This window comes from Hemicordylus capensis, chromosome 6, assembly GCF_027244095.1.
Source record: "Hemicordylus capensis ecotype Gifberg chromosome 6, rHemCap1.1.pri, whole genome shotgun sequence".
Taxonomy (NCBI): Eukaryota; Metazoa; Chordata; class Lepidosauria; order Squamata; family Cordylidae; genus Hemicordylus; species Hemicordylus capensis.
Window position 1 is genome coordinate 3705208 of NC_069662.1, and position 129325 is coordinate 3834532.

At 48.1% G+C, this 129325-nt stretch overlaps 3 protein-coding genes across 4 annotated transcripts; 1 reads left to right on the forward strand and 2 right to left on the reverse strand.

Annotated features, from left to right (window-relative positions):
- The first annotated feature begins 6057 nt into the window (after positions 1-6057).
- LOC128331593 (polyunsaturated fatty acid lipoxygenase ALOX15B-like) lies at positions 6058-31870 on the forward strand. Of its 2 annotated transcripts, none has more exons than XM_053265177.1 (14): positions 6058-6307; positions 17113-17317; positions 19738-19819; positions 20006-20128; positions 22228-22331; positions 22770-22942; positions 23057-23197; positions 23930-24133; positions 24935-25021; positions 25116-25285; positions 25557-25678; positions 27257-27357; positions 29471-29683; positions 31083-31870. In XM_053265177.1, exons 1-14 carry the CDS (start codon positions 6161-6163, stop codon positions 31266-31268), a joined length of 2058 nt encoding a protein of 685 aa, XP_053121152.1. In that variant the 5' UTR covers positions 6058-6160; the 3' UTR covers positions 31269-31870. The 2 variants fall into 2 exon arrangements, with proteins under 2 accessions (XP_053121152.1, XP_053121153.1); XM_053265178.1 differs by having other exon boundaries at positions 29513-29683.
- Positions 31871-34211: 2341 nt separating this feature from the next.
- LOC128331594 (hydroperoxide isomerase ALOXE3-like) lies at positions 34212-81863 on the reverse strand. The gene is made up of 14 exons (XM_053265179.1): positions 81717-81863; positions 76813-77017; positions 75618-75702; positions 67030-67152; positions 61567-61670; positions 53631-53803; positions 51539-51682; positions 45983-46186; positions 44894-44980; positions 43495-43664; positions 38918-39039; positions 38098-38198; positions 37093-37263; positions 34212-35137 (listed from the first exon to the last, which is right to left on the reverse strand). The coding sequence occupies exons 1-14, from the start codon at positions 81861-81863 to the stop codon at positions 34958-34960; spliced, it is 2016 nt and encodes a 671-aa protein (XP_053121154.1). The 3' UTR covers positions 34212-34957.
- A 9066-nt stretch (positions 81864-90929) lies between these two features.
- LOC128331538 (hydroperoxide isomerase ALOXE3-like) lies at positions 90930-119793 on the reverse strand. The gene is made up of 14 exons (XM_053265084.1): positions 119677-119793; positions 119088-119267; positions 117555-117759; positions 116198-116282; positions 113900-114022; positions 108523-108626; positions 106163-106335; positions 103561-103704; positions 100852-101055; positions 99443-99529; positions 97595-97764; positions 96351-96573; positions 93993-94163; positions 90930-91419 (listed from the first exon to the last, which is right to left on the reverse strand). Exons 1-14 carry the CDS (start codon positions 119779-119781, stop codon positions 91240-91242), a joined length of 2154 nt encoding a protein of 717 aa, XP_053121059.1. The 5' UTR covers positions 119782-119793; the 3' UTR covers positions 90930-91239.
- Positions 119794-129325: the final 9532 nt, after the last annotated feature.

The following is a 129325-nucleotide window of genomic DNA, read 5'->3' on the forward strand; positions in this document are numbered from 1 at the left end:
CTTGTGTTGGAGCGACCTCACTACTCCAGCTCAGGGGCAGCCCAGGACACCTTTGCACCTGAGGCAGAGGGCCAGATGCTGTCCCCTTCCCTTTCCCCAAGTGGCAGGAGAGAGGTGAGATGCTGGAGGGTGCTGGTGATGTCCCAGTGACCTGTTGCGGCCCCTCGCCTTGCCTCGTGGAAGGGCCACACCTGCCCTTGCTAATCCCATCTTCTGCAATATGCTTGCTGGCTTCTCCTTCTTTTTAACAGACACCCCTGGGGATTTACCCTGAGAAGCATTTCGCAGAGCCAGAGCCAAAAAAGCTCCTTACGGCTTTCCAGGACCAGTTGAGCAAGATCTCCCAGAAGATTGAGGAGAGGAACAAGCCGCTCTCCGGCATCTACCGCTACACTCACCTGGACCCCCCTGTGATAGAGAACAGTATCTCCATCTAAGCAGGGGGAGGGGGAACCAGATCAGCATCGAGAGTTGCGCTATTCTCTGACCTCTTGTTAGCATATCTTGCCACAATCACATAGAATGTTACAGTAGGAAGGTACCTTGGAGGCCATCTATGGGCTATCCAGACCCATTTCAAGCTGGCTTTCGAGCTGGCTATGGAGTTGAGATGGCCTTGGTTGGCCTGATAGTAGATGATCACTACCAGGGAATTGACTAAGGGAGTGTGACTCTGTTGGTTCCTTTAGATCTCTCAGCAGCTTTCAATACCATCAACCAGGACATCCTTCAGGATTGCCTGGGAGATTTGCGGATAGGAGGCACTGTTTTGCTGTAGTTCCACTCCTATTTCTTGGGTAGATTCCAGATGGTGGTGTTTGATGACAGCTGCTCTTTAAAACACAAGCTATGACATGGAATCCTTCAGGGTTCCATTCTGTCACCAATGCTTTTAAAATATTTACATGAACCACTAGTTGAGGTCACCAGGATTTTGTGGGGAGGGTGTTACCAGTATGCTGGTGACATCTACATCTATTTATCTTTTGCATCATTATCAGGAAATGGCATTCACTCCCTAAATGCCTGCCTACAGGCAGTAATGAGCTGGATGAGGGATAATCAATTGAAGCTGAATCCAAACAAGATGGAGGTGCTCATTGTGGGGACCGGGACTTGAGGGGTGGGATAGATCTTCCTGCCCTGGATGAGGTTACACTTCCTCCAGGGCAAAAAACAAAACAAAACTACAACAAAAACCAGGTACACAGTTTGGGAGTGCTTTTGGATCGTGGCCTCACTCTAGTCTATCAGGTGGAGGCTATGGCTAAGAGCGCTTTTCATCAGCTTTGGCTAATTCAACAGATTCATCCATTCCTTGAAGAGAATGACCTCAAAGCAGTGGTACACCAGCTGGTGACCTCCAGGTTCAGCTACTATACTGCAATGTGTTTTGTGTAGGGCTCATAGTCCAGAAACTTAAATTAGTTCAAAATGTGGCAGACAGATTGCTCTCTGAGTTAACCTGGAGAGACTATATTATGCCTGTACTTTTAAAAATTGCACTGGCTGCTGATACATTTCTGGGCAAAATACCAAGTGATGGTTATGACCTTTAAGGCCCCGAATGGCTTAGGGCCAGGTTACTTTAGAGTAGGGGTGTGCCCAAATCAATTTTTCCATTTTGATTTGAACCTAAATCACAACACCCCCCAATTATTTTTGGGTCCAAATCTGACCCATCTGAATTACCTCTGATTCGATTTGGACCCAAATTTTTCCGAATCTGAATCCAAATTGATTCGGATTTTAAAAAAAAGTTCTTGGGGTAAAAAGAGTGGGTGGTGGTGGTAGTGCCCAATGGGTGGAAGCTACCACCCAAATTTCAAAGAGATTGGGCAAAGGGCTGATTGTGAATTGTTGAAGTTTACAAGTCTTTAAGGCTTTACCCATAGGAAATAATGGGGATTCCAGCAAAGGTATAGCTTCACGTCTGGGGGAAAGGGGTGGCCCAGAGTGGTGTGTGGTGGGTGGTAGTGCCCAGTGGGGACAAGGAATCTACCACTCATTTTTCAAAGGAATTTGGCAAAGGGCTGATTTTTTTAATGAATTGTTCAAGTTCCGCGTCTTTAAGATTTTCCCCCATAGGGAATAATTGAGGTTTCAGCAGCCCCATAACTCCACTTGGGGGCAATGGGGTGACCTAGAGTGAGTGGTGGCATAGTGCACATAGGGTGCCAGCCACCCTCATGGTTGCCAACCCATGGGGTACAGGGTTCTGTTGTTTCTGAGGTGTTCTGAGTGTAGATTCTCTGGTAGCAGATGAGAATGGATTCATGATTGAAAATCTCATATGCTACCAGAGAATCTGCACACAGAACACCTCAGAAACAACAGAACCCTGTACCCCATGGGTTGGCAACCATGTGGGTGGCTGGCACCCTATATGCACTATGCCACCACTCGCTCTGGGCCACCCCATTGCCCCCAAGTGGAGTTATGGAGCTGCTGAAACCTCAATTATTCCCTATGGGGGGAAATCTTAAAGATGCATAAACAATTCCTAAAAAATCAGCCCTTTGCCCAATTCCTTTCCAATTTGGGTGGTGGCAGGCACCCATTGGGGCACTACCACCCAACCCACTCTTCTGCCCCTGAAGCCCCCTTTCTGCTCCAAATCTGCCCCAAAGAACATTAATAGCACACATCAACAACAACAGCAGAGCTTTACAAAGAACCAGGTTTCCAAAGCAAGCATGATATCACAGATGCAGCAGACTAGGGCCAACAACAACATCAAATGTGCCCTGCCCTCCCTCCCCCAAGCATTTTTCATCCACAAGCAACAGAGACACAGCAACATCTGTGGCATCTGGCCATAAAAGCGGGTTAAGTAAGGATGCAAAACAACATTTTGCCAGTGGAACAGTGAGGCTTGGCCCCTCCCTCCTGCTTACACAAGTAGAAGAGTGATGACGACAACAACGGCACACATTTTTTTTGCGCATTCTTTGACATTTCTGCAACAGATCGGAGCCTGTGGCATGAGCACAACGTATTGTAGATGCAAATAATATTTGAATAAAAACTCTGATGATGCTACAACCCACAATATGACCCAATCTTCATTGCAAACAAGTCCACAGAGAGAGAGAGAGAGAACCTGCCCTTTGACCACCATGAGGGCCCTCAAAACATAGGCACAACAAAAAAACCAAGGCATTTGAATTGCAATATGCTAGACTTGAGTGTGTGTGTGTGTGGGGGGGGAGAAAAACAATAGTATATCTGTGCGTGTGTGCTCTGCGAAAGGGTTAGTGGTTTTAGGGGTAAATATTTGGCCATGGACTCAGAATGCTATGTGCTCTCTAAGTCTGTGTGAGGCAGACATTTGTAAGGGCACCAGCAGCAAGCTCATCCTTGGCTATGTCTGGTTGGGGGTTGGGGGTAGGTGAGTGTATGTGTGTATGTGCTGCTGCTTCAGTCACAATCCTTCCATGGGTGGAAAAAAGATAAGCAAAGTCTCAGACAACAAACATTAAAGAGGCAAGTGGAAGCAAGCCACATCACAAAACAGAAACCATGAACAACAAACAACTCATCATCATCATAGCATCAGGATCACCATCACATATCTATCTATTTATCTAGCTAGCTAGCTAGCTAGCTAGCTCACATTGACATTCATCATTTTCATTTTGGCATCAATTCAAAGCAGTCAATGAAAGCAATTCTTTCATATCAGCATGCATCTTCCAGAACCCTCCCTCCTACCTCCCCACCACCAACCACAGCCTCTGTGAATGGGAGGTGGTGGTGCTGGGCCATAGTGGCGCCAGGCCAGGACGTGTCCCACCCCCCCCCAGTCATGGGCCTCATGGTGGCGTCATGCGTGGCTGAAACAAATCAAACAAGCACTGTTCAACATTGAAGGGAAACAAAGCAAGCAAACCCTCTGTGATAGTGTGCTCCGTGTGTGTGTGTGTGTGTGAGAGAGAGAGAGAGATTCAACGCAAGGCACGTGTGAGACATAGCATCCTGTGCCTCCACACACAGCAGCCTGCCTCTGTGATGGATGGTGTGCCACTTCTGCCTTCCAGCCGTCACGACTGGACAAGTGGGTGCTCCTGCAAAAGGGAGGGATCCACCACAGATGTATGCTGCTGAGACAGGGAGTAGAACTCCCATTGTCCCTAGTCTCGATGGTGGCCAGCCATTCCAACAGTGGGAAATGGGAGTAGTAGTCTCTCTCAGCAACACCTTGGAGAACCCCAAGGTGTTTTGTTTTGTATACAAATCACCCGAAACGGCCAGTTTCGGGTACAAATCATTTGTACCCGAAACATTTTGCATATCCCTACTTTAAAGTGCACTTTCTTCTGCATGATCCCCACCGCACATTCAGGTCATCTGGAGAGGTCATCTAGAGAGGTCTGAACCAGAAGATTCGTCTGGTGGTGTCTTGGGGTTGAGCCTTCTCTGCAGATACTCCCAGGCTGTGGAATGCAGAAATCCAACATTACTGGAACTAAAACACAAAAGCGCTTAATCTCAAACCACTTTGGTTGACCGGAAGAGGGTGTTGTTTTTCTTTTGTCACCTAACCATGGTCCTTGCCTTTCTGTCTGCCTCACCCTTGGCCTCTTCTCTTCATCCTGATGCCTTGCTGGTGTGCTGCTTCCTCCTTTCTCTCTTTCCCCATCACCCGTCCACATCTTCTCTGCTTCCAGGCAGCTGTCCTGAACTGACTCTTCCGTCCCACACTCTTTCCCAATCTTCTGCATCGTGCTATCTTGCCCTGTTGTGATAAGGTCATCATAATGTGAAGTAGGCGTTGCAAAGACATTTCCAGTCACAGAGTTGCAGCAATGCCACAAGCTTCACTGGTTGAATTTCCTCCTCTCACTCTTCCTGGCAGTAACTCTCCAGGGCTTTGGGCAAAGAGGATGGCCTCTAGGAAGCTGAAGTAAGACCCTTGGTTCATCAAGCTCAGTATTGTCTACCCAGACTGGCAGCGGCTTCTCCCAGGTTGCAGACAGGAGTCTCTCTCTGTCCCATCTTAGAGATGCTGCCAGGGAGGGAACTTGGGACCTTTTGCATGCAAGCAGGCAGGTGCTCTTCCCAAAGTGGCCCCATCCCCTCTGTGGAATATCTTCCAGGGCTCAAACATGCAGTCTCTCATTCCAATGCAAACCAGGGGAGACCCTGCTTAGCAAAGGGGACCATTCATGCGTGCTGGCACAAGACCAGCTCTCCTCAGTCACCTGGGGAACAGCTGGGCAGCGAGATGCTGCCCTCACCCGGGTTGCTGCCATTGGAGTGGCTCTTGGGGACCGACCTGACCCCTGCCAGCTTTCCCAGGAGCTCCTCTCCTCACCCTCCTGGCAAAGCATGTAAGAAGCACCAGGACGGCAGAGGAGGCTGCTGGCCACCTGGGCGCTTTCCAGATTAGACCCTACAAAGGGGTCAGGACGTATCAGGGAAGGGGGCTTCCACACTTCCTGTGTTGTGACACCGCAGTCCCTATGCGGACAGCAGGGTGCCATTCACACTGCCAATGCCTTGTTCCAAATTTAATCGCTGTGATATAGAGCAAGGACGTCGCATATCCGGCGTGGAAACGTTGCTGTTGTTTCGAGTTGTTAGTTGCTGTGAGAATGCTCCCCCTGCTGTTTACGGCCCAAATGGGATTTGCCCGAATGGAGGCATTTTGCTGCTGGTGAGCAGCTAGTCTGGAAAGCACCCTGCCCTCCTTTCCAGCCTCTGTGCCTCTATCCAAGCTTGCAAGGGTCGGTTTTGAAAGGGAGCTGGCATGATGAGGCAAGACAGCACTTGGCACCCCACCTCAGGGGGCACCATTACTGGGGCCGCCCCTCTTTGGATGCCCCCAGGCCATCAGTGCCTGGCAGCATCTCCAGCTAGGGCTGGGAGAGACCTCTGCTTGAAACTCTGGAGAGCCGCTGCCAGTCAGTGCAGACAACACTGAGCTAGATGGGCCAAGGGTCTGACTGGTGTAAGGCTGGCAGCATCTCCTTCTCGCATTCAGTACTCTTGGGGTGGAGCTGCACCAGGGAAGAGGCGGGGCTGGTGGAGATTAGGACTCTTCCCAAGGGCCATCCTCGAGAGGCATGCCGCTGGGGCAGACTCCCTCTCTCACTTCTCCCTTGAAGGCCAGAAGCACTGCACCTCCTCGCCCACTCCACAGCCCGTGGACTCCAACATGGCCACATATGTTGTCCACGTGGTCACTGGCAACTTTCTCTTCTCTGGGACCATCGACTCCATTTACCTCACCTTAGTGGGCACAGATGGAGAAAGCCCCCAAACCGTACTGGACAACTGGGGTCCTGACTTCTACCCAGGAGCGGTGAGTTGTGAGGGGTGGGATGTGGGCAAGACCGCTCTTTTTATCCACTGAGTGTGGCTGTGATTTTCCAGTGTGGTGTTGCATGGCTGTCAAAGCAATTCGCGCCTTCTCAAAGGGGCATTACACTACAGAGTGTTAAAAACAAAGCATAGTTTCCTACTGTTGGGGGAAATAATTTGTGTTTACTACAGCTAAGCATTTCTCCCCTGAAAGAAAGTAAAACAATTGCTTTATAGTTCTTTAACGTGTTGTTATATATGCCTGAAATTGATGTGCTTATAGATCTGCCTGCTTGTTAAAACATGACTTAATGAACTGGAATATGTTGGCACACCCAGTTCTACCCTCTGAGCTGTCAGGGACTCGTGATTGGGACTGGGAGCAGGGGCGTACCAAGGTTGGAGTGTACCCAGAGATGAGATTTTAAAATGGGCCCCTCGCTGCCTTCCTCTCCTTCTCCTGGCCCCATGTCTCTGCTCCAGAAGAAAATTAAGGACACATATAATATAGTGCGGCATATTAACACAAACTGTCATCTGAATCTACTCCAAGATATGTGGACCAAATGATGGGGGGTTGTTCTCAAACCCAACAAAGCAATTTGCAAAATATGGGAAAGGCAACTGGTAGAAATTACATGCTGCGTTTCAAGTATATTGAAGTATATTTAATTACATGCTGCATTTTAAGTATATTAAGTATATTTAAGTAGAGGTTTTCCATGGTAAAATAACATGTCTTAAAGAGCAATGCAGATTAATTTAACATTTTTATTTATTATTTATTTATTCAATTTTTATACCGCCATTCCAAAATGGCTCAGGGCAGTTTACAATTAAAACATCCAAACAATCCTGCAAACCAGTGCTTGGATGTGGTTCTTTCAGGGTTTTTCCAATCTAGGGTTGTCGTCAAGTGACTCAGTTTGAATGCCTTGACTGTTATTTCAAAACACAACCACACCACCTGAAACTTTGTGCTGATATACTTTTATAATAAAACTGAAATCCTGTGTACACTGACTGGGAAGTAAAGCATCTCCCCCCCCCACCCCCATGGCACACGTGAGTTCTTGAGGGCACAAACAGCAACTGAACTCACAAGAATGTAATAATATAAAACAAGTATATTCATGCAAATATGCATTTGCAGAAACATTTCAACACACAACTTCCCACATCCTGCACAATTCTTTATCCACTCCCCTCTCTGTCTCTAAAGGATCCAATATTTAACAACTGAATTTCCAAGAATATAAAGATTAAAAAAAAAAGATAATGGGGATTTTTGAGGGAGGATGGGGGAGACCTTGGAATTTTTGTTGTTTTTTAATGCTACTTGGGGGCTGTGTGGGAAAGAGACCCACCATTCAGAAAAGCAGGAGCTGCTTAGCTACTCCCTCATGCCTCCCTCTCCTGGCTTGCACTCTTTCCCTCCTCATTGCTGAATGGAGTGTTTGGAAGTAAGGCATTTTTCGCCTCTCCCAGCTTCCCTCCTGCTCCTGCTGCTCTTGCTTTTTTCAGGACATTTGCAGAGTTCAGGAGTTTTGCAAGCACAGACAGCAGACACCCTGGTACAAAAAACGAAACAGACAGACCCAATCTCCACGAGGGTCTCCATTCTCCATGCCCCGCCCCACGAAACTCTTCCCCTTTGAAGAGAGACAGTTTGCAAACTGAAGCCCAAGCTCCACAATTGGCGAAAAAAAAGCAAAAATGGGGGTGAGGTGGGGGCTTCCTTTTTCTTGTCATCTTTGTAGTGTGTCCACCTCCAGGTCCAGCCTTGGCAACAGAAGGCAGATAGAACCGCTCCCGCCCCCCCAACTGCAGGACAGAGCTCAGCAGCGATCCAAACCATTATTCTCAGCTACCTCAGCCAGCCGGGGAGGAGGAAACTTCGCTGAGGGGAAGTTTGCTTCTCTCCCTCCTTCTATCGCCTTGGGCTCCCAGCAGATCTCTGTTGCAAGCACGCTGCATGGGCGGGGAAGCAGGGAGAGATTCTGCAGGCAGGCAGCTGCCTTTGCTCCCCCTTGCAAGCATGCTGCATGGCAGAATTGAGAGGGCAAGGACTGGCCGGAGCGGGGAAGCCCTCAGAGGCTCTGGGCCAGGAGACATTCGTCTCCCTTTGCCTCATTAGCGGTATGCCTCTGACTGGGAGATTAGTGTTTCAAATATATAGATCTTACAATGAACAGTAAATATGTTTGTAACCCTTTTACTTCCTTTGATGCCCTTTTAATATTTTCGCTGCCACCAGCAAATGAAATCCTAATTTGGGGTTCCAACTCTAACTTTGGTCTTGTGCCCGAGTGGTAACGGGAGGAGTACTGAGTGAGACACACTAGAGAAAGTTTTAAAATTCTAAACCCCAAAAAAGGACTTGATGGTGGTACAAGAGCTTCAGTGGTTTCTATTCTCTACAATGTAGGGCCACACGTGCCAAGGAACAAAGTCACAGCCTGAGTATTTACTTGCTTGTTGATACATCGCTTCTCATATTTCAATCTGGTATTCAAAACTCTGCTTCTTCTTCTATAAGATCACGTCGGTGTGCCAACAAAGGCGTTACAGTAAAAATACTGAGGGGTCTATTAAAGTAAACAAACTTGAGTCCTTTAGACTTACAACCCCTTGCCTGGGACACAACCTCCCTGGCTGTATAACCTGTGTATTAAACCATACAATCCCAGAATTCACAAAGTGTTGTGTAGTGGTTAGAGTGTTGGACTAGGACCGGGGAGACCCGAGTTCAAATCCCCATTCAGCCATGATACTAGCTGGGTGTCTCTGGGCCAGTCGCTTCTCTTTCTGCCTAACCTACTTCACAGGGTTGTTGTGAAAGAGAAACTCAAGTACGTAGTACACCGCTCTGGGCTCCTTGGAGGAAGAGCGGGATATAAATGTAATAATAATAATAATAATAATAATAAAGTGACAGTCAAGCTTGATTTGCAGATCAAGGTGTGTACAGCCTAGCCACGACCTCCCAATTCCACGCCCTCAGGGGCCCACCGAGGTGATTTTGGCACCTGGACCGGCCCTTCTGTGAGGTCCCCCCGCAAGCCCCACCACAAGGCTCCCCCCCATTGCGAGGCCCCCCAAATCTACTTTTGAGGGCCTCCTGTGGTCAACCTATGTGGGTTTTTATTTTAAAAAACTCAAAGGCGCCGCACGGCCGAGGGGTGGCTGGTGGGGTGGGGTTAGCCGAGCAGTTGACCTCCCTCCCCCGCAATGGTGGCGGCAGCGGCGGCGGCAGGGGGAGCAACCTCCGGGCATGTCCTCTCGGCCCAGCGGCTGTAGCGAACCGCGAGGCACGCCTGCGCAGTTCGGAGGAAGATTGTCGCAAGCCTGTGACATAAGGGACACAAGGGTGGATGTCTCCACACTAGGCAGCCTCTAAAGCAAATGAGTCTCCCAACAAACCCCTGGATTTGGCTTAGAGTAGCTGCCAGGGGCTTAGCAAGGTTCCCGGCAGCCAGGGGACAAATCCGAGCTCGGGGGCCTCCATCGCACATGCCTAGCGTGCCCACGCCCCAGTGCCCAAGCCACACTCCCCCGAGTCTGACATGAAACACATGGGGCAGGGCAACCCTAACCCTGCCCCCACAAGCCTCCCCTTCTGCTGGCTCACCTCCTGTGCACCGGGGGGGGGGGGCTGCTGTCACGGGGGGAGGGAGGAGAAAGGAAGCCCAGCCCAGCGCTCTCCTTCTCTTCCCATCACGCCTGGAAAGAGCGCCCGTGCCCCAGCTGCAGGGCACCCTTGTCCACTGGACCCAACTCCCATGCTTGGGGGCCTCTCAAACCCTGTGGGTCCAGGTGCAATCGCCCCCACCCTTGTTCAATGGAAGTTCTCTATGCCCCTGGTAGCGGCACCCCAATTCTGAACCCGCCCTGACCGTAACAACCTCAGTAACTCGGAAGGAAAGCCTTTGTTGGTGTGCTGACACAATCTTGTAGAAGTACCTGAGTCTGAATACCAGTTCGAAGCATCAGAGGTGGTGTGCAGCCTTGCCGGGTCGAATGGTCTCAGTTTGACTCTACAGTGTAGTGAATCAGCAACCACTGAAGCTATTGCACAAGAATACAGTCGTTTTCTTTGGTTTGGGACTTTAAAGACTGTTTCAACTATGTCTATTTACTTCTCCGCATGTTACCACTCGGGTGCAATACCCAAGTTAGTGTTAGAAACCCAAACTAGGATTTAATTTGGTGGGGCAGCTTAAAGCAAATCAAAAGGGTCACAAACATATTGTTTATTTTAACATCTATATATTCAAACACTAATCTCTCAGTCCCAACTTCGGATCCTGCCAAAAGTGCTTTGTCGACAGTGAATTTCAAACCAACCCTTCTGTATAAAGATAAACAGCATTTTCTGGAATAGTGTATCAAAATTAACTGGAGACTTGTCATCATGGCTAAGGTGGGATTTTTCTCGACAGATCCCTCTTGTATCCCTTCCTGATTGACACCTGATAGCATCATCGGCGTAACTATCATTAGACAAGGGGAGACAGTCATCTGGGGGTCCACTGCCTCGAAGGGCCCCCCCACCGAGACATGTCACATGACTCCCCATCTAAGCAGCCAGCCTGCAAGCTTCTAAAGAGCTCCTTCTCTCCCTGCCTCTCAGCTGATCGGTAGATGGGCAGGGCTTCCAGAGAGGCCTCCATGCGGGGGGGTGTGTGGGGACACACGTGTGTTTCATGTTGTATATGTGTGTGTAGGGAGATGATGTGGGGGAGAGGGGGCCTCCATCAGGCAGGAGCGGGGGGCAGGGGCGGATTTAGGTCCAGGCTCCAAAATTACCTAGGTGCACCTTCATGGGCGTAGCGTTCATTGGACAAGCAGGGACAAATGCAGGGGGTGTGTCTTAGGGTGCTGGGGTGTGCACGTGCATTTTGCGTGTAATTGGGGGGCCTGCCCAAATTTGGCCGCCTGGCCCTCGAGGGTCTCACTATGCCCCTGTGCCCCTCTAGCTGTCCTATGTTACAGGAATTTGCTGAACTTGTGCACAAGTTCCCTGGTAAACGTATGGCATGTGCCACGGGGTGTGCACCTTGTTACACACCTGTAAACATGCGTATGCCAGCACACCAGTAGTCTGGAATGCAGACACTCCAGGCTTTGCATTAGTACTGCGGGGGGGGGGCAACAAAGTGGCAAATGTGGTTCAATGTTGGCAAGTGTAAAGTGATGAACAATGGGACGAAAAAACCCCAACTTCAAGTATACGTTGATGGGCTGTCAGTGACTGACCAGGAGAGGGATCTTGGGGTCGTGGTGGACAGCTTGTTGAAAGTGTCGACTCAATGTGCGGCAGCTGTAAAAAAAGGCCAATTCCATGCTAGGGATCATTAGGAAGGGGATTGAAAATAAAATGACTAATATTATAATGCCCTTATACAAAACTATAGTGTGGACACACCTGGAGTACGGCGTACAATTCTGGTCAGCATATCTCAAAAAGGACATTGTAGAACTGGAAAAGTTCTACAGTTCTCTCTGTAAGCCACCCTGAGCCATTTTTGGAAGGGTGGTATAGAAATATAAACAAAACAAAACAAAACAAAAGGTGCAGAAGAGGGCAACCAAGATGATCAGGGGCCTAGAGCACCTTTCTTATGAGACAAGACTACAACACCTGGGGCTTTTTAGTTTAGAAAAAAGACGACTACGAGGAGACATGATAGAGGTCTATAAAATCATGCATGGTGTGGAGAAAGTGGATAGAAAGAAATTCTTCTCCCGTTCCCGTAATACTAGAATCAGGGGTCATCCCATGAAATTGATTGCTGGGAAATCTAAGACCAACAAACGGAAGTACTTTTTCACACAATGCAAAATCCGCTTGTGGAATTCTCTGCCACAAGATGTGGTGACAGCCAACAACCTGGATGGCTTTAAGAGGTGCTTGGAGAACTTCATGGAGGAGAGGTCTATCAACGGCTACTAATTGGAGGGCTGTGGGTCACCTCCAGCATCAAAGGCAAGATGCCTCTGAGTACCAGTTGCAGGGGAGTAAGTGCAGGAGAGAGGGCATGCCCTCAACTCCTGCTTGTGGCTTCCGGTGGCAACTGGTGGGCCACTGTGTAAAACAGGATGCTGGACTAGATGGGCCTTGGGCCTGATCCAGCAGGGCTGTTCTTATGTTCTTATGTACTCAGTGGAGCAGCAGCCTTGTCCTTGTCCGACACCTTTTTCAGGCTGCCAGCCCTTAAAAAATCAACACAAGCCGTGATGATTAACAAAAGAAAAGAAAAAACCACAGTAATATATGCAGTCGTGGTCATACACACATTATTCAGAGGGGCAGCTCTTAGAACAGGAAGTAAGCTAGTAAAGTGGAGGGTCCTAGGAAAGAATCCGCCAACTTTATTTTGGCTTTTGGGGGATGAGTTTCAACATTTTGGATAGTGGGGCATCCCATGTGCAGCAGGGCTTTTCTGGGCTTCTGTCTCTTCCCTGGGCTGAAATCAAGACTCTCGGTATTGGGGTGGTGGCAAATAGGAACATAGGAATCTGCCGTATATAGAGTCCGAACCTTGGTCTGTCTAGCTCAGTATTGTCTGCACAGACTGGCAGCGGCTTCTCCAAGGTTGCAGGCAGGAGTCTCTCTCAGCCCTATCTTGGAGATGCTGCCAGGGAGGGAACTTGGAACCTTCTGCTCTTCCCAGAGCGGCTCCATCCCCTGAGGGGAATATCCTACAATGCTGCTCACTTCTAGTCTCCCTTTTCATATGCAACCTGGGTGGAGTTAGCTAAGGGGACAAGTCATGCTTGCTACCAAATGACCCACTCTCCTCCCCTTGACTCGGGTACATGGAGGCAAATGTTTGTGCCTGGGCACAGGATGCCAGTCTGCATTGCCTTCTGCCCGCTACCAGCTCAGAACGGCATACATTTAAAGGGCAGTTTACTTAAGGGGGAAACATGGTGTTGCACCCCAATGCACGCAACAGAGCCCAGACGTCTTTTAAAAAAGGGGTGGTGGTGGTGGGGAACTGCCTCTGCAGTTTGAGTGGAGGAGCAGTAGCAGAGAGCAGGACCAGCTCTTTCCCCACTGCCTGCGTGGGAAAACAGTGATCCCCTCAAATTTCATTCCCTGTCCCGAAGGATTCCCTGATGCCTGTGGACTCTCTCTGGGACCTTTTGTTGGAAGTTAAAGGACTTTGCGCTGTCTCTTTGTCTCAGACAGTGGATGACAGACTAGTGAGTCAGAGGGCTAGGGGGTCAAGACATTGGTCATCCCTTCTCCACTGCTCTGACACTATCCCTTTGGATATGTAGATTGCTAATCTCAGGGATTAACTTCCTTCCTCTCCTCTCTTCCCTACCTGGCCTCCTACCTTGCAACATGGCAAGCCTCTCTCCCTGCACCATATGTGCAGAGAGGATGCAGAATCCATCTGCATCCAGCTAGATAGATAGATTAGAGATCCTAACTCCTCACTTTCCTATCTAGAATGGAGATCCTTAATAAATGCCTTTTATATTGATTTGAAACTATGAATTGGCTCCAAGTTACTTTACTCTCAGCATACACGCATGCCTAACTAAACTACCGCTGTGTTGTGCCTTTGTGCACTCTGCTGTAATGAGAAAGGGATTCTCTCACCACAGATAATTTCCAACAGTGTGAAGGCTACAAATAGAAACCACTCAGTAAATGGGCCACTTATCAGAGAGCAAGCTCAGAATTATTCTCTTTCACTCCTGAGAGTGAATGAGAAAGGGATTCTCTCACCACAGAGAATTTCCAACACCTTTTCCCTCAAGAGATTCTCTTTGCAACTTCCTCTGCTAATGTTGCCATCACTATTGGGCAATAATGTTGTGATCCTGGCAACACGGTCAACAGAGCTGCCCTCAGATTGTGACACTTTCTTCTCTCAACTGCCCTGCCTTTGAGGTTTCTGTGGCAAGGGACACTTGCGAAAACATTACATTTTGCTCTCAAGAAAGTCTAGTTCACAGAAGCTTTTTGCACAGAATATCCCCCCTCTCCTTCCTACTGATGAAACACCATCAACATTTCTGGGAGGCAGGGGAAGGGAGTGGCTAGGCTAGACAGTGTGGATTCTTCAAGAAATATTTGAGTTGTGGTAGCAAGCAATTGCAGGGGGTGGGGAGGGTGAGTCTGAAAACTGAGCAGGAAGCAGCTCGCACACCCCCACATTTCACAGACCAGACATTCAGAGAAGCCCTATTCAGATATGATGTTCTTGAGAGCACATACAGATCTGTACACATTACGCTGAAGGCAGATACAGCAGCGCATGTCCTAACTACACCCTGAATTCTGAGAGGGTCTGTACCCAGCTCGCTTTTTAAGCGAATGTATTTTTATTTCTGTGAAATGAGAAAATGCAGTCATTTCACACGCAAAAATTGCTCAGTCAGGCACAAAATGTACAGTTCCAAAAGAACACTTTTGGAATGTTGTTTTGCTAGGAGAGGTCATCCGGGGACTTGGGCTGAGCAGATTCTACCGGTTCTGGATGGGGTTGCACTCCCCTTGACAGAGCAAGGACGCAGCTTTGGGGTATTGCTGGACCTGGCTCTGCTTTTGGAAGCTCAGGTGGAGGCGGTGGCCAGGGGTGCCTTTGCATGGCTTCGGCTAGTGCGCCATCTGTGTCCCTTTCTTGAGAAGGCAGATCTGGCCAGTTACCCATGCCTTAGCCATGTCATGGCTGGATTACTGTAACACGCTCTACATGGGCCTGCCCTTGAAGAATATTCTGAAACTGCAGCTAGTGCAAAATGGGGCAGCTAGGATTTCATCTGGAGCTGCCCGCTGGGATCACATCACACCCATTTTGAAAGAGGTACATCGGCTACCCGTTTGTTTCCAGCTCCAATTCAAGGTGATGGTTTTGACCTTTAAAGTCCTTAATGGTTTGGGCCCTGGATAACTGAGGGACTGCCTGCTCCCAAGGGTTGCTGCCCACTTCACAAAGTCATCTGAGGGGACTCTGCTCCAGGTGCCGACAATGAGGGAGGCTCTGCTGTTGTGCATGCGGGACAGGGCCTTCTCTGTGGCTGCCCCCAGACTCTGGAATGCTTTCCCGCTGGCTATTCGCTCCTCAGTCATAGGAACATAGGAAGCTGCCATATACTGAATCAGACCATTGGTCTATCTAGCTCAGTATTGTCTTCACAGACTGGCAGCGGCTTCTCCAAGGTTGCAGGTAGGAGTCTCTCTCGGCCCTATCATGGAGATGCTGCCAGGGAGGGCACTTGGAGCCTAGATGCTCTTCCCAGAACGGCTTCACCACCTGAGGGGAATATCTTACAGTGCTGCTCACACTTCTAGCCTCGCATTCAGATGCAACCAGGGCAGACCCTGCTTAGCTAAGGGGACAAGTCATGCTTGCTACCACAAGACCAGCTCTCCTCTCCGCGTTTGGAGTGCTCTCTGATATATTGCACTGATTTCGGGGTAAATCTGGCTGATATGTGAACTCACACCCACCCTCCCAAAGTAAAGTTGCCATCTGGGAAAGTTCCTGGGTGCTGGTCTTGTGAAGTGTGTGCGCTGTCAAGTCAATTTCAACTCCTGGCACAGGAATACAGGAGGGGTTTACCATTGCCTCCTCCAATGCAGTCTGATATGATGCCTTTCAGCATCTTCCTAGACTGCTGCTGCCCAATATAGTACCAGCGGGGATTCAAACCGGCAACCTTCTGCTTGTTAGTCAAGCATTTCCCCGCTGCTCCATTAGGTGACATGAATTGTGCCCTTTTCTAATCAGGGTCTGCCCTGGTTTGTATTTGCATTGTAGACTCCATGTGTGAGCCCTGTAAGATATTCCCCTTAGGGGGTCATGGGGCCGCTCTGGGAAGAGCATCTGCATGCTTGCATGCAAAACACTCCACGTTCCCTCCCTGGCAGGATCTCCAGAGAGGGGAGAGACTCCTGACTGCAGCCTTGGAGAAGTTGCTGCCAGTCAGAGTAGACCATGTCAAGCTAGATCATGGACCAATGGTCTGACTTGGCAGAAAGCAGATTCCTATGTTCCTACGTTCTTTACCCCTGCTGACTGGACAAAGAGGCACCAATTCAAGGGGGTGATTCTCTTTAGTTAGCAGGAGGAGAGTAACTGGCCATATCCGACCCCAGCACAGTACCCCTCCCATGACTGTTGCTGGTGTCCATCTTGTGTTTCTTTTTAGATTGTGGATCTATCTATCTATCTATCTATCTATCTATCTATCTATCTATCCATCCATCCTTCTTTGAAGACTTTTGTTGAAATGTGGTATATAAACATTTGTTGTTGTTGTTTTGTTATAAAGTTCTGAATTTTCCTTTTTAAAAGCCCCGAAGCCACCAGTACTCCTGTACAGCATAATGCCTGAACTGGGCTATAGAATTTTAGAATTCTCAGTGATTTAATGTCTGGAGACCCAGGGAGGGACCTGAATACTCAAGAAGGACAGCCTAGTATCTTAGGCTGACAAAATTCTAAGAAGGCAGTCACAGAGGGGGGAAACAGGGGCAGGGATTGACTGGGGCAGAGACCAGAAAATTGGGGCTGGCCATGGCAAATAGGGACAGTTGGACTGCATCAAGAGTGTTTGGCCAAAGGCGGGGCATGGAGGTTCCCCAAGGCCCAGCTAGCCACAGGGCTGAGTGGGATGGCTGAGGACTCTGCTAGTCCCCAGAGAATCTTCACGGGCTGGGGGTCTCTTCAACCAGAGAGCCCAAAGCAGAACCCGTGGCTTCTGGTTCTCCACCAGCCCCTCCTCTTTCAACCCCTCTTCGCTGATGCCTCTCTGAACCCTCCAACGTTTCCATTCCAGAAGCGTGACTACGAAATCACCTGCAAGAATGACCTGGGAGAGATCTTGCTCGTCCGTTTAAAAAAAGAACCTGTATTCAGCGTCCTCTCAACTAGCTGGTACTGCAATTTTGTCAAGGTGACGTCCCCACAAGGGAAGGGGTACGTTTTCCCATGCTACCAATGGATCGAGGGCCATGAGCATGTGGAGCTCCGAGAGGGAACAGGTAAGTCGCCCGGCTTGCCCTTCTCTGCTGCCTCCTGGAAGAGGAAAGAGGCAGAAACCCTACTCCCCCAGGTTCACAACCACAGCTGACATGGCGAAGCTGCCAAGAGATCATGGGTGACACTCCCCAGAAACAAATCTCGTGCTTCAGTGCTCTGCCACATAATAGACATGTGGTATTGATGGTTCCACGGAAAGTGCTTGAAAGCTGCTAAGCTCCTTGATGTGGCGAAGACCTGAAATTGCCCCTGGAGTGGTGGGGGGGGCACCCTCAGAAAATAAATGATCAAATGAAGCTCCTTTGGATGGGAACGGGAAACAGTGCTTGAATGATGGAGGAAGAGAGTCCTTAAGGGAATCCTTCCCTTGGTTCCACTTTTGGGGACCAGTGAGTCATACCCCACATAGCCTCCCACATTATTTAGATCCTTTCCAGACTGGCTTTTGGGTGGGCTATGGGCAGGGGCGGCCTGTGAACACACTTACAGGGGGTGGGGGGAGGCATCTTTAAGTGTAACTGGAGCTGGGGAATCTCCTCCAACACTCACCTGGCCACTGGCAGGGGCTCACCTCCGTGGGCGCCAGGTGAGTGGTGGAGACAATTCCCCGCCGTGAGGGTTTCTGGGCGGAACGGAGCACCAGTTTTGTTTACCCTTAAAGAAACCGGCCGCTCCTCCCCCCCCCAGAGGCGTGTTCACGGGCCACTGCTGGCTATGGGGGTTGAGATTTCCTGGGTTGGCTTGATGGAGGAGTGTGACTCTGCTGATTCTTTTGGATCTCTTGGCCGTTTTCAACATCATTGACCATGGAATCCTGCTGGGTCGCTTGAAGGAGGTGGGATTGGGTGGATAACTTCATGGAGAAGAGGTCTATCATCAACTACTAGTTGGAGGGCTAAAGGCCACCTCCAGCCTTAAAGGCAGGATTTATTTATTTATTTATTTAACGTATTTCTATACTGCCCAAACTTATGCCTCTGAGGCCCAGTTGCAGGGGAGTCACAGCAGGAGAGAGGGCATGCCCTCAACTCCTGCCTGTGGCTTCCAGCAGCATCTGGTGGGGGCCACCGTGTAAAACAGGATGCTGGACTAGATGGTCTGTTCCAGCAGGGCTGTTCTTATGTTCTTATGGCTGCTTTCATGAAAAATGCTTGAATTCAGGGGATTCTCAGACTTGGCTCCCCAGATGGTGTTGGACTACAACTCCCTTCATCCTCAGCCTCTGTGGTTATGGATGACGGGAACTGTTGTCCAACCCCATCTTGGGACCCAAGGTAGAGAACCCTTGCTTTCACGCTGTGTGGTATTTCCCAGGTCCCTTGGAGTCAAGCCTTGCTTTGTAGCTAATGGACCGCATGATCACTGGGCTGGACTCACCTGTCGAGATCAAGCAGTGAACCTGGCTTTTGATTGCCCTGCGGGGATGGCCTGGTGGTTCTCCTCAGCGATGATGATGGTGATGATTGATGGTGTTGTCATTGTCCCTCAGCCTGCGCTGCTGTGCATGTGACAGCCCCGGTAGGCTTGCTCAAGCAGGTAGTGGCACCACAACTTAAAACTGTGCACCTGTAATGGTGCATCAGCTACTCCCAACGGAAGCAGTGCTGCACAATTGCAGGCACACAGTTCCGAGTCATTGTGCAACTGCTCTCTTGCACAACATTGCCAGGGTCATCTGTGATCATCTGTCATCTGTGCCGCAGTGCCAGCTGATGGGCAACACCACCTTTGCTTTCTACTTTATGTCAGCTGCCATAATTAATATGAATATTAATAATAATTACTACTACTACTACTACTAAAATACTACAAAGTTCTACAAATTGAAATTGAAAGGCTGTGGCAGAGGAAGACCTAGATAATCCCAGTAGTAATTCTCACCCTAGGTGCAATTCCAAAACACCTTGAATTGCACCTCAGCACCATAGGGGCCACAGAAATCATCACCAGCCAATTACAAAAAGCATCTTTACTAGGAACAGCCTATATTTTGCGATGATATCTATAACAACAACAACAATATTGATAATAAAATTCAGCCATCCCAGGTCCTTAGGAAGGATTTAATGTCTGGATAAAACAAACCAGTCAATGACACCTGTCTGACTGTGTAAACAATAAATAATAATAATAATAATAATAATAATAATAATAATAATAATACATAATACATAATACATAATACATAATACATAATTAATAAATGCCTCTTTAAGTAATACAAATAAGAACGCCAAGTCTTCTGTGTGCTTTAAATACTGAGAATCTAACAACAGCTCTTTTATGCTTAAGATCGCCTAGAAAGGAGGTAGTTGAGGTGAAATTGGAACCCAGGACTTCTTGGCTCCTAGATCACCTTCTTAGCCACCATGATAGACAGACTTAGGCTGCATGTGCACCATCTCTGTGTCTGTCCCTCCAGCGACAACGCCAGCCATGGATATACTCCCGTTGCTTCAAGATTGGCGGCGGAAGCAGCTGGCACAGAGACAGGCTTGCTACGGGTGAGTACAGCTCAAGATATTCCTAGCCATTCAACCTTCTCACTGTTCTTGTGGTGGCGGGGGGTAGGGGGCAGCGATGGTGTGTGGGATGCGTGCCAGGATTTCTGGGTTCCAGTCTTCAGCTCTCTGCGGAGCACACAGAACATGCATATTTGTCTAATGATGTGTGGATTTTCTTCTGCACAGATGGAAAGTCTTTGCTAAGGGCGTCCCATACTGCTTGGATGTGGACTCCATTAAGGAGCTGGACACAAACATCAAGTTTTCTTTTATCAAACTGGCCGGCTTCTCCAAAATCTCCAGAGAATCGTAAGTCACATGAAGGATTCACACAAGGGAGCAGAGGATTGTTGGGGTGAGGTGGGAAGTTGAGCCAGGAGGACGTGGGTGCGGTTGTCTCTGAGTCTGGGAAAGTTGATGGCAAAAAGACACAGATCTAGCAGGATTCTGGAAGAGTTAGGATAGGGCAAGCGGACAAACCAGAAAGTGGCTTCCAGGTACATCTGCAAAGCTGGAAGCAGGAGCTGTTGATCAGCCTCTCCCTGTATACACACAGCTGAGAGGCAGGAGCTAAAGGCCAAAGGAAAGCTTATGATCTCAGGTAGCTGACATTGCCAAGGTAGAGCAGGGCTGTGGAGCTCTTCCTGACCAGCATGTTATCAAGGTGCCTATGGCAGTGCTCACCTACAGGTGGGTGCAGAAGGGCATCCCTCAGATTGAGTGCTCTTCCAAACAGTGATTTGTTCCAACTTGAGCACAAATTCCGACAGGAGATTTAGTGAGCACTCCACACGATGTTCCGTACGTGGTGTAAGTGCCATCTGACTGAGAATCTGTGAAAAAAACATGTCATTTTCGAGGGTCTTTCCAGATGGCAATAAACTGCAGAGTGTGCAAAGCTTTTGCTGGTGCGAGCTTACCTTCTGTACGCACATCCAGCAGGGACCTCATGAGCTTTTCACAGTTCCACCTGCTGGCTAGTTTTTGCATTCCAAAACAAACTCACCCTTTTCTCACTGCTGTCACAAAAGTTGTAATGAAAAAGGTGGGTTCTGTTTTGAATGCAAGAGCTGGTCAGCAGCTGCACTGCCGAGAGCCATTTGGATGGGGGCGGGATATGAATGAATGAATGAATGATACAATCAGGCTCTGTACCAGAGGACTGGAAAGTAGCTAATGCAATGATTCAAGAAACTACAGGCCAGTTAGCTTCTGTGCTGGATAAATTGATGGGAAGCCTACTTAAGGACAAAATTGTTAAGCATATAGAAGAAAAGGCCTTGCTGAAGGAGAACCAGCATGGCTTCTGCAAGGGCAAGTCTTGCTTCACTCACCTTCTGGAGTTACTTGAGAGTGACAACAGGCATGTGGATAACTGTTATACAGCTGACATAGTATGCTTGGATTTCCAAAAAGCTTTTGACAAAGTTCTCCACCAAAGGCTCTTGAGTAAACTTAGCAGTCATGGGATAAGGGGACAGGTTCATGTATGGATTGGTAACTGGTTGGAGGACAGAGGGTAGGAATAGATGGATAGTTTTCACAATCGAGGGAAATAAGAAGTGGGGTCCCCCTGGGATCATCTGTACTGGGGATCAGTGCTTTTTAACTTGTTCATAAATGATCTAGAAGTTGGGGTAAGCAGTGACTTGGCCAAATCTCCAGATAACACTAAACTATTTAGGGTACTGATATCCACAACAGATTGTGAGGAGCTCCAAAAGGATCTCTCCAAAATGGGTGAGACACCCCCTTGACCCTGTCAAGGGCCAGGGTCATGGGTCATCCCATGAAACTGAAGGCTGGGAAATTTAGAACTGACAAAAGGGAGTACCTTTTCACACAACACATAATTAATCTATGGAATTTGTTGCCACGAGTTATAGTGAAGGTCACTAGCCTGGATGGCTTTAAAAAGGGCTTAGACAAATTCATGGAGGACAAGTCTTCCAGGGGCTCCTAATCTGGTGGTTATAGGCCACCTCCAGCCTCAGAAGCAAGATGCCTCTCAATATCAGTTGCAGGGGAGTAGCAGCAGGAGAGAGGACATGCCGTCACCTCTTGCCTGTGGGCTTCTTAGAGGTAGCTGGTGGTCCACTGTGGGAAACAGGAGGCTGGACTGGATGGGCTGCCTTGGGCCTGATCCAGCAGGGCTGTTCTTCTGTTTTTATTTCCTACATCTGCGTGGAAATAGCATGTGTTTCATCAGTAGTCTGACCATGAAGGCGTGCACGTCCCGCCCCATGCAGTTGGGGTGGGGGTGCACATGGCACAAGTGTCCTCTGCCGTGCTTCCCCTCCATGAGCATTGACTGGGAAAGGGGTTCTTGCCACCTATTCATGCGTAACCCTTCAAAGTGCAGGAAACATGTGGCACTCTCCCCCCATCCCACTTTCTGCCATTCTTAGGAAGATAGAACTGAAGCTGAAGGGCTTTTCGGACAGCCAAGAATCCTGGGAAGAACTGGAGAACATCAAGGACATCTTCTGGTTCAACAAAACGGATGTGTCGGGTAAGGCCGTGGCCCTGTCAGAACCCCACTAGATGGGAAAGTTATTCATTCATATTTCACTTTTCCACAAAAGCAGTTCTCAGAGTGGTTTAAATAGAAAAGGAGTAACAGGGACAGGGAACAAGATACTTCCCTATTCCCAATGGGCTCATGATATTTTAAAATTACAGTTCCCATTCTGCTAAGGTCAGAATCCTAGAGATGGGAGGATAATCTACAGAAATGCCAGTCCCCATATCCCTCTTGGTTTGACAGCATGGAACCCATAGGAAACATCCCAGGGGGGTCCTGGTTATTCCTGCCCCAGACATAATCTACCCGATCCCACTTCAGTCCCAGAGACAGAGAAGCATCTCCCAAGGCATTGGGATGCCCCACGTCACCCCCGTACGTTGCTTTTCCCTGGTCAAATCCTTGCACCGGTGTTCTGTGTTCCAGTCGCTGTCATGGATGATTGGAAGAAAGACGAATTCTTTGCCTACCAGTTCCTGAACGGAGTGAACCCAACGATGATCCAGAGATGCACAAAGATCCCACCTAATTTCCCTGTGACTCAGGAGATGGTGGCCAAGTCTCTTGGGGACTCCACCACCCTACAGAAGGAGCTGGAGGTACAGATTTTAGAGCGCCGTTAGAGGGAAATCTCTGTGCTGCAGGAGGAAGGAGGTGCCCCCTGTCTTTGGCTTTCTCCTGTGTTTGAAGCTTGTGCTCTCCTCCCTGCACAGAAGGGGACCATTTTCCTCGTTGACTATCGCATCCTGGAAGGGGTCTCGGCAGGGCTGAATAATGGACACCAGCAGTACATCGCTGCCCCACTGTGCCTGCTGCACCTCTCGGGCGACAAGCTCATGCCCATCGCCATCCAGGTAACGGAAGCGGCTCGTTGGGTGCTGCTGGGTGGGAAGATATCACAGACCTGCTGAATGACCTCTCATAGGAACAGAGGAAGCTCTCAGACCATTGGTCTATCTTGCTCAGTAATGTCTTCACAGACTGGCAGCGGCTTCTCCAAGGTTGCCGGCAGGAGTCTCTCTCAGCCCTGTCATGGAGATGCTGCCAGGGAGGGAACTTGGAGCCTAGATGCTCTTCCCAGAGTGGCTCCACCTCTTAAGGGGAATATCTTACGGTGCTCACACTTCTAGTCTCCCATTCATATGCAGCCAGGGTGGACCCTGCTTAGCTAAGGGGACAAGTCATGCTGGCTACCACCAGACCAGCTCTTCTCTCCAAGACCAGCTCTCCTTTCGTCCTGTGGTGGTGGAGACTGGTGAGGAGGAAGGCGGTGAAGCCAGGGTGCAGTGGAGGAGACGCCTAGTGGCAATGAGCAGTACTGTAATGTTTCCAGTGCACAATCCTATGTAAAATGATGGTGGCAATTTATCAGATGTGGTTAAACATGAAAGATCTGTCCCCAAATGCCTCCGGGTTCCTGAGTGTCATCTGTAGCATTTCTGCCTGTCATGCATCTGTTAAAAGATTGCAAACCCCCTGCCACTCAAGAAGTCACAACCTTGGTTTATACCAGATGCGGCTTGTACGCAGGTTTTTGCATCCCAGCTTGACCAGATTTGCCCACCTCTTCTCCTTCTCTCCCATAGCTCAGCCAGACTCCGGGCCCTGAAGCACCCATCTTCCTGCCCAGTGACCCTGAATGGGACTGGATCCTAGCCAAGACCTGGGTGCGCAACGCGGACTTCCACATCCACCAGGCGCTCAGCCACTTGCTGCGGACACATCTGTTGGCGGAAGTGTTCGCCATTGCCACCCTCCGCCAGCTGCCCATGTGCCATCCCCTCTACAAGGTGAAACTGGGGCTGGGTAAACATGCTGATGTGTTCAAGCAGGAACATGTATCTCAAGGAGGGTGGGTGCATCATCCAACATCCTGATAATTCCAAATTCGTTGTAGTTTTTAATTGCCTTTTGTTTTTGTTGTAAAAATCAGGTTTCTAGCCCCTAAGGCTGTCGTGTGTGGAAGCAATACTTGGTGAATGGTCACAAGAAGGGGAGGGGTTGTGCCAAATTGCTGGTTGTCAGCAAGTGCATTCATTATTCAAAATAAGCATGCCAGTGTAAATGAATTTAATTTGCATGCAGTTGGCTGCTTGCAGAATTCAGGTGGCAACATTGCTGTGGAACTTGGATTAAGTGCAGAGCATTCATTCACAGCCCTGAGTATGGCAAATTCCATGCTAGGGATCATTAGAAAGGGGATTGAAAAGAAAACTGCTAATATTATAATGCCATTAGACAAACCTATGGTGTGGCCACATTTGGAGTACTAGTACAGTTCTGGTCACCTGATCTGAAAAAGGATATTGTAGAACTGGGAAAGGTGCAGAAGAGGGCAACCAAGATGATCGGGGGCCTGAAGCACCTTCCTTACAAGGCAAGGCCACAACATCTGGGACACTTTAGAAAAGAAATGACTAAGGGGAGACAACACACAGGTCTTAAAAATAATGCATGGTGTGGAGAGAGTGGATAAAGACATCTTTCTCCCTCTCTCACAACACTAGAACCTGGGATCATCCTATATAAGGGACTGCCAGGAAATTGAGGGCTGACAAAAATGCTTCATCTGTCACCTTTCACACCTGCAGCTGCTGATCCCTCACATGCGCTACACCCTTCACATTAACACCCTGGCTCGGGAGCGGCTCGCTTCAAGGGGGGGCGTTTTTGACCGGGTAAGCAGACTTGTGTTGCACTGCCCCATCAGGCACAGCCTGATAGCCAAGCTAAAGTTCTCCCTTTGACCCTCGTTTTGCACCCCACTTCCAGGCAACTGGCACTGGTTTTGATGGCTTGGCTGAGCTGTTGCAGAAGGGTACGGCAGCCCTGACGTTTTCCTCCCTCTGCCTCCCGGAAGAGCTTGAGGCTCGTGGTGTGTCCTCGCTGCCCAAGTACTACTACCGGGACGATGGTCTGAAGATCTGGGAGGCTGTGGAGAGGTCAGTCAAGGGGGCAGGTCGGTGGGGCTGATTTCTCAACATAAGTGTCTCTTTCTGGCTTCTAATAGGCTTAATCAAGTAATCCAGTTCTCCTCCCTGTTTCTAACTTACCCAACAAGGGTTTTATTTATTTTTTATTTGTGAGACACGAGGAGACTCTCAATGCCTTTGCTCGCTTTTGCTGTGGGGGTGGGAGACTGGGAGATCAGGTTTTTTCAGTGAGTGCCGCAGGCTGACCATATCTGTTTTGTCTTCTGACTTTTCTCTTTAGCTTTGTCTCCGGCATTGTTGACTTGTATTATGAAAACGATAACTCTGTACGTGGAGATTTTGAGCTGCAAGCTTGGATCGATGAGATCTTCACTAAAGGCTTTCTGAAACAAGAGTCTTCTGGTATGGTCCGGTTGCCTATGGGGACATGGACAGGGAGGGCTAAGAATCCATCTTGGAAGGCTGATGGGGTTCAGAACCATTCCTCAATACTTCCTTCACTGTTTAAATCTGAGGAAGCTGCCGGATACCGAGTCAGAATATTGGTCCATCTAGCTCAGTATTGTCTACAGTCCGGCAGCGGCTTCTTCAAGGCTGCAGGCAGGAGTCTCTCTCCGTCCTATCTTGGAGATGCTTCCAGGGTGGGAACTTGGAACCTTCTGCTTGCAAGCAGGCAGGTGCTCTTCCCAGAGCGGCCCCATCCCCTATGGGGAAAATCTTACAGTGCTCACACATGTAGTCTCCTATTCAAATGCAAAGCATGGAGGACCCTGCTTAGCAAATGGGACATTTCTTTTCTGACCATGTGGGCCTATTCCTTAAAACACACATGGTCTAAATCGGATCATTAGAAATCTGATAGGGGGCATGGGCGTTGAGTGCTTGCAACATATGGTAAAGGAATGGATGTGTATAGTGATCAGCCTCCCCTCCCTCTAAAGAGTTAACCAGAAGTCAATCCTTGTCTTGACTGACAGGCTGGTGAACTCCAGGGCTCAGCCAATCATCACACCAGGTGGGTGGGACCTAGAGAGCTGTTGAAAGGAAGAAGGGAGTTCTTTGTTGAGAGAAGCTAGGCTGGAGGTGCACAGGATGACATATGGCCATGGAGGTTGGTTGCTGGAGAATAACTCTGCAGATCCTTGAAAGACAGGAGGGTAGGAAGCTTGAATTCTCATCAAAAGTTTGATGAGTTCAAGGAAAAGGGAAGTTTAGTTTAGGGAAAGTTTTTTAAAGTCAGACTTTGCATTAAGTATGTTATATTTCTTAGGTGTGTGTGCTCTGCATATTTTGGATACTGTTCTATTATAGTTTACCTGCAACCTAATCGAAATAAAAAACATTAGCCTACTCTCAATACACCTAGGGCATTGCAAAAGCCTCTGTAAACATTTAAGCATGCATTAAGGCAACCTATTTTTGTAATCCTACTAAGTATTCTCAACTGTATTGAAAGCTGAGAAAGACTCAGAGGGAAGCAGTCTGTAGTAATTGAATAAAACTTTTTTAAAGTTCTTTCCTTTTTACAAGCCTTCCAAGTTGGTTTTTAACTTTGGAGAATGTGTGGGGGCAAAGGGGGACTTCTCTGGTGCAAATGTGCTCAAACGTTCAGCAGCTATCAGTTTTCTCACCATGTGTATGCTTGCACGTGGAAGATTTTGTACTTGTTCAAGAGCAAAATTAAGAATTTTTTCTCTGGGATTACCGTACCCCAAGCCCAGAGAGCTTCTGTAGACATTAGGGGTGGTGGCAGCAGCATTTTAAACCTACTAGAAATATAGAATAGTTTTAGGAGAAGCCTAACCAGGCAGCTCAGTAGGGATAATTCAGCATTTGTTTCCCTCACGTGAGCTTGCTCTGAGACAAAGGCTTTAATCAGGAACAATTTGTCCATGTATTTTATCCCTCCTTTTATCCTAAAGATGATTAACTCCTGATTAATATCCCTTGAGAATGCAGCTTGTCTCTTTCTCCACACAGGCATCCCCTCCTCATTCAATACAGTGAAAGAGCTCAAGAAATTCCTGACTATGGTGATCTACACCAGCTCAGCTCAGCATGCTGCTGTCAACAGTGGGCAGGTAGGGGCATCATTTACACCTGACTGTCTTTATATGGACTACTACAGGTGCATGACAGATCCATTTTATACCGGTTTAACTGTCATGCTTTCCTCACTGAAATAATGAGGATTTGTCATTTGATGAGGGCGCTGAGAATTCACCCATGGTGATCTCTCACCCCACTCTCTGACTACATTTCCCAGGGTTCTTTAGGGGTGAGGGGGTAACTATTAAACCTGTTTACATCTGTAGTGTAGGCAGGCCCTAACAGCATTGCTGACTCTTCATATATAGCATTCTTCCCCACCACTTGAAGGGTCAGAAAGGCTTGGTTTGAGTGAAGCCAAAAAGTCAAAATATTTGGTAACCCAGAGGGGAAGTGCTTGACTGACAAGCAGAATATTGCCGATTTGAATCCCTGCTGGTACTATATGGGGGAGCAGAGATTTAGGAAGATGCCGAAAGGCATCATGTCATACTGCGTGGGAGATGGCAATGGTAAACACCTCCTGTATTCCTCAGGGAAAGAAAACCACAGGGCTCTGTGGGGGCCAGGAGCTGAAATCGACTTGACGGCACACTTTACCTTCAAGCCTGTTGTAAACCGAGAATTATGTACTTTCACTCTAGATTTCTAAGTGGCTGTTGGAGCAGAGAGGTGCTGGCAAGGTTATTTCCTTCCCGAGTTCTTGGCAAACCTCTCTTCTCTGCTTAACGTGGCAAGGGCATAGACCAGTGTTTCTCAACCGCCGGTCCGCGGACAGGTGCTGGTCCGTGAGTTGTTGGGTACCGGTCCGTCATGCGTAGAGGGGCAGGGCCTGGGATCCACGGAGCCTGGGCGAGCTCTCTGGAGCTCATTTCTAGGCAGGCAGATCTCACTGCTGGAAAATGTTCATTTAGCTTCCTCGAATGAACATTATCCAGCAATGAGGGCTGCCTGGCCATGAGCTCCGGAGAGCTCCTGGTGGTGGCCCCTACCAGCCCAAAATTATTTTGGGGGGCCTGGGGTTGGGGGTTGGGGTTGCGGGCGACCCCTTTACAAACTGCTGATCCAGGAAACTGCACATGAAGAATGTACTGGCCCATGACTCCAAAAACGTTGAGAAACACTGGTATAGAGGACCCACATCTCTAGGCCAAGGGTGCCCAATCTTATGGTCCTCTGTTAAGACTACAACTCCTATCAACCCCAGCCACAATAGCCTCTGGCCATTGTGGCTCAAGATAATAAGAGTTGTAGTCCAATAGCATCTGGGGACCCAAGTTTGAGAATCCCTGCTCTAGGTGGTTAAAGAAGACACATAGCAATTATTTCAAGTGACACCTGGAGGCAATTTCAAAATGGTGCCCACCAGGTTCGTCTTCATGGCTTGTGCCTGCCTCTGTGGTGGAAGGCGGGACTACCAGTAGAAATTGCAACTGAGACTGGGGGTGATGGGCATTGTAGTCCAACAGTCCTTGGAGAGCTTCAGGTTGGCCATTCCTGATTAGGGTTGCAGACCAGATCCCTGCTGCTAGACGGAGGCAGCTTCTGGGTCCCCCCACTGATCAGCTCATCCACTTTCTCCCACCCTCCCTCTCGTAGCAAGTCTTTTTGGGTGCAGGACAGAGTGAGCTGACGGGCACAGACAGCACCTCTCTACTCTCTTCTTGCCTCAAACCTTTTCGCAGCAAAAGTAGCATTATCATAGAGGCCAGAGGCTTAATATAATTCAGAGATCTGTAACATTATGTGGAGAACGCAGACACAGAGAGATTCCCCCCACTTTCTCTCATAATATGGGAACGCAGTGAAATTGATGGGTAGTAGATTTGGAGCAGACAAAAGGAAGGAGTTCTTCACATGACACACTGCTGACTTGAGGAACTCACTGCCCCATGATGTGGTGAGGGCCAGTAGCTTACTCAGCTTTAAAAGTGGATTAGACAAATTCACAGAGGAGACAAGGTCTATATCAGCAGTCACAACTATACAGAACCTCCTCTGCGTTCAGAAACAGAATATACATACTACTAAGTATGGTGGGAGGCCTCTTGCCTTCCTGCTCTGCTGGTGGGCTCACCAGAGGCATTTGTCTGTGTGTGTGAAACAGGATGCTGGACAGAACGGACCTTTGGTCTGATCCAGCAGGGCTCTTCTGGTGGTCTTCATATTTGGAATTTTTGGTCACAGTACGATTTGGGTGCCTGGATGCCCAACTTCCCTCCTTCCATGAGGAAGCCCCCTCCTAAGACCAAGGGTACAGCCAACCTGGAGGACTACAAAGACACCATCCCAGCCATCAATACCACCTGCATCATCCTGAGCACCCTGTGGGTGCTTAGCGCGCCTTCAGCAGACATGGTGAGTGCTTTCACGGTACACAAGGCTTCTTGGCAAGATCCCAAGCTGATGCTGGTTGGCAACACTGTACTCTGAAAATCCGTAAAGCTTATCTACAGAATGCTTCAACATCACCCAGTCAAGGGCCCTGGGCAGGAGGCTTTTCAGAGGATGGTGGGAGACACCCTTTGAGAAGACAGAGGCACGATTCACACATCCTGTCTAACGCACTTACAGATCCACTGCTACTACTACTGCACACATGCTGTGTGTCGATCTGTGTCCTGTGTACACATGTAGAGATCTATCCACAATTGTGTCCTTCCTGTCTGTGCCGGTCGGACTTTTTGAGGGGGCTGGTCGGACTTTTAAAATGAAGACAGGTACCGCCATTCACAGAACAACATGAAAATGTGTAGAGAAATTTGCATGCACATGCAGTGGAATGTCTGGATAGGGCTATAGCCCACTCTGCCCTCCAGGGCAACACGCCCCCATGCTCTGCAGCAGTTTCCTTCATAGCCATATTCTCTTTTTCTTGTGAGACAGGGCTAGGCAAGCATGCGTCAAGGACACTATTGATACACGATAGATAACATCCCTCCAGCTTGAAAGGGTGCCTAGATCTTTCACCTCTCCCCTGGCCATTCTGTTTGCAATGGCGTCTAGCTTCCCATTGGGACTGCATTCCTTTAAGACACAGCTGTGCATGTGGCCTTGTAAATAAGCCTGGGAGGAGGTGATGGCACAGCAGCCTCCGTAAGCAGTGGGGGGAGGTGGGTGTGGGGGGAGAGAGACGGAGCGGAAGCATGTGAGGCCGATGGTGACCCAGCCCAGCTGTTGGGGAGTTGGACATCTTTGGCACGCTTGGGTTCTTCCATATGTCCGGGGTTGATCAGTGGCGGCTGGTCCAGGCAGGGCTGGAGTGGGGTGGGGGAGGGAAAGACCCACAGGCAGAGCTGGTTCACCCTCACCTCACCCTGCCTCAGCTGCTTCTCTGTTTCTCGCCTTGCCCTGCTGCAGCATGACCCCAGGCACTCAGGCTGGTATTCTCCAGGTGTAAAAGCCCAGATCCCATTCATGGAAGTTGTTCACATCTGGAGTGAAGGGGAAAGGGGCTGCATTAGCCTTCAGCCGCCCTCAGTAGCCCCCTGCTCTGCCTGTTGTGCTGGAAGGATCACACTGCTCTAGCACCAAATGTTGTTGCCCTCCCTTTTCAAATGAAAGCAGCAGGAGACAGGTGAGATGGGGGGCAGCAGCGGGTAGCTTGCCCCCTGGCTCTCTGATTCATTGCATCTTGCCAGTGGTCTGCTGCTTGAGGCATTCCCCCTCACTGTGCCTTGTGGACAGGAGGACGCCCCTGCCCTGGCTTAGCCCATCTTCAGCAACATGCTTGTTTTCTTCTCCTTCTTTTGAACAGATACCCCTGGGGGAGTACCCCGATGAGCATTTCACAGAGACTGGGCCAAAAAGTCTCATTGAGAACTTCCAAGGTTGCCTGAGCAAGATCTCCAAGAGAATTGAGGAGCGGAACAAGCCGTTCCCCACCATCTACCGCTACACATATCTGGACCCCCCTTTGATAGAGAATAGTATCTCCATATAAGCAGATGTTGTGTTCTCTCTAGTAGTCTTTTATGTCTTGATAAATTGGCAATGATATGTGCATATTAACTTTCAAACAGTTCTTTCCACCAAGGCTTCTTTATTTGCGCAAAGATAAAATATCATTCACCAGAAGTTAAAAGCAAAACCAGTTTCAGTGTAAATACACCATCTTCAGATGATAATACATAAGGACATAAGAACAGCCCTGCTGGATTAGGCCCAAGAATGCCCATCTAGCCTAGCATTCTGTTTCACACAGTGGCCCACCAGATGTCGCTTGAAGCCTACAGGCAGGAGTTGAGGGCATGCCCTCCCTCCTGCGAGAGAAGCAGTAGGTGGTGGAGAAAAGAAGGAGAGAAACATCACAGCTGCAGAGGAAAGACTGTTTCCCACAGCTTCCATTATTGAAAACCTAATGAATTTCATAGCCAGAACCAGAAATGGTGGTGGAAAGAATTCAGGTGGATGTATACAGATTGTAATTGCATTGTTTGATCACTTTTTTGTTTGTGTTTTTTAAATCATCTTTTCTATTTTTAAAAAAATGTTTCTCTGTTTATACTATTGATAAAATAATAAACAAATTATGGGGAAAAAATATTTTACGCTTCTGCAAATTTCTTTGCCACTTGCAAGCTGGCCTCCAGGGGGCGACTGTGACTGTAGTCTTCCTGTGGCTTGATGTGGTCTCCCTTCTCCATTGTTTTCAGTGGTAGAGCTTGTCTGGGTTTTTCCAGGAAAGTAATGGATTTTTCTGTGACTGGTTTTTTTGTTTTTTGTTTTGGTGGTCTGTGTGTTTGTGATGGTCTGGAACCTACCTGTGAAATCAGCGTGTTTCTATCTTTTGTGGTTTGTCCTGGGAGTTCCATATCAGTCAGTCGGTGGGTCAGTGAGGCCAAAGCAGCTTTATATTATGGATGATTATGACGATGACATAAAATAGCCTCCGGCCACAAATTCCTGGTTTATTACAGCACGCTAGTTAAGTTTGACAACTAGCAAACCAAGATGGCGTTAGTTTGGTTCACTCACAGGTAACAGACACACACACCCCTTCAAGGCAAAGGAATGATAGGAACCTATCTTACTTCCTTTAAGCCTTACGCATGTTTCCTCTTTTCAATATGCTGCAGCACAATGAACTGGGCAAGTTCCTTTCTAGGCTGAACCTTAGTTGAAGCAGGAAGCATAGATTTACACATAGCAATTAGGCCAGGCACACATTGTGTACAGCAGCATAAAGAGACAAATATCACAAGAATGGCAAAACAAATCAATAGGCACTTTCGTAGCCACCCCCCAAGGTCTGGAACCCAAGACCACAGCCAACTAAATGCAGTGTCTGTGGCTGGATACCTTGCCCGAGTGTGATGAATCCAGGGCTTTTGACCCTCTACCTTTACACATGTGTGAGTACTCAAAAGGACTTGATAGGGACCAACCCACGTAGGAGTAAGGCTCTTGTCTTTCCACGATTGTATCAGGACCTCATCTTCCAGCTCAAAGGGGTGCACTGGCCCATCCAAGGATTTTGGCAGATGCTGCTGGATGTACCTATGAAAAGAGGAGGAAGAGGCCCAGAGGCCAGACACAAATTGTTTGGTTCCTTAAAAGCAGTCTCACATTCCGGGCCCCACCTGAACGGGTCCGTTTATTTACCTTTCACCACCTCATAAAGAGGTTTGGCCAGGAGCCCGGAGCTAGGAATCCATATCTGGCAGAAAGAAGCCATTCCCAGGAAACTGTGCTGTTGTTTTCTCGTAGTGGGGGCAGATAGACGACAAATAGCCTCCTTTCATTCTGGGAGCAGAGCGTGTTTCCCTTGAGAAATCTCAAAACTCAAGTAGGTTACTTTCTCCATAGCAATTTGTGCCTTTGTTCGTGAAACTCAATATCACGCCTGACCAAGGAAATGCAGACGCACCGTCAGGACTAAGCAAGAGAAAAGCCGATTCTCAGTAGTCCGTGAGCTCAGTAAGGAATTCCGTCGGGCAGCCGGGCGATAGGTACACCAACAGAAGTCTCAATCTATCCCTGGTCCCCAAACTTAGGTACACACATTCAATATGGTCAGCTACCTCAACAGGGACCCTGGCAAGGGAGATGTTATCCTTCAAGACCACAACCACTCCACCTCCCCACCCACCTCCCCTCCCCTGCTCCTCTACAGAATACCCTGCAAGAAGAAGCTGGGGCCAGACTGGGCCACTAGCCTCCCCCAACCATGTCTCAGTGATACACACCAGGTCAGCCCCTTCATCCATAATCAAGTCATGGATGAGTTCGGGTTATTTGGACCTACCTGGCATTGCAGAAGAGCAAGGTAAGGCTACGTGGGTCGTTGGCGGTGCTTCCCGAGGTCACAGAGCTGGGGGGACAGCCGGAAGGGGAGACAGCTATTAAATTTCGGACTACCCTTCCCCTGGAACAGCCAGCTGACCTGCCAACGTTACTTCTTCTATTCCCCACCACCACTGGAATAGCTGCCCCACATTCAGCGAAGGCGTCCCCTGTCTCTCCATCTTGTGCCCCCGGGGTATTTGCAATTTTACTGAGCAAGCAGTTCAGCACCTACCTCTGCTCTAATATCCTTCTAGCATTGTCCTTTAGGAGCTGAGTTCCCAGGTAAAAAATAAAAGGACGAATGAAACAAACCCGTTTACAGGATGCAGATTAAGTAGCCTGTTTGTACAATCTGTTGAAAGAGAGAATGGTAGCATTCCTGAATTGAGCCTACTTGACTCAGAAGCCCAGACCCACAATCATGAGACTTTGGTTTGGGGTGGTATAAAAATCCAGTCAATCAATCAATCAATCAATAAGCCAAAGACTTTCTCATGCAGGGTCTGTGTAAGGAGAGAGATGTGTATTGGCACCAGTGGCCAGCTGGTCTTTAATAGGTTTTTTGGGGGGATTCGGAGGCAAGAAGCTCAAACCAGTGTAAATGTCAAAGAGGTTTTATTACACAAAGCTGAATAATGGTTTAAAGAGGGTTACAGAACAAAAGATAAAGCACACGTCCCTGATCTGACGCGATCTCTTTCATCGGGGAGCCCCCTTGATGAAGAAAAGGACGTGGCCCCTGTAATGCCAGCTAGTGAGTAGCACCTTCCTGGATCTCGGTCTACGCTGAGGCTCCAGATTACTAGGGTGTCTGTGTGTCTTTCTTATACCGTCACATCTCTCATAAGCAGCGCCAAGCAAGGGCTGCTGCCGGCCCCCCTTATCAGTAGCCTGTGTGAGACCCATGCCCCTCGGCCAGCAGCCTGGTACATCTCAATCCCACCCTCCCTGCCCCAGGGGGGTGATTAATGCATATGTTTGAAGTCAACCTGATCCGTGCCTAGCTGTACTAATTGGCCGAGTAACATAAATTCAAAAGATGGATACAGGAATGCAGGTGGATGTACAGTTTTCAATAAGAAACAGGGGTGCAGGGTTATTAAGGTTTAAGGCGAGAGAGGCTTAGAATGAATCCTTTAAATGCAAGGATATAAGCAGTGTATAGAAGCTGACATGTGCAGAGGGTAAAAGTGGATCACACCACTAGGCCTCCTCGCCATATCTTCTGCAGTCAGTGCCACTACAGAATCCCAGACCCATAATATAAGCCAAAGACTTTCTCATGCAGGGTCTGTGTAAGGCATCCTGTAGTAGAGAAATGTGGGGAGGAGCCCCTCTTTGGGGTTATATGGAAACGCTGTTCTGGACCTCTGCAGGGTTCAGATAGTTGTAGACAAGTGACAGTTTCTGGTTCCTCTCCTCAATTTCCTTGGAGATCTCAGCCAGGCGCCCCTGGAAGGCTGCAATCAGGCTTTTTGGTGCCTCTTCTGTGAAGTGGTCTTCAGGATAGTAGCCCAGAGGTCTCTGGAAGAGAGTGGAGGGGAGGATATGTAAAGAAAGGGAACAACTCTGCTATCCCTGATTATTTTACTGTGGCTCTGGGGCTGGGCATTTCCACACGGAAATAAAACTGGTAGAGTCAAAACTTTTGTGCAGGTTCCAAGTGTGATTTTACTCCCCATATACACAGCTGCAGGCTTCTGTGCTAATCCCAGAGTGATCCTATGCTCTGTACACAGGTTGAGCAGAGATCTTGTGTGATTTCCACAGCTCCCTCTGCTGGCCAGCTCTTACATTCCGAGAAGAACCCACCTTTATTCATTACTATGTTTGCAGTGACTGGTTCTTCTTTGAATGAAAGAGCTGGCCAGCAGGGGGAGCTGTGGAAATCACACAAGGTCCCTGCTCAGTGTGTGTACAGAGGGCAAGGTTGCCCTAGGAGGAGGCAATGCAGAAACTTCCTGCAGCATGTACACTGCAGATTATGCTTAGAACCTGTGCAAAAGCTTTGAACATCCCACAGTCCATTGGCATCTGGAAATGCATGTTGTCTTTCTGTGTCTCAGCTTTATTTTTATTTTGTTTCAGCTTGATTGTTTTAATTGATTGAGAGTTTTTTCTTAATGGCGGAAAGGCAGGATACAGATGAGGAAATAAAATAAATGAGGACCAGTGAAGTATAGTGGCTAAGAAACTGAGATGTGAATCAGGGTATCCCTGATTCAAATCTTCCCTCTGCCATGAACTCACTCAGTAGCCTTCGGTAAGACTCAGCCCTTCTGTTTGCAAAATGACCATAATAATCATGTTTCCATTACAGCAGGGGCGCTCAAAGGTGCGTCCCCAGATATTGCTGGACTACAATTCCCATAATCCCCAGCTGCAATGACTGGCTGAGAAGGAGGAGGAGGAGGAGGAGGAGGAAGATAGGTATTATAGACCAACCAGCTCTGGGGACCAAAGGCTTGGAGAAATTCCTGCTTTATAGAGTCCCTGTAAGGACTGCATCAAGATAATACATGTGAAGCACTTTTAACATTTGGAAGTGCTATAATACTGTGTCATTGTACTGTAAATAAATTGGCCATGTCTGCAATGGAGCTGAAAGACAGAGCAATTTCAAAAGTTAGTTTTGCAACTGTTCCTCTCTAGACCTTCTTTACTGAGTAAACTAAGATTAAAACATAAGAAAAACTTAAATGTTTTCATTATTATTATTATTATTATATTTATATTTATATCCTGCTCTTCCTCCAAGGAGCCCAGAGTGGTGTACTACATACTTAAGTTTCTCTTTCACAACAACCCTGTGAAGTAGGCTAGGCTGAGAGAGAAGTGACTGGCCCAGAGTCACCCAGCTAGTATCATGGCTGAATGGGGATATGAACTCGGGTCTCCACGGTCCTAGTCCCCAGAGGCAAGTCACATGACTGACTCCCCCAGCCGCTCACCCACTCTGGCTTCCTTCAGTTGTATTCATCCTTCGAAATTGATGTGAGTGTTAAGACCTGGAGCTACCAGAACAGCAGGTCTTTCTCTAGTGCCAGTAAATGACTTGCATCGTCCACAATTTACAAAACTAAAAAAATAATAATTTAGGACGATGTTCTATTGTGGCACATAGGAGAGATAGATAGATAGATAGATAGATAGATAGATAGATAATATAGGTTTTATATATAAAATTTATATATATAAATTTTGCTATGCTTTTTGTTACCACTATTCAGCCTCATTTAAGATTTCTTTACTTCATGAGCTGAGCTTCAGTGAGAGGGGGCCCATTTTAAAATCTTGTCTCTGGGCCCACTCCAACCTTGCTACACCTCTGCAAACCAGGGTGGGCCCTGCTTAGCAAAGGGGACTAGCCATGCTTGCTACCACAAGACCAGCTCTCCTCCCTATCATGTCTGCATAGGGGCTACGGAACCCAGTTTTAAAGGTGCAAGCCCAAGAAAGCCACACCACTTCCCACTCACCAGGTCGCCGGGTTCATAGCTCACAATGGAGAGCAGCTTGAGGAGTGAGCAGGTGGAGTTGACTTCAGGGAGGGTGTCCAAGATGCTCCTCAAGGAGGCTTTGCCCTTGACTTTTGGTGGAGGCTGCGTCATGGTGGCTGGCGTGTTGGGCATCCAAGCGGCAAAGTCAAACTGTCACACACAAAAAGGTATAAGGACAGGGAAGGGAGGGCTGCAATACCTGCGGAGGTGAGGAGCCCAAGATCAAAGGCATGTTGTATGGCAGGGCTTCTCAATTGGGGGGGCCCAGATGTTGTTGGCCCACACCTCCCACCATCACTATGGCCATTGTGGCTGGGGATGATGGGAGCTGTAGTCCAACAGCTGGGGACCCAAGATTGGGAACTCCTGAGTCTGATGCTTCCCAGAAGCCCTCAGGCACGGCTATTTATTTATTTGTTTGGTTGTTTATTTAAAATATTTCTATACTGCCCAAAACTTGCTTCTCTGGGCGGTTTACAATTAAAATCATTTAAAACATTAAATCAATTAACAATTACAATCATTTAAAAGATTAAAAACATGTAAAACCCATTATTAAAATGATTTAAAACTATAAATCTAATTAAAAGCCTGGGTGAATAAATGGTTAGAAGGCAATGCCCCCCTCCTCACTCTTGCACAGTGGCCGGGTTCATTCACACAATGGTTTGAATCCCAGTTTAATGTGGGTTACCTGAATTTTAGCATGATTGTGTGAACCCATCCCAAGGTGGATGGATCTGAGATTCCCACCTTGGTGTGGGTTCACACAATCACGCAAAAGTTGGTAACCCACGCTAAACCTAGTTTTAAACGATTGTGTGAACCAGGCCAATGTATTCTGGTATCCAGTTGAGTGGATGCTCTCACTTGCCCCTACAGTGGAGGCACTCCCAGAACTGGGAGTGGAGATGGAACAGGGCCGAAGAGCTGTCATGGGGCTAGGGGAGGAGGTGGGGAAAGCTTTCACATGGGGCTCTGTACCTGCCCACTGTTGACGGCTGCGTGCCTTGCAGAACTGCAAAAGATGACCATAGTGAGGAACTTGATCAGCTCAGCCTTGGTTTCCAGGGTGGAGGGGACACCTGTTGGGATTGGACAGGAAGTTGAGCTTCCCTCCCACAAGTAAAAGCCTAGTTGGCAAGACTGCATTCAGTTCTGCTTATGACTATATTCTCCTTCCTGCTCTTGATAGGAGTTGTGAGGAAAGGAAAGGAAAATAAGGAAAGTGTATTGATGGAGAGGGCTGTGACATGGCTGAAAAGCAAGGCCCCCTGATTGCTAGGCAACCACAAGGTTCCTTCTCTCCTACCATCCCCAGGAAGGGCTGCTGGCCCCACTGGCGATGCCACTTCCTGTTAATATGCCCAGCATCAAGGGTGTAACTATAATAGGGCAAGGGGAGACAGTTGTCTGGGGGCCCACTGCCTTGGGGCCCCCCTCAGAGACAAATCACATGAATGACTCCCCCAGCCACGCACCCGCCCGGGCTTCCTTCAGTTGTATTCATCCTCTGAAATTGATGTGGGTGTTAAGACCTGGAGCTACTACAACAGCATGTCTTTCTCTAGTACCATTAAATGACTTGCATCGTCCACAATTTACAAAACCCCTCATTTACGATTTCTTTACTTCATGAGCTGAGCTTCAGTTGGGGGGGGGGCATTTTAAAATCTTGTCTCTGGGCCCACAGGCGCACTCCAACCTTGCTACGCCCCTGCCCAGCACCCTGGGAAGATGTACAGAACCCAACAAAGGAACCGCACCAATTAAAGAGGTCGATTAGAGATGGCAAGAGCATTACCTGATGACTTCTTGCCCAGAAAAGCTTCCGTGAAGATTTCATGAATCCATGCCTGCAGCTCGGGGTCGTTCTTCACGGCTTCCTCAGATTTGTAGTACAGCCCGACGATGCCGGAGACCAGGCTGAAAGAAGAGGAAATGGAGGGATGGGTCACATCTGGCGACAGAGGATGGTTTGTGCTCACCGTAGTTCACATGCGAAGCTGTGTGTGAGCTATCCCACACTTCCAAGAGGGCAGCAAGACTCCGAGTCGAAGCTATGGGCTGTCAGTTTGGATGCAGCAACACCCCAAGCCCTATTCAGAGTGTACAGAAGTCTGTACACTCGTACAAAGTTAAGGTCATAAGAACATAAGAACAGCCCCACTGGATCTGCCAAGGAGGCCCATCTAGTCCAGCATCCTGTTTCGCACAGTGGCTCACCAGATGCCCCTGGAAGCCTACAGGCAGGAGTTGAGGGCATGCCCTCTCTCCTGCTGTTGCTCCCCTGCAACTGGTACTCAGAGGCATCCTGCCTTTGAGGCTGGAGGTGGCCTGTAGCCCTCCGACTGGTAGCCATTGATAGACCTCTCCTCCATGAAGTCATCCAAACCCCACTTAAAGCCATCCAGGTTGTTGGCTGTCACCACGTCTCATGGCAGAGAATTCCACAAGCTGATTATGCGTTGTATGAAAAAGTACTTCCTTTTGTTGGTCTTAAATTTCTTGGCAGTCAATTTCACGGGATGACCCCTGGTTCTAGTGTGATGTGAAAGGGAGAAGAATTTCTCTCTATCCACTTTCTCCACACCATGCATGATTGTATAGGCCTCTATCATGTCTCCTCACAGTCATCTTTTTTCTAAACTAAAAAGCCCCAGATGCTGTAGCCTTGCCTCATAGGGAAGGTGCTCTAGGCCCCTGATCATCTTGGTTACCCTCTTCTGCACCTTTTCCAGTTCTACAATGTCCTTTTTTAGTTGTGGTGACCAGAATTGTACGCAGTACTCCAGATGTGGCCACACCATAGTTTTGTATAAGGGCATTAGAATATTAGCCATTTTATTTTCAATACCCTTCCTAATGATCCCTAGCATGAAATTGGCCTCCTCACAATCTGTTTTGGACTTCACTACACTAAAGAGTTTGGTATCATCTGCAAATTTGTCCACCTCGCTGCTTACCCCAACTTCTAGATCATTTATGAATAAATTAAAAAGCACCGGTCCCAGTACAGATCCCTGGGGGACCCAACTTCTTACTTCCCTCCATTGCAAAAACTCTCCATTTATACCTACCCTCTGTTTCAACGTGAACCTGGGTACAGGCCCCCTAAAATGCAGGATACAGAGAGGAGGTGGACTGTTGTACCTGTGTAATGTGTGAATAACTGTACCTGTGTACTGATCTGCACCTGTGTGTAGACTGTACATTGTATGAGTGATGTGTGAATAGGGTTCCAGAGTTTGCACAAATACTGGTCTGCAAAGGTTTGATGGCCACTTGCAAACCATAGTTTATGAGACAGTGAGGCAATTCTCATGAGCGCCAGAAAGCGGGCCAAGGGAGCCTAGCCCGCTTTCTGGCGAGCCTGAGGACCATCAGGCTTGCAAGCGAGCCCGGTGTCCTCAAAGCGGGTAACCCGCTTACGGAGCCCTCCCCTTAGACGAGCTTAGCAGAGTGAGTGCTCCGCTAACCCCGTCTATGTGATCGTGTATCGCCGTGGCGTGGCTCCACACAAGGAGACCCCCCACCGGGAGGCTGAAACAAGCCTCCTGCCCCTGGGGGGGTCTCTCCAGGATGCCCCGCGAACTTGTGCGGGGCATCCTGGAACTTCCGGGGGCTGTGCGGCACCCAATCCCCGCATCCCCCTGGCTCCATGACAGAGCCAGCAGTCATGTGGGCAGCCAATCCGACTGCCCAGGGCTTCCTGCCTGATCGCCTGTGGGCAGAGCGGGCTAAGCCCACTCTCGAAGAGTCTCACTGATCGTGAGACTCGCCTCCATGTTGGATTTCACCACAAACCATGGGTTGTCAGCCATGGTTCGGCATGACGTCTGAGCCATCTTGATGTTACTTATGGATCTAGTGATGAAATCAGTGGTGCCTCTGTACTTCAACAGCTGCACGACATGCAGAAATTCAAATGTATCTCTGGGCTAGGAAGAGCTTCACCAGTTGACCTTCTGTCTTTCATATCATATACCTTTTAAGGACACAGGAGGCCTTCTGGGGGAAAGCAGATCATCCTAGGTCTAGTGATCTTTACAAGATTATTCAAAGTACATCTCACTCAAATACCACTTCTAGGGTTTCTCAGGAGAGCACCCGTGTCTCAGGCCGTCCTTCAAAACTGGTTTGAGGATTTGCAGTGCTGCTCATAGTTTTTTCTTAGATCAAGAGTTCTTGTTCTCTTCGGAATTACAACTGGATCTAGCTTCTCTCTTTGTCTCAAGGGATCATTCAAGTTGAGGCTAGTAAAAACATATCTGGAAATTGGGGTGGGTGGGTAAGAAGGGGTTTTAAAATAGAATTCACCTTCTGCAGTTAACTCCTGCCCTTCCAGATGCTCAGAGAATTGTGTGAGCCATGTCTTTTCTCTGTCTGAATGTTTTTCAGGGAGCAAAGCTAGAGACTGCACTGCTTAGGAATTTCAGTCACATTTAAAGATCGGAGCTAGTCTCAGGTTTCCTCCTTGCTTCTAATATGAACCCGCCCTTAGAACTTCCTAGCTTCTCCTTAACCAGGATTCCTCAGACTTAGGCCTCGAGATGTCATTGGACTACAACTCCCATCATCCTCAGCCACAACGATCAAAGGCCATTGTATCTGGGGGTGATGGGAGTTATATTCATTCTTTCTTTCTTTCATTCGATTTCTATACCGCCCTTCCAAAAATGGCTCAGGGCAGTTTACACAGAGAAATAATATATAAATAAGATGGCTCCCTGTCCCCAAAGGGCTCACAGTCTAAAAAGAAACATAAGATAGACACCAGCAGCAGTCACTGGAGGTCCTGTGCTGGGGGTGGAGAGGGCCAGTTACTCTCCCCCTGCTAAATAAAGAGAACCACCACTTTAAAAGGTGCCACTTTGCCAAGTTAGCAGAGGTTCAGGGTGGATTACACGCAGAAATAACAAACAAATAAGATGGAACCCAACAATCAGGGTGTAGCAAGGTTGGAGCGGGCCCAGAGACAAGATTTTAAAATGCCACTCCCCTCACTGAAGCTCAGCTCATGAAGTAAAGAAATCTTAAATGAGGCTGAATAGTGGTAACAAAAAGCATTGTGTTATATCTATCTATCTTAGATAGATAGATAGATAGATATCTCTCTATCTCTGTCTCTGTCTCTCTATCTATATAACCCATGTGCCACAATAGAACATCATCCTAAATTATTTTTAAAAGGTTTTGTAAATTGTGGACGATGCAAGTCATTAATGGTACTAGAGAAAGACATGCTGTGCTGGTAGCTCCAGGTCTTCACACTCACATCAATTTTGGAGGATGGATACAACTGAAGGAAGCCCCGGTGAGTGCGTGGCTGGGGGAGTCAATCATGTGACTTGCCTCGGCCTCCCCCAAGGCAGTGGGCCCCCAGAAAACTGTCTCCCCTTGCCCTATTATAGTTACGCCCCTGCCAACAATGTCTGCAGCACCAAGGTCAAAAACCTCTGCCTGGCCCACACTCTTCTACCACACATAGTAAAGTTGTGCCCTTGAGTTGGTGTCAACTCCTGACGACCAGAGAGCCCTGTGGTTGTCTTTGGGCCTACTAAGTACAGAAAGCCAAATCTAGAGAGTGAAGCCACAGAAATGCTCACCCATTCTGAAAAGGAGCCGCTTCTGAATTTGTTCTGGATTTGTTTCTGCACTCAGAGGCAAGTACAGAAATGTAAATAATAAATAAACAAACATCTATCTATCTTTCTGTCTGTCTGTCTGTCATTTACGTTCTATACTTTCCTAAGATATCAGGGTGGTAAACAACAGGTTTACAGCTAACAATTATGACATTTCAATCAAAATTCAACACAGCCTCAAAACAAAGCAAAACACAGCTGCTTTTTTCTGGTGGGGGGGGTGTTCCCCATTTTAGTAGATGAAAAGGGCAGCCTGCAATCTTCTCCAAAAGCTGCAGACCCAACTGAGAGCAGGTTCCATGGCCTGGGGCCAATCACTGAGAAGGGCCTGTCCTGCCTGCTCAATGAACAAGCTTCATTAGGAATCAGCTCACAGATCAGAGCTCGCCTAGCTGAACTAGAGAGGTGGGTAGATTCAGCTGGGGCCAGGCGGTCCCTAAGGCACCTGGGACCCGAGCCATTTAGAGTTTTAATTAAAGGTAACAACCAGCACCTTCAATTGTACCTGGAGGAAACAGACTGACAGTCAATGCAGTGTGCCTTCAAGACTGCTGCAATATCTGTGGAGTCAGTCTGGCCCATGCTGCGCCATTGGAAGCTTCCAAATAGTCTGCAAGGGCAGCCCCACACAGAGCACACTGCAATGATGCAAGCATGGCTTGACAGAGGCCAAGCCAGCCTCCCAACGTGGCCCTTCCAAACAAAGATCCCACACCCACTGCCACAGCCTCACGTCTCTATGGCGTTCCAGATCTTCATCCCATCATCCCTGTAGTAATAATTGGGTAACGAGTTGACTCCTCTGGCTTTGAGATCATCGGGGAGGCAAAGGGAGGTGTAGCTGGAGGCCTGGACACCTTTGGCGACTAGCTTCAACATCCCATCGCGGCCTGTTGCAGTCGCCTGTGGAGCAGGAAGGAAGAACTCAAGGACTATGAAGACCAAATTCTACTCAAAGGTCTTGAACCCTGAGAGCCAATGGAGATAGATCACTTTGCTGTAACCTACTGGAACCCGCTCCCCTTCCACAACTGGGGAATTATTAGATGCTCATATGGCAAGAACCAGAAACTGCTTCCTTTGGGTCCAGTGACAAAAAACCTCAGGTGCCCAACGAATAGTGGCAGATCTGGGCAGCAGTATATGCTCCTCACCCTTCATTGCTCATTCCTTCATTTTGGAAACTGTGATTGGCTCCCTACCAGGCTTCCTGGTTGGCTGAGAGCCTTACATGAGGTTCCTGTCTCTGAACCGCCTGAACATTCCACTGGCGGAAGTGACTTCCTGGCAATATGGTGGCACTTCCTGTCTACCACAATGCACTTGTTAGGAACACAGGAACATAGAAAGCTGCCTTCTACCAAGTCAGACCCTTGGTCCAGCTAGCGGAGTATTGTCTACCCAGACTGGCAGCGGCTTCTCCAAGGTTGCAGGCTGGAGTCTCTTTCAGCCCTGCCTGCAGATGTCAGGGAGGGAATCTGGGACCTTCTGCATGCAAGCAGGCAGATGCTCTTCCCAGGGCAGCCCCATCCCCTAAGGGGAATGTCTTGCAGTGCTCACACATGTAGAAGGTGTGCAAAAGACCTCCGGCGGCTGCTGTTAAGGGCTGTGAGGAAGACAGGGGCTGGGAGTGGGAGGACTCCCCGCTGTGGTACCCCAGAGTGCCACATAGCATGAGCACGACTGCTCCTTCCCCCACTCCTGGCTCACTGCTAGAAATGGTGAACCCTTTTGACCCGGCAGCGATCGTCCACACAATTGTCTGCTGAAGTTAAATAAACCTCAGTTTCGTTTAACCTTGGCTAAAGAGCGGGTCAAAAAGCCAGGCTAGTGAAGGCGGAAATGCCGGGATCGGGATCATGTGAATAGCCTCATACTCTCCCATTCAAATGCAAGCCAGGGTTAGCAAAGGGGATAATTCATGCTTGCTACCACCACACCAGCTCTCCTCCCACTTGTTCTTGAATGCTCCTTGTCCAACTGTGAAGGCTTCTTTGAGATACATGACTGTTACTCCATTTCCATAACCCATTCCCCTCTGAAAACTATGTAGGGTTTTGCTTGCTGGCTTATCAACCGACGTGGAGTTAGGAATACTTAGTCCCACGCCATCCCCTTCCGCTTACTCTTACCGTATCAAATACTCCTCCCGGTTGGAGAAGATCAGTGCGGGCAAGAGTGTTGATGTGGAATGTGTAACGGGTGTGGGGGATCAGGAGCTGTGAGAAAGCGAGGGGGAGAAGGGGGACAAAATCACGGGGCTGAGACTGGGCACCACACCAGAAATGTTTTTTATCCTTTGACCTTCCTCCCCACACCCCAAAAATACAAAATGCAAAGATCCAAATATTTACGAATTTGTGCAATATTTTGCTTGAACTCATACTCAAATATTCAGAATCAGAAGGCAGACTTGGGAAATTATGGGATTTCCAAACACAGTACAAGTAGGGTGCAGCTTTTGCACCTCTCTAGGACACTGTCATCATCATAATGTTTTCAGACTTATTTTAAGAACCATGAGGACCAGTGTCCATCTTTTAAAGATGAAAAGAATGCTGGCATTTCACAGGAACCAAGAAAGAGTTAGTGGCTCACACAAAAGCATCACAATGAGCCAATGGTTTGTTCATCCTCATGTTAACACTCCCTGTTCCTCAGCATACCTATAAGGTTGAGCCGTCCTTGGGAGTCCATTCCTCAAAAGCAGAGGTTCTCAACCAGGCCACGCCCCCCAGATGTTGTTGGACTACAATTCCCATTATCTGAGAGACAGTTTCTCAAGACCAGGGATCCTCAGCCTGGAGTCCCCAGATGTTGGACTACAACTCCTCGCCATTGGCCACTGTGGTCGGGGATCATGGGAGTTGTAATCCAACCACATCATAGGAACATAGGAAGATGCCATATACTGAGTCAGACCATTGGTCCATCAAACTCAGTATTGTCTACACAGAATGGCAGTGGCTTCTTCAAGGTTGCAGGCAGGAGTCTCTCTCAGCCCTATCTTGGAGATGCTGCCAGGGAGGGAACTGGGAACCTTCTGCTCTTCCCAGAGTGGCTCCATCCCCTAAGAGGAATCTCTTACAGTGCTCACACATCAAGTCTCCCATTCATATGCAACCAGGGCAGACCCTGCTTAGCTAACACAAGACCAGCTCTCATCTCTGGAGACCCCATCTGGGGACCCCAGGCAGGGAATGCCTTCTCAGGACTATTACCTTGTAGACAGGGTGGCACATGGGTAGCTGGCGGACGGTGGCCATGGAGTAGACCTCACAGTGGAAGTGCGCTTCTAGCAGGTGGGTGACAACCTCATGCACGTGAAAGTTGGAGGACCTCACCCAGATCTTAGCAAGAATCCAGTCCCACTTGCGGTCAGTGGGCAGGAAAATGGGGTTCTCGGGGCCTGGGGTCTGGCTGATCTGCAGGGAAAGAAGAGAGGGTCAGATTTCAGCAGGTTTATCCTGCAGGACTGGAGAGGGAAGCCAGGGGCTGGAGGAAGAGATGAACAATTCCATGTAAGAGGGAGACAGTTATTTATTTATTTACATGATCAGACAGGTGTTATTGACTGGTTTGTTTTATCCAGACATCGAGTCCTTCCCAAGGACCTGGGATGCCAGAATTTTATTGTCAATGGTTATAGATATCGTCGCAGAATATAGGCTGTTCCCAGTAAAGTTGCTTTTTGTAATTGGCTGATGGTGATTTCTGTGGCCCCTATGGTGTTGAGGTGCTCTTCAAGGTCTTTTGGAACTGCACCCAGGGCGTCAATTACCACTGGGATTATTTTGGTCTTTTTCTGCCACAGCCTTTCAATTTCAATTTGTAGATCTTTGTATTTGGTGATTTTTTCTATTTCTTTTTCTTCTATTCTGCTATCCCTTGGTATTGCTATGTCGATTATTTTCACTTGTTTTTCTTTCTTCTCGACTACAGTGATATCTGGTGTATTGTGTGGCAGATGTTTGTCTGTTTGTAGTCGGAAGTCCCATAATATTTTTACATCTTCATTCTCTACAACTTTTTCTATTTTATGGTCCCACCAGTTTTTGGCTACAGGTAGCTTGTATTTTTTGCAGATGTTCCAGTTTATCATCCCTGCTACCTTGTCATGCCTTTGTTTGTAGTCAGTCTGTGCGATCTTTTTACAACAGCTGATTAGGTGGTCCACTGTTTCATCTGCTTCTTTACAAAGGCGGCACTTGCTGTTTGTTGTTGATTTTTCTACTTTTGCTCTTATTGCATTTGTTCTTAGTGCCTGTTCTTGTGCAGCCAGTATTAAACCCTCTGTTTCTTTCTTCAAGTTGCCATTCTTAAGCCATTGCCAGGTCTTGTGATGTCTGATTTTCCACTTATATTGTGCAAATATTGACCATGCAGTGGCTTATTTTTCCATTTTTCTGCTTGGTTCTTGACTTGTTCTTTCTTGTAGGCCTGCTTTGTTTCATTAGTGTTTAATAGTTTCTCGTTCTTGACCATTTGAAGTGCATCTTCTTCACTGTCCTTGATATATTCTTCAAGGCCTCTTTTCTCCTCCTCTACTGTTTGATGGACTTGCAGCATTCCTCTTCCACCTGAGCTGCGAGGGAGGTATAGCCTATCTACATCACTGCAAGGGTGCAGAGCATGATTGATGGTCATTATTTTCCTGGTCTTACGATCTAGCGTCTCTAGCTCTGCCTGGGTCCAGTCTATTATTCCTGCAGTGTATCTGATAACAGGTATAGCCCAGGTGTTTATGGCATGTATGGTGTTCCCGCCATTGAGTTTGGAGTTTAGGATTTTTCTAACTCTCCTGATATATTCACTTCCCATTTTTCTTTTAACTTCAGTGTGTGCGATGTTATCAGCCTGGAGAATGCCCAAGTATTTGTAATGTTCTTTCTCTTCCAAGTTCTTGATGTTGCTTCCATTGGGCAGTTCTATTCCTTCTGTTTTTGTTATTTTCCCTCTGTTCATTATTAATGCAGCACACTTGTCTAGTCCAAACTCCATTGCTATATCGCTACTGAATATACATACAGTGTTTAGCAGTGATTCAATTTCTGACTGGGACTTTCCATACAACTTCAGACCATCCATGTACAGCAGATGGTTTATTTTACTTGATGTTATAGATGTTTGGTATCCGAGGCCTGTTTTGTTTAGTATTTGTTGAAGTGGGGTCATGGCGATTACAAACAACAGAGGGGATAGTGAGTCCCCTTGGAAAATACCTCTTCTAATGCTAACCTGTCCAAGTGTCTCACCATTGATTGTTAACTCTCTACTCCACATGCTCATTGCTTTTTAAATAAATATCTGAATGTTTTTGCTGACACCAGTTGTTTTCAAACATTTTAGTATCCATGTGTGAGGCAATGAGTCGAAGGCTTTCTTGTAGTCAATCCATGCAACACTTAGATTTGTTTTCCTTCTCTTGCAATTTTCTAAAATCATTTTGTCAATCAGCAGCTGGTCTTTTGTGCCTCTGGTGTTCGGACAATTTCCTTTCTGTTCAACTGGAAGCTGTTTGTTAGTTAATAAGTGTCGCATTACTTCATCTGCTATTATTCCAGTTAATAATTTGAACATGGTTGGCAGGCAGATTATTAATCTATAATTACTTGGAACTGTACCTTTTGCTGGGTCTTTCATTATGAGATGAGTTTTCCCAGTTGTTAGCCATTGTTCAATATCACCTATCCATCCTACCATTGTTCAATATCACCAATAATAAAAATTATTATTATTATTTTACATTTATATCCCGCTCTTCCTCCAAGAAGCCCAGAGCGGTGTACTACATACTCGAGTTTCTCTTTCACAACAACCCTGTGAAGTAGGCTAGGCGGAGAGAGAAGTGACTGGCCCAGAGTCACCCAGCTAGTATCATGGCTGAATGGGGATTTGAGCTTGGGTCTCCCTGGTTCTAGTCCAGCACTCTAACCATTACACCACGGTGGCTCAATGAGTTATGCCCTCATGCTCACGATTGACCTGCTTGGTCTTCAGTCTTCTACTTCAGTAGGCAACCTTGACTCTTGACTGTGACTCATGAACCTTGACAGCCTTGACTGTGGCTTCCAGCGGCATCTGGTGGGCCACTGTGCGAAACAGGATGCTGGACTAGATGGGCATTCTTGGGCCTGATCCAGCAGGGCAGTTCTGATGTTCTTACGACTCTCTCCAGCTGTTGTTGAACTACAACTCCCATCACCCCCAAACACAATTTATTGTGGCTGGGGATGATAAGAGTTGTAGTTCAACAACAGCTGGAGAAAGCCAAGGTTGCCTACTCCTGTCCTAGTTCTCATTTTCTTTTAACAGAGGTTTTCAGGTCTTATGATAGCCCAGCTGAAGCCAAGCCTCAAAGTTGGATCCTCTGAAGCCCCAGGTGTGAATGTGACCCTGGATCAAACCCGCTCTTCCCTGCAGATTCCTATCTAGGGGTGTTTTCAAAAGAGCTGAATTTGCTAGATTAAAGCTAGACAGCTCAACTTTGCAAGACATCATCTTCTTTTACAAGTCCATTCAGGTAACTTCGGTGAGTCTGAGGTGCTGAGAAAGCCCTGTTCCACAGTCTTGCAAAAGATTTGACCATCCAGCAATTTATTTATTTATGTTACGTTTCATAGAATAGTTACCAGTCATACCGTGCCAGGTTGGTTTTTTTAAAGCGAACTTTTGGCTTACGGCCCATTTGACCCACGAGTATACCCCTCAGGTTCTGGCAACCATGCAAGGCCACCTAATGGTGCAGCAGGGAAGTAACCTGCCCAACAGGAGGCTGTTGGTCCAAATTCCCACTGGTATGTTTCCCAGACCGTTTCCCAGACTATGGGAAACACCTCTATCGGGCAGCAGCAATACAGGAAGATGCTGAAAGGCATCCTCTCACACTGCATGGGAAATGGCAATGGTAAATCCCTTCTGTATTCTATCAAAGACAACCATAGGGCTCTGTGGGCACCAGGAGTCGATGCTGACTCAACGGCACAACCTTTCCTTTCCATACATCATCTGGCTGCACTCCTTACAACAATCCTGTAAGGACTGACCTCAGTATTATAATCTCCACCTTGCTGTATTTGTAAAATGGTTATATTGTCTTTCTTCCCCCCCAGGAATAATCAGGCATGCTCTAATTTAAGAATATAAGAACATAAGAACAGCCCTGCTGGATCAGGCCCAAGGAAGCGCATCTAGTCCAGCATCCTGTTTCACACAGTGGCCCACCAGATGCCTCTGAAAAGCCCACAGGCAAGAGGTGAGGGCATGCCCTCTCTCCTGCTGTTGCTCCCCTGCAACTGGTATAGAGAGGCATCGTGCCTCTGAGGCTGGAGATGGCCCACAGCCACCAGACTAGTAGCCATTGATTAGTAGCTGTCAGACTAGTAGCTGTCTAAGCCACTTTTAAAACCATCCAAGCCAGAACCACATCCCATGGCAAAGAATTCCACAGATTAATTATTCGCTGTGTGAAAAAGTACTTCCACTTGTCGGTCCTAAATTTCCCAACCTTCAATTTCATGGAGTGACCCCTGGTTCTAGTCTTGTGAGAGAAGGAGAAAAAATTCTCTCTGTCCACTCTCTCCACAACATGCATAATTTTATACCCTTCAATCATGGCTCCCCTTAGTCGCCTCTTTTCCAAGGTAAAGAGCCCCAGATGCTGCAACCTAGCCTCATAAGGAAGGTGCTCCAGGCCCCTGATCATTTTGGCTGTCCTCTTCTGCACCTTTTCCAGTTCTACAATATCCTTCTTAAGATACGGTGACCAAGTACTCCAGATGTGGCCGCAGTACTCCAGATGTGGCCACACCATAGATTTGTATAATATAATAGTATCTTGTGGGTTCAGACCATGTTCTAGGTCCATGATGGGTTATACTCGAATGGACGCATCAGGGCAATTACCAGGGAGTTATCCGCACATGGCTTCATGCTGAGGGGTAAATGTTGACCGAAGCTACTTCAAAGTACACTCACGGCATTGAGGGAAGCAGCCCCTCCCCTCTGCTCTCAGGGTTTTTTGATGCAAGTTCATGTTTTCTTTCTAGCCAATGGTTGGCGGGTGGGAGGGGGGGAGAGTACTGAAGAGCTACATCTGCATTTGTAAGGAGAGTATCCTTATCATTCTAATGATTCTATGTCAGCATCTCTCCCCGTTTGCTCCAGAATTTTCAGAAAAAGTAGCTTAAAACCAGCATTTTAAAAACCCAGAAATACCTCGAGATAAGCTAGAATTCACAAGACAAAGCCCAACTTGTGTGTGGAGTGGGTCCAAGGATCTCGAAAGGACCTCAGGGTAAGTTTGGCTGGTGTGTGAATGCACACACTCTCTCCCGAAGGAGACTGGGGTAGAAGCCCTGTGTGCAAAACCTCCAGGAAGTTTTTCACACGGGGCTTTTAAAGCCCTTTAACTCGCATCGCCTCTGGAATGGGGGTGGGGGGACGAGTCCACATATCGGCCAGATTTACCCTGAAGTCCCCGCAAGTTATCGGAGAGCAATTCACACACAATTCGTGTTTTTCACAGTGCGTTAGAGTATAGCCCAATTTATATCTGGGGTAAAAAAATCCACTATTTGTGTCGGTTTTCGGGGACAGTTTCGAGTTCGCAGTAAAGCCTCCAAGTAAATTCGCGGTAAAGCCTGCTGTGTGTAAGTCCCAGGTTACCTCAGGAAAATGTCTTACGCTTTCTGCTGCACACTACTAGTTGAGAATGTGGCCGCTGCCGGAGCTGAGTCTTAAGGTATCTTATGCGGAGAAACCACACACTCCATTACCTGAATGGCCAGTGGTATCATCTGTCCTTTTGGGTTCAGGTGTAGCAAGCAGAGGGGAGCTGCCAAGTACTGGGGTTTATCGTTCAGTTTGTGGGTGGGGATGTCCTCAAGGATCTTGTAGTCTGCGAGGAAGATGTTCCCTTTCTGGGAAGAAGAGAGAACGCTTAGGCCAAGTGATCCACAATTAAATGGGTACGAAAAGTTAGCGTCAAATAACAGTTCACACAGCGCTCTTAATTTCAAAAGGGCTTCACAGTTTGTCTTAAAATGACGGTGGTTCCTGTCCTATAGACAACGACTGCTCCTGAGAATATTTGTATCCTGTTCTTCAACAAAATTCTCAAAGCAGTTTACATAGAAAAACAAATGAGACATAAATAAGATGGTCTCCTGTCCCCAAAGTGCTCATATTCTAAAAAGAAACATAAGGAAGACACCAGCAACAGCCACTGGAGGGATGCTGTGTTGGGGGGTTGGGTTTGGCCAGTTGCTCTCCCCCTGCTAAATATAAGAGAATCGCCACTTTAAAATGGTGCTTCTTTGCTCAGTTAGCTCAGTTTTGCTCAGACAGGAAAATCGAGGCTGAAGGCCTTTCCCCAAGGGCACACAATGAATTCGTGGCCAAGGTAGGACTTGAACCCAGGTCTCTTGGGGCAGACCAAGCCTTTGCAGTGCCTGAGGGAAGGAGCAAAAGGCTGCCTTGCTCCATGCCCCTGGTGGGGGCCAGAGCAAGCTTTGGAAGTGAATGCTGGCAGAGAGGAGGGCAGGGGACCAGCAGACTCCACTTCTCTCCTCCTCCCTGCAGGCTTTGCAAGGCGTGCCGGGGACAGGCTCTCCTTGCAAGGCTTGTGAGGTTCGGGTCGGTCCCAAAGAGCCACTTCAATGGTCACAGCAGGGGGGGCATCTTGCTCCCAATACCGGAGACAACCGCCCCCACCTTACCACACCTGCTTCCTGCTCCCAGCTGGGTTTAGCATCCATTAGGGTTGCCATATTCAAGCTTCCCAAATCCGGGCGGCCCAATTTGCATATTATGCAAATTATGCAGCAACTGATTTGCAATTTATTTATTTATTTATTTCTTGATCTGACAGATCTGTATACTTTCCCCTCCTTCGCTGCCCTCCCATGTGACCGGATCCAGAGTAAAATCCGGGCAGTCCGGGCAGCGCATTTGAAATCCATGTAAATCTTGGTGGAATTTAGCAGCTGGGTGGAGCAGCCAAAATCCAGGGGCTACCCTAACTTCCAGGGGACATGGCAACCCTAGCATCCATGTCTGGCTTGAGGAACACACATGCTTGTGAGGAAATCTACTTGCCAGGAAGCGTTGGAGATGGCATTCCAGTGCATTGACCTTTTGCACCAACTCTCCTAATGACCACTCGGGGCACTGAGAGCAGAGGCAGCTAGTGAGGGTCCCCTCACCTGTCCCTGCTTTGCCTCTATTCTATGACCCCTTCCACGACAACTCGGGTACTTCCTGTAGCGAGTCGGTTCTACTTCCTTTCTCCTTGGAGAGCAGATGGGAGCATATCTCTCTCTCTCTCTCTCTCCACTATGTAGGAGGATCAGTAGTAGTTAGTAGTTAGGATCAGTCTTTCCTATCTCAAATGTGCTTATTAACCTAATAAATCTTATTTACTTAATACTGCACTACAGTCTCCATGTTTGTTCTGGACTAGGGATTCTCAAGGTTGGGTCCCCAGATGTTATAGGACTTCAACTCCCATAATCCCTAGCCTCAGTGGCCTTTGGTTGGGGATTATGGGAGTTGAAGTCCAATCACATCTGGGGACCCAACCTTGAGAATCCCTGTTCTAGACTAACTGTAACCATAAGGCTCTGCACTACTTCTGGAGCAACTGGCACTTCCTCTTGGTGCTTTGCTAAACAGTCACAAATTGCAAAAGGATCCCTGTCCAAAACTCTGGAAAAGCTGCTGCCAGCCAGAGCAGGCAAGCGCTAGAAGGACCAAGGGTCTCGTTCCAGCTAAGGCCGCTGCTCCCTCGATACATCTTGTGAACAACTAGCTCCACGTTTCTGGGTAGCAGCCGGTTTCTTGTGGCCATCAAACAGGAATGTAGGTTACCTCCAGCTCCTCCTGAAGTGTGACACCTTTCCCCAGGCAACCAGCCACCATCTCCTGGGTCACCGGGAAGTTGGCTGGGATCTCAGGACATTTCTGGAGGATCACGGGGTTGACGCCATTCAGGTATTGGTACCCAAAGAAGTCATCATCCATCCAGTGCTCCGAGACATACTCTGATAGGGGGGGAGAGCAATAAATGAAAATTATGTTCACTTTCAGATTAGTGAATTGGAAACTGGGAGGCCAACATCACTGCTTTCTAAAGCTGAGTTTATACATCTTTTAAAAACAGGAGATCTCAGTCCTCGGTACAAAATGCTTGCAATTCCCCTCTGTTTAATTACTCTTATCTAAGGACCGCAATCTGGAGAGAAACAGATACACAAGCATATAATTTCTTGCCTTTTTTGTGACTGTATCTTAGCGTGCATTTTAACAGGGTGGGAAAATAAGTTATTCATCACTTTGTGGTAAGATTTCCCTGTTGTTGTTACCTAAGAGCAGCCCTGCAAGCAGAGGCGTATCTAGAGAAAATAGTGCCGAGGGTAAACACTGAAATTGCGCCCCCTGTTCAAACATTTGACACCCATCTTTCAGATAACGTTACCATAATATCAGCTGAAAAATACAAGTCAAGCTCGTTAATCTTTTAATATTTCAAAAACTATTTAGCAGTGGATGTAGCCAGACCAAAAATGCTGGAAAACTAAACATTTCAGTATGCTGGGGCTCATGAAATACCTAAATACTTTGTGGAGGTGTATTTGGAAAACTAAACAGAAGTGCCTGCCTAATTCTCTACTGTGCATTGTAGCATCACTATTACATACATTTTAAAAATAAATGAGAATTTGACTTTTCCCAGATACTCTGAAAATAATTAAAGGACATGCAGAGTAAACTGTGTCATTGCTTGGAATGTATTCTAGTCTTTCAGAAAGACAGTTAAAATGAGAGAAAGAGAGCAAGAAACTCCCAGTGGGCCTTAATACTAAGGATTTCACACTGATTCAAAGACAAACTCACCATTAACCTTTTATATTTGTTTTAATTGTTTTAATGTCATTGTTAACTGCCCAGAGATGAAAGTTTGGGTGGTATATAAGTTAAATAAATAAATAAACAAACAAATAAATAAATAGCCATATTATTAAGACCTCACATTTCACTCACTTATCACAAGAAGCAAAGTACGAGCAAATGAATACAATCCTAGCTCATAAGCTTCAGCTCAGTATTCACAAGCCCTGATTCTCTGTACATAGTGCTAAACTAAACATGTGTATAATGACTTATATTATATTAATTTAAAAAAAAAATTTTTACCTGTAGCCCCTTCAGGGGGCTTCCTAAAGGCTGTGGTGGGGGGGTCTACAAAGGTTCCCCCTCCCCCCACTGACCTCTAGGGCCTCGCAGGGACCACTGGAGCATGTGCAGTGGCCATTTTTAAAAAATAAATTTTGTTTAAAAAAAAAATGGCAGCTGAAAACAAAATGGCTGTTGTGCATGCTCAAATGGCCTCTGCGAGGCCTGGCATGGCCTAGGGCTTCACAGAGGCCATCTGAGCATGCGCGGTGGCCATTTTGTTTTCGGTGGCCATTTAAATTTTATTTTAAATTTAAAGAAATGGCGCCCTCCTTCAAGTGGCGCCTGGGGCACGTGCCCTGCCTACCTAACTCTAGGTACGCCCCTGCCTGCCAGTTCAGACCCAAGGGCCATCTAGTCCAGCATCCTGTTTCACACAGTGGCCCACCAGATGCCGCTAGGAAGCCCACAGGCAGGAGCTGAGGAAATGCCTCCTCTCCTGCTGCTACACTCCTGCAACTGTTTTCCAGAGGCATCTTGCTGCTGAGGCTGGAGGTGGCCTGTAGCCCTCCAATAAAGTGGCCATTGATAGACCTCTCCTCCATGAAGTTATCCAAACCCCTCTTAAAGCCATCCAGGTTGTTGGCTGTCACCACATCTCGTGGCAGAGAATTCCACAAGTGGATGATGCGTAGTGTGAAAAAGTACTTCCCTTTGTTGATCTTAAATTTCTTGGCAATCAATTTAATGGGATGGCCCCTGGTTCTAGAGTGATGTGAGAGGGAGAAGAATTTCTCTCTATCCACTTTCTCCACACCATGCATGATTGTATAGACCTCTATCATGTCTCCCCGAAGTCATCTTTTTTCTAAACGAAAAAGCCCCAGATGCTGTAGCCTAGCCTCATAAGGAAGGTGCTCTAGGCCCCTGATCATCTTGGTTGCCCTCTTCTGCACCTTCTCCAGTTCTACAATGTCCTTCTTTATGTATGGTGACCAGAACTGCATGCAGTACTCCAAGTGTGGCCGCACCATATTTTTGTATAAGGCCGTTATAATATTAGCAGTTTTATTTTCAATCCTAATCCTAATGATCTCTAGCATGGAATTGGCCTTTTTTCACAGCTGCTGCACATTGAGTCAACACTTTCAACGAGCTGTCCACCACGACCCCAAGATCCCTCTCCTGGTCAGTCACTGACAGCTCAGTTCCTATCAGTGTATATGTATAGTTGGGGTTTTTCACCCCAATATGCATCACTTCATACTTGCCAACATTGAAGTGCATTTGCCATTTTATTGTCCACTCACCCAATCTGGAGAGATCTTTTTGGAGCTCCTCACAATCTGTTTTGGATTTCACTACCCTAAATACAGAGGCGTAACTAGGGAAAACGGCGCCCGGGGCAAGCACTGAAATTGCGCCCCCCCCACTCTCCTTCCCCCTGGAAATATGGAAATGTGTCACAGTCATAGTCAAATGTGGGTTGTGGGCTGCATCCGTGCAAGTATACTGGGACAGGAAAAAGGAAACATGAGGCTACAAGGCTCTTTAGAAATATATATTTTAAAGAAATGTCTTGCATACTAACAGCCTAAGTTTGCAGTCCTCATGGCCAGAAAATAAATGCTTTTAAACATAGTAATAGGTTTGTGTCCCAAAATGGAAAAGACAAGACAGGTATTCTAGTCTTTTCCATCATAGATATTCTAGTCTATTCAAGATTTATGCTTATATTATAATAGAGACTTAAATTATAATAGACATATATTCTAGTCTGTCATAGATATTCTATGTTTATTAATTCTATAATAATGTCTATTTGTAGCACACTTTACGTTGGTTGTATTCCTGGGAAACTCAATGGCCACATTCAGCCACCATTATTTGAGCCATGATCTCCTCCTCTTTCTGCTTCCCTCTCATACACAGTCTTAATAAATAACCTCCTGGTTTAATTAAATCACCGTTTGCCTATGCACCTGAACAGCAAAACTGAGGTTTGGGCCCTTCATATACCAGAATTGCAAACCACACTGTGTGATCCTAGTTTGGAGGGCTTACTCAGCAGTTTATTGGATGTAAGCTGTGAATGTGAATGCATCCAATTGGACTGAACGTAAGGGCAAGTTATGGTTTGACTAGCTGACCCGTGCGGCCGCCGCCGCCTCGCCTCCGCGGCCGGGCCCGGCCAGTCCCGCCGCCTCGCCTCCGCGGCCCGGCCAGTCCCGCCGCCTCGCTTCCGCAGCCGGGCCCGGCCAGGCCAGGCTACCTCTCTCTCTCCTCCTGCCCCCCGTCTCCGGCGGGGCAGAGTGCGGCTGCCGCCGCCAGCGGGCCTGGCTGGCCCCAGAGTGCTGCCGCCGATGCCGCGGCCGGCCCCAGAGTGCCGCTATCAGGCCCGCCCCCTCGCCTCCGCGGCCGGGCCCGGCCCCGCCGCCTCGCTGGGCCCCGCCACCTTGCCCCGCCTCGCTGGGCCCGCCGCTCCCTGGGCCCCGCCACCACGGTCTGGCCCGCCGCCATCGCACTGGGCCCGCCGCCTCGCCCCGCCTCACGGCCGGGGCCGCCGCCGCCTCGCTGGGCTCCGCCGCCACGGCCCTGGGCCCGCCGCCTTGCCTCCGCAGCCGCCCAGCAAGCGAATTCTCCTGGGTGTGCTGCCAGCCAATCAGGCGCCCCCTGCAGCCCAGCCAATCAGCTGGGCTGCCGGGACGCATTTCTCCTGGGCACACCCAGAAGAATCCTTACCCATAAAAGCCTTGGGCGTGCGTCCGTGCCGCCCGTGTCTTTTTCGCCCGATCTGGGCATGCGCGGAGCGCATGCCCAGATCGGGCGAAAAAGATACGGCCGCCCAGAGACGGGCGGCCATGTTGGACCAGGCGGTGGCCGCGGCGGAGCGACTGGCTCCGATGGCGGCCGCCGCCGTTACGGCGAGAGGGCCGGGAGGAGCAGAAGCGGCGGGCCAAGGAGAAGCGGCCGCCGCCAACGGCAGGAGGAGAGTGTGGCCGAGGCGGCGGCGGAGCCGCGGCCTCGGCCAAAGGTAGTTGTGGCCGCGGTGGGGCGACTGGCCCCGTTGGCGGCGGCTGCGACGCCACCAAGAGTGCGGGTGAGGCGGTGGCGGGGCGACTAGCCCCGATGGCGGCCGCGGCCTCAGCAAGAGGTGGCAGTAGCTCCCCTTAAGGCTAGCGCCCGTTATTACAACGGGCTAAAAATTACTAGTTATATATATAGATTACGTAGGAAGCTGTCTACAGAGTCAGATATTGGTCCACCTAGCTCACTATTGCCCACACTGACTGGCAGCAGCTCTCCAAGGTTTCAGGCAGGAGTTTCTCCCAGCCCTACCTGGAGGTAGGGATTGAACCTGGGATCTTCTGCATGTTATTTGCAATTACATCTGACTTGCTTGAAATTACACAGGCAAATCAAAAAGATCATGAATAAGTAGGGGTGAGATTTTTCTTTGTTTTAAAAAAGCCTTCCCAATTTCCTCTTATTTTTAAAACTCTCTCAAAGGAAAATATAAGTTTAATATGTAAAACAAAATACACATTGAATGAAAAACCGTGATTAACTTTTAAAAAACTATTAAGTATGTAATTAGAAGAATTCCATTACATTAAGATACCAATTTCTTTAAAGCCAGAAATAATACCTACTGAAACTTTAATTATTTAAACAAGGAGAGAAAAAGGCATGTTATCTTCCCTAACAAAGATTAAAATCAATTTAATTGGTTCTCCACTGCCTTGACATGATTCTCGCTGTGAGTCAAGCAACCAAAAAGGGAAATTAATATCGCAGCTGTTAATCAAGTGATATTTGTGCACTCTATCTTATTAAAGCTACAGGGGCAGAAAGAAAAACTTCCCATTGCTACTTTTTGGACCAATTTGTTCACACTGTATTAAATGGGATTTCCCCCCCTTCAAAAATATAGATGCTGTACTTATGTTTTGGAGACAGAACATCTACAATATGCACCAAATGAACAAGGCTGAAAATGTTGTAGACTGTACGTTGCTAATAAAAATCTGCTATAAAGAATAAACCTAGTATTAATCCAGACAGACTGAACATTATTCAAAAATTATATTAATGAATTCCAAATTAAATTGCCACCCCACCCCCCATGCTAAGGGATGATCCAGAAGTTGTAATTAATAGCAGAGCTGCAAAGATCTTGTGTACTAGTACTACTAGTTTCCTTTTGCAATCCCACCTCTGCAAAAGGAAACTCATGCATGCAAGCCAGGAGAGTGACTTGTGGCTCCACTTGCATTGCATGAGTTTCCTTTTGCAGAGGTGGGATTGCAAAAGGAAACTCGGGCAATGCAAGTGGAGCCACAAGTCACTCTCCTGGCTTGCATTGCGTGAGTTTCCTTTTGCAATCCCACCGGGACTCACACAATGCAAGCCAGAAACTGCAAGCCAGAAACACATTGCAAGCCAGAAACTCACACAATGCAAGCCAGGAGAGCGCCACTGGCTCCACTTGCAGGCAGCTACCCTCGGTTTAGGGGTGGGGGGTGGGTGAAGCCTGCTATGCAAAGCACAGAAGAGCTAAAAGAAGGACGTTATGCAAGGCAGTAGAGGCATTCTCTCACACACAACACACACAGGGGAGAGAGAGAGATTTGAGCAATGAAACTTACTTTGTTAATGCAGAACAGAAGAATAAAATGCAGCCAGAGGGCAGTGTGGTGGGAAAACGGCAGGCAGGCAGAGTCAAGGAACATCCCCAGCAGCAGCAGCTCTGGCAAACTACTCCACTCCTCCTGCGTACAGCAAGCAGGGAGGGAGGAACTGAGACAACCAGCGTGGTGGTCATGTGTTCTCCGGCAGCCAATGGGAGCTTCCGCCCACCGGAGATCTCCGTAATGACGGAGGGGGGGGGAATCACACAAAATTTTTTTTTTGCCAAAAGCAGGGGACTGGCAGGGGCACTTTTTGGCACCCCCTCCCAAGTGGCACCTGGGGCACGTGCCCCCCCTGCCCCCCCTATCGTTACGCCCCTGCCTAAATAGTTTGGTGTCATCTGGAAGTATGGCCACCTCACTGCTTACCCCAACTTTTAGATCATTTATGAATAATTCCAAAAACACAGGTCCCAGTACAGATCCCTGGGGGACCCCACTCTTTACTTTCCTCCATTGTGAAAACCATTTATACCTACCCTCTGTTTCCTGTCCTTCAACCAGTTAGCTATCCACATATGTACTTGTCCCTTTATCCCATGACTGCTAGGTTTTCTCAAGAGTCTTTTATGAGGAACTTTGTTGAAGGCTTTTTGGAAGTCCAGGTATACTGTGTCAACTGGATCACCTTTATCCACACACCTGTTGATACTCTCAAAGAACTCCAACAGGTTTGTGAGGCAAGATTTACCTTTGCAGAAGCTATGCTGGTTCTCCCCCAGCAGGGCCTGTTAAAAATTTTATCCTTGAGAATGCTTTCCATCATTTTGCCCAGATCAGATGTTAAGCTCACCGGCCTGTAATTTCTCGGATCGCCCCAGATCCCTTTCTGAAAATTGGTGTTACACTTTCTACTGTCCAGTCCTCCAGTATAGAGCCTGATTGTAGGGGTAAGTTATCTATTTTTGCAAGGAGGTCAGCAATTTCACATTTGAGTTCTTTAAGGACTCTTAGGTGGATGCCGTCTGGCTCTGCCAATTTGCTCATTTAAATTTTTTCCAAACAGTTTAGTTCATCTTGTCACTTCTGTCTGACTCATTTCTCTAGCCTCTGTCCGTGAGAAGCCAGGTTCAGAAACAGGTATACTCTCAGTATCCTCTGCCATGAAGACAGATGCAAAGAACTCATTCAGCTTCTCTGCAACCTCCATATCCTCCTTGATAATCCCTTTCACTCTCTCTTTGTCTAATGGTCCAACCACCTCCCTGGCAGGTTTCTTGCTTCTGATGTATTTAAAGAAGTTTTTGTTATTCCCCTTGATGCTTTTAGCTAAATTTTCCTCAAACTCTCTTTTTGCCTCCCTTATTGTCACCTTGCATTTCTTTTGCCAGAGTTTGTGTTCCTTTCTGTTCTCTTCATTTGGGCAAGCCTTCCCATTTTGGAAGGAAGTCTCCTTTATGGCTTCCTTGACTTTACCTGTTAGCCATGCTGGCATCCTCCTGGACTTAGTGATACCTTTCCTTCTTTTGGGTATACATTCTAACTGGGCTTCTAGTATTGCAGTTTTAAGTAAACTCCATGCATTCTGGAGTGAAGTGACTCTCCTGATTTTCCTTTCAGTTTTCTTTTCACCATACTAATCATTATGGAGAAGCTTCCTCTACTGAAGTTCAAAGTGTCTGTGTTAGACTTCCTTGGTGATTCTCTCCCCACATGTATGCTGAATATGATTGCACATGGTCACTGTTCCCTAAAGGGTTGATGACACTGACATCACGCACCAGGTCCTGGGTGCCATTCAGGATTAAGTCCAAGGCCACCTTTTCTCTGGTTGGTTCCATATGTGTGTGTGTGTGTTTAACTAATGAAGGTTGGCTATGGGAATGGTTTAGGAAACCAGATCAGGATCTTTTTCATCACACATTCTTTTACCACTTTAAAACATCTGTCAGGTGTGGGATGTCCCACTGTTGTCTGCTTATCAGGAAAGGTAGACTCACCTGTGACTGGGGTTTTGTTGAACCAGAAGATTTTACGGAGATCATCCAGATTATCCCAGGAGTCCTTGATGTTGGTGAAGCCTTTGAGCCTCAGCTCCAGTTCCCTGAAGGCAAGGACAAAATGACTGAGGGAGCAGCTTAGAAAGCCAGATATGATGAGTGCCTTGTTGCGCTCTACATTATAAGGCAACCACAACTTGCATGCATATTATTTAAACTCCCATTCTAGAAGAAGCCAGTAGGTGGTGCCACTGAACACAGCCAGAAGGGAAGAAGGCTGGACTCACACTGAGAAGAAAGAACTATTGCAATAAATGGATAATTAGGGTGGTGTGTTGCCTGATTAAATACCTTTTAGAGGATTAACCATATGTGTTCTTGTTGCTTAATTAAGCAATGACATTTGCATATATTTGTTCATGGGGAAAACCAGTAGAGCTCAAGCAAAATGCAGGCTTCCTTTGGTTTGAGAAATCTATCTATCTATCTATCTATCTATCTATCTATCATATTTATATACTGCCTGATCTATATGTCTCTAGGTGGTGTACACCATCCAAACACATGTGTATGTGTTGTTGCAGATACCTTCTTAGGAGGCATTCCTGACTGAGTGCAAGAGATGGTGGGGAATTTTATTTATTAATTTATTAATTACATTTATAAATCTCCCCACCCAAAGGCTCCGGTCAGTGTACAACAAATTCAAAAAGATACAAAACTACACACCATTTAAAACACAATGCTAAAAACAATATAAAACCATTATAAAACCATTTAAAACTAATTAAAATACTTTAGAAACAATTTAAAAGAGGAATGCCTCTTTTGTTTTAGAGGGTGCTTTCAATGAGCAGTTTTTATAACATTCAAACGGTTAAAAGTATTTAAATCATTTTAAAAATTATCTATATGTTGTTTGTAAAGCATATTCTGCCCAATCCACTGGGTGCCCTTTCAGTCCATTAAACATTGTTTTAATTGGCTAATCTAACCAATCAATCAATTGACCGGGGAGACCCGAGTTCAAATCCCCATTCAGCCATAAAACTAGCTGGGTGACTCTGGGCCAGTCACTTCTCTCTCAGCCTAGCCTACTTCACAGGGTTGTTGTGAAAGAGAAACTCAAAGTATGTAGTACATCGCTCTGGGCTCCTTGGAGGAAGAGCGGGATATAAATGTAATAATAATAATAATAATAATAATAATAATAATAGGTTTAATAATAATAATAAGTTTGGAGAGGGGACGACACAGCTCAGTAGCAGAGATTATGCTTTGCATACAAAAGTTCCCAGTTTCAACCCCTGATCCCTGGAACAATTTCTTGCAGCTGGGGATGATGGGAGTTGTAGTCCAGCAGCTGGGGATGATGGGAGTTGTGTACCAGTAGCAGCAAGAGAGCCTCAGGTTGGCCACCCCTGCTCTGGAGAACTGCTGGCACTACTGAGCTAGATGGGCCAAAGTGGTCTGATTCAGTATAAGGAAGCTCCCTGTGTCACAAGGACGCCAAGTGCCTTTGGATAATCAGAACTTTGAAAAACTTTGGCTCGGAGAGCAGGCTGTCACTTGTATGGAGTTACTACTTACAGCATCAACCATTATTGTTGCTATGATTATTTTCTATTTCAATACATGCATGCACAATGCAGAAAAAGTGCTGCCCCTTCCTGTCTGTGGGGAGACCTACTCATGTTTCATCACAGCCACGGCACTGATCGGGGGGGGGGGGGAATGAACCCAGGAATAAGGGAGCTGAGGCTGCATGGACAAAACAAGAGGAAAAAGGACACAAGAGCCCCACGGAAAACCACAAGAGGGAAAATATCCAGGTGTGCCAGGGGAAGTGGGCTTTAATTTTAGAAAAACCCAAAATTCACCCTGGTGCTTGTTCTTTCTTGGCAAGGGCCAGAGAGACGTTTCTAAACCGTGGTGCAGAAGTCCTGGCTCCATTTTAGAAGAACAGGCTGGTGTGTTTTGACTGGAGACAGTGCGAGAGAAGAGCTGGATCTCACTCCCGGGAAGGAGTTTGTAGAAGAAAAATGCCCATGAAAAACAGCTTTTTGCTTCTTTAAGAAAATGAGGGTAGGGGAATGGCTCTTCTTCTTTTTGCTAAATTAGGCCAAAACACCAGGGCACTTTCCAGATTACCCACTATGACCTCGGTAAACTGCTGAGGCTGGGCAGGATTGCATTCACAACAATCTCCAGAATGTTATTTCTCTGTGTAAACCGCCCTGAGGCATTTTTAGAAGGGCAGTATAGAAATCAAAGGAAGGAAGGAAGGAAGGAAGGAAGGGAGGGAGGGAGGGGATTCTGAATTGAAGATGACCCCCCCCCAGCCCCCATTTCTAACATCAAAGAACATGGGGAAAGCCTAGTCTTGGATTCCGGTAAGTGCAGAACTTGATCATCTCCCCAATCCAGCAAGAGAGTTCTTGGAGGAGAGGGATAAGCAGCCTTCTCTATGCTTTGCCCAGTCGGGATCCAGATGTGCTTCCACTTCTGGGCCCAGTGGTTGTGTTGCCACTGGATTAGTTAGCAGCATGACAACTAACTAGCGTTCAAGTTTCCCATTCTTATCTAATTTCTTCAGTGAAGGGGTTCTCAGCTGGGAGTCCCCAGAGGTTGGCAGACTACAACTCTCATCATTCCCAATGGCCAAAGGTGGGGGATGATGGGAGTTTCGGTCAAACCACATCTGGGGACCCAGGGCTGAGAACCCCTCCCCTGATCTTGTGGCTACGCAGCTGGATTGAGGCCGATGTATTTCTTCTTTCAACCCCCATGTGAATTCTTCAACTTTAAAGGCTTATTTTTCAGGTGACTATCCTCCTCTTTTGGGTCCTATCGTGGGCCCTCCAAACATTTTGCAACCCAGTTACTCTACATCAAAACCAAGAGAGGCTGGCAGAGGAAGAATGTGTTCTGCCATCACTGCCCTTGTTGGGTGGGGCTGGAGTGGGGCTGGGCTGGAGGGCAGATCCTGCTTGGCATTTCAGTGCTGCCAGTTTTGAAACTTTGCCCATGGGGAGAAGCCTGTAGAGAGGCTCAAAGAGGCAATCCCGTGACACCTTTGATCCAGGCTGGTAACTTGCCCTGGAATGCCTCGTGGGAGGGAATTTGATGAAGCAGGGCCGTTTGGGCGAGGGAGAATGGCCAAATGGGGTGGTGAAATGGGGTGCTCCCTAGATGTGGGACAACTCACCTGCTTGCTCATTCGATCCCTCTGGAATGACATGGCAGGAGGGTGAATTTCACCACCTCCGCACCAGGCCTTTTTGCTCAGGTGTCTTGCTAGTGATTCAGGCCGCAGTTCAAGTGGAAGGATGCACCTCTCTCTCTCTCTCTCTCCTCTTGCTACAGTCAGGTTATATGCCCCTCCCCGCAAACTCCAAACTCAGGCTTTTTAAAAACCCGGCACCCTTCAGTCTGACTACCTAAACACCCCTTCTTTGTCTCTCTGTTATAACGCAAGCTTATCACCAAACACCCTACTTTTTCCTGCTTGGTCACTTCCAGTTCTGTGCCTTCTGTTCAGCTGCTCCTTATGTGGTTGTGAACTGCCTGCGCACTTTCCAGATTAGCCTCTCAACAGTGGCAAAATGCTTTCGTTCAAGCAAATCGCATTCGAAACGTAAATAGCAAAGCACCCAGCAGGGGGAGCAGTCTCGTGAAAACTAACAACCCGAACAAACAGCAACCTTTTAACGCCGGATATACAATGTTATAGCACTATATCACAGTGATTAAATCCGAAACAAGGCATTGGAAATATGAACGGCACCCTGCTGTCCGCGTAGGGACTGCGGTGTCACAACACAGGCAGCGTGGAAGCACACTTCTGAGATACGCTGGGACCCCGTTGCAAGGTCTCATCTGGAAAGCGCCCTGGAGCTGTACTGGATGGGTGGTATAGCAATGACATAAGTAAATAAATAAGTAATATTTTAATTTTATTTAAAATATTTCTATACCACCCAAAACGTGCCTCTATCTGGAAGGGCTTCCCCTGCCTCCTGCTCAGTTGCTTCTCTTGTTGGACTGAAACTCCTGACTCAGTGCCTGGATGCAGTAATGGACTGGATGAGGGTGAACGAGCTGAGACTCAACCCAGACAAGACAGAAGTACTGCTGGTTGGTGGTTCCTCTGCCCGGGTGAATGATCTTCAGCCTGTTCTAGAGGGTTTTGAGCATATCATGCCAGTGCTTCATCAGCTGCACTGGATCCCAGTCCGTTTCTGGGCCCAATTTGAAGTGCTCACTAGCAGCAAGACACCTGAGCAAAAAGGCCTGGTGCGGAGGTGGTGAAATTCACCCTCCTGCCATGTCATTCCAGAGGGATTGAATGAGCAAGCAGGCGAGTCGTCCCACATCTAGGGAGCACCCCATTTCACCACCCCATTTGGCCATTCTCCCTCGCCCACACAGCCCTGCTTCATCAAATTCCCTCCCATGAGGCATTCCAAGGCAAGTTACCAGCTTTGCCTATCAGTCTGGATCAAAGGTGTCACGGGATCGCCTCTTTGAGCCTCTCAGCAGGCTTCTCCCCTTAGGCAGAGTTTCAAAACTGGCAGCACTGAAATGCCAAGCGGGACCTGCCCTCCCACCCAGCCCCACTCCAGCCCCGCCCAACGAGGGCAGTGCTGGCAGAACACACAGATTTTTAAAACTGCTTTTTGTTTTTAACTGATTTTTAAAGCAGTTTTTGTTTTGTTTTGTATTTTTTTCTTTTTTCTTTTTTCTTTTGGTGTGTTGCGATTTCATGTGTTATGTGTTTTTACTTGATGTTTTCATGCTGTGTTGTGAGCCGCCCAGAGCACAATTTGTTACGCAGCGGCTAACAAAGTTGTTGTTGTTATTGTTGTTATTATTTCTCATCTCAAGGTTCACTCCTTTAATAAAGTGATTCCTGATAGTAGATAGGAAGCTGCCATTTGCTGAGTCAGAGCTTGCTTCACCTAGTTCAGTGTTGTCTGCACTGACTGGCAGCAGCTCTTCAGGTTTCAGGTAGCATTTCCCAGCCCTACCGGGAGAGGCTGCCAGGGACTGAACCTGGGCTCTTCTGCATGCAAAGGAGATGCTCTCTCACTGAGCTATGGCTCCATCCCCTGAGCAGATCAAGCCTCCCCTGACCTGCTCCTCCGCACCCATCCACCACCTCTGCACACATACTTTGTTTCTACCACTCATGTGTCAGCCCCCCTTTCCCCATCATCTCTATTTCCTGTCACTGAAGACTATAACCACACACCCTGGGGTGGAGGGCAGGGACCCACACTGTCCCTAATCTCTGCAAAATGGCATCACGGGAGAAGCGCCTGGCTTCTGCAAAACCCGGGCCTCGCGTCACACACGCGTCTCCTTTGTGCCTCTTTCCAGACTGGAACATCTCTCTCTCCATTGTGAGCCCACTACCCCAGGCCCACCCCAGCAGCAAGCCCCGCGGCCACAGTGACTCACGACTTGGCTACGCGCAGGCCGAAGACGGCAGTCTTGGTGACCAAGTACTTCGAGTTGGAATCCAGATCAGCTGTGCTCTCAGCATCGATGCATCTCGGAAAGCCTGGGGCGTACTCCTTCCACCTGCAGGGACACAAGGCAGGCCCAACTTTGCAGGATGCAGAAGCAAAGATATTGCAAAAGTCATGGGCACAAATTGCTTTAAAATTAGATCAGAGGGTTCCAAGCTCAGGTCCCCAGATGTTGCTGGACTACAACTCCCATCATCCCCAGCCACAATGGCCAGATGTTGTTGGACTACAACTCCCACCATCCCCAGCCACAATGGCCTTTGGCTATTTGGCCACTGTGGCTGGGAAAGATGGGAGTTGTAGTCCAATAACATCTGGGGACCCAAGCCTGGAAACCTCTGGGTTAGATCCAGGGGTAGAGTCACCATTACGTGCCTGGGTCCCCTCTAAAGGGATCCCCAGCTAGGTTGGAACCCCAGCGCTGGCTGAAGCAGCTCACGGACATTTCCACATCTGACCACACCCCCTGAGTCTGACGTCAGATTCAGGGGCGCGGACATGGCGCATGTGCGCTAGCGCATGCCCTTCATCACAAATAGGGGCCACCAGTGGCAGGGTGCACCCCCACCGCTGGCAGATTGCTATGCCGCTGGTTAGATCCAGGCTGTCCAGCCCTCCAGCTGTCTTTGGACTAAAGCCACAGGGGCCCATTATAAGTGGCTAATAATAATAATAATAATAATAATAATAATAATAATAATATCCCCAGCCACAGTGGCCAATAATAAGGGAGGACGGTCTTGTGGCCCAGCAGCTGCAGGAAGACCAAAGTTGTGCAGCCCTGGGTTAGATAAAACCCACAAAGGCTATTCCCACGATCATAAATCGCTGCTGACTTGGCAAAGCGGCACCTTTTTAACCTGGTGATTCTCTTTTATTTAGCAGGGGGAGAGTAGCTGGCCCTATCTGTCTCCAGCACAGCATCCCTCCAGTGACTGTTGCTGGTGTCTATCTTACATTTCTTTTTAGATTGTGAGCTCTTTGGGGACAGGGAGCCATCTTATTTATTTGTCGTTTCTCTGTGTATACCGCCCTGAGCCATTTTTAGAAGGGCGGTGTAGAAATCGAAATAAATGCGGCAGAAAGCCCTCTAACTAGGTGACTGATCCCGTTTTGTAATCGCGTGCGAGGTAAGCAGTGAGGTTGGAGGGGGGAGAAATGGTCGTCTTGGAGAGAGGAGCTGAGTTCGGATGGCATTTCCTCCTACCTCGGTAAAGTGCCGGGTACGGGAGCTGGACAGGATAGTGCCCTCTGACTAGTGTTCTTTCTAAAAAAAATTTCATCTGTTTGCGGAATGAGTTTTGTTCTGGGTGGCAGTATCAAGGCAGTGTGTGCATACCTGCATTCAGAATGGGGCCTTCCTGATTCAACCTGAGCAGGATCTAGAATTAACTGAGTGGACATTAAAAAAAGTGTGAGTGCACGGACACGCACACGCCTTAGAGGGAACACTGCCTCTGACCCAGCTCCTCTCCCCCAGAGGAACACTTCTGCCCCTCCCTACCTTGCTTTTTCCCTCTCACACAATAATGGGAGCTCTCACAGCTCCTGGACGGGGGCAGCACTACCCTAATTACAATCACGTGGCCGGTCTTAAAGAGCAGAGGCCCATTGGTAGCTGTCATCAGCCATGATTGAGGGAAGCATATTTATTTATTTACAATAGTTATACCCCACCCCTTCCAGTACACTACTGTTCGGGGCGGCTCACAACATTAATAAAATAGATACAATATAAAGTAAAATAATAAAAATAAAAGCAAACAAGTTGAAAGACCAAGCTGAACCCACATTTTAAATTACACATTTTTAAAAGTTTCAAATTAAAGGTTATGAATAAAAAGCTAAAAACGATGAACCAAAGAACAAAAAAAACACTACCACTAAAAAAAAACACTACTGCACTGGGCGGAGGAGAGGGGAAAGAAATATGTAGGAAGGGAATATGTTAAGTTCTGCTAATGCATATTTGCATACATATACCTGTTTTATATCTTGTGAGTTCAGTTGTGAATTCTGTTCCTGTTCAGTTGTGAGTTTGTGAGTTCAGTTGCTTCTTGTGAGTTCAGTTGCTGTTTGTGCTCTCAAGAACCCATGTGTTGAAAATATTGTGTGTGTCATGGTGTGTGACACGCACAATATTTTTAACACATGGGTTCTTGAGGGCACAAACAGCAACTGAACTCACAAGAATGTAAGAATGTGGCACAAAAATGTGCCACAGTGTGTCCCCGCCAAGTCCGGCTATGCTGCCTCATTGTGGTGCTGTGTGTGTGTTCCTGGGAGGGATGAGTAAAGTACACCAGGAGGTATACTCCCAGTAGGGTCACCCAAGGTGCGAAGGTCATCCCAGCTGCTCAGCTAAAGCAAGCAGGCACCTATATTGGGCAGCAGTGATATACGAAGGACGGTCACTTTAGTGACAACGACAAAGGCATCATTTCATACTGCACGGGAGAAGGCAATGGTAAACCATTCCTGTACTTTACCAAGGAAACCACATGGATAGACAAAATGGAATGATTGTCGATGTAGTGCCGGATGACCATGGGCCCCTCAGGTCGGATGGTACTCAACATGCTACTGAGGAAGAGCTGAGGAATGGATCTATCAGAGTATCGATGGTGTTTATGACGCGGTTAGATTCAAGCCTTTTGGACATCTAGCGGCTGTTGTTGCCGTGTGGGAAAAGAAAATCCGAAGCTGCAAAGACAGAGTTACAATGAGAATGTGGAACCGAAGAAGCATGAATAAGGGAAAGCCCGACACAGTGAAAGAGGAAATGAATCGACTGCAGATTGACATCTTGGGCATCAGTGAAGTAAAATGGACTGGAATGCAACACTTTCAGTCAGAAAATCATACCGTTTACTGCTCAGGACATGAAAAACAGAGAAGGAACAGTGTTGCTTTCATAGTCAGGAAGGATATAGCAATGACAGTACTTGGGTACAATGCAGTCAGTGACCGACTAATATTAATTAGATTTTGTGGACAACCCTTTAACATGACAGCTTTTCAAGTCTATGCCCCAATGACTGATACAGAAGAAGAGGAAGTTGATGAGTTTTATGCTCAAGTTCAGTCTGAAATGGACAGAACATGCAAGCAAGATGTGCTGCTGATGGATGGAGACTGGAATGCCAAAGATGGAAAAGGTAAGGAGGAAAACACAGTCAGACTGTATGGCCTAGGAAACAGAAACGAAGCAGGAGAACGACTTGTTAGTTTCTGCCAAGCCAATGATCTCTTCACTGCTAACACATTCTTCAAACAACCAAAGTGGCACCTATACACATGGACATCACCAGATGGAATACACAGAAATCAAATTGATTACATTATTGATGCAAGGAGGTGGGAGAGCTCAATTATTTATTATTATTTATTTATTATTTATTTATTAGATTTATATACTGCTCTTCCGATACGGCTCAGGGTGGTTCACAACATGATAAAAACAATTAAAAACAAATTAACAATTAAAATCAAACTATTAAAACACAATAAAACCAATAAAACAGCTAAAAGCCCTGAAAATCAGGGGAACAATTTAAAACAGCTTAAAACAATTAATAATTTAAAACTCTGGAAGGCCAGGCCAAATAAGTGCGTTTTAAAGGCTCTCTTGAAGGACAGCAATGATCTCAAATTACAAATTTCTGCCGGGAGTGCATTCCATAGCCCAGGAACCGCTACAGAGAAGGCCCGCCTCTGAATCGCCACCAGACGAACTGGTGGCAACTGGAGACGAACCTCCTCAGATGACCTTAACGTGCGGTGAGGATCATGTAAAATAAGGCGCTCTCATAGATAACTCGGACCTAAGCCGTTCAGGGCTTTAAAGGTAATAACCAGCACTTTGTATTTTGCCCGGAAACATATCAGCAGCCAGTGTAGCTGTTTCAAAACAGGCATAATATGGTCTCTCCGGGTTGCCCCAGAGACCAGTCTGGCTTCTGCATTCCGAACTAACTGAAGTTTCCGGACTACATACAAAGGCAGCCCCATGTAGAGCGCATTGCAGTACTCAAACCGGGAGGTTACCAGCTGATGCACCACTGTTTTGAGGTCATCCTCTCCGAGGAATGGACGCAGCTGTCGAATCAGCCGAAACTGATAGAAAGCACTCCTGGCCATGGCCTCCACCTGAGATACCGGGGTGAGGCCTGGGTCCAGGAGTACTCCCAAGCTGTGCACCTGCTCCTTCTGGGGGAGTGTAACCCCATCCAGCACAGGAAGTTCTAACTCCTCCCTCAGACTCTGAACCCCTACAATGAACACCTCCGTCTTGCTTGGTTTCAGTTTAAATTTGTTATCCCTCATCCAGCCCATTACGTCCTGTAGGCAGGAACTTAGAGAATGAGTGCCATTCCTGAAGATGAAAAGGAGAAGTAGATTTGGGTGTCATCAGCATATTGATAATACCCAGCACCAAATCTCCTGATGACCTCACCCAGCAGTTTCATGTAGATATTAAAAAGCATTGGTGACAGAATGGAGCCCTGGGGGACTCCATATAACAGCTCCCGTTTTGAGGAGCAATTGTCACCCAGCTCCACCATCTGGAATCTACCCAAGAGATAGAAACGGAACCACTGCAAAGCAGTGCCTCCTATCCCCAACTCCCCCAGGCGATCCAGAAGGATACCATGGTCGATGGTATCGAACGCCGCTGAGAGACCCAAAAGAACCAGCAGAGTCACACTCCCTCTGTCGATTCCTGGGTAAAGGTCATCCATTAGGCTGACCAAAGCTGTCTCAACCCCATAGCCCGCTCTAAATCCAGTTTGAAATAGGTCTAGATAATCAGTTTCCTCAAAAACCGCCTGGGGCTGGTTGGCCACCACCCATTCAATTACTTTGCCCAACCAAGGGAGATTGGAGATTGGCCTATAACTATCCATCGCTATGGGGTCCAGGGAAGGCTTCTTAAGAAGCGGTCTAACCACTGCCTCCTTCAGACAAGAAGGCACCCTTCCCTCCCTCAGCGATACATTTATGATATTAACTAGGCCACCTCCAACAATCTCCCTGCTAGACAGAAGCAGCCAAGTCGGACAGGATCCAGAGAACAAGTGGTAAGCCACACCGCCCCAAGCAGCTTGTCCACATCCTCAGGCATCACAGATTGAAACTGATCCAGTCTAATACTGCAAGAGGGATTGCTGGACACCTCCTTCAGTGACGTCTGTAAAGACCTTAAGGGTGGAAATAGACACAGAAAAATGAGGAAAGTTTTCCGAAAGATCTCTGAATTCAGAAAGAAGTTCCAACTTCGAATTGGTAAGTTAAGGGATGCCAAAGGAAGGTAGTATCTGATTCAGAGAAGGTCAAACTGAGATAGGAGTATACTGAAAATTTGTACAGCAGGGACATCAACATCCAAGAAACTCTAGAAGATATGCCCTTCTTGCAAGAACCTCTAGTACGGGAAGATGAAGTTAGATCAGCACTCCGGTCATTAGCAAGTCGGAAGGCTACAGGAATGGATGGAATAGCTACAGAAATATGGCACGCAACAGAAGAAGAATCAGTCAAGGCTCTAACCAAACTATGCCAGCAAATTTGGAGAATGACACAGTGGCCAACAGTGGAAGAGCTCAGCTTACATACCCATACCAAAGAAAGGAGACTTAACAGATTGCTCAAACCATCGCACAATATCCTTAATTTCACATGCTAGCAAAATAATGCTCAGGCTCATCCAACACAGATTAGAGCCCTACGTGGAAAGGGAAATGCTGGATGTTCAAGCTGGTTTCAGAACAGGCCGAGGAACAAGAGACATCATTGCTGATGCACGCTGGATAATTGAGAAAGCCAAAGAATACCAGAAAGAAGTCAATATGTGTTTTACAGAAATGCCTTCAATTGTCAAGTTGTGGAATATCTCATTGTTCTCATGAGAAACCTACACACAGGACAGGAAGCCACAATCCAGACGGAACATGGTAAAACAGACTGGTTCCATATCGGTAAAGGAGTAAGACACAGCTCTCTACTTTCTCCTTTTTTCTACTTATATGCTGAACATATACTGAGAGAAGCTGGATTAGAAGAAGAGGAGTGTGGTTTTAAAGTTGGAGGAAGAAACATCAATAACCTGCGCTATGCTGATCACACCACTCTTGATAGCTGAGAATGCAGATGATCTACAAGCTCTAGTAATGAAAGTCAAGGAGCACAGTGAAAAAAATGGGACTACGACTAAATGTAAAGAAGACAAAACAATGGGTACAGCGATCAGCCTCAGAATTGATAATGAAGACATTGAAGTGGTGGATAACTTCTGCCTTTTAGGATCGACCATAACAGTAAAGGGTCCAGCAGTCAAGAAATACGCCACAGACTAGCACTTGGTAGGGTTGCAATGAAGGCCTTGGAAAGGATGTTCAGATGCCGTGACGTGTTTATACCTACAAAACTTAGAATTGTTTGGACAATGTTTTTTTCCTGTGACACTTTATGGATGCAAAAGATGGACTTTGAAGAAGCAAGATAGAAAAAATATTGAGGCTTTTGAACTTTGGTGCTGGAGAAGACTTTTGAGGATACCACGGACAGCCAGGGAAACAAAAAAATGGATCATAGAACAGGTCAATCCAGAATTTTCACTCGAGGCACAAATGATCAGGTTCAAACTATCATACTTTGGACACATTATGCAGGGGCGTAGCTAGGGGAGAGAGGGCCTGTGTTCATCCTTCTCTCTGGTGGCCCCCCAGAGTGAGGGAGATAATGAAGAAAATAGGGAGGAGTGGATCTGGAGGGCCCTCAGGAGCTGGGGGCCCGTGTTCTTTGACCCTTTCGCTCAATTATAGCTACGCCCCTGACATTATGCGAAGATCCAGATCCCTTGAGAAGTCCATAATGCTGGGAAAAGTGGAAGGAAAGAGAAGAAGAGGACATCCAGCAGCAAGGTGGATGGACTTGATTACGACAACAATGAATGCACCACTGACTGAGAGCCCTTAAAGGCCAAGCTGAGGACAGATCATCCTGGAGAGAATCTATCTGTGTGGTCTCTAAGAGTTGACACGGACTTGACGGCACTTAATCAATCAATCAATCAATTAATCAATCAATCACAGTGTGTGTTTAGGGGAGGATGATGCTTAACTTGGGGTGGGGGAGGAGGGGGTGCTCGAAAGGCCTTTAAGTCCAGGCTCCAAAATTACCTAGGTGCACCTCTGGGCTCAGGTGCCCATTGTTCTGGGCAGTACCCTTTGCTGGAGAAGAACAACTCAGAATGGATCTCATCATCCTGCCCTGTCCCAGTTGAATCTAGCTTATTATCGCTGCTGCAAGACAGAATTCTCACCGTGATGGAGACTTAGCAGGACTGGTTTGAGGATTTGGGGGTCTGAACCCCTTATACGAAAGGGAAAGAGCCTTCCAAAGTCCTCTTACCAGATGACTCAAGCAAGGGCATTTTTTAAAGGCTTGTTTTATGTTCACCTTCTAACTCTTCAAACTGCAACTACTAAAGGTGGGATTTTCTAGGGCTGGAACCGAAATTTCTCCACAGTGAAATTCGAAAGAGGACACTCAAGGTTTGTGCCAAGGAGAACTTCAGAGAGGATTCTCCAAAGGAGAAACATTTGGAGGGTTTTCTCAGACACTTCCTCCACATCGGTTGAATTTTGTCCCTCTTTCTGCCAGCGCTGCTCAGAAACAACAGCTCCTCCTGCCTCCCACACCACCCCAGTTACTTACACAACCCAGAAAAAGCACCCGGGGCGAACTGAGTTAAGACTAAGACCTGCTCTCAGGATTGCATGTCAGGCTGTGTCTGGTCTGCACCACTTCAGCCTGCAGGGGCAGGGCTCATAGGAATGGGATGCTTCTCCACAGACCACTGGGAGAGGGGGACAGCACCTGGAGCTGATGGGAGTCGTAGTTCAACAGTGGCCTCTGGCCTCTGGTTAGCCACTCCTGCTGTAGGCAGAGACCAAAAGTCTCTGCATCGAAGCAGGTGAGGTGTCATTTTCTGTGTATAGCGATTCTATTATTTGATTGATTCTTTCTTTCTGTCTGTCTTTCTTAAATTTATATTTATGCCTTTCATCAATGGGCACTGGTAATTCACTGGAACTGCATGATGATGCATATATATCTTGCTGCAAGTGCCATATAAGAAGAGGAAGTGGGGGATATCTCTTTAAGACTAGGGGAATACCTCTTCTGAGACTGGGGGGAATGCCTCTTCTAAAATTGCAGGAGTGCCTCTTTTAAGACTGGAGGAATACCTCTTCTAAGATTGGGGGAATGCCTCTTCTAAGACTAGACAATGCCTGCCACCTGAAATTTTTACATGTGCTTCTGTTGCTTGATTAATCTTAGTTGCTTGGTGAGATTACCCGAGATTTTTAAGCAGGTAATCAAACTGCCAAATCAATTCAAGAGTGCAGCCTTAGTTTCCTTATGCCCAGCTGCCAAAAAGAGCCTTATGACCAGCTGCCCAAGTGATTGGAGCAAGTTCTAAAGGGAAGCGACAGCTAATCTCCTGCTCACCCAAAGTTTTCTTGCCGAGTTTTCAGCTCTTCCTTCCGATGCTCCGAGAGAAGAGGATTTCCAACATCATCCGCAACTGTTTTGGCTAGAGAGGGAAGGGGAAAATAGGAGACCCTTCTGACAGGGGTTTCCAAGCATGGGTCCCCAGATGTTATTGGACAACAACTCCCATCATCCCACCAGCCGCTGGCCATTGTGGCTGTCCCACCCTGACTTACACAGCCTTCTGGGGGTGGAGGAAGGGCTGAGGATTAGGAAGGAACCGGCCTGACTCTCAGGAACAGCTCTGTCCATGTGGGGAGGGCTTTCAGAGAGAGGGGGAGAGGCGTGGGAACCTCTCCCTCGCCTCCTCTGCACCCAGTCTGCTGTGCAAGAAGCTGTCTGCACAGGGACCTTGGAGTCTCCTTCTGGGCCTGCAATCCTTCTTCCATCACTGGAAGGCTGTGGGTCACATGGCCGCCTGGCAGCAGCTACAGGCGGGGCTGGGGCAATCCCCCCTCTGTCCGAAGCCCTGGAATGCTGCTGGCAGTCAGTACAGACCGCGCTGATCCCCCTGGCCCCCGCGGCCTGACGGTGGAAAGTAAGTGCATAGGAGCTTTCTAAAGACATGTGCTCTGCACATGCTCAGAGACAACCCCTCCCATTCAATTCAGCTGAGATCTGAGCCTGGAAACAGGCTCCAGCCTGTGTCCGGATTGCAGGGAGTCGGGGGGGTCTTTAGCCCTATTCAGACATTCTGTGTACTCGTAGGAGTGTACAGTGTACACAGGTACCACTATTCACACGTTCTGTTGAACACAGGTACAGCAGCACACTTCCTATCTGTACCCTGCATTTGAGGGGCCTGTACCCAGGTCTCACTTTGAGCATGAACCTGGGCACGGTCATTCACACCAACACATCTACAAGTGTACGGGCATCTGTCCACTCGGACAGCCTCATGGCTGAATCGGGCATTCCGGCTCATACTCTGCTCGCTGATTGCAGCTGCCATCCCCACATCAACATCCACAGGAGCAACTGCAGCCCTCTCACCCCACTTCACCACACCCGCCCAGGGCAAGGGCCACCAGGCATCTCTCCCCGGCGTCCGGTCCCGAAGGCCGTCTCACAAAGGCCTGGCCCCGCCTGGCTCCCAGCAGGCCAGGGTTTATGAGCCGCCCCTTGAGAAAGGAGAGGAGGGGTGGTGTCCTACCTGCCCCCTCCCGCAGGGTCAGAGTGCAGTATCCCTCCAGCCACTGGTAGGATGGGAAGTGGAAGGTCTCGCCCCCTGGACTCTTCACCGTGACGAAGCTGCAGAACCAGCTGTCCTCGGGGAAAAACAAGTAGGGCTCCTTGTGCAGCCAGATCAGCAGGATGGGCCCCAGGTCGTGTTCACACGGCACCTCGTACTCGTCCACCTGGACACGGAAAGGAGAACCCGCCTGAAGGGGGAGCAGCAGCACAGGTAGACGGCAGCCACGCCGCCTCAGCACTCCGCCCCCTTGGCCAGGACTCTGACTCCTGCTCTCTCTGGCCAGCTCACGCCTGGACGGCTCTCCTCTCTGGCCGTCCCCATCTTGACTCCCTCACCTCTGCCCATCGCATTGCTGCCCAAAGCGCCTGCCTCTCTCTGACGGTGAGATGCCCCTTTGAAATCCCTGCATGGGCTTCCTAGGTCCCAGGTCCAACCCCTGGGTGCTTTCCTGGAAAGCACCCACTTTCCTGGGTGCTTTCCTAGCTGCTCAACAGCAGCAAAATGCCTCCGTCCAGGCAAGTCACACTCGAAACGTAAACTGTAGGGGGAGCAGTCTCGCAGCAACTAAGGACTCGAAAAAGCAATAACTTTCTTATGCTGGATATATGACGTCCTAGCTCTTAAATCCGAGCGATTAAATCTCTTCAAACAGTGATTTTAAGACAAGCGATTTTAAGACAAGCGATTAAGACAAGCAATTTTAAGACAGCGATTTCGAGACAAGGCATTGGCAACATGAACGGCACCCTGCTGTCTGTGTAGGGACAGCGGTGTCACAACGCAGGAAGTGTGAAAGCCCACTTCCGAGATCCGACGTGACCCCGTTGCAGGATCTGATCTGGAAAGTGCCCTGGCAGCATCTGGGAAAGATCCCTAGCATCTGAAGATTGTGAAATACTTTCTCGGTCTACTGAGTAAAACTTCAAGCCTACTTGCTCCCTTTGGATTTAAGGAGGACTCTGCTATGTGCTTATAATTCACAAAATAAGTGGCTGGATTATTGATTGTATTTCATTGACTGAGGAAGATTTCGAAACTTGATCTTAGCGCTACAGATTTGGCATTGTTTAATTTTTGTTGTTGGTATTGGATCGTTGTTTGTAAAGGATCACCTCAATGCATCCTGTTTGTCTGTATATTCCTATTCCATGTATAATCTCTCTCTATAAAACACGAAGGTTATACGTGAAAATAGGAACATAGGAAGCTGCCAAATACTGAGTCAGACCATTGGTCTATCTAGCTCAGTATAGTCTTCACAGACTGGCAGTGGCTTCTCCAAGGTTGCAGGCAGGAATTTCTCTCAGCCCTATCTTGGAGATGCTGCCAGGGAGGGAACTTGGAACCTAGATGCTCTTCCCAGAGTGGCTCCATCCTGAGGGGAAGATCTTACAGTGCTGCTCACACTTCTAGTCTCCCATTCATTTTTAACCAGGGTGGACCCTGCTTAGCTAAGGGGACAAGTCATGCTGGCTACCACAAGCCACGCCCCCACCAATGAAAATGTAGGGGCGTGGCTTGTACATGCAACCTTTGTCCAAGGCGAGGATGGCGGTGGAGCCATTTGGGTGGCAGGTGGGCCCATGGAAGGAGCTTTCACTACCATCTCCGCCGCCAGCACCCCGTCAGCACCCATCCTCTCTGCCGCCATGGGGTGGTTTAAGGCAGGGGAGGGAAGTGAGGCAGGGGGGAGGCTGGGCAAGGGGCCGAATTGGCTGGTGAGAGGGCAGGAAGGAGGTTTCACTGCCTCCCCTGCCATCCTGGATGGCAGGGGGTGACTGGGGGGGACGGCTGGATCAGCGGGGGTGGGGGAAGAGACCGGGAGAACTAGCGCACAGATGCTCTGCGCCGGGCCAGCTAGTATAACTTATTTCATTGTCAGGTATTTATTGCTTGTCTGTTCAGGGCTGCAGCTGGTCCTTTGAACGGGCCTTTCGCCTGCTGGGGTGAGGCAGAGCTCAGGGCTTCCTTGATGAATGGGGCTCTCCGACCCTGACTGGGATCTCCTCCGACCTTACAGTTGTGTGGACGAGCCTCTTGAGTGTGGTGGAGAGTTGCTCTCGTGGTGGCCAGCATGAATTGTCTCCTTTGCTCAGCAGGGTCCACCCTGGTTCGCATTTGGATGGGAGACAACGTATGTGGGCATGGTAAGACACCTGCCTGCTTGCGTGCAGAAGGTCCCAAGTTCCTTCCCTGTCAGTATCTCCAAGATAAGGCTGGGAGAGACTCCTGCCTGCAGCCTTGGAGAAGAAGCCACTGCCAGTCTGTGTTAACAATAATATGGAGTTAGATGGACCAAGGGTCTGACTCAGTAGAAGGCGGCTTCCTGTGTTCCTATTTTCCTAAGCACGTGCAGAAGAACCTTACTTGCGGACTTCATACCTGCAGTTTTGCGTATCCGCAGTCAGTGAATTGGCACCCAACCTCGGTATAGGTGGAAAAAAATAGGCAACAACGGGATTTGTTTTCATGTATTCATGGGTTGAGAGTGGCCGGAAATGACCTCGGAGGTCATTTCTGGCCACCATTTTAAGATCGGGAGCCTCAAAATGGCTCCTTTTGCAGGTGAAGGAAAAAAAAAGGCAAAACCCCACAATTTCTGGCCGATTTTCTTTTTGCTATTGGGGGGCATTGCTGTCCTGCTGGGTAGCCGTGGATCATGGTAGGCCATTCCCCCCTCATTTTTAAGGCCATTCCTCCCCCACCCTTTGATAACATTTTTCCGACCTCCTGGAATCTAATCCCTCCAATTCCATTGCCTGAATGCCTCTTGTTTTTGAGGTCCCTGTACCTGTGGTAGCCGCAGAGAACAGAACCCCTGTGAACGTGGAGGTTCTCCCATATATACTCTCTCCCTCCCTCTCTCCTTCTGCACCCCCCCTTATTTATTTATTATTTATTTATTCGATTGTTATACCGCCCTTCAGAAAAGGCTCAGGGCGGTTTACAATTAAAACAGAAACCATTACAACTAACAACAATCAAAACAATAAATATAAACACCAATTAACAATTAAAACATCTTCGAAAACAAACAATAAGAGCAATTAAAACCCTGAAAACCAGGTTAGAGCATTAGAACAATGAAAACTAATTAAAATGACTCTGATGACTCTTTCTCATCTGAAGCCTGTTTTTAGGAACCCCATTTGCCCTTTTGTGAATATGGCAAATATTATAAAGACCCCAGAAGCCTCCACTGATCTCTCATATGCTACGGAAACTAAACCCAGGTATGGCTGTGGGACTGCTGATCAGCTGGGGAGAGTGGGGCACACACAGCAACACATGCACACTGAAATTGCAACCACAAGTTTGGAAATCTGTCCAGGTGCTCAAAATTTGGGTCTTTAGGATGCTGAGTCTTGTAGAGACAATTTAAGACAGTGCTTTTTAACCCTTCATTGGCCGTGTCCAATGCTGCACATCCTGTTTTCTTTTCTGCATGCTTCTAACGTTAGCATTTGTAGAGAGCTGGTCTTGTGGGAGCCAGCATGACTTGTCCCCTTAGCTAAGCAGGGTCTGCCCTGGTTGTATATGAAAGGGAGACTTGATGTGTGAGCACTGTAAGATATTCCCCTCAGGGGACGGAGCCGCTCTGGGAAGAGCAGAAGGTTCCAAATTCCCTCCCTGGCAGCAGCATCTCCAAGAAAGGGCTGAGAGAGATTCCTGCCTGCAACCTTGGAGAAGCTGTTGCCAGTCTGTGTAGGCAATACTGGGCTAGATGGACCAAGGGTCTGACGCAGTATATGGCAGCTTCCCATGTTACTAATTGTGAGTAGTTTTAAGCGTGAGTAAGAAGGAAATAATTGCACATATTTTCACGAGAAGGTAGGAGTATTTATTTATGGTTAGGTTTTTCACTCTGCCTTCCATAACAATGATCATAACAAGGCAGTCCACAAGCATGTTAAAACACAACAACAATAAAAGCCATAAACAATTAATTTAAAACACCCATCAATAAAACACCACAACGCGAGCAGCATTGTATGAGGAACAGCCCTCCTTAAGGGTCAAAGGCCTGGGTCACGGGCCCCGAATCATTAAGGCCAGGGTTGTCAGACTTGGGTGGACATTAGCCTTGGGCCATTGAGGCTGGGGATGATGGGAGTTGCAGTCCATCAACAACCCAAGTTAGAGAACCGGTGCAGGGGCGTAACTATAATAGGGCAAGGGGAGACAGTTGTCTGGGGGCCCACTGCCTGGGGGGGGCAGAGGCAAGTCACATGACTCCCCCCCCCCAGCCACGCACCCACCCAGGCTTCCTTCAGTGGTATTCATCCTCTGAAATGGATGTGAGTGTTGAGACCTGGAGCTACCAGAACAGCATGTCTTTCTCTAGCAGCATTAAATGACTTGCATCATCCACAATTTACAAAACCTTAAAAATAATAATTTAGGATGATGTGGTGGTGGTGGGGATTTTAAAATCTTGTCTCTGGGCCCACTACAACCTTGCTATGCCCCTGAACTGGTGCATGAAGGGCTTTAAAGGTTATAACCACCCCCTTCAACTGGACTTGGAAACAAACTGTCAGCCCTTGTGTAGCTCTTGCAAATTGGGCGTAATATGATCGATCCCACTTTGGACAAAACACTGGTCGCTGCATTTTGGGCCATCTGCAGCTTCCAAATACTCTTCACAGGCAGCCTCACATGGAGTGCCTTCCAGTGATCAGCCACGATGATGTGGTTGAGAGATGGGTATTTTGCTCCCAGTTTTTCTCCCTCCCTGCCAATGTTTTCCAGCTTTAACGCGGACCAAGAAATAAAGCCAGCCAAGCTGCAGATCTCCAGGTTGTCCTCTTAATCCCTGGAACCATCCCAGTCTAGTCTGTGCACGCTCACAGAATACTTACGGCCCCAGGAACAAAATCCCGTCCCAGATGATCCAGCCGGTGTTTGGGGCTCTCCCCTCGAGCCCCGACCAGGGTGATGGAGACGCTGCTGTAGGTGCCTGCCAGCAAGAGATTGCCAGTAGCCACCTGGACCTTATAGGTGGCCATTTGGAAGAGGGCAAAAGAGACCTCAGACTGCAAGGACAGATGGGAGACTTGTGCGGTCTCTGAGGCAAGTGGAAAGAATGTCTCTCTGCTTCTCCCCAAGGGTAGCTGTCTGCACCATCCACCCCTGGCTAACCTGTTCTTTGCTGGCGTGTCTGAGCTGCAGACTGGCTGCTGCCCCGTGAAGTGGGAGAAGAGGGGTGCTGCTAGGATCAGTCCCTAGATCTCAGTTGCACAAGTTCTACAGCAACAGAGCTCCTGGCTTTGCTTCGCACACGGCTGCTGGCATCCAAATTGCACCAATAAACTGGTTCGAAGGCCTTGTGCAATCTTGTGGGCGCTTTCCTGGGTGGGGCCCTCGTTGCTTCTCTCTCTCTCTCTCTCTCTCTCTCCTGTGACGAATCACACAGACCAGGGCACACATGCAGGGAACTTGATGTGTGAGCATCCCTCAGTTAGTTAAACCCTATCTAAACTGGCTTAAGTACTATATGCCTAAAAATCGGTCTACAATACTGTTATTTCAATATATTTTTACAGCAGCAACGTCCTTGTGGGTTTAAGTAGAATAACAGTCTTGCTTGGAAATGTTTTTTTCTACCAACAGGAGTTCAGTGGCAGTTAAATTAGTTATCCCCTAGCAATTGTCCTTATAAAATACAGACATTTTGCTCATATTTATGTTCTTGACTCTTACAAGAGACTGTTAATATTTAACCATCATCTGGAGTAATGATTTTTTACACATGTGTTTGACTTCCTACTCCCAAATAGTCCCATTGGTTACAATTTAACATTAATAGTTTATCATTTGAGTGCAGCGGTAACCCCCACATCCCAAGCATGGCGCCCTGTGTGACTGCAGCGATCAATGAGAATGTGAGTTGTGAGCAATGAAAAATGAACATTTCAAACCCCATACTAATGAGGATTCATTAGCACAGCACAGGCTCTTTTCAGCAAACCCTCCTCCGGAACCCACCTCCTTTCCCTTCCCTGTACTTGCTCCAGGCTCTTCAGCTCTGAGGTAGGGATGTGCGAGCCCCCCCCCCCGGGGTTTCAAATGGTCCAATTGAGTTCGGGCCATTTTTGGCCCGTTCCAGGGCTCTCTCCGCTGGCAGCGGCCCTTTTGGAGGCCACCACGCATGCACACTGGCCATCTGTATGGCCAAGTCATGACTATGGGGTGGGTGGGGGGCTGCCAGAGATCTCCTACAGCTGCAGCAGCAAATCTCCCCCCCCCGAGGCAGTGTGTTGTTTTTAAAAAGTTGTTTTTTAAAACAAACAAAAACGAGACAAGCCGGGGGTGGTCTGTTTGGGGGCCAAAACTGAACATGCCCAGTTTGTTTCGAGTCCAGTTCAGACATGAACTGAACTGAGCAAACTGGTTTTGTGCACATCTCTACTTTGAGGTCTCCCTTTGAAGTTCTCCACCTCTCTCTCTCTCTCTCTCTCTCTCTGTCTCGCACCCCCTGCCTGCATCTTCCACTGCAACCTTTGTGTATAACAAGCCTCTTGAAGCCAGATGCATGAGAAATACAGGAAACTTCCAGCCACAAACCGTAGCCTGCTAGGCACTGGACACAGCCTCACCTTTCCTGTTTCTGCAATCCCAGGCCGGCAGCAAATACAGGTTTACTGCACAAGTGACAGGTCTGTTCTGGAGGCTGTGGGTAGCAGACATTTGGGACAGCCCGTTTGAGACCAGGCAGCCTAGTCTGCCTCCAAACACTTCTGCTCTACTGTTTTGTATGCTGGGCTGCAGTGGGGAGTTCTGGCATCGTTCCCTTTCACTCCCCCACCCCCAGGTTTCAGCTGGGCCACCCCATTTGCAGGATGAGGGCTCCCCACCACACTGCCCCAAGTCATGTACTTCCAGAGACCACTAGACTCCTAGCAATAGAGAGCCAACATGGTGTAGTGGTTAGAGTGCTGGACTAGGACCGGGGAGACCTGCGTTCAAATCCCCATCCAGCCATGATACTTGCGGGGTGACTCTGGGCCAGTCACTTCTCTCTCAGCCTAACCTACTTCACAGGGTTGTTGTGAGGAGAAACTTCAGTATGTAGTACATCGCTCTGGGCTCCTTGGAGGAAGAGCGGGATATAAAACGTAAACATAAATAAATAAATAAATAAATAAATAAATAAAATCTCAGTCACTCCCCTTGGAATGTTCCTTTACCAAGAAAGGGAAATATTCTCCTCTCATCTCCAACATCCAGGAAAAAAAAAACAAGGGGGGGGAAACCGAACACACAAAACACATCGATACTGAGAGCAGTGACACCCTCTGGAAGCCCCACTGAGTATCGCAGAGGGCTGGTTCTGTACTGTCAGTTTGGAGAAAGGCTTTCCAACGATGCATGGGCAGAATGACACCAATGTGGCATTAGAGTCCTGTGTTTATTCCTCAAAGCAAGAGTTCCGAACCCTGGGTCCCCAGATGGGCTTGGATGGAAACTCCCATCCTCGCTAGCCACAGTAGTTGAGGAAGATGGCAGTTGCCACCCAACACATCTGGGGACCCAAGGTTCAGAACTCCTGAGTTTAAGTAAAGTGCATTTTCCTCCCGAGGCTTTATCACTTTCTCTGTCATTGGCAATGAGGGCCTTTCCTCACATTGCCCTTGATCAAGGACCAGCAAAGAAACAGAAAAAAAAAATCCTTCCGTGACTATGAAAATGTATGTAATGAGAAATCAAACATAAAAAATGTAACTCAGCATGAAAATCCATCAGTGATAGCATGTACAAAAGTGGTAATCAAAAGGGGAAGATGGGGCCCAGCCAAATATAGGGCAGCACGATGGAGAGGGCAGAGTTATGTAACATGATGGGTTGTAAATAACAAATGCGCTGAGTCAGATGTAGTCCCAGGAGGAGATGAAAGTGTCCACAATGGCAAAATGTTCAGCACCGATTGTACAGTACCACCCTCTGCATGCCCTTGCGAGGAGAAACAAACTGGATGAATCGGTGTTGTTCATAAATCAACGTATGCGAAGAAAAGCGGACTAGATGGATCGAAGTCGTTCATAAATCAACGTTGACGACTCTTCTGGATAAAAGCCGTTTCGCTCACCAAAGCGTCATCAGCCTCCCAACTGACATAAAGACCGGTATCTACTTTCATAAGCTGGACACAGCCTAGCAGGACATGTTATCACTGATGCATTCAGTTATGTGAGAAGGCTTTTGGTATACCATTTATTATTGACTGGTTTTCATTATGCATTATTAGTGTCAAGTTACTCAATTTAGTTTCATAACGCTTGTTCATTCATGTTATTGGTTATTTATTACTGGTTTGTGTTTTTTGTATATGTGTATTGGTCATTTAATATTGACCCTTCCTTTCGAATATACGTTTTTCATGTTGAGTTACATTTTTTATGTTTGATTTCTCATTACATACATTTTCATAGTCACGGAAGGAATTTTTTCCCCTGTTTCTTTGCTGGTTTCACTTCGTGACTGCTCCTGGTCTTTGCTTGATCAAGGACCAACAGAGACCATCTTGGCAGCCACACCCCCAGTCTAAGGGAGGAGAGATGCTTGTGGGTTGCAGCCATGCTTGTGGTAGGCACCATGACTTGTCCCCCTTGCTAAGCAGGGTCTACCCTGCTTTGCATTTGAATGGGAGTCTACATGTGTGAGCACTGGAAGAGATCACATTCTGGGAAGAGAACCTGCCTGCTTGCCTGCAGAGGGTTCCGAGTGCCTTCCCTGGCATCTACAAGATACTGCTGTGAGAGGCGCCTGCGTGCAACTTTGGAGAAGCCGCTGCCAGTCTGTGTAGCCAAGACTGAGCTAGATGGACCAAAGGTCTGACTCAGTAGACAACAGCTTCCTATGTCCCCCCGAAATGCAAAGTTGTGCGCATGGGGCCATGCAGAGTTATGGGCTGTGGAGTGGTGAACAATTCCGTCAGTGTTTCCGTGCATTGGGGAAGTGAGATGTGGGGGGGGGGGAGAGAAAGTGTATGTTTGAAAATATGAGAGAAGAGAAACAGGTCTGGGGAAACACAGTACCTTCTCTGGCCATTTTCTGAGTGGCACTGCAGTGCAGCAAAAAGCAGGCCAAGAGCCTTCTCTGCCTTGGAGCTGTCATGGTGGTGGAGGGAGTGGGGGCATCTCTTCCTTGGCCTAATCCCCTTGGTGCCTTCCATAGAGCCATGGACCCTGGAGATATACTAGAAAGATGGCTGGAGATATGGTGAAGATGAAGTATAGGGTTGGGGTGCCCCAGAGTGGGAGGAGTTGGGGACTGAACAGATCTATGTGAATGAACTTGGAAATGTTCAAATGTATATAATTTTCATCCAGTTATTTTAAAAAAATCCTAATAATAGATGCCACTGTAAAGAAACAGTATTGAAGTTTTGATATTACATGGCTGCCCTCCACCTTTCCGTTTACAAAAACATCTTCAAGATGGCTTAAAATAAGTAGCATGGGAAAACAAAACAATAACACTGAACAACAAAACATCCTAAGAAACCATAATAATGAAACCACAAAAACAGAAACTCTGCTAATCATAGCCTTAAGAACATCCCAGCAAACCTTAAGATCGGCGTGCTTTTCAAAAAGTATCCCTTACAATGGAATTATCATTTGGAAGCTGACATTTTGGATACAAATTCAGACAGTGGCTACCTTTTTTTTTTTTTAATGGGCGTGCAAAACATATATCACATGATGATGTCATTTTATTTCATAACAAACTCATGATATTTTACATGATTTTTTTTTTAACCCGACCTAAAACTTCAGTCGTGCCTAATGCTGGGCACCCATTCTTCTATGGCAGAAGAGAAAGCTACATTTTGATTTTAGAAAGAGGAGAATCCGCCTTCTCCCAAGTCAAACTTTTCATCTCAGCATTGTCTGCACTTACTGGCAGCAGCGCTCTGAGGTATCCGGCAGGAGTCTCTACCTGGAGATGTTGCCAGCATGCAGAGCAGATGCCCTTCCATTGAGCTAAAGCCCCATCCAGGTTCTGAGCCTGCATGCCCTAGATAAGTCCCATCCCATGGGGTCAACCACAGGCTCCTCTTACAACAGGAAAGGTATAAGAAGCTGCCTATCTGGAGTTTTTTGGGGTTTTTTTGAGGTCTCCTTGGTCCTGCTGCGTTTCTGTCTCTCTTTTTTCTGGCTCGGCTACTTATTTATTTTTATTTATTTATCTATCATATTTTTACACCACCCAAAACTTATGTCTCTGGGTGGTTTACAACAAGATTAAAAAAGTAAAACATTAATTAAAAACAAAACAAAAATTTAAAAGCAAGAAATGTAAAACACAATTTAAAACTCTTAAAACGATATTCTAAAAACAACATTCAAAACAATATCAGTTAAAAGCCTGGGTGAAGAAATGCGTCTTTAAGGACTTTTAAAAGGATGTCAGAGATGGGGAGACTCTTATTGCACTAGGGAACGCATTCCAAAGCCTCGGGGCAGCAACGGAGAAGGCCCGTCCCTGAGTAGCCACCAGACGAGCCAGTGGCAAATGCATACGGACCTTTCCTGATGATCTCAATGGGCGGCGGGGTTCATTATGAAGAAGCCGTTCTCTTAAAAACCCAGGGCCCAAGCTGTTTAGGGCTTTATAGGTTATGACCAACACCTTGTATTTTGCCCGGAAACATATTGGCAGCCAGTGTAACTCCTTCAATCCGGGAGTAATATGGTCTCTCCTAGATGACCCAGTTGCTTCCCTGTTCCAGGCTAAGTCAAGGTCTCTGCCAAGAAGGACTCAAAGACCTCACCAGACCCTGGACAGCTCCGTGGGCATGAGTCAGAACCTTGGCCAACGCTCAGCAGGGACACAGGAGCTGGGCACGGCAGCAGAAAAGGGACGTTGCTCCGGCATTTCCTCACATCGGACTGACTACTGCTCCCCAGGCGGAGTGACACTGACCTCACCCTTCCCCTAGGAAAGGCTGTGCTGCTTAAAGAGGCCTTGCCCAACCACTGCTATGGCAATACTAGGGAGCCTTGGCTAAGACTGGTAGGTTCTCAGGGGACTCCTCTGAGTCGGGGGACGATGGCCTCTGGTTATGGTAGGGACGCTGGCTCGGCTTCTCCTGGTGTGGCAGGTCCCAGTGGCACAGGGTCATCCAGGATCTGGATCACAGCTTTTCCCCACCCCATTGCATCCCCTGCATGTTCCACCTCATCTCTCAACTGAGGGAGCCTGGGGTCAAGGGCCATGACAGTTCATGATCTCCAGCTTGCCTCTTGATCCCTACATCCGCCCCTGGCCTACAGCTTGCTGTGTGGCCCTAGTGTGGTCCTAGTCAGCCCACCCAACGCCCAACCCCCAGCTTTGATCCTGACTCTCACCTTCTCTCCTGCCCCTCGATGCCCAGTTGCCTGCAGGGCCTCCCAGTCTTGACCTTGGGTCCTAGGGCAGTTGGAGGAAGCTGCCCATGGCTCAGCCCTAACACACATACTGCACCTCTGCAGAGGAGGGTCTTGCATGTTTCAAAGCACCCCCCCCATGCCAACAATGCTCTGTCAGTGGAAAGCTAGCAGATCAAGATATTAATGCCTACCTTTCTCCCTGAAGTGATTGCTTTCTACATGTCTGCAACTCTGGGCACTGAGAAGCATTCAAATGTACTCTGACCCTGTATTTTGAAGTAGAAGAATCCTGTGGGAGGAAGACTAAGATCCTTCTTCCTCCTCCTCCTCCTCTTCATCTTCCTCCTCCATATTAGAATCCACGTTCAGTGATCCGCATTCTGCTTCCCGAGCTGCCAGGAATCATGTGTTGTCAACCCAATAGTGGGTGGCAAGACTAGCTTAACTTGATTCACGGGTTCAGCATGATCGTTATCTTGCTTCTGTTCTTTATGTGTTGCACATTTAAGGCAGGACACCATATAAGGAGGCTATACATTCTTTTCATTGGATGTATTCAATGGAAGAATGTATACATTCTCATGAAAGAATGTATATATTCTTTTCATTCTTTTTCAGAATTGATACTGAAGACACTGAAGTGGTGGATAGCTTCTGCTTTTAGGATTGATCATCAACAGTCAAGAATCCAGCAGTCAAGAAATACACCACAGACTAGCACTTGGTAGGGTTGCAATGAAGGCCTTGGAAAGGATATTTAGATGCCGTGACGTGTCTATGTCTACAAAGACTAGAAATATTTGGACAATGGTTTTTCCTGTGACACTCTATGGATGCGAAAGCTGGACCTTGAAGAAGCAAGATAGAAAAAGTACTGACGCTTTTGAACTTTGGTGCTGGAGAAGACAGCCAGGAAAACAAACAAATGGATCATAGAACAGATCAATCCAGAATTTTCCCTCAAGGCACAAATGACCAGGCTCAAACTATCCTACTTCGGACACATTATGCAAAGACCCAGCTCCCTTGAGAAGTCCATAATGCTGGGGAACGTTGAAGGCAAGAGAAGAAGAGGACGACCAACAGCAAGGTGGATGGACTCGATCACAACAGCAACGAATGCACCACCGAGAGACCTTAAAGGCCAAGTTGAAGACAGGTCATCCTGAAGAGAATCTATCTATGTGGTCGCTAAGAGTTGACACCGACTTGACAGCACTTAATCAATCAATCACATTTTTTTCAGACCACATATGATTATTCCTTAGGTTGCCCAGTGTGGGTCCCCAGATGTTGTTGGACTACAATTCCCATCATCCCCATCCAGAATAGCCAGAGGATGGGAGTTATCCTCCAGCAACATCTGGGGATGCAAGCTTGAGAACGCCTGTCCTGAGGAGCACCTAGAATTCTAGCCAGCCACTGATTCTACCCATGGAGGGCCTAAGGGTTCTCTAAGGTTCTCTAACTGGCTCCCCAGATGTTGCTGGACTACAACTCCCATCACCCCCAGGCTTTGGCCATTGGGACTGGGGATGATGGGAGCTGTGTAGCCCAGCAACATCTGGGGACCCAAGTTTGAGAATCCCTGGCCTAAGGACAATGAACTGAACCTTGGTACTGGGTATGCACACCTAAGGCAGAAATCCCCTTTCTTAAACAGCCACCTTAAAGTGGCGCAGTGGGGAAATGCTTGACTAACAAGCAGAAGGTTGCTGGTTTGAATCCCTGCTGGTATTTGTCCCAGACAATGGGAAAACACCTATACTGGGCAGCAGCGATATAGGAAGATGCTGAAAAGCATCATCTCATACTGTGCAGAAGGAGGCAATGGTAAACCCCTCCTGTATTCTACCAAAGACAACCACAGGCCTCTGCGGGCGCCAGGAGTCGAAATCGACTGACGGCACATTTTACCTTTACCAGAGGTGACAGAGAGGTGACTGCCCATTGCGCTAGCAAACAAGCCCAATCAATGTTCTTCAAATGGGTGGCCTTTTTCTATTCTACTCTCAAATACATCCAGAAATGGGTCTTGATCCCTCAATAAAAATCTTATCCCGCCCCCACTCCCCCAGATGAATTGTCTCACCACCACCATCACTAAAACCTGATGTTTCTTTTAAAAATCTGAATGGAAGGATTGTGTTCTAGGGTGGGGCAGGAACCAGAATCTTCTTCCAATGAAGGCTGGGAATGCTGGAGATCAGCCCGACAGGTTCTGCATTCCCCAGGCACTTGAATACTCGAGAGATAAGCTTCCTTCATGAGGTGGAACTGGAAGAGGTGTAGCCGGGAGTGAAGGGGCAGCTCTGTGCTCTGGCTACAATTACTTCACAGCAATGAGCATCACTCCTTCAGCACCTCCACAGGTGAGATCCCAGAAGTGCACTGAACGTGCTGTGTTTATGTGCCTTATCACATTAAACCCTGGGAATTGTAGTTCCCAGCACCAGGCACAGCAGAGGACCATGATACCATTCAGCCATCTCTCTTTGGTCCAAAAACAAACATACTCAGCAACAAGAAAGGGTTTTGGATGTGGATGAGAGCAGTAATTCCACCAAAATTTGCAAGGATCAATTAAGGGAATGGACCCAAATAGAGAACATACTCAAGAATAGCCAAGCAGTAGTCACTAGTCAGGCAGTCTGGTCAGTTAGTTCACAGGAATCAGTGCAAGTTTCACTGAGAGTGAAAGGTGAATATTAAAGATCTCTTTAGTTCTCTGCATCAGCTGGCTTTGTAGTTTACATAGTTTCCCAGAAATCAACAAAGTTTTCAGCAAGAGCTTTAACATTTTAAAAAATGTTGGGCATGCACCTCTCTGCTTGATCTGCTGAAAGCCGACCGTGCATCTGCAGGATCTCGCAAAAACATCGTTTTTCATTCCGAGTCGGAGAAATACTCTTGGGCAGTCAAACATGATGAGATGGAACAGATTTGCAACCCACAGCAGGGAATTACAAATTTCAGTGAGACATCCCTCATCACCTGGGAGCAGGACCTAAATTGAGATGCTGTTCTCGATGTAAAGAGGGTTTAGGTAGTTGTATGGGAGGGGAAGAACCTTGTTCCTTTCCTCAATTTCCTTTGAAATCTCAGCCAGGCGATCCTGAAAAGCCACAATAAGCCTCTTTGGCTCATCCTCGACAAAATGTTCATCTGGAAAGGATCCCAAAGGCCTCTGAAAAAGATTAAGGATAAATCCATGGTGATGGGGGTTTGAACATCCCTGTTTGACTCACATTTAGGTCACAGTGAGCTTCTCACATTCAGAGCCCTAAAATAATCCGGATCTAAAACTTCAAGGATGGCCTCCATTTGGGGCAAAACAATTAAATTGCGGGGCAAAATTGATATTTGAATAGCAAAATGCAGGCTTTGCCCCTGAAACTGAGGGTCCTTTTTAAACATTCTGTGAATTTCCCACAAAAGTCTCTGGCTGACACCCAGACTAAGCAAGGCTGTTGGGCTGCTAGCTAGCTGAGCTAAGTCTGGAGTTTTAACAGATTTTCCAGGCCAACTGAATAAATTTTATGTATGCTATCTTCTGACTAGGATGATGACATTTCATATAAAGTACTTAAGTTCTGTCTGATAGCCAGTAGAATTCGTCAGGAGATGTTATCCATGCTGTCTCGATGATAAATATACTTAATAAATAGTACTGTTTATTAAGTGATCAGACTTTAGTAACAGATTTTTCCTTTTAATAATGTGATTAATTTAATGACATCCTCTCTAATAAAACGCTTGGTGTCCGTCCGTGGACAGACACCAAGCGTGCGTTCGTGCCTCGCCTGTTTTAGGCATGCGCGGAGCGCATGCCCAGAACAGAGCAAGGCAGGCACGACAGGCAGGACCCGGCGGCCATCTTGGGCGGCCAGAAACAGCCGCCCCGAAGAAGCCGGGACTGCGGAGGAGGGGGACACTGGCCGAGGCGTGGCCAAGGCGCGGCGGAGCCATGGCTGCGGCCTGGCCGCACCGCCGAAGCCGGGCGGGGGGAGGAGGCGGCGGGGGAAGCTGGCCGAGGTGGTGGCGGAGCCGCCGCCGAGGCCTGGCACCGCCGCCGCAGCCAGGCGGCTGGGAGTTCTTGGGGCCCTTGCCCGGCCGGGGAAACCGGCCGGGAATGTGAGGCGGGGGCGGCCCGGACTGGACCGGCAGCGGCGCCCCCAGAGTCCGCCCAGCCGCCGCCGCTGCCCGCTCTCCCGCCCTCCCAGCTGCCCAAATTCGCCTTCCCCGCTCCCCCCTCCAAATGATTAAGGGCCAAAATGGCCCAGGAGAATGCCTCCGCAGCCGCCGCCACGGCCGCCAACCGCCCTCCCAGCTGCCCAAGACCTCCTTACCTGAAGTAGCCCGCGACAGTCGGGCGAACTAAAAGCAGTTTTTGCGAAGAAGAGAGGAGCTCCCGAACAGAGCTCCTCTCTGTGCTAAGCCAATGCCCAAACTGCTGCTATGGACGCAATAGGCGTCCTTTGCGCCCAAAGCACCACTTCGGGAAGAGGCTTAGCACAGAGAGGAGCTCTGTTCGGGAGCTCCTCTCTTCTTCGCAAAAACTGCTTTTAGTTCGCCCGACTGTCGCGGGCTGCTTCGGGTAAGGAGGTCTCGGGCAGCTGGGAGGGCGGGGGGGGGGGGAAGGCCAGAGGGAGTGGGGCGGGGGGGGAACTCTCCCCTACTAGCGCCCGTTATTACAACAGGCCTAAAAACACTAGTAATTTAATATTATGATTTTATAACATGATTATGATTTTATAACATTATTATGACTTAATAACGTAATCGGTAAGGTTTTATTAGCAGTATAATCTTATGAATTATTTCTACTATTTATTATACAGCTTTTGTATTTCTTTTTATTCTGTATATGGTATGTATTCAGATTACTTATATACTGGTAAGTGTATTTACTTCTACTGGTCAGTGACTAGATCAATAAAGATTGATTGGCAAGTGTTGTGCACAACAAGGCATGTGACTTCTGGTGTGCCTAATATGTTTCCCAAGAAACTTTATTTATTTATATCCCACTCTTCCTCCAAGGACCCCAGAATGGAACATAGGAAGCTGCCAGACCCTTGGTCCAGCTAGCTCAGTATTGTCTTCACAGACTGGCAATGGCTTCTCCAAGGTTGCAGGCAGGAATCTCTATCTTGGAGATGCTGCCAGGGAGGGAACTTGGAACCTTCTGCATGCAAGTGCTTTTCCCAGAGAAGCCCCACCCTCTGAGGTGAATATCTTACAGTGCCCACACACTTAAATAGTCTCCCATTCAAATGCAAACCAGGGTGGGCCCTGCTTAGCAAAGGGGACAAGTCATGTCTGCTACCACAAGACCAGAGTGGTGTACATGTAATGTTTATCCTCCCAGCCACCCTGTGAGGTCGCTTAGGCTGAGAGAGAAGTGAATGGCCTTAAATTTGTTCTGAATGGGGTCTCCCTGGTCTTAGTCCAACGCTCTAACCACTACACTACACCACACCGGCTTTTGTGCAATAGTGCAATTTCAGTCTTCTCCATGACTTTGTGAAGCTATGTAATCTTCTTGAGCTAGCATACCCTTTGTTCATTGTGCAGGGCTTAATTTGGGGATCAGCCAGTTTAAAAAAAATGTTTCAAAATGCTGCTAAAAGTCCCATTTTGAGAGTAAAACTCAACATTTCAGTAGCAAAATGCACATCTGGTCACTCAACATTTTTTCCACAGAAATGCTGGATATTAAAAAAAAAAAAAGATTTTTGCCACCAAGCAGAGTCTTACCCTGTCCCCTGCCTCATTGCTTAGCAACCACAGAGAACTCAGGGCAATGCAGGTGACGTTAACTTGCGGAATGGTCTCCAGAATGCTCTCCAAGGTCTCCATACCCTTCACCTTGGGCGGGGGTCTCCTCATGGAGGGCGGGATGTTGGGGATCCATGCTCCGTAGTCATACTGTGGACAAGGGATGCACCACCATGTTAAAGCAATCCTTAAATTTAATAGAGGCCCACCGCTATGCATGGGAGGCAACAATTTCGATGTCATTCAAGGTGGCCAGATCTGAGCCATCATGGGCAAAATTCACCCTGTGCAAAAGCAAATTTCATTTCAACTTCCACGTTATTAGTAATGATAAAAATATATATGCCACTTTTCAGCTCAAAACTGCCTTCAAAGTGGCATAAAATCACAATTGAAATTACTACTATGAATATTTATATACCGCTATTCAACAAAAGTTCCCAAAGCAGTTTACATGGAGAAATAAAAATAAATAGATAAAGATGTCTCCCTGTCCCCAAAGGGCTCACAATCTAAAAAGAAAGATAGACACCAGCAGCAGCCACTGGAGGGATGCTGTGCTGGGGCTGGATAGGGCCAGTTGCTCTCCCCCTGCTAAAAAGAAGAGAATCACCAGTTTAAAAAGGAGCCTCTTTGCTCAGTTAGCAGGGATAAAATGGCAGTTAACAGGCAAAATAGGCAGCATAGAAACCAACCGACAAATAACAAACTGCAAAGTAAGATCAACAACACCCACCAGTATTATAGGCCTCTCTAAACCAGGGGCCGGAACATAGGAATCTGCCATATACGGAGTCAGACCCTGGGTCTATCTAGTTCAGTACTGTCTACCCAGACTGGCAGCAGCTTCTCCAAGGTTGCAGGCAGGAATCTCTCTCAGCCCTATCTTGGAGATGCTGCCAGGGAGGGAACTGGGAACCTTCTCGTGAGGGGAATATCTTACAGTGCTCACACATGGAGTCTCCCATTCATATGCAACCAGGGCAGACCCTGCTTAGCTAAGGGGACAAGTCATGCTTGCTACCACAAGACACGGCGAATGGAACAAAAAAGGGGGGAAAGCACTAAACCGGATGAAAAAGGAGTTGAAACCCCAAATACCTCTAATCGGAACGATATTCCTGGTCTCAAGGGCCTCAACAAAATGTGTCAGGCCAGAATTTTATTTTTTTTTAAAATCTATTAGATTTCAGTTACTAAGAGTAGCACAAGCAGTGCTGCTCTTACTCCTGGACTTCAGGGCCGATGTTCAGGGCCTCCCCACCCCTGGGGCCCCTCCAAATCCTCTTTGGACTGTCCTGGGTGGTGGTGTGGTCACTGCTGGCCTGCACTGTGCCAGGTGTGATTATGACCTATGCCGGGTGCTTTAGCAACAGATGTGGGAGTGGGGAGAGAAACAGGTGGAATGGGAAGACGTTAAGTTGCGTGTTGAAGTGTTTCTGCTACTGCATATTTGCATCAATATAACCCATATGTTAAAAATACTCTGTGTGTATGTGTGTGATGCTTAACTTGCAGCAGGAGGGAGCTCTCCAGCGGGGAGAGGGGGCTCCAAAGGCCTTTAGGTCCAGGCTCCAAAATCACCTAAGTGCACCTCTGAGTACCTCCTCTTGAACCTTTTCTGACTTTTGAGAGATATTGGATCAAGAGCTCTTGATAAAGGCCTTGCCGAAATACGCTGGGCCAGGAAACCCCACATTTAGAGGCATTTTAGGGTTTCCCCACCTTTTTTCTCTGGCATAGTCATGGCAAAAATCCGACCAGAGGCAGGAGGCTACAATGGAGGGCTGTTTCAAGAGTTGTAAATACTTTCTCTGCCTTCACGCATACTAAACCGACAGAAGCTGTGTTTGCTGACAGCGTGGGAAATCAGGGTGCGTGTGTGAGGGGTGGGGAGGCCTCTCCGTCTAGGGTTGCCAACATTTCATTGCCAGAATGAAGGACACAAGTTCCAGAATGAGGGACACTAGTTTGTGGAGTCTGGCTGGAGGGGAGGTGTATGCAGTGGTAATCAAAAGCCTATTATTGACATGTATGTAATTGAATTATATGCTATTGAATAAATGAGGGACAAATGTTGTCCCTATAGGGGAAACCCTATAGGGACCAATATTTCATCCCTGAAATGAGGGAGAGTTGGCAACATTTGTTGTATTTGTTGTATTGTTTTTATGCCTGTTTTATATGTTTTTATATTTTTAACATGATGTTTTTATTGTCTTTTTATTGTATGTTTTTAACTTTTGTAAACCGCCTTGGGGTTATCTTTTTAACGAAAGGCGGTATATAAATGCAAAAATAAATAAATAAATAAATAAAACACAATCTCTGTCTCACCTGGCCACTGTTGACAGCAGCGTGTTGAGCTGAGCAGATGAAAATCACCACGGTCAAGAACCTTGTGAGATCTGCCATGGTCTCCAGAGAGGAGGGTAGTCCTGAGGCCTTTCTGGATAAGAATGCTTCCACAAAGATCTCCAGAATCCATGCCTGGAGCTCTGAGTCACTTTGGACACGGTCGTCGCTCTTGTAATAGAACTGGACGATGCCCGACACGTAGCTGGAACAGAAGAACCCACATGCTGGATTAACTATGTCTTGAATCCCCAGATGGATGCATTAAAGCCTGCTGCATGGTTAGGGCTGCCTTGTCACGGATCTTGACCAAGCCGCAGGCAGAAATAATCCCAATGGACTTGTTCAGGGTCAGACTAGGCATTGCTTTAAGCATGCGACTGAGGCTTGCGTGCTTGCGCTCAATAAATAGCAGTTGGACTGGAGGCCTCATGGATTTGGACCATAATGTGGGGATAGAGGGATTTGACTCTCTGCTCTTGCCATGGTCCCAATGTGGATCAGCCCTCCCTATTGGCAGCTATTTGCCGGGGTGGGGATGGGGGTTCCATTGGCGTCAATACCCTCCCTCCTCAATCTGGAGCGGACAATGGCAGAGAAAAAGGGTTAAACTCCCCCCCCCATGTTGCACTCCTAATCTCCAGAGGTCCCCATTCTGAATTAAAAAACAAACCCATTATCCTCACTCACATGCTGAAATGAACATCTAGTTTGGCCCTCAGAACAATCCCATCCATTGTCTGCTCCAGCAAGCTCAGCTCCCATTTCACTCACGACCCAGCACCAAGAAACTGCTGGCCTTTTCCTATCGCCTCCCAAAAATCGTTCTGGGGTATATCTTCTCATCCCTCCCTCCCTCTGCCTTTCTAGCAAAGAGACAAGCCCTTGGCCATCAGCTGCTTGCTGTGTGGTGTAAAGCCTCAAGGGGGTCTTCACGCAGCACCAAAAACCTAAAGTTATACCTTTGTGGATGGGATAAACATGTATCATACAGGTACATTAATTTGGGAGCTGTGTGGAATGTCGGAAACGAGGCTCAGGTATCTCCCCTCCTCTTCCTTTTCCTGTGCCAATATGGCAGCCTAGTCTCAAAGGCACCAAGCATTCCCACTTATTCCCCACATTCCCTTTCCCTCCTTCTCCACATCCGGGTCTATCCTGTAGATTTTGCCTAGCCTTGCTCCCTTCCCTCTCCCCCATCCCCTCTGCCTCTGGGCTGGCGTCACCTCTCTATGGCTGCCCAGATCTTCAGGGCATCGTCCCTGTAGTAGTAGTTGGCGATGGAGCCGACTCCGCGGCCCTCGATATCATCTGGGAGGCAGAGGGAGGCGTAGGTCATCTCGTGAAGACCTTTCTCCACAATGGACACGACCCCTTTGAAGCCCGCCGAGGTGGCCTGGAAGAAGGAGCTTGGGTCACACATAGTCTGTATGTGGCGATCATGTGATGTGAGTGTTGTGTTGTGTTGTGTGTGGTGTGTGTGTGTGTGTGTATTGTGTGGAGTGCAGAGTGTTGGGCAGAGCTCGAGGGTGATAAATCTTCCAGCTCCCAGCATTGTATGTATGCAGCTTATTCTTCAAGCTACTGATAATTTGATCTGTACAGGCGAGAGGAAAAGGGTAGCTGGTCAAGGAAGGGGACAGTGTCCTGGTCAGGGCAGAAGTGCCAGTAAGTAGCTACTGTAATAGCAATTTGCATCAGAAACCCTGTATTTGAATTATTTATTGCAAGTTGCTCTCTCTCTATGGGAATGAATGAATTGCTTTGGAGAAAATAAATATCCCTTGCTAGGCACATTTAAAGTGGTGGGTGCCTTATATGTATCAAGGGCTGGGCGATTATCCTCATTCAGTCCAGCATAGCTTCTCTCCAGAAGCAGTTACTGGATTCTGTCCATGTCCGCCCCCTTTAAAAAAAAATGGTGAGCACTCCTGGGACAGGGGACAATTTTCTTATTATTTTGCTATATAAATGGCTGTGAGGATTTTTGTGGTTGTTGAAAAGCTGGGAAGTCAATGAGAACATTGCAGAAGAGGGCAACCAGGATGATCAGGGGCCTAGAGCACCTTCCTTATGGGGCAAAGCTACAGCACCTGATGCTATTTAATTTTGAAAAAAAGACGACTGCGGGGAGACATGATAGAGGTCTATAAAATCATGCATGGTGTGGAGAAAGTGGAGAGAGAGAAATTCTTCCAGACTAGCTGCTGGAACAGCAGCAAAATGCTTCTGTTTGGGCAAGTCACATTTGGGCCGTAAACAGCAAGGGGAGCAGCCTCGCAGCAACTAACAACCCGAATAAACAGCAACTTTTTTCACGCCGGATATACGAAGTCCTTGCTCTATATCGCAGCGATTAAATTCGCAACAAGGCATTGGAAATGTGAACAGCACCCTGCTGTCCGCGTAGGGACTGCGGTGTCACGATGCAGGAAGTGTGGAAGCACCCTTCCGAGAGACGTCCTGACCCCGTTGTAGGGTCTAGTCAGGAAAGCGCCCCTCGCGCATAACACTAGAACCAGGGGTCATCCCTTGAAATTGATTGCCATGAAATGTAGGACCAGCAAATGGAGGTACTTTTTCATACAATGCATAATGAACTTGTGGAATTCTCTGCCACAAGATGTGGTGACAGCCAACAATCTGGATGGCTTTAAGAGGGGGTTGGATAACTTCATGGAGGAGAGGTCAATCAATGGCTACTAGTCGGAGGGCTAAAGGCCACCTCCAGCCTCAGAGGCAGGATGCCTCTGAGTACCAGTTGCAGGGGAGTCACAGCAGGAGAGAGGGCATGCCCTCAACTCCTGTCTGTGGGCTCCCAGTGGCATCTAGTGGGCCACTGTGCGAAACAGGATGCTGGACTAGGTGGGCCTCCTTGGGCCTGATCCAGCAGGGCTGTTGTTATGTTCTTAATGTGGTGTCATGGAGGAGAGGGCCAAGGCAGCTAACACTCCTTGATGCTTCCCCTGGTTTGATCTTGAATTCTATTGTGGTAAGAACGGGGTGGGGTGGGAGACGGGCATGGGAAAGCATTGGACAGACACCCCAACTGGCCAAAAGGTTGTTGTTCTTACCAGATCCATCATGCCACCTTCTTTGATGAGCCTGACTCTGGCTAAAGCGTTGATCTGGAGCGTGTATCGGAAGTGGGGGATCAGGAGCTGCAGCAAGGCAAGAGGGAAAAGTCACTGCTGGTCGGAAGGGAGACTCAAAATGTTTTGCAGCCCAACTTCCAACATGGACACTGGATCCAGCACTCCTAGCAGTCCATTACAGGCTTGTGTGGGTTGGGAACTATCAGGCCAGATGTGGCTGACTGGCTGTGGATGATGCTCTGCCAGGTGTTTCTCTGGCCACTTCCAGGCGGCAATAAAGTGCAGGATATTCGAAGCTTTTGGTCAAGTTCTAAGCCTGATCTTATTCCCAGTCCACACACGGCTGCAGGCTTCCACACACTAAATCCTAGTGCAATCTTCCTCTCTGTACACACGCCAAGCAGGGACCTTGCGTGATTTTTGCAGTGCCACCTGCTGGCCAGCTCTTGGATTCTGGGACGAACTCGTCCCTTTTCATTACCACTTTTGTGGCAGCTGGCGGGGGGTGGGGCTCTTCTCAGAATGCAAGGCCTGGCCAGCAGGTGGTGCTGTGGAGATCACACAAGGCTGCTTGGTGTGTATGTACAGAGAGTATTTATATGTTGCTGTTGTGAGTAAGATTATGCCTGGAACTTGAGCAAAGATTTTGAATATCCCACACTTTAGTTTTGCATGGAAGTGGCCTGCCCCTCCCTCCCCCTATTATTATTATTATTATTATTATTATTAATAATAATAATTCGATTTCTATATTGCCCTTCCAAAACACACACACGCAAACACACACACACACACACACACCCCTTTGTGGTCAGACAGCAAACAGGAGCTTTCTGAAACTCTTGACAAGTCATAATCCATTGTTGGCAGGAGGTGTTCAGCTTGGTGAGTCCCTTCAGCAGAGGCGTGTGTGATCTGTTCCCCCCTCGCCCACCTCCTCACCAGCCACCTTTAAGACTTAGCTTCCCCCGGCTTCTCAAAGCCTCAACAGCCTTGGGTTCTTCTGTCCGAAATGGCATAGCACATGTGCAGCCATGGACAGCACAGCACTTCCCAGCTGGAGGAACTCAAGTGCGGCCTTCGAGTTTGTCAGGTGACGGGTGCAGTGTCTCCTCCAACAGGGATTCCCAGATGTTGTTGACTACAATTCCCAGAATCCCTACACAGAAGCCATTGCAGCTGGGGATTGCAGTCAACAACATCTGGGAATCCCTGTTAGAGGATTACTGGATGGGTGTAAAAGCCAAGAGAGGAACCAAGATCGCCTTCTGAGCTTCTCTTATCTCTATGGGGAGTTCTCTGGACCCCAATGGCAGGATGGGCCGAGGATGGGCCAAGAATCCCACCATGACCCTTTCCCATCAGCTCTTGCGCCATCCCAGCCGTACCTTGAAGAGCGGGTGGCACATGGGCAGCTGCCGCAGGGTGGCCATGGCAAAAACCTCGGCCAACAGGTGTGTCCGGAGGAGGTGGGAGATGTTCTGGTGGACATGGAAGTCGGCATTGCGCACCCACATCTTGGCCATGGTCCAGTCCCACAAGGAGTCGCTGGGGAGGAAGATGGGGCTGTCGGAGCTTGGGGTTTGGCTGAGCTGCAAAAGGGAGCAAGAGAAGCAGGTGAATGCGGTGGGGTGGCGGGGAAAGGAAGCAGAGCAGCAGGATGCGGCTGGAAGGCACAAGGGTTGTGGAAGGACTGTCGAAGTGGAGACCTCATCCGTTTCTGTCTCCCGTTGGCCAGCCATCCTGCCGTCCCTGCCAACTCCACTTTTCAAGTGGTGGTTTCTATTGCGCGGGGGGAGAGCAAGGGGTGGAAAAAAGCTGGTCTTGTGGTAGCCAGCATAAATCGTCCCTTTTGCCAAGCAGGGTCCATCCTGGTTTGCATTTGAATGGGAGACTAAGTATGTGAGTACGGCAAGATATTCCCCTCAGGGGATGGGTCCACTCTGGGAAAAGCACCTTCACTCTTGCATGCAGAAGGTTCCAGGTTCCCTCCCTTGCAGCATCTCCAGAAAGGGCCCAGAGAGACTCCTGCCTGCAACCGTGGAGAAGCCGCTGCCGGTCTGTGCAGAAAATACTGATCTCGATGGACCAAGGGTCTGACTCAGTATAAGGCAGCTTCCTATGTTCCTGTGTTACTTTTTTAAAGGGCTGCATGAATGTGTTTGGCTATGAATTCTGCTTTGTGTGTTCTTCAAGTACAATCTCTGAGAGATTTCCTGTTTTAAACTTCCTCAAGTCCAGACGTCGGTTTTGAATATGAGCTGTACGTACAACAATGTCAGCTTCCTTTTCATCATAACTCCGGAAGAAGAGTGAGGTGAGCGGGAAAGCTGAGTTTCCTGTTTCCATTTTGCATCTCACGAAGAAAATATAATGAAAAGCTTCGTGTGATGGTTGGATGTTTCAGCTTGGATGCCTTCTAGGAATCCTCAGCGCTGAGGATTTGTTGAATCCAGGCCCAAGAATCCTGCCTGCAACCTTGAGCAGACAATATGGAGTTAAATGGACCAAGTGTGGGGTCTGATTTGGTATAAACAGCTTTCTATGTTCCTAAGGTCTGATGAGGGAGAGAAAGCAGGGTCTGACAGTTGACCTAAGGCAGCTTTCTCTGTTCTTAAAATTATGTACTTGCTGCTTGGGCATTTCATTTGTAGGATGAAAAACCTGCAGAAAAATTAATCAGCTAAGGAAAGAGACCTTCCTTCCTTCCTTCCTTCCACCAGACATTCTTGGCTTAGGAGTTTATTTGCTTAGCTTCCCATAGAGTGCTTCTTCCAGGTAGTATACTAACATACAGTTTAATTTTCTATGTAGAGTTATTTCATTTCTCTTGACATTTATATCCCACTCTTCCTCCACGCAGCAAAGCCATGGGGGCAGGGGAAGGAGAGGAAGGTGGGCGGAAGGGTGGAGTTTCCAAAGCTTGTCCTCAGGCGTCCCACTCCAACCTCGCTATGTCCCTGTAAGAAACCTACGCATGAGCAAAAGGAGGAGGAAAGGGGGTAGTCTGGGGTGGGGTGGGGGGCAGTGTTTCCTCTAGCAGGGATTCCCAGATGTTGTTGACTACAACTCCCATAATCCCCGAGCGAAGGCTATCGTAGCTGGGGATGCTGGGAGTTGTAGTCAACAGCATCTGGGAATCCCTGTTAGAGGGAACCCTGGTGGAGGGGGGCAGGCTGTGTGCTCCTCCTCATTTAGCCTGCCTTGTAGCCAATTTGGCCTGTGGGGAGGCATTGGCCAGAAAGCGGCATGGCCTTCTCTCTGCACCACCAGCAGCTAATCCTAAGGAGACAGGGGGATGCCGAAGACGATGCAGCTGCCTCTGCTTCCCAGCAGCTCTGATTGTGTCTCTGTCTCCCATCCCACCCTGGCCCAGAGTTAATGAGAGCTGCAGCACTGCCTGCAGGCTGTCCACTCACCAGGTTAACTGTCTTGCTCTACCTGACGAGTGGCCAGCCTGCAGGCAGCATGGCTCTCATGAGCACTGGAGCAGGGTGGGAAGGAGAGGCATGCACAACTGGAGCTGCTGGGAACCAGAGGCAGCTGCGCCGTGTATGGCAGACACACACACACACTCCAGCTTATTAGGGCAAGGGCACTTCCGAAAACTCAACAAAATGTGACACATAGCAAAGGGGCGGTGGAAAACCCCATGAAACCCTTCCCCTCTACTAGAGTTGCCATATTCTGGCTTTCCAAATCTGGGTGCCTGATTTGCATTTTATGTAAATTGGCTCAAAAATAATTTTTGAGCAGAAGAGTGAGTGCACGTTTTGCTCCATAACTCCGCTTCTACAAGGGCTAGAGCTCAGCTCTGTGTGTGTGTGTGTGTTTTAATGAAAGCTGAAATCTGGGCGAGTCTGGGTGGGCTAAGCAATCTGGGCGAGATGCTTAAAATCCGGGTGGAACCTGGAATTCCGGGGGGCACGGCCACTCTACCCTCCACCAAATAGCAGGTTTCCCCACCCAAAAGTTCAGTTTCATGACAAAGTGCCTGGCCACATTTGCAAAGAGAAAGCTTTGCAGGCAGTTTTGAGGAAGTGATGGTTTCCAGTGCTCAGAATGGGCTGCGTTTTTCATTTCCGTTTCGGTGTTACCTGGATAGCGATGGGGACGAGGTCCCTGGAAGGTGTCTGGTGCAGCAGGCAGAGAGGGGCCGTGATGTATTGCTTCTGGCCCTGGATCATGTTGGTTGGGACGCCCTGAAGCAGCTTGTAGTCCACAATGAAGATGTTCCCCTTCTTTAAGGAACAGAGAGAAATATTAGAACCAGCAGCACCATCATCATAAGTCATGTGTCAACAATCCATCGTGTCAAGATGCAACCATGGGACCATAGTGCAGCGGTAGAACATCTGCTCTTCATAGAGAAGGTCCCAGGTTCACTCCCTGGCAGCATCTCCAGGATCCATGCCAGGAGCTGCTGCCAGTCAGTGTAGACAATACTGAGCTAGATGGAACAAGGGTCTGACTCAATAGAAGGCAGCGAGTCTTAAGTCTTTGGGGGTGGGGCATAGCTCAGTGGTGGAGCCTCTGCTCTTCATGCAGAAGCTCCCAGGTTCAATCCATGGCAGCAACTCCAGGGAGGGCTGGGAGAGACTCCAGCCTGAAGCCTTGGAGAGCTGCTGCCAGCCAGTGCAGGCAACACTGAGCTTGATGGACCCAGGGCCTCCTCTGGTATAAGGCAACTTCCTCTGCTCCGAAACCCAGCCTTGAATAGAGGTAGGTGGCAAAATTTATTCCAGATGTGTGGCATCCGAATCTGGCCTGAGAACCAGTCATTCTAACTTATTTTATTTATTTATTTGTATTTATTTTTGCATTTATATACCGCCTTTTGTTAAAAAGATAACCTCAAGGCAGTTTACAAAAGTTAAAAACATACAATAAAAAGACAATAAAAACATCATGTTAAAAGTATAAAAACATATAAAAACAGGCATAAAAACAATACAACAAATACAACAAATAAAAACACAGAGAAGCCGCAGTAGAAAACGATCATGTAAAAGCCTGGGTAAAAAGCCAAGTCTTTAAAAGCTTTCTAAAAGCCGTGATGGAGTCCGAGGAACGAATGGCCACTGGGAGAGCATTCCAGAGTCTGGGGGCAGCAACAGAGAAGGCCCTGTCCCGAGTGCACGACAGCCGGGCCTCCCTCATTGTCGGCACCCGGAGCAGGGCCCCCTCAGATGTCCTTGTCAAGTGGGCAGCAACCCTTGGGAGCAGGCGGTCCCTCAAATACCCCGGGCCCAAACCGTTTAGGGCTTTAAAGGTCAAAACCAGCACCTTGAATTGGACCCGGAAACGAACCGGCAGCCAGTGCAGCTCTTTCAAAATGGGGGTGATATGTTCCCAACGGGCTGCTCCGGCAGCTCCTCGCTGCCGCGTTTTGCACTAGCTGCAGTTTCCGGATATTCTTCAAGGGCAGCCCCACGTAGAGCGCATTACAGTAATCCAGCCGCGACGTGACTAAGGCGTGGGTAACCGTGGCTAGATCTGCCTTCTCGAGAAAGGGACGCAGCTGGCGCACCAGCCGAAGCCGTGCAAAGGCACCCCTGGCCACTGCCTCCACCTGAGCTTCCAAAAGCAGAGCCGGGTCCAGTAGCACCCCCAAGCTGCGTAACTTATAGATATTGGACATGACATTGAAGAAATTAATGTAAGGAATCTATCTATATATCTCTCTTAGGCGTACCCATTGCTAATCCCATGTGTGGCAGCAATCACGAGTGTTCGCAAGCAGCTGCCCGGATAGTGACAGGGACGTGGGAGAAAATGGCGGCGGTGGCGGCCAGCTGGCGGTCGGGCAGAGATAACGGCAGTGAATGGTGGTGGGCAGGCGGCAGAAGGCGAGCCAGGGAAAAGCATGCAACAGAATGGAACTCTTGTGTGTGGGAATACAAAGCAAAAAAAGTGTGGGGGGGGGGCGAGAAAGAAAGTCTCCTCACTGAGATCTAGTAACTTGGCATGTCAGCCAGTGTGGAGTATTCTTTACTAGCACAGTGTACCCAGCATTGCTCGGGCTTTTGTGGCTATACCCGCTAATTATCCCTCCGTCTGTCTAGTTGTTGGGTCCCTGGGTACCCTATGTTACTCGTCAGGTCATGGGAAGTCACTTTGTCAAGATTGGTCCTGATAGTTCAAAGGGTGTAGGAATGTATAGGGAACAGACAGACAGACCGACATACATTAAACTTTATTTATATAGACTAGGTAGAACTGGAGGGAGGGGTGGGTGCATCATCCATTTTGTCACAAGGCGCTTTCTTGGGCTGCTGAGATGCTGCCATCTCTGGGTGAGAGAAATCTATGCAGTTAGGAATCCCTTGCCCTGTGAAAACTGGCAACCATTTTTCATGTTGCTACAGGAGAGGAGAGCTGGTCTTGTGGTAGCAAGCATGACTTGTCCCCTTAGCTAAGCAGGTTCTGCCCTGGTTGCATATGAAAGGGAGACTTGATGTGTGAGCACTGTGAGATATTCCCCTCAGGGGATGGAGCTGCTCTGGGAAGAGCAAAAGGCTTCAAGTTCCCTCCCTGGCTTCTCCAAGATAGGGCTGAGAGCGATTCTTGCCTGCAACCTTGAAGAAGCCGCTGCCAGTCTGTGAAGAAAATACTGTGCTAGATAGACCAATGGTCTGACTCAGTATATGGCAGCTTCCTGTGTTCCTGTAAGAAAGTTGGGAATGAAAAACAGGTCACCTGCAGTTCCTCCTGGAGGGTGGTGGATTCCCTGAGCGATCCGGCCACCATCTCCTGGGTCACAGGGAAGTTGTCTGGGATCTTGGTGCATTTTTGGATCACCAGGGGGTTGACTCCGTTCAGGTACTGGTAGCCAAAGAAAGTATCTTCCATCCAGTGATCAGCCACATACTCTGGGGACACAGAAAGGCAGGATCTCCAGACTATAAGAAACACCTATATCGGGCAGCAGCTATCTAGGAAGGTGCTGAAAGGCATCATCATCTCATACTGCACGGGAGGAGGCAATGGTCAACCCCTCCTGTATTCTACCAAGAAAACCACACGGCTCTGTGGTCGCCAGGAGTCACACTGTCTTGACGGCACAACCTTTCCTTTCCATACATCATCTGGCTGCACTCCTTACAACAATCCTACAAGGACTGACCTCAGTATTATTATCTCTACATTGCTGTATTTGTATAATGGTGATATTGTCTAATTCCCTCCCCCTGCCCCCCAGTACAATCAGGCATGCTCTGCTTTAAGAATATAAGAACATACGAACATAAGAACAGCCCTGCTGGATCAGGCACAAGGTCCATCTAGTCCAGCATACAAGAAAACCATGTGGCTTTGTGGTCTCCAGAAGTCGACACCGACTCGATGGCACAATCTTTCCTTGCCTTTTTTTCAGCCCCAAACCGTTCTCAAAATGCTTTTCATGGCAAGGGGTCTAGGGCCGGCGGTCCCATCTTTGGATCCCCAGAATACTGTGGGTGGGGGTGTAGCAATGTTGAAGGTGGCCCCGGATCGAGATTTGGGGTGGCCCCTGGCATTGCTTGCTGCTCACGGGCTGCCCATCCTGCTCCCTGTGCTGGTCACGAAGCAAAATAATGACCGCGCTGTGCTGACGCAGCCAGCAAAGGGAGGCAAGCAGGCAGCAGTGGGTGGGCAACTGGCTGGCCAGTGGGAGCCGCACAGGCAAGCAGCCCCAAGTCACTGATGGCCCAGGGACATTTGCCCACACACCTCCACTCCATTATTCCTTTGCACCTGGTTGCTGGATTATAGCTCCCATAATAATTATTATTATTATTATTACATTTATATCCTGCTTTTCCTCCAAGGAGCCCAGAGCGGTGTACTACATACTTGAGTTTCTCTTTCACAACAACCCTGTGAAGTAGGTTAGGCTGAGAGAGAAGTGACTGGCCCAGAGTCACCCAGCTAGTCTCATGGCTGAATGGGGATTTGAACTCGGGTCTCCCCGGTCCTAGTCCAGCACTCTAGCCACTACACCACGCTGGCTCTCATCCCTTCTCTACTGCTATGACACTATCCCTTTGATATGTAGATTGCTACTCTCAGGGACTTCCTTCCTTGCCACTTCCTCTCCCTCTTCCCTTTCTTCTCCCTTGCAACACCCACTGCACCATGTGTACAGGGATGCAGAAACCATCCCTTTGCATCCAGCTAGCTAGCTAGATTAGAGATCCTATCTCTCCACTTCACTGTCTAGAATGGAGTTCACTAATAAAGACTCCTTATATTGATTTGAAACTATGAACTGGTTCCAAGTTTCTTTTACTCTCAGCATACACGCATGCCTGGGCAGACTCCGCTGTGTTGTGCCTCAGTGCACTCTGCTGTAATAGAAGGGTATCTCTTACCAGAGAGAATTCCCAACACAAGTTCCCTCCCTGGCAGCATCTCCAAGATAGGGCTGAGAGAGATCCCTGCTTGCTACCTTGAAAAAGCGGCTGCCAGTCTGTGCAGACAATACTGAGCTAGATGGACCAATGGTCTGACTCAGTATATGGCAGCTTCCTATGTTCCTATGAATGCAGATGATGGGAATTGTAGTTGAACAGCACCTGGGGACCCACGGCTGCAAACCATGGCCCAGTGGGTAAAAGCAGGGGGGTTATGGCCCTAGGATTCCTGAGTTCTATTTTGGAGTTCTGGGAGGAGACAGAGGTCTGGTGGTCAGCTGTTGGGCCAAGGGACTGCCGTGAGAACTGGAGCTCTATCTATGTCGTTAACAAGACAAGCTCTTTTGTATTTGGCCAAATCCTGCCCTTCCCACAGCCCTGCCCTTTTGGAGAATGGGCACCACTCGGCTAAAACTGCTCCCTTGTTTCTCTTGCAGCCAAGGCTGCTGTAACTTTATCCGTGACATGCCACAGGTCAAAGTTTGACAGGGGAAGCTTTCACCATTGTTGCATCTCCACCCCAGGATTGGAAACATGAGGTCGTGCCACTGTGAAAGGCTGCAGAGGTCTTGACCAGAAGGAGGAGGCTGGGCCAAGCACCTTTTAGGAAACCACCCTTCTTCCACACACTTCCATCCTCCTGAGCTTGCACCTGAGGACACTCACCCGAAACCGGAGTTTTGTTGAACCAGAAAACCTTGTGGATGTCTTCCAGTTTCTTCCACGATTCTTGGCAGTTCATGAATCCTTTTAGCATCATCTCCATTTTCCTAAGGACAAACAAAAAACTGGGTAAAAACGCAGGCTGGCGGTCGATGTTACCTGTGAATCTAAGCATTTTATATTGAGATAGATAGATAGATAGATAGATAGATAGATAGATAGATAGATAGATAGATAGATAGATAGATAGATAGATAGATCCTAGGGTATGTAGTTAACGCAGAGCTGAGCCATAGCTGCTCCATTCTGATGAATTAGAAAAAGCAAGAATTCCTCCCATCTTGTATTCCCGAAAGTATGTCAGTAGGAAGGAATCTGCTTAGTATGCTTTAGTTTGGTTCTCATATTCTGTGCCTTGCAGACCTTGTAACTTGCAACATAATATGTATTCTCTATGCCTTGCTTTGTTCTGGCCTACTGGTCAGGAGAGATGATGATGCTGGTATCTAAACTGCTCCTAGAGGCTGCATAGACACCCCTTTAACAATGGTAGTATTGTAAGCCTGTTGGCCTAAGATGGAGTTGTACTGCTGGACTACCTAGCTGGCTTGTTGTGAATGATGATATATTCAGATGTATCAATTCATGTATAAATGCTTTGGACGGACTCCATCTTGGGTCTGTCTTGTCTTTTGGGAGCTATCCCCTTGACGGTCGCTTTGCTACTCTGCAGAGCTAATAAAGCTTCTTTGAAGTCTCCTCTTGGTATGTATGAGTATTGGCTGTTGGCTACCAAGTAGAAATAACCCGTTGCAGTTACCAGCGGTCACAGAATTTGCATCAGCACGTGGGGTGGGTGGAAAGGACAGCTCCAGCATTGCTTGAAGCGTGAGTTACCAACAGCAATAGACGGTTCTGGGCAGGTTTTGCAATGCAAATTGTCACCTTATTATGCTGGCTGAGATGGAAATAATATCCTCTCTCACATTGATCAGTTTCTCTGGACTCAGCTGGGTTTAATCAGCGAAGGAAAAAGACCTTTTGGGATTTCACTGTTGGTCTGTGTCAGGAGTGGCTCCAGCTGTAGTTGGACTACAAATCCCATCACCCCATCTGCGATTATGGTGACTGGGGATGATGGGAGCTGCAGTCCAACGACAACTGGGGAGTCTCAGACTGGCCGACCCGATCTATACAATACATGCATTGGATTTATATTCCCTGTGACAGGAAACAGGTCTTCCCCTCCAGAGGCTACGCTCACCTCTGCCTGCTGGTGGCGTGAGGCCGCTTGGCCTGACCTCCGCCATTTTGAAAAAGCACAAACCGCCATTTTGTAGGCGAAGCCTCCATAGTCAGCCACTTTTAACTGATCTGTATGGATAAGAGCTAACGTGTCCTTCTCTTTTTCGTATTCATTCCCAGCCCGTGACCCATTGGTTGCCCAGTCACACCCTAGTTCTTTCATGCTTAAGAGTCATCTGTGGAGGTTTCCAGTGCCAAAGCTGAGGTCTAAACTTCTCTGCTCAGAGTCACTACCTCACTTTCGCTCCTGACTGTTGCCACCTTCTGGCTCACAGAGCAGTGCCTTGGCAGGAGCGCTGCTAAGTCGACGAGGTCTAGGCCTTACCCTCCGGGCAGGATGCAGCTGCTGCTTGCTGCTGTTGGTCAGCCATGGCAGGAGCGAGGCTGCCTGCAGGGATGACCTCTACCCACCACTGCTGCTGCTTCTACTACTACTACTACTGCTGTGGCGGTGGCAGTTTTACTACTACCATTTTAGTTATCTGTTTCAGGGATTCTCAACGTTGGGTCCCCAGATGTTAGTGGACTTCAGCTCCCATAATCCCCAACCAAAGGCCACTAGGGCTGGGGATTATGGGAGTTGAAGTCCAATAACATCTGGGGACCCAACGTTGAGAATCCCTGATCTATTTATATCTATATATTGGGCAGCAGCGATATAGGAAGATGCTGAAAGGCGCGGGAGGCGGCAATGGTCAACCCCTCCTGTATTCTATCAAAGAAAACCACAAGGCTCTGTGGGCGCCAGGAGTCGAAAACAATTTGACAGCACACTTTACCTTTCAACTACTTTGGGAACTTTTTGTTGAAAAGCTGTATATAAATTAGGGATGTGCAAAACGTTTTGGGCACAGATCGATCTGTGCCCGAAACGAGCAATTTCGGGTGATTCGGGGCTGAACCGAATCACCCCCAATGCTCCCCAATATTTTTCGTGCCCGAGCCGAATCTCCCCTGATTCGTGCCCGAAAAATTCAGGTGATTCGGGATGACGTCTCTTTGAATTTCCTGCCTTTTTGCATCCATTGATTTCAATGCAAAAAGGTCTGATGTGACGTCTGCTCGAATTTCGGGTCCCAGGGGATTCATGGTGTTTCATTGAAAATCTCATTTGCTATCATAGAATCTACACTCAGAAAACCTCAGAAACAACAGAACCCTGTACACCATGGGTTAGCAACCCATGGGGGTGGTTGGCACCCTATGTGCACTACACCACCACTCGCTCTGGGCCACCCCAGCACCCCCCAAGTGCACTTATGGGGCTGCTGAAAGCTCCATAATACCTTATGAGGAAAAAGCTTAAAGACGCGTAAACTTCAACAATTCCCCAAAAATCAGCCCTTTGCCCAAATCCTTTGAAAAAATTCAGGTAGCTTCCTTGCCCCTACCTGGTACTACCACCAACCCCACACTGCTCTAGGCTACCCCTTTGCCCCCGACGTGAAGCTATACATTTGCTGACACCTCCATGCTTCTTTATGGAGAAAACCCTTAAAGACTCGTAAACTTCAACAATTCCCCAAAAATCAGCCCTCTGCCCAATCACTCTGAAATTGGGGTGGCAGCCTCCACCCATTAGGCACTACCACCCCACCCCACTCTTTTTGCCCAGATCCCACGCTATGCCCCTGAACTGCCCCAAAGACACTAAAACTTCAAAAATTACCCAAAAATCAGCCCTTTGCCTAATCCCCCTGAAATTTGGGTGGTAGCCTCCACCCATTGGGCACTACCACCCCACCCCACTATTTTGCCCCTGGGACCCGTTTTTCTGACCCAAATTGATTCAGATTCGGATTAAATCCGAATCCAAACCGAATCGGGGTATATTCGGGTAGCCCATATTCGGGCACAGAACAGAACGGGGGTGATTTGGTTCGGGTCCCAAACCAAATCAACGAAAACCCAAATTGCACACCCCTAATATAAATATTCGTCGTCTTCGTCTTCGTACTGCTGCTACTCCTACTCCTACAATTTATACACTGCTTTTCAACAAAAGTTCCCAAAGCAGTTTAAGCAGAGAAATATAAATAGATTAATAAATAAATAATTTTGTTTATTTATAGTAAATAAAGTGGAGGGGGAGAGAGAGTGGAGCGGGGAGAGAGCCCTCCAGCTTCACTCCCCCCATCACTTCCACCCAGAATCGTGTCCAGATTGTCTGCACCATTTTGGGAGCAAAGTGGACAAGTTTGTGGGTGGGAGAGAGTGAGTTAGAGAGTGAGCGACCATTCAAGCTGCTGGTGTAGGTGCAAAAAAGTGGTGCTATTTAAGATTTTATTCAAGAGAATGCCTTCTTCTTGATGAGCCCCACTGCCTATTGAGATCATCGGGGTAGGGCATCTGCAGCTGCCATCAGCTCATCTGCTGGCTACTCAGGGAGGGGCCTTCTCCATTGTCACCTCTAGGCTTTGGAATGCCCTCCCTGGCGAAATAAGCGCCTCCCCATCTCAGACAGCTTTTAAAAGGGCTGTTAAGACTCACTTCTTGTTCCTCCAGGCTTTTAATTAGGTTCATAGAATCCATCGTGGGTTTAGATTTTAAATTCTTTTAATGTTGTTTTAATCTGTGGTGTGTGTTTTAAATTGTAAACCACCCAGAGACATGAGTTTGGGGTGCTATTAATTAGATTTATCAAATGCATTTTAATCTGTGGTGGTTGTTTTTTAATTGCAAACTACCCGGAGTCATAAGTTTGGGGCGGTATATAAATAAGTTAAACAAACACATAAATAAATAATACCACAGTACCACCAATTTACAACATTATAAGAACTAAGAGCCCTGCCTATCTAGTCCAAGGCCTGTCTAGTCCAGCATCCTGTTTCCCACAGTAGCCCACGACATGCCTCTGGGGAGTCCAAGAACTAGCAGATGAAGGCATGCCTCCTTCTCCTGCTGTTGCTGCCCTGTGACTGGGATTCAGATGCATCTTACCTTTGAGCCTGGAGGCCACTTTTAGCCATTAGGACCAGTAGCCACTGATAGACCTGCCCTCCATGCATTTGTCTAAAGTCCTATCCTATGATTATTATTAATCAAATTTGTACACAGCCCCAAACTTTCGTCTCTGGGTCGAAACTTTCGCCCCAAACTTTCGCCTCTGGGAACCATTATGTTGTTCGAGAGCACAGATGTCTGTACACCCGTATGTGTTTTTGTGCGAATGATTGTTCCTGCATTCATGTTAAAGGTGATTCTGGGTAGAGGCCCCTCAAATGCAGGCTACAGACCGGGAGTGTGCTGTTGTACCTGCGTTCAGCACAGCATGTGAATAATTGGACCTGTGAACAGACCTACTACCTTGCTGCACAAGGGTGGAACATAACGTGGGTGTATAGGATGTCTGCCTCTTTTAAAGCCATCCCAACTGGTGGGCATCACAGCCTCAAGGAGGGCCTGGAAGTTGAGACTTGCCTGGTGAGGGGAAGAGGGTGGGGGCCGGTGAGAGAGGCAGGGCGGTGACCGCATCAAAAGCCATGTGGGGGGGGGAATGCAACAGGGAGGGGGGGTAGGGGCAGGGAGGCGGCAGCAGGCCAGTGGTGTGGTTATCGTTGGGGGCCCACACCGGCCACCCCGTGGCAGATTTGCCACCTAAGGCTGTTGCCTCTCCTTCCCTCATGGGGGAGCTGCCCCCCACTCAGTGGCGTTCAGGGACTTGTTCTAGTGTAGAAGCGAACAGGATCTGAAAGCAGGAGAGACATCAAGAGAGAGAGAGACATCAAGAGACACAGAGGCGCTCTTCTGCTGAGCAAGGGGAGACACATTGTCCCTATCCACTGGAAGCATCTTTCTACCGGCAGCTGTTGCCTGCTGTTTCTTTCTAGCTTGTGAGCAGGGCAGGGAACCTTCTTCTTCCTCTTTCTATGTAAGCCGTTTTGAGGAACTTTTTTTTTTAAAAAAGCATATGTTCTTAAAAATAGTAATATCTCTTCAAGATCAGCGTCCCAGTGTGCTAATGTGTGGACAGGGTGGAAGGCAGGGTGTGTGGCAGCGGGCAAGGGGCCCAGGAGAGCCTTGCTCTAAGGAGCACTGGTTCTCCTCCGGACTGCTGCCCTTCAGAACTCACGTGAGGTTGGAGCGCAGAATGAAGGTGCTGAACTTGGTGAAGGAGAACTTCGCATTGGTGTCCAGCTCCTCTAAGCTTTCCACAGCCAGGCAATGAGGCATCCCCGGTGCAAATTCTGTCCACCTGGTTTTGGAATGAAAATTTGATTTTTACATAATACAAACAACTCACATTCCATGTCAGACTTTCGACTCACTGAGGGACGAAGCATCTCTCTCTCTCTCTCCCCCCTCCCTCCCCCTCCCTCCTTCCCTCCCCCTCCCTCCCTCCCTCCCGCTCTCTCCTACACCATCTACCTACCTGAATAGGGTAAGCTATTTTGTTGTCATGGAGAAGACCTGGAACATTGGAAGCTGCCATATACTGAGTCAGACTCTTGGTCCGTCTAGCTCAGGATTGTCTACACTGACTGGTAGCGGCTTCTGCAAGGGTCCAGGCAGGGGTCTCCCCCAGCCCTGGGGGTTTTCAAACCAATGTTGGATGGTCACCTGTGAGGGACGCTGCAGCACAGCATCCCTGGTCTGAATAAAGGGTTGGATTAGAGCAGGGCTTCCCAACCGGCGTTGCTCCAGATGCTGCTGGACTACAACTCCCATCACCCCCAGCTACAATTTATTGTGGCTGAGGATGATGGGAGTTGTCGTTCAGCAACATCTGGGAGACCACAGGTTGGGAACCGCTGGGCCAGGGGAACTCCGAGGCCCTTTCCGATTCTGAAATTCTACCTGGCGCTGAAGGCTGTGCTTCACCTTTGAGATGTAGTATACATTTTCTCAGCAGTCGCCTGCCTCTCCCTGTTTTAAAATCCAGGCAGATGTTTGCTCTTTTGGCTCAACAGATGTCTTAGCAGCAATGGAATGCTCCGAGGATAGGTTATCAGCAAGGTTCAAAATACCCCTTAGCAGCTGCAAGGTTTAAATTGGCAGGCAGTGCCTTGCCTTGCGCCTTCCTGTGCTCACCCCTGACACTCCCAGAGCCAAGGTGTATCCACTTCCCACTCCCAGACCCCCATTTCGAGAAACCCTGGGGAGGGAATGGTTGAAGCCTAACAACTCACACTAATTAGGGCAGGCATCCCCAACAATGGGTCCCCAGCTTTCTTGGACTACAATTCCCATCATTCCCTGCCACAATGTTCTTCAGAAGGGGGCTGCAGTCTAACAACATGGAGGGACCCAAAGTTGGGCCCCCCCGAATTGGTGCATCCCCAGAGGCAAAAACTGGTACGCAGTATAGTCCAGGGTCCAGCAACCTCTGGCACGGGTGCCGAGAGCAGCATGTGATGTGATTCTGAGCAGCAGCCACACTGCTAGGAAGGCCAGTCGCTCGCTGGAATAGGCAGCAGAGCTCCCGGATCAGCGGTGGAGGTCTCTCTGGCAGTGCCGGCTGGCCGACTCTCTCTCTTGAATGCGCATGCTCTGAAAGATTAAACAGGCGCATGCGAAAGACAGATAGCCAGCAGCTGGCTTAGCCAGAGAGACCTCTGCCACTGATATGGGGTGTCCGCTGACCGCAACAGCAACCAGTGACACACCAGCTCAAGGCAGGCAGCGGGCATTGTAGTGGCCGGCCTTTCTCGCACATGCACACTCTCTCTCCTCCAGCCACAGTGCTTTTCCTGCTCCCCAAATGGAGGAGACCAAGCACAAGAGTTGGCTGAAGGGTCAAGGGGCAGACCAGCTTGTGCTGCTGAATGTTGGCCGGAGGACAGCACGGAAGATTGCCAGGAAGAAAAGGGAGGGTGGTCAGCACAGCAGGGGCCTTCCAGTTGGGCGGTGAGTCTAGTGGCTGGGAGCATGGCCAGCGACAACGGGGCAGGGCAGGGCAGCTTCTCAGCCTGGCTGATGCAGGGGGTAGGGGGTTCCAACCTTACTTCAGGCAGCACCCCCATCCCTCAAGCCACCCCTAAGGACTTGAGACACTGCTTCTGAAAGGTTGCCAACCCCTGATATGGTCCATGGCTCACCAGGGGCAAAGTCCAGAAAAGGCGTGTCCTGGTAAACAGAGGCAGGTGGAACAGAGTGTTCATTAAGATAAATGTCTGTCTTGCAAAATTCCGTCCTTTAACCTCCTGTTTTAAGGAGCTCTGCAGCATCTGCTGCTCTGAATGTTGCAAAAGAAGAAGAAGAAAAGAGAACTGGGAAATGGCATGTTGACCGGCAACCATTTGTGGCTGGAAAAGAGCGTGCTTGGAATCAACCATGCCAAGGATTTGCAAATATACAAAGGACTCCTGTGTAGGAAGGCGAGGGGGATGTATGGAGAAGGGTGTTGATCTGGCAGGCAGAAATTCCTCACCTGTAACAGTCCTGCCTTGCTTTCACCTCCTCCACCCGATGACGCAGGAGTAACAGGTTTTCCTCATCGTCGCAAGCCAGTTTGCCTGGAAGGAGAGAGGCCAGCGAAAAAGAGAATTTGCATTTGGAATTTGCATTTGAAATATCTGTTTTAAACACACATCCCAGCCTCTAAGTGTTTACTCTGTGCAAAATAATGGCAACATTTATTTGTTTTAATTAATTAATTAATTAATTAATTAATTAAGACATATAGTGGTGATGATATATGCATACTCTCCTACTCCAGACAAGATTAAATTCCTTATGTGACTGACAGATTTACTTGGCAAACACAAAAGATTTTGAGAAAACATGGCCTGAAAGCGAATGTAATTTTTACAGCACCCATGAACCTGAAACAGCATCTGGTTAAGTCCAGGCTTTATGACAGTAAAAGTGAGGGGTGGTGGTTGTTTGATTTTCGAGAAGGAAATCTCGAAAATCAAACAACAATCTTGTTGCCAAATTAAAGGACCAGTATATAAGATCGTCTGTCTGGAATGTGAAGAATTTTACATTGGGGAGAAAGGGAGACCCCTGTTGAAAAGTATAAAGAGCTTTTGGCAGACACGCAACATAATAAAAACCGACTGAAACCCTGGGCAAAGCATATGAAAGCAAAACATAAGGGAAAAGTTGTGCAAACAAATATGTTTATTTTGGCTACTGAAGGGAATACAGTAAAGCGTAAGATAAAAGAGGTCATGTATGCTGAACCGCTGCAACCGACTATTAATGTTAGAGAAGAAATGAAAGAGGCAATGAAATTGATTGGTTTATAAAAGGGTTAAAATTTGTTCTGCAGAGTCATCTCCTCCTTCCTCCTCCCTCCTGTTCTTGGATTGGTTATTTAGCTTCAGTTGCTGTATTTAACCTTAAGAGTCTCCAGCTGTTTCAGATAGAGCATTGACAATCATGCTTTAACACTGAAATGTGTTTGCTCAGGTTTGTAAGATCTTTGTTTTATTTCTTTTATCTATGCATCAAAAGAGGTCTTAAATCTTATTTATTTAGTATATTTGTAGACCACCCTAAATTCACATCTCTGGGTGGTTTACAACAAACATAAAACAAATTAAAGCAAAAATCAAAACAGTTTAAAACTGTAATTCTAGTTAAAAAGCTTGGGTGATTAAATGCGTCTTAAGAGTCTTTAAAAGCTGTCAGAGCTGGGGAGGCTCTCATTTCGCCAGGGAGCACGTTCCAATGCCTGGGGGTGGCAACAGAAAAAGCCCACCCCTCTGTGGCCACCAGATGAACTGCTGGCAACGGCAGATGGAACTCTTTGGAAGATCTCAAATGTGCTAGTTCCTCACCTGTTCCCTCCCTGAGCTCTAGGCTTTGATACCCCTCAATCCACTGGTAGCAAGGGAACCGGTAGCTCTCTCCTTGCAAGGTTCTCAGTTCCACAAATCTGCAGTACCAGCTGTCCTCCGGGAAGAAGAGGTACGGTTCCTTGTGGAGGCGGATAAGCATGATGGTGCCCAGCTCTCGGTCACTCTGCAGCTCGTATTCATCCATCTACAGAGAGAAAAGATCCCACGACTGCATCTCTGTGCTGGGTAGAAGCATCCCCTTTCAGGGCAAGGCAGGGCGGCTCTTTTAAAATGTGCACAGACCGTGCAGCCCCCTCCCTCCCCAAAGGTGCTGTTCCAAAAAAAGAACATGGGGGCAGTTCAAAAATGGCCGGACTCAGTATACGGCAGCTTCCTCTGTTCCTATGAATGTTCCTTTTTAAAAGCCCCAAGGGGACAAGGGGAGGAGTTTTCTGAGTCGAGGGCCTGCTTCAGGGCCCTAGTGAGGCTGCTGGCGACCCTGGGGCAAGTCACTGAGGCTGCCAAGCGCACTACCCCACACCAGCCACGCCCTGCCCCCTGCTGGTGAGGGAGCAAAAGGAACCTCGGCTGGCTGGAGAGGGCCGGGGGCTGCTGCACCTTTGTCCGCAGTGCTGGCCATGGTAGCACACCTGGCCTCAGTGGCAGGGATGGCTGGGGAGCGCAGTAAGAGGGAATGGAGCAGGGGTGGGGGGGGGCACCCCGGCGGCACCCCCAGGGCTCACGGTGCAGGGATAGTTGTCTCACCCCGTCCCAATGTTCTTTCCCGTGTGATCCGCTGGTTTAATCCAGCCATAAGGGGTGGGGTGGGGCCTTTCTTCAAGGACCTCTCAGCACTTACAAAGACGTCTAATTCCAGGGCCGGCCTGCCAAGGCCTGCACTTATCCTTCCTTGTTGATCAAATGCAACACTCGGGAGACAACTGTGCTTGAGCCCTGTTGCAAATCCAGGAGCGAATTCCTGGTGGAATCCAGGTGGAATTCCTGGTGGAATTCTGGAATCCTGGTGGAATTCCTGGTGGAATCCAGCTGTTCGGGAGCAGCAGGAAATAGGAAGCTATTCAGAAACATGGGGATGTAGGAAGCTGCCTTCTACCGAGTCAGGGCCCGGGTTCATCCAGCTCAGGACTGCCTACATTGACTGGCAGCGGCTCTCCAAGGTTTCAGGCGGAGTCTCTCCCAGCCCAACCTGGAGATGCTGCCAGGGATTGAAGCTGGGACCTTCTGCATGCCAAGCAGAGGCTCTTCCACCGATCTACAGCCCCATCTACAGCTTTATAATGAGTCAGACCCTTGGCCCATCCAGCTCAGGATTGCCTACACTGGCTGGCAACGGCTTTTCCGAGGTTGCAGGCAGGAGTCTCACTCGGCCCTTCCTAGAGATGCTGCCAGGGACTGAACCTGGGACCTGCGGCATGCAAATTCTGTGCTCCCCCACTGTGTGGCTGCTGACCCGGCCCCTCGGGGCTCATGGCTCCCTCCCCTCCTTCCTTCCCGAACCCTGCAGGTCCTCACCGCGCCTGGGATGAAGTCCTTCCCGGTGTTGTTGAGCGGCTTCTTGAGGCTTTCCCCCTTTGAGCCCACCAGGGTGATGGAGATTGAGTCAAAGGTCCCCGAGGCCCAAAACTGCCCGGTAGCCACCAGCACTTTGTAAGCAGCCACTGGCGTTTCCTCAGTCCTCCAAGATCCCTTCTCCTGGGAAGACAAAACCAGAGCAAACTTTGAAGCAAGAGATCAGGTTTTCCCCTCCTGCGTCTCACGTAACTGGATGAGTCTGTTGGGAAAGAGGCAGGGGGGAAATCCCCTTTTAAGGGTCAGCCAAGAAGATATCTTGGGTCACAATCCACACACACCGGTCTTCTTTTGCCCAAGTATCAGGGAAAGGGAGGTCAGCTGCTGCTGTGTTCCACAAGTGTTATCACTTCTAGGAAATGTTGCATGCACCATGCACCACTGACCTTAAAAGGGTTTTCTTATAGGGTGGGAAAATATTTGGCAACAGCAAAGATCTGTAAGTCAGAGGTCAACCAAACGCTTTGCAGGCAGAAGATTCCATGGTTCCGTCAACTGACACGAGCCAAGACGGATGGAACGGAAGAGTTACCTTTGGGTCTTCATGGAGATGGTTGGGTTTTTCCAAAGAAGGGACCACGATCCCCTGTGGCCCTAGGAAACTGGCTGGGGTCTTGGAGCACTTCCGGATCATCATGGGACTGGCTCCGATCAGGTGGTGGCTCCCAAAGAAGGCCACTTTCCCCCCATACTCAGGATCGTATGCTGTGGAAACAGAAAAGGAATACTTTTCAACCTCCTTAGCTGGAAACGCCTTGCCTGACTCTGATTAGCAGAGGGGTCACGGTGTTAGTCAGCAAGGTATTTCCCCCCCTGCAAAACACACTCTATGATCCTGAACTTGCAGCAGCTGTGGCAGGGTTGTGTCTGCCTCCTGCTCCTTCATGGCCAAAGGGGGGACAGCCACCCATGTCATGAGGCTTTTCCAGTCTGCTGGCACCTCAAGGCATGCTGGGAAGGCAGAGGCACCTTTGGAAGACTTTCCATGGAGAGGCATTACTTGCAGCTGCCATGTTCAACAATGGAGTCAGAGGCTTGGTTGTCCGTTTCCTGGGTTTGCAGACCCAAATGGAGGTTCTGTTTGTGTGCTACTGATGGGGTAGGAGCTCTTCTGCCCTCCAACCCACCCTGAAAGGATGTGTGAACGGATCTATCAGCCAGCAATCTCCATTCAGCAAAGGAAAGTCATTTGGGAGTCCCATTCAGTCCTGTGCCTTCCAAAATGAAGTTTCCAGGTTGCAAATTCTGCCTCTTTTCTTGTTCCCCGGTGAGTACAAGTGGGGGAATTCATTATGAATTGGCTCTTCATGGGACTCTGAATAGCATCTCTTCATTGCCCTGCTGTCAGTTTCTATTTGCGCAGGGTGGAGCGAGGTAGGGAAGGCTGCAATTACTGGTTCCCAACTATTATTATTTTCCTTTGCTTTTTTAAAAAAAATCATTAATTTAACATATTTCTATACCACCGAAAACTTGCGTCTCCAGGTGGTTTATAATTAAAATCATTGAAACATCAAAATCATTAACAGTAAAATAATATAAAGTATAAATAATTTAAAATAATTATCAAAATATTAAAATAAAATAATTTAAAAATATTAAAAACTATAAATCTAATCAAAAGCTTGGGTGAACAAATAGGTCTTCAGAGCCTTTTAAAAAGTTGCCAGAGATACCTAGGTTCTTATTTCAACGGGGAGCATGTTCCAAAACTTTGAGACAGCAACGGAGAAGGCCCGTCCCCGAGTAGCCACCAGATGAGCTGGTGGCAACTGCAGACGGACCTCTCCTGATGATCTCAATGGGTGGTGGGGTTCATAACGAAGAAGATGTTCTCTTAAATACTCAGGGCCTGCTTAGAGCTGTAGAGGTAATAACCAGCATCTTGCATTTTGCCTGGGAACTTATTGGTGGCCAGTGTAGCTCTTTCAATACAGGAGTAATATGGTCTCTCTGAGATGACCCAGAGATCAACCTGGCTGCCACATACTGTACCAACTGCCGTTTCTGGACTACGTACAAAGGCAGCCCCACATAAAGCACATTGCAGTCATCAAGTCTGGAGGTGACCAGCATATGTACTACCATTCTGAGGTTGTTCATCTCAAAAAAAGGATGCCGCTGGTGTATCAGCCAAAGCTGATAGAAGGCACCTCTGGCCACTGCCGCATCCTGGGACACAAGGGAGAGATTCAGATCCAGAAGCACCCCCAGACTGCATACCTGTTCCTTCCGGGGGAGCATGACCCCATCCAGAACCAGCGGATCAAAATCGTCTCCCAAGTTCCGACCCCACACAATAAGTACCTCCATCTTATCTGGATTCAGCCTTAGTTTGTAATCCCTCATCCAGCCCATCACCGCCTCCAGGAAGTCATTTAAGGAAGTTATGCCTTATCCCAATGAGGTTGACATGGAGAAAATAGATTTTGGTGTCTTCAGCATATTGATAACACCTTGCACCAAATCTCCTGATGATCTCGTCCAGTGGCTTCATGTAGATGCTAAACAACATCGAAGAATAAATGGAGCCCTGAGGGACACCATATGAAAGTTTAGATTTTGAAGAACCACAGTCTCCAAGAGACACCAGCATCTGGAATCTGCCCCTGAGGTAGGAGCGGAACCACTGCAAAGCAGTGCCTCCCACTCCAAGCCCCCTCAGACGTTCCAGAAGGATACTATGGTCAATAGTACTGAAGGCCGCCAAGAGATCCAAAAGGACCAACAGAGTCACTATCAATACCCAGTTGGAGATCATCCATCAGGCCAATCAAGTCCGTCTCCACCCCACAGCCTGCCTGAAAGCCAGTTCCTTTCATTGTTTATACTAAAATAGTGCTTTTTAAAATTAAAATTGAAAATGAAAAATAACGAGAAGAAAGCAGCTATTATGTCTCACCCTTCTCCATTTGCCTAGCAAGAGTTGTTTGTGTTTCTGCCTTTCAAAACGTTGCCTGGAGTTAAAAGTGGGCTATGAAGCCCTATAGGGAAAGGATACATTTATGAGGAAAAGGCAGGGGGAGTTACATCTCCTCTAGAGCAGGGGTCCCCAACTTTGGGTTTCCAGATGTTGGTGGACTACAGCTCCCACCATCCCCTGCCACAATAGCCAAAACAGGGGGTGATGGGGGTTGTAGTCCAACAAAAACTGGGGGCCCAAGGTTGGAGACCCCTCTCTAGAGGTCCTCCCTCAGGGGCCCTCATTTTGTCAGGGGGTGTGATGATTAGAAAGACAATCACCTGCTGCTAAAGGCTTGTTGAAGCCGAAAACTCTGCGGATGCCGTCCAGGCTTCTCCAGGTTTCTTTCCAGCTCCAGAATGCCTTGAGCCTCATCTTCACACTCCCTTAAAAAAAGAAGAAGGGTGAGAGTTAGGGGAGAGGATGTATCTCAGTGGAGGTGCCCTCGTTTTGCATACAGAAGGCTCCAGGTTCAAGTCCCGGCTAGGACTAGGAAAGACTCTTTCCTCTTGGCCATCCTGCTGAGCTGCTGCCAGTCAGTGTGGACACTGCTAGTTGAGATGGACTAAAATCTGACTCAGTATAAGTCAGCTTTGTATATGCCATACAGGCATGTAGTCATCATCTTTATTTCAGTCGGAGACCAGATACAATAACAGGTTTCACACACACGGCATAATAAATCATGGCTCCATCCATAATATCTTATGGGCCCACCATCTGTTCCAGGTAGCGGTACCTGATGGGCTATGCCAGGCTAATGGTTAATACCAATAACATGACTTAAACTAAATACCAATTTAAAGGCCTCAGCCAAAAAGGTGGTACCTGATCTTGCAAACAGCTACGCAGAATTTGGCCGCCTTGAAACTCATGGCTGTATTCTGGTCTGATAGTAAATAAAGCAGATATTTATGCTTCAGTATGGGTGGGAAAAGATGATCAGAGGGGAATAATAAGAGAATTCTGTATTTCCTAGTAAAACTGGAAATTTTTCCAGTTCAGTTGACTCCACTGTGCTTAAATCACATGAGCATACACTTTCACTATAAGGAATGTTCAGGTCCTTTCCAAACCAAATAGCCGAAGTTAAGACATTGGATCTTGCCAAGGTAAAAGCTCTTCTATAACTAAGGGCTGTTTAGACTAGAGAGATAGTTTGCTGGTTCAGAGTTACAATTTATTATTCCCAAATTCAAATAGCTAGATGCTATATTCATATCATGTTGATGTTCAGTGTCATTTATCCGTTGCTTTATTGTCACCTTGGTCCACTCATATCTTAAAGGCAGTAAAATATTTGATGATAAACCATACGTTAGGAGCTTTGCCTCCAACTGAGAACACCAAGTTGATCAGGCAACTTCAGTGGGGCTATGCGGCTTGAAAAATTGCCCTAAGAAATTTGGATTGGATTGCCTCAAGTGAGGCAGAACTGGAGCCCAACTGGTTACTGTACAGCAATTGTGATAAAACCTTTGCCTCAAAAAGCTTAACAGCGGCTGGGATAAAATAGCCCCCTCTGGGTCGAGAAAAGCTTAAAATTGCTGCAGTGTTCATCTGAGCATTTTGAACTGAGAAACCAGGTAGAGCTGAGGCACAATATCAAAACTAGAATAAGAACATAAGAACAGCCCTGCTGGATCAGGCCCAAGGCCCATCTAGTCCAGCGTCCTGTTTCACACAGTGGCCCACCGCTTCATTATTTTTAAATGTTGATTTTAGAATTTTGAAAAAGCCATTAGAAAGGTTGGCTCAGCATGTGTGAACAAGCCATCCCCGATAGGCATCTCTAACTACACCTCTCTTCCAAGAAACTTATGGTTTTTGTTCCCCCATCCCAATAACCCTATCAGGAACTTTTACACACATGGCTGTTAGTTTGAATCTCCTCTGGAATAGAGGGCACGAGCCCACATATCAGCTGGATTTACCCCGAAGCTGCTGCGGGCTATCAGGGACCAGTTCAGACATGACTCTGTCCCCCACCCCCAAATTATGTCCAGAGTAAAAAAATCCTCTATTTTCAGCAGCTTTTGGAAGGTGGGGCGCGGGGGGGGGGGGCATGGATTTCAAGGCTTCTGTTATGCCCCAAAGTTTATCTGTGATGTGTGGAGGGACCACTGGTGATAATTCAGCTTTTTTCCAAACTTGCACCTTTAAATGTTTGCTGGGTGGATTTCTGGAATGCCAAGTGTCAGCATGAAGGGGAGTTTGACCGCTGTGTTCGGTATGGTCTGCTCTTTGAGTGATTTGCAATTTTGAGCGCTGGGGGCGGGCGGGGAGGGGTTGAGGCAGATTGGCGAAATTCTGTGGAGGGAGTACAGAAGGGGAAGGGGAGGGAGAAATTCCTGTGTTAAACGCAAGCATGGACAAGAATGCAAAATGTGGGTCTTTGTATAAGGCTTTGTCTTATTGATGCTTGGTCACCATAAGAACACAGGCTTTACATATGCAGATGTTGTTGCTGGAAGCTTAACAAAGGAGACTACAGGTTCGATGTCACCTGAGCCCTTTGCGTCTGAGCTGATTCCATGGGGCTGCATTTTTTCATCACAGAGAGAAAGCAACGGTTTCTACTTTAAACTTCCATGGCCTCTTAAATGGTCTGGGGTGGTGGGGGGGGGAACATGAGGTGATGAAGGCACTCACAAAGGCAAGCTAATTATTAAAAAAACAGCAAAGATTTGGGTCAGATTTGGCAGGTTCGAGTTAAGCATTCTGTCCACTCTCATGGGCTATGTTGCTGATGGTCCAGATGACATTTTGCATATAGCGTAACTTTCTGGCCTGATCTGCCTGCAGCCCCCCACCCCCATTCATACATTTTAATCTAACTTGATGATGGAAGGGGGGAAATTGTGCAAGGTGCTGACAGTCCACAGTGCAACTCATAGAGGAGTAGTTAGAACATAAAAGCAGCCCAGCTGGATCAGGCCCAAGGCTGCCCATCCAGACCAGCATCCTGTTTCCCACAGTGGCCCACCAGATGCCCCTCAGAAGCCCACAGGCAAGAGGTGAGGGCGTGCCTTCTCTCTTGCTGTTGCTCCCCTGCAACTGGTACTCAGAGGCATCTTGCCTCTGAGGCTGGAGGTGGCCTATAGCCACCAGACCTGTAGCCCTTGATAGGCCTGTCCTCCATGAATTTATTTAAGCCCCTTTTAAAGCCAGCCAAGCCAGTGGCCATCACTACATCCCCTGGCAGAGAATTCCATAGTCTGATTATGCACTGTGTGAAAAAGTACTTCCTTTTGTCAGTCCTAAATTTCTTTCAGTTTCATAGGATGACCCCAGTTGTGAGAGAGGGAGAAACATTTCTTTATGTCCACTCTCTCTACTCCATGCACATGTTTATACACCTCTATCATTTCTCCCTGTAGTCATCTCTTTTCCAAACTAAAATGTCCCGGATGCTGTAGCTTTGCCTCATAAGGAAGATGCTCCAGGCCCCTGATCATCTTGGTTGCCCGCTTCTGCACCTTTCCCAGTTTTTCAATGTCCTTCTTAAGATACGGTGGCAAGAATTTGCCTTTTTCACAGCTGCTGCACACTGACTTGACACTTTGAACAAGCTGTCCATCGCAGCCACAAGATCTCTCAGACCCCATGTATATGTGAAGCTGGAGTTTTATGGCCCAGTACGCATCACTTCACACTTGCTTACATTGAACCTCATTTGCCATTTTTCTGCCCACTCCCCCTGTTCAGAGAGATCCTTTCGGAGCTCCTCACAATCTGTTTTGGATTTCACTACCCTAAATTCAGGTGGCAAATTTGGCCACCTCACTGCTTTCCCCAACTAGATCTAGTGCATTTATGAACAAGTAAAAGAGTGCTGATCCCAGTCCAGATCCCTGGGGGACCCCACTTCTTACTTCCCTCCATTGTGAAAACTGTCCATTTATTCCTACCCTCTGTTTCCTGTCCTTCAACCAGTTATGGATCCACACATGAACCGGCCCCCTTATCCCACGACTGCTACGCTTACTCAAGAGCCTTTGGTGGGGAACTTTCTCAAAAGCTTTTTGGAAGTCCAAAACTTCCAAAAAGTTACCTGCATAGATGGTGACAGATAGGAAGATAGGATTCCAAGGGTCACACCCCCTCATGCTGCTGCACTTCTGCACCTGAGCACATTTTTCTTCCAGTTCTTGACTTGCACAGTTCTTTTGCTTTTTAAAAACTAAGGCCAGTTGATTGATCATGTGATGTATCGGCCTCTTTCCTATCTTTAATTTTAATTGAACCTTTTCCACAATTGCATGTTTCTTCAGCCTTTAGGGAAATAAGTGTCCTTACTGCCACTGCCTTTAGCTATTTATTTCTTTCTGTTGCTGCGAAATGGTTGTGGCTGCTGCGCTTGACTCAAAACCACATCAAACGGGCATCAGAAACATTGTTTCCTGTTAACTCCGGGTGTGGAGTTCTCAGCAATTTTAATGGCCAAAAGTCGAGCCCCCAAACTTCAAAGTGTGCATGCACAATCCCTACCATGTGCCTGAAATTCAGACGGCATAATGGTAGACCCCTTATGGGTCTAACAGTCATGTGCTTTCCAACCCATCTACATGATAAACAAACCACCAACTATAAGCATTTCAAATATACCATCTACATGATAAACAAACCACCAACTATATAGCAATTCCACAACATAGTTGATGGGACAGTCTATGACAGGGATTCTCACCGTTGGGTCACTAGATGTTATTGGACTTCAACTCCCATAATCCCCAGCCCCAGTGGTCTTTGGTTGGGGATTATGGGAGTTGAAGGCCAATAACATCTGGAGACCCAACGTTGAGAATCCCTGGTCTATGATATACCCTGTTTCCCCGAAAGTATGACCTACCCCGAAAGTAAGACCTAGCAGTAATTTCTGATGTACCGCTAATATGCCCTAGTGCATTTTGGGGGGCTAAAATTAATATAAGACACTGTCTTATTTTCGGGGAAACACGGTATAAGCAGTATTTGTGCGACATCCCTTATTATTTCCTCCAGCAATTAAAAGAGCATAAGAGTAGCAATACAGCATTAAAAAGGGGGGGAAAGGTGGGGGGGAATTGTGGCACAACAGCAGAACAGAGGCATGTTTATTCAGAAGTATGTCTCACTGAGTTCAATGAGACTAATTCCCAGGGCGCTTTCCAGACTAGCTGCTCAATTGCAGCAAAATGCCTCCATTCGGGCAAGTCACATTCAAAATGTAAACAGCACGGGGAGCAGTCTCGCTGAAACCAACAACCGGAAAAAACAGCAACCTTTTTACGCCAGATACACAACCTCCGAGCTCTATATCGCAGTGATTAAATTCGAAACAAGGCACTGGAAATGTGAACGGCACCCTGCTGTCCGCGTAGGCTGTGGTGTCACGATGCAGGAAGTGCAGAAGCACACTTCCAAGATCCGACGTGACCCCGTTGCAGGGTCTAATCTGGAAAGTGCCCAGGAAAGGATTGCAGCCAAATCATTTCAGATGATCGGGTAGGATTCGGAAGGAAGGAGTGCAATTGAGCACAATTTCAGGGCATGGCTGACGAAGCTGGAAGTTCAGAAAGAGGTTTATCAAGGAAAGGACATTCAAACATGGTTTCTTCCATGCCAAGCACCACACAACCCTTGGCAAGAGAAGGTGGTGGGGAAATGCTGCAGAAGCCCAACAAGCTGCAAATGCGCTAAACCAGACATGTGCAACAAGAAAATTTTTGATTTTTATTTTCTATTTAAATTTTCAGCGGGAGGGAGGGACAGAGAAGAAGCCTCACTCTGCATTGCTCCCTGTTGCTGTGCGCTGCTCTTGGTGTGGACAGAAATTTGTGGGATGCATGCAAGAACTGCTAGGTCGAGACCAGTAGCGGCCCATCCTAACGAGCCAGGGGGCTGCCAAAGATGCAGCTCGGGTTGCTTCTTTCTCTCCTGCTCTGCCCGAGAACTGCGCTGCCTTCAGGCTGGCCATTTGTCAGGTAGAGCTGCACAGTTAACCTGATGAACAGCCAGCCTGCAGGCAGAGTGAGAGAGGAAGAAGTGACCCGCTGAGATGCTGCCGAGAAGCAAAGGCAGCTGCGCCTCCTTGGGTGCCCCCTGGCTCACCAGAACCACCACCACCACCACCCCATGCCTCCCCATGCCGTTTCTGGTACCCACCGGAGCTTGTGTGAAACACCCTCCATCTGGCAATCCCTTTTGTCTGCTCTTCTTGGAGATCCGCTCACAGGCCAAAGTTGTGCTCGACAGCCTTGGATGCCCGTGTTGAAGGCCCGCAGAAGGCCAGAGTAATGATGGGTGGGCAGAGCAAATGCTGGGGAGATGGGTGCTGCTGGGCTAGAACAGAGTTAGCTCACTAGCTAGGGGCTTCCTTATTTCTGCAATGAACCTTTTCTATCCTGTCCTGATTTGGCTGAAAATGTCCCCCATTTAGGCAATCCAAATTACATGTTACATGCAAATGTGCATCAGGAATTGTGTGTGTGCGCGCGCTTAACCCTTCAGACTTAACTCTTAACCCTGAACTCTCTGAATTATTCTCACCCCTTCTAAGTGAAGGATAATTTGTGGGGGGGGGGGCAAATTGGAGAATATTCTTTTCCAAGTCATCTCAGGCTGAGGAGAAGAGCTGGTCTTGTGGTAGCAAGCATGCATTGTCTCCTTTGCTAAGCAGAGTTCACTCTGGTTTGCATTTGAATGGGAGACTACATGTGAGCTCTGTAAGATATTCCCCTTAAGGGATGGGGCCGCTCTGGGAAGAGCAGAAGGTTCCAAGTTCCCTCCCTGGCAGCATCTCCAAGATAGGGCTGAGAGAGACTCCTGCCTGCAACCTTGGAGAAGCCGCTGCCAGCCTGTGTAGACAATACTGAGCTAGACAGACTCAGTATAAGGCAGCTTCCTATCAGCCACCTTTCTACTCGTGTCTGTGTTTATGAAGTTGCTGCCGGGGAGATTTGTGCATTGCAAGTGATATAACTATGAGGCGGGTCCTAGCCTGTGTGCTCCAGAGCTTGCTGAAGAAGGACAATAAATGGTAGCAGGGGGTGATGGGAGTTGTAGTTCAGCCACCCCTTCACGAGATGACCCAGAGGACCCTCCAACTCTACGATGCCACCCTAAGAATATTCCCTTCACATCAGAGATGCCCTAAAGCCGGGTTTCTTAACCTTGGGCCCCCAGATGTTGTTGGACTACAACTCCCAGAATCCCCAGACATGGCCTTTGTGGCTGG

Coding starts and splice junctions, on each gene's coding strand:
- LOC128331594 (XM_053265179.1), bottom strand. CDS start 81,863: ATGGCCACCTATAAGGTCCAGGTGGCTACTGGCAATCTCTTGCTGGCA. Junction 75,703..76,812: donor GACCCTGCGGGAGGGGGCAG/GTAGGACACCAC, acceptor TTCCCTCTCTAG/CCAAAACAGTTGCGGATGAT. Junction 46,187..51,538: donor TGATACCACTGGCCATTCAG/GTAATGGAGTGT, acceptor CTTTCCCTGCAG/ATCAGCCAGACCCCAGGCCC.
- LOC128331538 (XM_053265084.1), bottom strand. CDS start 119,781: ATGATGATCCGGAAGTGCTCCAAGACCCCAGCCAGTTTCCTAGGGCCA. Junction 114,023..116,197: donor GCAAGGCAGGACTGTTACAG/GTGAGGAATTTC, acceptor TTCCAAAACCAG/GTGGACAGAATTTGCACCGG. Junction 108,627..113,899: donor ATTCTGCGCTCCAACCTCAC/GTGAGTTCTGAA, acceptor GTTTGTCCTTAG/GAAAATGGAGATGATGCTAA.
- LOC128331593 (XM_053265177.1), top strand. CDS start 6,161: ATGGCCACATATGTTGTCCACGTGGTCACTGGCAACTTTCTCTTCTCT. Junction 17,318..19,737: donor GGAGCTCCGAGAGGGAACAG/GTAAGTCGCCCG, acceptor CTGTCCCTCCAG/CGACAACGCCAGCCATGGAT. Junction 22,943..23,056: donor CCCTACAGAAGGAGCTGGAG/GTACAGATTTTA, acceptor CTCCCTGCACAG/AAGGGGACCATTTTCCTCGT.